This window comes from Coregonus clupeaformis, chromosome 10 (genome assembly GCF_020615455.1).
Source record: "Coregonus clupeaformis isolate EN_2021a chromosome 10, ASM2061545v1, whole genome shotgun sequence".
Taxonomy (NCBI): Eukaryota; Metazoa; Chordata; class Actinopteri; order Salmoniformes; family Salmonidae; genus Coregonus; species Coregonus clupeaformis.
In genome coordinates, this window is record NC_059201.1 from 35,294,349 (window position 1) to 35,397,694 (window position 103,346).

The following is a 103,346-nucleotide window of genomic DNA, read 5'->3' on the forward strand; positions in this document are numbered from 1 at the left end:
ATCACCCATAATAGTTGTACACTATTAAAATGCTCAAAATTGAATAAATGTTTCATTTTCTCTCATCTCTAACTATCAGGAAGCCTGAAAGAACAGGCTGAGTGGGCGGGGAGCTTATATTCATGAGCTCGCCTTGACTGACAGCTCTTTGAAACACCCTTGTGGTCATTGCCAGGTAACAAGTTAAACAATGGGCCACATGTCATTGATGACCAGGTAAACAATGGGCCACATGTCATTCTGATCCTAAATAGAATGCCTCAACCCATTTTCTCTGCAAAATGCTATCATGGTCAACAGAGCTGATCATGGACATTTTGGATATCAGACAAACAGCAGCATTACACAATTGCATATCTGTTGTTTTGTAACTAATTACAGAATACAGTTCACTTCTTCACAATAATGAATAAAGCCTGAGTCACCTTAGAAGCTTAGACATAAGGGAATGTACATGAAAACAGCATACATACAATAAGTGTACTGGACAATTGGTGCCTCTGCATTAGCATTATAAATGACTATGTTCAGAATTGTATGTATCGATCAGACATTTATTTGATCATTTACAATAGGCTGAAATATTGATCAACATGAGAAATAAAGGTGAGAAATAATGGTGAGACATCATTTGACATAAACAATAATTAGAGCCATAAGCCTAATATAGGCACCCGGCCACCCTACAGAGTGCAGGAAGGACCCCATTGATTTGTATAATTTGTAACACTCATCTCCCGTCCGAATGTTTGAAAAAACAAACAATACAAAGTAACAAAATGTGATATCATATCACTTAAAAGTGAATTACTTAGGCTTTAGAAAATGCAACCAACTACAGAGATTGATGGGGAGGGAAGCCGGTGAAGAGGGGCACCCATGTACCCCGCTTCAATCAAGCAGGCTTCAGTCACCCACTTTGCTTCAGTCACCCCCAAGATTGAAGCGGGAGACAAATCCAGCTATAGCCTCCTCCTTGTCAGGCCTCTCACACTGGGCAGACAGGGGTCCTGGGATGGACAGCTCACACAGCTTACCCACATACAGTTGAAGTCGGAAGTTTACATACACCTTAGCCAAATACATTTAAACTCAGTTTTTCACAATTCCTGACATTTAATCCTAGTAGAAATTCCCTGTTTTAGGTCAGTTAGGATCACCACTTTATTTTAAGAATGTGAAATGTCAGAATAATAGTAGAGAGAATTATTTATTTAAGATGTTATTTCTTTCATCACATTCCCAGGGGGTCAGAAGTTTACGTACACTCAATTAGTTTTTGGTAGCATGGCCTTTAAATTGTTTAACTTGGGTCAAATGTGTCGGGCAGCCTTCCACAAGCTTCCCACAATAAGTTGGGTGAATTTTGGCCCATTCCTCCTGACAGAGCTGGTGTAACTGAGTCAGGTTTGTAGACCTCCTTGCACGCACACGCTTTTTCAGTTCTGCCCACAAATTTTCTATAGGATTGAGGTCAGGGCTTTGTGATGGCCACTCCAATACCTTGACTTTGTTGTCCTTAAGCCATTTTGCCACAACTTTGGAAGTATGCTTGGGGTCATTGTCCATTTGGAAGACCCATTTGCGACCAAGCTTTTACTTCCTGACTGATGTTTTGAGATGTTGCTTCAATATATCCACATACTTTTCCTTCCTCATGATGCCATCTATTTTGTGAAGTGCACCAGTCCCTCCTGCAGCAAAGCACCCCCACAGCATGATGCTGCCACCCCCGTGCTTCACAGTTGGGATGGTGTTCTTCGGCTTGCAAGCCGCCCCCTTTTTCATAACATAACGATGGTCATTATGGCCAAACAGTTCTATCTGTTTAATCAGACCAGAGGACATTTCTCCAAAAAGCACGATCTTTATCCCCATGTGCAGTTGCAAACCGTAGTCTGGCTTTTTTATGGCAGTTTTGGAGCAGTGGCTTCTTCCTTGCTGAGTGGCCTTTCAGGTTATGTCAATATAGGACTTGTTTTACTGTGGATATAGATACTTTTGTACCTGTTTCCTCCAGCGTCTTCATAAGGTCCTTTGCTGTTGTTCTGGGATTGATTTGCACTTTTCGCACCAAAGTACGTTAATCTCTAGGAGACAGAACGCGTCTCCTTCCTGAGCGGTATGATGGCTGCATGGTCCCATGGTGTTGTACAGATGAACGTGGTACCTTCAGGCATTTGGAAATTGCTCCCAAGGAGGAACCAGACTTGTGGAGGTCACATTTTTTTCCTGCGGTCTTGGCTGATTTCTTCTGATTTTCCCATGATGTCAAGCAAAGAGACACTGAGTTTGAAGGTAGGCCTTGAAATACATCCACAGGTACACCTCCAATTGATTCAAATTATGTCAATGAGCCTATCAGAAGCTTCTAAAGCCCTAAAGGGAGGGCTTTACTTGGCTCATCGTGCACTAGCGATTCCTTGTGGCGGCAATGTGATGGTCTGGGGGTGTTTTGGTGGTGGTAAAGTGGGAGATTTGTACAGGGTAAAAGGGATCTTGAAGAAGGAAGGCTATCACTCCATTTTGCAACGCCATGCCATACCCTGTGGACGGCGCTTGATTGGAGCCAATTTCCTCCCACAACAGGATAATGACCCAAAGCACAGCTCCAAACTATGCAAAAATGATTTAGGGAAGAAGCAGTCAGCTGGTATTCTGTCTATAATGGAGTAGCCAGCACAGTCACCGGATCTCAACCCTATTGAGCGGTTGTGGGAGCAGCTTGACCGTATGGTACGTAAGAAGTGCCCATCAAGCCATAATTGCTGTAAATTGAGGATTCTTTGACGAAAGCAAAGTTTGAAGGACACAATTTTTATTTCTATTAAAAATCATTATTTCTAACCTTGTCAATGACTACATTTCCTATGCATTTTGCTATATTTCCTATTCAAACTAATTTCATGTATGTTTTCATGGAAAACAAGGACATTTCTAAGTGACCCCAAACTTTTGAACGGTAGTGTATATATATGTATATATACAGTGAGGGAAAAAAGTATTTGATCCCCTGCTGATTTTGTACGTTTGCCCACTGACAAAGACATGATCAGTCTATAATTTTAATGGTAGGTTTATTTGAACAGTGAGAGACAGAATAACAACAAAAAAATCCAGAAAAACGCATGTCAAAAATGTTATAAATTGATTTGCATTTTAATGAGGGAAATAAGTATTTGACCCCTCTACAAATCATGACTTAGTACTTGGTGGCAAAACCTTTGTTGGCAATCACAGAGGTCAGACGTTTCTTGTAGTTGGCCACCAGGTTTGCACACATCTCAGGAGGGATTTTGTCCCACTCCTCTTTGCAGATCTTCTCCAAGTCATTAAGGTTTCGAGGCTGACGTTTGGCAACTCGAACCTTCAGCTCCCTCCACAGATTTTCTATGGGATTAAGGTCTGGAGACTGGCTAGGCCACTCCAGGACCTTAACGTGCTTCTTCTTGAGCCACTCCTTTTTTGCCTTGGCCGTGTGTTTTGGGTCATTGTCATGCTGGAATACCCATCCACGACCCATTTTCAATGCCCTGGCTGAGGGAAGGAGGTTCTCACCCAAGATTTGACGGTACATGGCCCCGTCCATCGTCCCTTTGATGCGGTGAAGTTGTCCTGTCCCCTTAGCAGAAAAACACCCCCAAAGCATAATGTTTCCACCTCCATGTTTGACGGTGGGGATGGTGTTCTTGTGGTCATAGGCAGCATTCCTCCTCCTCCAAACACGGCGAGTTGAGTTGATGCCAAAGAGCTCGATTTTGGTCTGACCACAACACTTTCACCCAGTTCTCCTCTGAATCATTCAGATGTTCATTGGCAAACTTCAGACTGGCCTGTATATGTGCTTTCTTGAGCAGGTGGACCTTGCGGGCGCTGCAGGATTTCAGTCCTTCACGGCGTAGTGTGTTACCAATTGTTTTCTTGGTGACTATGGTCCCAGCTGCCTTGAGATCATTGACAAGATCCTCCCGTGTAGTTCTGGGCTGATTCCTCACCGTTCTCATGATCATTGCAACTCCACGAGGTGAGATCTTGCATGGAGCCCGAGGCCGAGGGAGATTGACAGTTATTTGTGTGTTTCTTCCATTTGCCAATAATCGCACCAACTGTTGTCACCTTCGCACCAAGCTGCTTGCCGATGGTCTTGTAGCCCATTCCAGCTTTGTGTAGGTCTACAATATTGTCCCTGACATCCTTGGAGAGCTCTTTGGTCTTGGCCATGGTGGAGAGTTTGGAATCTGATTGATTGATTGCTTCTGTGGACAGGTGTCTTTTATACAGGTAACAAACTGAGATTAGGAGCACTCCCTTTAAGAGTGTGCTCCTAATCTCAACTCGTTACCTGTATAAAAGACCCCTGGGAGCCAGAAATCTTTCTGATTGAGAGGGGGTCAAATACTTATTTCCCTCATTAAAATGCAAATCAATTCATAACATTTTTGACATGTGTTTTTCTGGATTTTGTTGTTGTTATTCTGTCTCTCACTGTTCAAATAAACCTAACATTAAAATTATAGGCTGATCATTTCTTTGTCAGTGGGCAAACGTACAAAATCAGCAGGGGATCAAATACTTTTTTCCCTCACTGTGTATATATATATATATATATATATATATATATTTAAGGCCTAAGGCTGAGAAAATAAGAAGACAGTGGCAGAATAAATTCAACCACACCTTTGTTTCATCACAAAACCGGAGAGCAACCTCTGTCCGGTGAAGTCCACAAAGCATATTGCATGTCACAAACAGTTTAATGACCTACAGCATGGTCAAGCAAGTTAATGTTTACGACATTTTCGGAATATTAAACAACTATTGATTCATAACCACAGAGAGTTACCACAAGTCGCAAAGAAAACAGGAGCTGCCTCCACTATTCCAGCAACATTTCAACTTCATTATCATCAAATCACCTATGCTTAGTCTAATACAGTGAAAACTAAAAGATACCAAAAACGATTTAGTCCAATCAACGTGAGCTAAATATGATGTGGCTGTCCATGGTTCTGATTTCTCGTATGTGTGTGTATAAGGTCCCCTGTAGCTCAGTTGGTAGAGCATGGCGCTTGTAACGCCAGGGTTGTGGGTTCGATTCCCACGGGGGGCCAGTATGGAAAATGTATGCACTTACTCACTGTAAATTGCTCTGGATAAGAGCGTCTGCTAAATGACGTAAATGTAAGTAGAAAAACATGTTGACTCCCCCTACTTGTAGAGAAACGCCAATGCCATCATCCTCTCTTTCATGTTGTCGGAACGGTCTATGACTGTCAAATAGTACACACTTTTATTTTTGTTTTCCTAGGCTACCTGGCTAAAATGCTTGCTCATTAGTCAAACTTCCTTTAATGGAAAACTTTAGCTAGTTAACATTAATTAGCCTTCTACATCTAGCTACATACTGAACTTCCATCCTCTCAGGCCAGGGGCACAATGTATGAATTTATGGTTGGATCAGAATCGCCATTATAATCATTGGCCAGTACGGAGAATTAGGTAAAACTACAAGTCCAAATCCCTATCTCCATCCATGGCTAATATAGGAAAGGGCCAATATTTGCTAGCTAGCTAGCCACAGGAGGACAACAACACAATGAGATGCAACAATTCAAGTTGTTTCGGTCAATGACGTATTGCTCTCGATGTGATTGGAGTGAAGCTAAATCCAAACTGTCTTCCCTTTACACTTTTTTTGGTGCGCCAGGACCATTCACAGTTGGGAACACTCGGTTTAAATCAAAGCTGATTGGATATTATGTTATACTTTTTTCATGAAGGGAGGCCAAATGCTTTTAAGGCGTTACATATTTAAATTAGTTAAGATTATAAGACGTTACCACTGGTGCATAAAATGTTGTTAGGCTTTACATGACGTTGCATAAAGCCGGAAGTAATGGCTGCCTGCTGAATCCAAGCGTTTGACATGGGGGGAGGGGACCAATAACATTATGATCAACTTTGTCAATGTACCAGCTACAGTCATTTTTCATACTTGGGTCAACCAACTAGATCATCCAATTTGATTAAAAACATAATTTTCACTGTTCGGGACCTTTAGATCTGCAGGAGTTCATATTATATTAGGCTATGTGAGAGGTTATAGACCTATAGTAGCCTACAGTTCCCTTGACGTGCCATTTTGAAGTCCCCATCTTGTGACTGTCGAAATTGTATAGAGCCTTACAATCATCACACATAACAAACCTATCATCCTCTTTTACCACTTCACCAAATCTTTCCTAAACATTAAGCTACTGTTCTGGCCCTCCCTTCAATTTATTTTCAACTCCATTTCACAGCTTTTCTCTTATTGAATTAAACTCCGACTGTAACCAGGTTTCCATCCAAACTTTGTATGCGAGTAAAGTACATGTCGGATAAAACATGTCATGACAGGCCTGATGGAAACAGAAAAATTTTCGGTAAACTTTCCAAATGTCGACAAAACAAAATACGCTAGACGAGGTGAGACTTTTCAAATCAAATTGTATTTGTTACATGCGCCGAATACAACAGGTGTAGACCTTAACGTGAAAAGCTTACTTACAAGCCCTTAACCAACAATGCAGTTAAGAAAAATAGCAGTTGCCATACCAGGCGGTGATGCAACCAGTCAGGATGCTCTCGATAGTGCAGCTGTATAACTTTTTGAGGATCTGAGGACGCATGCCAAATCTTTTCAGTCTCCTGAGGGGGAATAGGCTTTGTCGTGCCCTCTTCACGACTGTCTTGGTGTGTTTGGACCATGAGAGTTTGTTGGTGATGTGGACACCAAGGAACTTGAAGCTCTCAACCTGCTCCACTACAGCCCCGTCGATGTGAATGGGGGCGGGCTCTGCCCTCCTTTTCCTGTAGTCCACGATCATCTCCTTTGTCTTGATCACGTTGAGGGAGAGGTTGTTGTCCTGGCACCACACTGTCAGAGGTCTGACCTCCTCCCTATAGGCTGTCTCATCGTTGTTGGTGATCAGGCCTACCACCGTTGTGTCGTCGGCAAACTTTTAAAAATATTTGTATTTATTTAGGGGGTAGATCAGCTTTAATATTGCAGATAGATTGTAACTTCCATCAATGTAATTGTCTGCATCACTTCCAATCCCCCATATTATTTTTTTCTTCTTTTTTTTCTTGCATATATATATATATATATATATATATATATATATACACACACACACATACATACACATACATACATACATACATACATACATACATATCCTTTAAAAATATATATTTCCCTTTATTACTTTCCAACCCCACCATCCCTTCCCTAATTTGAGTAAACTAGTGAACAACAATGCTTAGGCCTCTACTTCATGCTTATACATACTATATACATTTTATGGACACAGTCAATAATTATATTTTGTTTGTTTTTACTCCTGAACTTCCTCCGATCATTTTCATGATGTCCATCTGGTATGCTTCTATATGCCATATCTTTATAACTGTGCTCTTTCACAAAAGCTCACAATATATAACCTATATACTTATTATGGACACAGCATGTCTTACACTAGTTATCTTGTTATTATTAGTTGTTGTTATTAGTCCCATCCTTCAGCTTCATTCAACACCTCCCATCTATCTCTTAACACCATCCATATTGGATTCTCATTGTTTCTACAGTTTGTGAATTGAAAATATTTTTTTTTGCTAAAAGTATTATTATATTATTGATCGATTGACTATGACTTTTCAGATCACCCTGTAGTGCTATCTGCAGGGTCAGCTCCATGCAAATATTGCAATCCTTCAGCCATTTCTGGACATGTGTCCAGAAACAAGCTACAAATGGACAGTACCAAAACAAATGATCTAATGATTCTGTCTCGTCACAGCCAAATCTGCAGAGCTGGGAAGATTGTATAATTTACATTTACATTTTAGTCATTTAGCAGATGCTCTTATCCAGAGCGACTTACAGTTAGTGAGTGCATACATTATTATTTTTTAAAAATGTTTTCATACTGGCCCCCCGTGGGAATCGAACCCACAACCCTGGCGTTGCAAACGCCATGCTCTACCAACTGAGCTACAACCCTGCCGGCCATTCCCTCCCCTACCCTGGACGACGCTGGGCCAATTGTGCGCCGCCCCATGGGTCTCCCGGTCGCGGCCGGCTACGACAGAGCCTGTATCCCCCATACAAATAACATTCTATTGGTAGCAAGATCATTTAAATTGAAAAATTCTAAGTTTTGAATCCGGCGTCGTTTTGCGTATCAGTTCATAAACACTATGCCATGGAATCGGTACGTCAAAAATCTCTTCCCAACTATGTTGAAATCTATATGGGACAGCTGTCAATCTTTTGGTCCTTAAATGAAACTGGTAAACTTTTTTATTTATCACAATTTTCTTTAAACAATTATGTTCTTTAATGCTAGGCCGACAGACAAGTTCCTTACTTTTTCCTCCTTCCACTTTCCTCTTCCATTTTTGCAGTAATGCTGCAATTATTTGGTTGTAATTTTGGGTAGAGCAGACATTTCCATGTGTTTTTTTAGCTGCATGTGCGACATAACTCCACCATTCCTACCGATAATATCATTTACGAAGATTATACTTTTTTTTTTTTAAAAAAAACTTTTTTTTATCAATTAGTATATTTGAGTTTAACCACAATATTTGTTGCAACATTTGTTCTGTCATTTCTGGATTATTAAATTGAAATTGCAACCAACTTTCTATGGCTTGTTTTAGAAATAGTGATATTTGGGAGATTATTTCCTTTTCAAACACCTGAAAGTGAGGGGTTATAATCTGAATAAAGGGAAAAAGTCCCTTCTTGAACATTGGGTGAGATAATCTTACTAGTTTGCTAGAGAACCAGTTTGGATTTAAGTATAATTTTTGTATGACTGAAGCTTTTAGTGATAGGTCTAATGCTTTAATATTTAATAATTTCTGTCCTCCGAATTCATATTCATTATATAAATAGGCCCGTTTAATTTTGTCTGGCTTGCCGTTCCAAATAAAATGGAATATTTTTTTTCTCATATAATTTTATTTTTTTTTCGCTAGGCAAGACCATAAGCAAATAGGTAAACTGGGATAATACTAAATAGTTAATCAGGGTGATTTTTCCACAAATTGACAGGTATTTACCATTCCATAGAAGCAAGATCTTATCTATTTTTGCTAACTTTCTATTAAAATGTATTGGAGTGAGATCATTTATTTCATTTTGGATATTTATTCAGAGTATATCCACATCACCATCAGACCATTTTACTGGTAAACTACAAGGTAATGTAACATTTCAATTTTTTTGTGATCCAATACGTAATATAGTACATTTATCATAATTTGGTTGTAATCCAGAGAGGTTCGAAAATGTATCTAGATCCTCTATTCAAGTTGTGGATTTAAAAGAAAACATGAATCATCGTACAATGACACTTTGTTTTTAAGCCCTGGATTTCTAATCCCTTGATATTATTGTTGGATCTGATTTTAATAGCTAACATCTCGATGGCAATAATAAATAGATATGCCGATAGTGGACAACCTTGTTTCACTCCTCTTGACAGTTTCAAACTTTCTGAGAAATAGCCATTATTTACTATTTTACACCTAGGGTTACTATACATGATTTTGACCCATTTTATAAGAGATTCTCCAAAATTGAAATGCTCCAGGCATTTATATATAAACCCCAGTCGTACTTTATCAAATGCCTTTTCGAAGTCTGCTATGAATAGCAGGCCTGGTTTCCCATATTTTCCATAGTGTTCTATTGTTTCCAATACTTGCCTTATATTATCTCCTGTAGCAGCTAAATACAATATCTTTGTGTTAGCTAGCCAACGTTTAATTATTGCTGCGTTATGAAAGGAACTAGACACGGACACGAATTATCTGTTTAGTGTGTTAACACTATTGGTAGCTTGTTGTAACCAAGTATTGGTGCTAAACTGTGTGTTATTGGATGCTAGCATGCTAGTTAGCTATGGCGTCATAGTTAGCTAGCTGAATAAAGTAAGTTGAGTCTATTCCTTGAAACATTGAACCGCTGTAGTTTACAACAATTCTAATTTCTAAAGTGGAAGTTGGGAGAGTTTTATTCGGGTGTTTCAGTGAAACAATTATAGTCTCTGAGGTGGAAGTTGGGAGAGTTATATTTGGGAGTTGTGGTGAGGGAGGCCCCGCTCTCTCCTTTCCCTGATGTTTAGTTCATTTCATTCCGATCTCCTCTGCATTATTGTAGCCATTTGCTACAGCCTGTCAACTATGCCTCTGCCTATCCCTGTTCTCTCCTCTCCGCACAGGCTACACAAACGCCTCACACCGCGTGGCTGCTGCCTCTCTAACCTGGTGGTCCCTGCATGCACCACACACCTGGAGTTCCAGGTCTCAGGCAGCCTCTGGAACTGCCGTTCTGCTGCCAACAAGGCTGACTTCATCCCAGCCTATGCTACCCTCCAGTCCCTCGAATTCCTGGCGCTGACGGAAACATGGATTACCACTGAAAACACTGCAACTCCTACTGCTCTCTCCTCGTCTGACCATGTGTTCTCGCATACCCCGAGAGCATCTGGTCAGAGGGGTGGTGGCACAGGAATCCTCATCTCTCCCAAGTGGACATTCTCAATTTTTCCCCTAACCCATCTGTCTATCTCCTAATTTGAGTCCCATGCTGTCACAGTCACTAGCCCATTTAAGCTTAATATCCTTGTCATCTATCGCCCTCCAGGTTCCCTTGGAGAGTTCATCAATGAGCTTGACGCCTTGATAAGCTCCTTTCCTGAGGATGGCTCACCCCTCACAGTTTTGGGGGATTTCAACCTCCCTACGTCTACATTTGACTAATTTCTCTCTGCCTCCTTCTTTCCACTCCTCTCCTCTTTTGACCTCACCCTCTCACCGTCCCCCCCTACTCACAAGGCAGGCAATACGCTTGACCTCATCTTTACTAGATGCTGCTCTACTAATCTCACTGCAACTCCCCTCCATGTCTCCGACCACTACTTTGTATCCTTTTCTCTCTCGCTCTCCTCCAACACTACTCACTCTGCCCCTACACAGATGGTAATGCGCTGCCGCAACCTTCGCTCTCTCTCTCCCACTACTCTCTCCTCTTCCATCCTATCATCTCTTCCCTCTGCTCAATCCTTCTCCCTCCAATCTCCTGATTCTGCCTCCTCAACCCTCCTCTCCTCCCCTTTCTGCATCCTTTGACTCTCTGTGTCCCCTATCCTCCCGGCCGGCTCGGTCCTCCCCTCCAGCTCCGTGGCTTGATGACTCATTGCGAGCTCACAGAACAGAGCTCCGGGCAGCTGAGCGGAAATAGAAGAAAACTAGACTCCCTGCCGACCTGGCATCTTTTCACTCCCTCCTCTCTACATTTTCTTCATCTGTTTCTGCTGCTAAGGCCACTTTCTACCACCCTAAATTCCAAGCATCTGCCTCTAACCCTAGGAAGCTCTTTGCCACATTCTCCTCCCTGCTGAATCCTCCTCCCACCCCCCACCCCTCCTCCCTCTCTGTGGATGACTTCGTCAACCACTTTGAAAAGAAGGTTGACGACATCCGATCCTCGTTTGTTAAGTCTAATGACACTGCTGGTCCTGCTCACACTGCCCTACCCTATGCTTTGACTTCTTTCTCCCCTCTCTCTCCAGATAAAATCTCGCGACTTGTGACTGCAGGCCGCCCAACAACCTGCCCGCTTGACCCCATCCCCTCCTCTCTTCTCCAGACCATCTCCGGTGACCTTCTCCCCCTACCTCACCTCGCTGATCAACTCATCCTTGACCGCTGGCTATGTCCCTTCCGTCTTCAAGAGAGCGAGAGTTGCACCCCTTCTCAAAAAACCAACACTCGATCCCTCTGATGTCAACAACTACAGACCAGTATCCCTTCTTTCTTTTCTTTCCAAAACTATTGAGCGTGCCGTCTTTAGCCAACTCTCTTGCTATCTCTCTCAGAATGACCTTCTTGATCCAAACCAGTCAGGTTTCAGGACTGGTCATTCAACTGAGACTGCTCTTCTCTGTGTCACGGAGGCTCTCCGCACTGCTAAAGCTAACTCTCTCTCCTCTGCTCTTGTCCTTCTAGACCTGTCTGCTGCCTTTGATACTGTGAACCATCAGATCCTCCTCTCCACCCTCTCCGAGCTGGGCATCTCCGGCGCGGCTCACTCTTGGATTGCGTCCTACCTGACCGGTCGCTCCTACCAAGTGGCGTGGCGAGAAGCTGTTTCCGCACCACGTGCTCTCACCACTGGTGTCCCACAGGGCTCAGTTCTAGGCCCTCTCCTATTCTCGCTATACACCAAGTCACTTGGCTCTGTCATATCCTCACATGGCCTCTCCTATCATTGCTACGCAGACGACACACAACTAATCTTCTCCTTTCCCCCTTCTGATAACCAGGTGGCGAATCGCATCTCTGCATGTCTGGCAGACATATCAGTATGGATGACGGATCACCACCTCAAGCTGAACCTTGGCAAGACGGAGCTGCTCTTCCTCCCGGGGAAGGGACTGCCCGTTCCATGATCTCGCCATCACGGTTGACAACTCCGTTGTGTCCTCCTCCCAGAGTGCGAAGAGCCTTGGCGTGACCCTGGACAACACCCTGTCGTTCTCCGCTAACATCAAGGCGGTGACCCGATCCTGCAGGTTCATGCTCTACAACATTCGGAGAGTACGACCCTGCCTTACACAGGAAGCGGCACAGGTCCTAATCCAGGCACTTGTCATCTCCCGTCTGGATTACTGCAACTCGCTGTTGGCTGGGCTCCCTGCCTGTGCCATTAAACCCCTACAACTCATCCAGAATGTCGCAGCCCGTCTGGTGTTCAACCTTCCCAAGTTCTCTCACGTCACCCCGCTCCTCCGCACACTCCACTGGCTTCCAGTTGAAGCTCTCATCTGTTACAAGACCATGGTGCTTGCCTATGGAGCTGTGAGGGGAACGGCACCTCCATACCTTCAGGCTCTGATCAGTCCCTAAACCCAAACGAGGGCACTGCGTTCATCCACCTCTGGCCTGCTGGCTCCCCTTCCTCTGCGGAAGCATAGTTCCCGCTCAGCCCAGTCAAAACTGTTCGCTGCTCTGGCACCCCAATGGTGGAACAAGCTCCCTCACGACGCCAGGACAGCGGAGTCACTCACCACCTTCCGGAGACATTTGAAACCCCACCTCTTTAAGGAATACCTGGGATAGGATAAAGTAATCCTTCTACCCCACCCCCCCCCCAAAAAAAAATATATATTTAAAAAAATATTTTAAAAAATAGATACAATTAAAATAGAAAATAATATGTGTAAAGTGGTTATCCCACTGGCTATAGGGAGAATGCACCAATTTGTAAGTCACTCTGGATAAGAGCGTCTGCTAAATGACGTAAATGTAAATGTATCTTCCATGTAAAAAACCTGTCTGATTAGAATTAATAATATCCGACAATACCTTTTTAATTCTATGCGCTATACATTTTGCTAGGATTTTTGCATCACAACACTGAAGTGTAAGGGGCCTCCAATCTTGTAAATGGACTGGATCTTTATATTTTCCACTTGTATCCTGTTTCAGTAATAATGAGATCAGACCTTCTTCTTGAGTGTCAGATAATCTACCATTTACATAGGAGTGGTTAAAACATGATAATAACGGTCCTCTTAGTATTATTTCTCTACCATAAGCCACCTCCAACATTGTTTTAGAGAATTTGGCAGGATGTCCAACCGGCCTCAACAACAGACCACGTGCATGGCATCGTGTGGGCGAGCGGTTTGCTGATGTCAACGTTGTGAACAGAGTGCCCCATGGTGGCGGTGGGGTGAAGGTATGGGCAGGCATAAGCTACAGACAACAAACACAATTGCATTTTATCGATGGCAATTTGAATGCACAGAGATACCGTGACGAGATCCTGAGTCCCATTGTCGTGCCATTCATCTGCCGCCATCATCTAATGTTTCAACATGATAATGCACAATTCCTGGAAGCTGAAAATGTCCCAGTTCCTCCCTGGCCTTCATACTCACCAGACATGTCACCCAATGATCTGGATCGACGCGTACGACAGTGTGTTCCAATTCCCGCCAATATCCAGCAACTTCGCACAGCCATTTAAGAGGAGTGGGACAACATTCCACAGACCAAAATCAACAGCCTGATCAACTCTAGGCGAAGGAGATGTGTCACGCTGCATGAGGCAAATAGTGGTCACACCAGATACTGACTGGTTTTCTGATCCACGCCCCTACCTTTTTTAAAAAGGTATCTGTGACCAACAGATGTATATCTGTATTCCCAGTCATGTGAAATCCATAGATTAGGGCCTAATGAGTTTATTTCAATTGACTGATTTCCTTATATGAATTGTAACTCAGTAAAATCTTTAACATTTTTGCATTTTGCGTTTATATTTTTGTTCAGTATAAGATGCCAACAAATCATGTATAGAGATATTTTCTCTGTACATTCTCCTTCACTCACAAAAAACAGTTGAAAATGACATTAGGATACTGCTAAACCTTCACAAAACACACATTGGCTGCATTTACACAGGCAGCCCCCCAATTTTTTTTCACCAAGTTTTTATTTATTTTGTTATTTGTTGTTGGGGGGGGTTACAGGTACAATATTCATATCAATTCATATATTCAGTTCATATCAGACTTTCCCTTCAATATTCTCCATATTCCTATTGTATCCGTGGGCTGCCACTCAAGAGTAAGAAATACATACAGAGGAATGATCATATTGATCACATTACAGGATTTAGTAATAACAACATTGGTACGTAAAGAAAGCCCCCCCCCCCAGACCCGAAAAAAGTCAAGCTTCCCTACCCCACCACCTGTCCCCTAAGTTCCCCCTTCTGTCCCCCCTCCCAACCCCCTAAACAACCAAGGTTGCCGTTACAACCCCCCGCCAACCAACCCCTTCCCTGTGGGCCTGAAAGCAAAGAAAGTTACAAAGATTAAAAAAGGTATATAGTTTGTTTGTATGTCTTGGGCTTTAGCTGAGATTGTTCTTTACAGAGTCAAGCATTTACACAGGCAACCCAATTCTGATATTTTTTCACTAATTGGTCTTTTGACCATTTAGATCAGCTCTGAAAAAGAGCTGATGTGATTGGTCAAAAGACCAATTAGTGGAAAAGAAGAGGGTTGTGTTCCTCTGCTCAAACATTGCTGACACATGCCAGATCTAGGTCAGCTAACCACATCATATGTAATAGCAATCTGGTGCCCGATGGCACAGTCGATGACTTGGCACGCAACCATTGGTTGATGCATGCAACGTCTGAGCAGGGGGTACACGACCAAGGTCACTGATTAGTTAGGAACTCCCCTCACCTGGGGCCTCATGTATCAATCTTGCGTACGCACGAAAACACGGCGTACGCCAGCTTTCACGTTCACGGTCAGATGTACTAACAGTGAAATTAACGTAAGAATGTGCGTTCTTCCACGTAAACTTCAGGCCTGGCGTACGTACATTTTTGTGATGTTTGTCCGTTGGCGACTCAGAGGCAATAAAGTGAAGTGGCAAACATTACACTACGAACTGTTCTATCGCACCTGCCAGATATTGCTTATAATTTGTAATTGATAAATGATTTGCCATATTATTGTCACACGAGTCTTATTAGAATATTCTATTAATTATGCAATTAAGTAAGAACATATATAAAGGATGTGAAAATTGATACAACCCGTCTAGCAATGGCAGCTTTGGCTTTATTAGAAGACATTTTCAATGGACAAATCCAGAGAGAACGAGTTTTTAGGGACCACGGTGATTTTCTGGCCCACGACGATGACTGGCTCATCAGCCGTTTCAGATTTCCAAGGGCTATACTCTTGGAGCTCTGCGCTGAGTTGGGTCCGAATTTGGAAAGAGAGACAGTGAGGAGCCACGTATTACCCGTTCCTTTACAGGTGCTTACTACACTTGGTTTCCTAGCAACCGGTTCTTTCCAAAGAGAACTGGCAGACCGCTCAGGAATAAGCCAGTCGTGTTTGAGCCGTGCAATGCCACCTGTATGGGACGGCATCATCCGCTTGTCTACCAGGTATATAACGTTCCCATACGATGCAGGTGACCAGCCAAACATCAAAGCGCAATTTGCAGCGATAGCCGGTTTTCCTAATGTAATCGGAGCGATCGACTGCACACATATTGCTATAAAGGCGCCATCTGAAGACGAATTTGCATATGTGAATCGGAAACATTTCCATTCAATAAATGTGCAGATTATATGTGATGCACAAATGCGCCTAACAAATATTGTGGCAAGGTGGCCTGGGTCAACCCATGATTCATATATCCTTACAAACAGCATGGTTGGGATGAGACTCCAAGCTGGCAGGGTGCGCGATGGGTGGCTACTTGGTAAGTTATGCATTTAAATGTATGGTTCTATCTAAAAGTAAAATGTTTGTGTCTGTAATTATTATTACTGCCCATCAGGAGACAGTGGTTATCCACTAAAGACGTGGCTGTTAACCCCCTCACCAACCCACAAACTGACCGAGAGCGCAGATACAATGATGCCCATTCCCGCACTTTCGGTCAGTTGTGGAGCGGGCGATTGGGCAGCTGAAATGTCGGTGGCGCTGCCTTGACAGGACCGGGGGGATGCTGTTATACCGCCCTGACAAGGTTTGCCGCATCATACTGGCCTGTGGAGTGCTGCACAATGTCGCGCACAGGCATGGCATACCCCTTGGTGAGGTGGGGGGCACCGCCAGAATGACCCTGACCCAGGACCAGTATATGTGCAGCACAATCAACAAGCCATTCAGGCCCGTCAACGTGTAATTGCAACAATATAAATGGTACTCAGACACAAAGTTCATTTTTGACCAATTATTTTAATGAATGGCTTATTTCTGTGAGTGCGTCAGTGACATTTTTAAGGTGACTGTTCATTTCTTCAATGGCCCTAACAATTTGTTGTTGTGACTCCAGAACAGCATGCGTCAAGACACGGCCAGATGGACGGGCTTCAGCACTGGGGGGAACATTAGAGACACGGGAGACGCTGGACTGAATGGGCTCTGGCTGCTCAGGTGGTGCGGACTCTGAGTGCGTGCCAGTGGACGTTCCTGCGGTTCCTAAGTCCAATTAAACACAGGCACATCTTAACAGTAATTTGAGTCTGTTCCTTATTAATGGGTACACGCATTTGCAATAAAAGCAGTGGATACGTGAAATCTCTGGTGTACCTTTTGCTATATTGCATGCATTTTAAAATTAAACGGTGGCTGGCTATGTATATCAAAGTTAAGGAAATAAATCTGAGTCACCTTGCTGGCAGTCCTGTAGTATATCCGAGTCTCCTACATCAGCGGATACGATTCCAGAGATTAACGTGTCTCCTACAATAGAGGCAACTCTCTGATCAAAGGGTGCAAGTTCATCGGTCCCTGTACCACCGCCTGTTCTGCCCACACTTTGTCGGTGCGCAGCAGTTCTCCGCTTAACTTCCACCTTTATGTCTGACCATTTCTTCTTCAGTTCATTTACGGTGCGACTCTCAGATCCCACCGCGTTGACGGCATCAGACAAACTCGCCCACTCTTTTTTCTTTCTTTTGTTATTAATTCCAGAGGACAGATTTCCAAATAAAATATTTTTTCTTGTTTCTACCTCTGATAGTAGCACCTCTAATTCGTTTTCAGTGAAATTTCGTTTCTTGCTTGCTTTAGCCATGTTCTTGCAGGTTTCTTTTGCCAAATTGGACTAATTACCATATTTAAATTGATTTAATTGAGGGAGGAGACAGGGTGTGGTGTGGTGCTCGTGCATGTGCGCTCAATTTCGCGTTGATTGGGATGTACAAAGAGAATGTATGTGGAATGCTGCGTACGCAGAGATTCATACATCAGATTTTTTTGGTGCGTACGCACATTTATGGCTTTGTCCGTACGCAATGTTTTAGTATGAATTCAACGCAAGTCTTTGTACATGAGGCCCCAGGTCTAGGTCTTACACAAGTTGAAAGAAAATAACAAAAACCAGCAGACACTCGGCCCTGTATGGAATGAATTTGAAACCCCTGGGCTAGAGTATCTGTGGCAATTGCGACATACAGTCGCTTTATACATGTGGTAAAGAGATCGAAGAAACGCAGACCGTGGGTAATAGGACACCATCATTGGCGTCCATTCAAAAAAGCTTATCTAACAAAGTGGATATTCGTCAATCCGTCATGATTCATTACATTTACGTCATTTAGCAGACGCTCTTATCCAGAGCGACTTACAAATTGGTGCATTCACCCTATAGCCAGTGGGATAACCACTTCACAATGTTATTTTTTTAAATATATATATTTTTTTTTTTTTGGGGGGGGTGAGTGACTCCGCTGTCCTGGCGTCGTGAGGGAGCTTGTTCCTCCATTGGGGTGCCAGAGCAGCGAACAGTTTTGACTGGGCTGAGCGGGAACTATGCTTCCGCAGAGGAAGGGGAGCCAGCAGTGTGTTCTAACAGGCCCACAAGGTGCTTACTAAAATCAATTATTTTATATATTCGGCTGTTTTCGGTGGTGGTAGCAGTCAGTGGTGGTAGTTGAAGCCGTTTTTAAGTGTAATGCAGTTGATTGGCGATGATGACATTAACATATATTGGGGGTTGACATCTATACATGCTTTATACTCAGATTTTTACCTCAACATAGTGTTAAATACACATACAGTGGGAAGAACAAGTATTTGATACACTGCCGATTTTGCAGGTTTTCCTACTTACAAAGCATGTAGAGGTCTGTAATTTTTTATCATAGGTACACTTCAACTGTGAGAGACGGAATCTAAAACAAAAATCTAGAAAAAAATCATACAATGTGATTAAGTAATTAATTTGCATTTTATTGCATGACATAAATATTTTATCACCTACCAACCAGTAAGAATTCCGGCTCTCACAGACCTGTTAGTTTTTCTTTAAGAAGCCCTCCTGTTCTCCACTCATTACCTGTATTAACTGCACCTGTTTGAACTCGTTACCTGTATAAAAGACACCTGTCCACACACTCAATCAAACAGACTCCAACCTCTCCACAATGGCCAAGACCAGAGAGCTGTGTAAGGACATCAGGGATAAAATTGTAGACCTGCACAAGGCTGGGATGGGCTACAGGACAATAGGCAAGCAGCTTGGTGAGATGGCAACAACTGTTGGCGAAATTATTAGAAAATGGAAGAAGTTCAAGATGACGGTAAATCACCCTCGGTCTGGGGCTCCATGCAAGATCTCACCTCGTGGGGCATCAATGATCATGAGGAAGGTGAGGGATCAGCCCAGAACTACACAGCAGGACCTGGTCAATGACCTGAAGAGAGCTGGGACCACAGTCTCAAAGAAAACCATTAGTAACACACTACGCCGTCATGGATTAAAATCCTGCAGCGCACGCAAGGTCCCCCTGCTCAAGCCAGTGCATGTCCAGGCCCGTCTGAAGTTTGCCAATGACCATCTGGATGATCCAGAGGAGGAATGGGAGAAGGTCATGTGGTCTGATGAGACAAAAATATAGCTTTTTGGTCTAAACTCCACTCGCTGTGTTTGGAGGAAGAAGAAGGATGAGTACAACCCCAAGAACACCATCCCAACCGTGAAGCAAGGAGGTGGAAACATCATTCTTTGGGGATGCTTTTCTGCAAAGGGGACAGGACGACTGCACCGTATTGAGGGGAGGATGGATGGGGCCATGTATTGCAAGATCTTGGCCAACAACCTCCTTCCCTCAGTAAGAGCATTGAAGATGGGTCGTGGCTGGGTCTTCCAGCATGACAACGACCCGAAACACACAGCCAGGGCAACTAAGGAGTGGCTCCGTAAGAAGCATCTAAAGGTCCTGGAGTGGCCTAGCCAGTCTCCAGACTTGAACCGAATAGAAAATCTTTGGAGGGAGCTGAAAGTCCATATTGCCCAGCGACAGCCCCGAAACCTGAAGGATCTGGAGAAGGTCTGTATGGAGGAGTGGGCCAAAATCCCTGCTGCAGTGTGTGCAAACCTGGTCAAGACCTACAGGAAAAGTATGATCTCTGTAATTGGAAACAAAGGTTTCTGTACCAAATATTAAGTTCTGCTTTTCTGATGTATCAAATACTTATGTCATGCAATAAAATGCAAATTAATTACTTAAAAATCATACAATGTGATTTTCTAAATTTTTGTTTTAGATTCCGTCTCTCACAGTTGAAGTGTACTTATGATAAAAATTACAGACCTCTACATGCTTTGTAAGTAGGAAAACCTGCAAAATCGGCAGTGCATCAAATCTTGTTCTCCCCACTGTATAAACAATAGCCGAAATGTAGGAACATTTTGATGGCTGGCAATGAGGGGATTCTGGATCTATCCCCACAGGGGGGACGCTCGCGTGGTATTTTCATTGTTTTGGTCGCATTCCATTGACGTCTAGTGATGAGGGCGGGCTTTGAGATGATGCTTTTGCAACTCAACAACATACAGTCCAATGAAAAATGTATGAAAAATGTATGCTCTGGATAAGAGCGTCTGCTAAATGACAAAAAAATTAAAAATTTTAAAAAATACAAGCATTTTATGTATCTAGTCCCCCGCACTCAATGACTACATCAAGCTTGTGAATACAAATTTATTGGATGCATTTGCAGATTGTTTTAGGTGTGTTTTGGGTCATGTCTTTCCCAATAGTAACTGAATCTTACATTAATTTGGATGCTGTCAGGGTCCTAAACAAATCATGAATGAATAATGAATAATAACGAGTGAGAAAGTTAGAGGCACAAAGATGATAAACCAATGGGGGCTCCTCAGAGGAGGAAGGGGAGGACCATCCTCCTCAGTGAATTTCAGACAAATGTAACTAGTGAAACATTTAAAACGTTATACTTTTTAGATAACTATACTAAATATATTCATGTCACCAAATAATTTATTAAAACATCGGTTTTTCAATTAAGGTCTACAGTAGCCTCAACAGCACTCTGTAGGATAGCACCATGGTGTAGCCAGAGGATAGCTAGTTTCCGTCCTCCTCTGGGTACATTAACTTCAATGCAAAACCTAGGAGGCTCGTGGTTCTCACCCCCTTCATAGACTTACACAGTAATTATGACAACTTCCGGAGGACGTCCTCCAACCTTTCAGAGCTCTTGCAGCATGAACTGACATGTTGCCCACCCAATCAAAGGATCAGAGAATTAATCTAGTACTGAAAGCATTTGCAGCTAACACTGCAGTGCATAAAATGTGGTGAGTACTTGACTCAAAGAGAGAGAAAGAATAGTTAAACAGTTTAGAAAAAAAGGAGAAGCGAGAGAGAGATATCTATATTTCGAATGCAGCTAGCTAGTTTAGCCAACTCAAACACCCAGCTCAAACGGAGAGGGATGCTATCTTAGCTAGCTGGCTATGGCTATCCAACACTGGAACTATTCCAAGTCATGGTAAGCTTTTGGTTGTATGAACTTATTGCCACCGGGGCCCACCCGTGTAATTGCTAAAATTCTTACTGCCTGTACACTGTACTGCATGATTGTAGCGGGTTTACTAACGTGTTAGTTCTAGTAGCTATGTTGACTATGACGTTATAATATGGTGACAATGATGTAGACTGTGTGTAGTGGTTATGATATTAAGGTTTGGCTTGGAAAGGTTCTCTCGCCTGGTCAGACAGCTTATGTGTTGTGCACTGAAGTCGACAAGCGAAGGGAAAAGGTGAGAGGAGGAGAGTGCGTCGATGCGAGAAGGAATTCTACAACGATCAAAGGGATCATGCTGTATATAATTTATGTGGCTGCTATGAAAGTGGACTGTGTTTGCGTGTGATCAGGTGTGTATTCATTCCGCCGGGGAAAAAAACCCCGGAAGCAAACGGAATGAAACGGTGATAAACATACCTAAATTTGTCCAATAGAAACTCTCGTTTGCAACTGTTGGACTAATGATTACACCCTAGATCAGCTAGATGCAGGCTGTATTGAATGTGTCAATGTCTGTCACCTTGATTACTCAAATCTCTCTCGACCTGTGCACCTACGTTGTAAACTTTCATTCATAGGCTAGGTTGTAGCAACCTCATGATGGGTATAAGGAATATTCGAGTATCATGTAGTAGCCTAAACCTGTCGATGTTACATTGAGCTGGGTGAATGAAATATGAATGACAGTCATCCAATATGCTGTAATAGAAAGAAGATCATGCTCATAAAATAAACTATCGTCCTCCCTCATCTTAAACGGCACCGACCGCCACTGTGATACACAACCCCCCCCCCAAAAAAAATATATTAACCTACCCTGTTATTGATAATGGTGATAGGTTATCAGCTCTCTGTGACTTTCCTACTCATCATTATGTACAGTGCATTCGGAAAGTATTCAGACACCTTCAATTTTTCCGTTACAGCCTTATTCTAAAATTGATTACTTTTTTTTTTCCTCTCATCAATCTGCACACAATACCCCATAATGACAAAGCAAAAACAGGGTTTTATAAATGTTTTCACATTTATAAAAAAAAAAATGTAAATAAGGTATTTTTTCAAATATAAGTATTCAGACCCTTTGCTATGAGACTCGAAATTGAGCTCAGGTGCATCCTGTTTCCATTGATCACCCTTGAGATGTTTCTACAACTTGATTGGAGTCCACCTGTGGTAAATTCAATTGATTGGACATTATTTGGTGAGGCACACACCTGTCTATATAAGGTCCCACAGTTGACTGTGCATGTCAGAGCAAAAACCAAGCCATGAGGTCGAAGGAATTGTCCGTAGAGCTCCGAGACAGGATTGTGTCGAGGCACAGATCTGGGGAAGGGTACCAAAAAATGTCTGCATCATTGAAGGTCCCCAAGAACACAGTGGCACAAGTTCGGAACCACCAAGACTCTTCCTAGAGCTGGCTCCAGAGTTCCTCTGTGGTGATGGGAGAACCTTCCAGAAGGACAACCATCTCTGCAGCACACCACCAATCAGGCCTTTATTGTAGAGTGGCCAGACGGAAGCCACTCCTCAGTAAAAGGCACATGACAGCCTGCTTGGAGTTTGCCAAGAGGCACCTAAAGGACTCTCTGACCATGAGAAACAAGATTCTCTGGTCTGATGAAACCAAGATTGAACTTTTTGGCCTAAATGCCAAGTGTCACATCTGGAGGAAACCAGGCACTGCTCATCACCTGGACAATACCATCCCTACGGTGAAGCATGGTGGTCGCAGCATCATATTGTGGGGATGTTGTTCAGCGGCAGGGACTGGGAGACTAGTCAGGATTGAGGGAAAGATGAACGGAGCAATGTACAGAGAGATCCTTAATGAAAACCTGCTCCAGAGCGCTCAGGACCTCAGACTGGGGCGAAGGTTCACCATCCAACAGGACAACAACCCTAAGCACATAACGAAGACAATGCAGTAGTGGCTTTGGGACAAGTCTCTGAATGTCCTTGAGTGGCCCAGCCAGAGCCCGGACTTGAACCCGATCTAACATCTCTGGAGAGACCTGAAAATAGCTGTGCAGTGACGCTCCCCAGCCAACCTGACAGAGCTTGAGAAGATCTGCAGAGAAGAAATGGGAGAAACTCCCCAAATACAGGTGTGCCAAGCGTCACACCCAAAAAGACTCAAGGCTGTAATCGCTACCAAAGGTGCTTCAACAAAGTACTGAGTAAAGGGTCTGAATACTTATGTAAATGTGATATTTCCGTTTTTATTTTTAATACATTTGCAAAAATGTCAACCTGTTTTTGCTTTGTCATTATGTGGTATTGTGTGTAGATTGATGAGAAAAAAAATACAATTTAATCAATTTTAGAATAAGGCTGTAAAGTAACAAAATGGGGAAAAAGTGAAGGGGTCTGAATACTTTCCGAATGCACTGTATGATCCATTCATGAATTTTCTGAATCATGGCAGCATCAGGATGGATTTGGAAGTGTTCAGAAACATCTTCTCAGCTCATTTAGAATGAAAATTACTCCAGACACCATTCAGTTACTATTGTGCAAGACATGTCCCATAATTCACCCAAAAAAAATTGCAAATGCAGCGAATTAGTTTGTAGAGTTGCAAGCTTAATGAAGTCATTGGGTCCAAGCGATAAAGGACCAAATACTAACATTTAGACGACACTATAAGTGAATTTGCCCAAATACTTATGATTTCTTCAAATGGGGGTACTTATAATAATAATAATAATAATAATAATAATAATATGCCATTTAGCAGACGCTTTTATCCAAAGCGACTTACAGTCATGTGCGCATACATTTTTACGTATGGGTGGTCCCGGGGATCCAACCCACTACCCTGGCGTTACAAGCGCCATGCTCTACCAATTCAGCTACAGAGGACCACATATAAAGTGCTTTTATGTCTAAATGGTAAAACAGATAAGCATGAAAACACCCTCAAATAAACAAACATTATGTAATATAATGTCATATTGATAATTTGATCTCAAATCCAAAATTCTGGAGTATAGAGCCAAAATTAACATTTTCATTTCACTGTCCAAATACATATGGTGAGGAATGTAAACTATAGGAGTAGCTGAGGGGCTCAGGGTTATTGGAGCCACCCAAGATGGAGAGGGCTGAGTATCGCACGTGGGGCACATAAAGAGGTAGGTATGGTTATGGTGCCACTATTCCTGTTGGTCGTTCTACCTCTTTCACGCTTTCAAGTTTAATTGTCACATGCACAGGATACAGCAGGTTCAAAACAGTATAATGAAATGCTTAACTCTTCCTTTCCATCTCTGCCTCCCATCTCTTTCTCATATCTGGTAGGTACTACTGTGGTCACAGCAGGCCCAATCCATCAGTTCCTTTTGATGAAACCACAGCTCGATCTCCCTCTGAGCCCCCTCTACTGAATCACTGGCATGGACCACATTTCTATAAAAAACACAAACCTACATTCATTAGTTCGTTGTTAATGGCTTGAAGTCCAGTTCAGTATTTTGCCATTGAAATGATGCTCCCAATTTCAAAACACTTTCTCAATGATCAATTTCAATGTTTATATACAGTTGAAGTCGGAAGTTTACATACACCTTAGCCAAATACATTTAAACTCAGTTTTTCACAATTCCTGACATTTAATCGTAGTAAAAATGTCCTGTCTTAGGTCAGTTAGGATCACCACTTTATTTTAAGAATGTGAAATGTCAGAATAATAGTAGAGAGTGATTTATTTCAGCTTTTATTTATTTCATCACATTGCCAGTGGGTCAGAAGTTTACATACACTCAATTAGTATTTGGTAGCATTGCCTTTACATTTTTTAACTTGGGTCAAACGTGTCGGGTAGCCTCCCACAAGCTTCCCACAATAAGTTGGGTGAATTTTGGCCCATTCCTCCTGACAGAGCTGGTTTAACTGAGTCAGGTTTGTAGGCCTCCCTGCTCGCACACACTTTTTCAGTTCTGCCCACAAATATTCTATAGGATTGAGGTCAGGGCTTTGTGATGGCCACTCCAACACCTTGACTTTGCTGTCCTTAAGCCATTTCGTCCACAACTTTGGAAGTATGCTTGGGGTTGTTGTCCATTTGGAAGACCCATTTGCGACCAAGCTTTAACTTCCTGACTGATGTCTTGAGATGTTGCTTCAATATATCCACATAATTTTCCTTCCTCATGATGCCATCTATTTTGTGAAGTGCACCAGTCCCTCCTGCAGCAAAGCACCCCCACAGCATGATGCTGCCACCCCCGTGCTTCACGGTTGGGATGGTGTTCTTCGGCTTGCAAGCGACCCCCTTTTTCCTCCAAACATAATAATGGTCATTATGGGCAAACAGTTATATTTTTGTTTAATCAGACCAGAGGACATTTCTCCAAACAGTACAATCTTTGTCCCCATGTGCAGTTGCAAACCGTAGTCTGGCTTTTTTATGGAGGTTTTGGAGCAGTGGCTTCTTCCTTGCTGAGCGGCCTTTCAGGTTATAGGACTCGTTTTACTGTGGATATAGATACTTTTGTACCTGTTTCTTCCAGCATCTTCACAAGGTCCTTTGCTGTTGTTCTGGGATTGATTTGCATTTTTCGCACCAAAGTACATTAATCTCTAGGAGACAGAACGCTTCTCCTTCCTGAGCGGTATGACAGCTGTGTGGTCCCATGGTGTTTATACTTGCGTACTATTGTTTGTACAGATGAACGTGGTACCTTTAGGCATTTGGAAATTGCTCCCAAGCATGAACCAGACTTGTGGAGGTCTACAATGTCTTTTTTGAGGTCTTTTGATTTTCCCATGATGTCAAGCAAAGAGGCACTGAGTTTGAAGGTAGGCCTTGAAATACATCCACAAGTACACCTCCAACTGACTCAAATGATGTCAATTAGCCTATCAGAAGCTTCTAAAGCCATGACATCATTTTCTGGAATTTTCCAAGCTGTTTAAAGGCACAGTCAACTTAGTGTATGTACACTTCTGACCCACTGGAATTGTGATACAGTGAATAATAAATGAAATAATCTGTCTGTAAACAATTGTTGGAAAAATTACTTGTGTCATGCACAAAGTAGATGTTCTAACCGACTTGCCAAAACTATAGTTTGTTAAGAAGAAAATTGTGGAGTGGTTGAAAAACAAGTTTTAATGACTCCAACCTAAGTGTATGTAAACTTCTGACTTTAACTTTATGTATATATCCTTTCGTTTTTATGCCTCTCAAAATTAATTGTTGTCCAATTCAATTATCATTAAAATATTTGCTTAAAAGGGTATTGTGCCATTTATTATAATGTGAAAACATATTTTCATTTGAATCTTTGTTCAATAGGTTCACCTGCTGATGTGAATGCTGAAGTCCCCTCGAACGGTGCCTGCTTGGGCCTCGACTGGGTTGGTGTCTCCTATCATGATCCGGGATGTCCGGACCACATTATAACCCTCCCACACCTAGACAACAAGAAAGAATTAAACTCGCCATCAGGATTAGGGCAATCCTATTTCAAATCAGTCAATTCAGCAAGTTAATTGAAAGTCAATCAGTTTGGCACTAAATCTAAATTTCAACACAGCCACTGCCATTATCTCTACACAAGTGGTTTGGTGGTTTTGAATTTAACATAAGTAGAGGCAGTGTAGTCTGGGAATCTACACTGAATTGCTTTATTTCATTATTGTTTCACACTCTAGCCCCATTTATCCTGGGTGATAACATGCATTCTTTGTCCTGATCTTGTCCACTTTCTGATTGTGCTCACATATTAGCCATTGTATCTATACATGGTATTAATATGTCTCTTACATGTCCACTGTGTCCGCATTGACACCAGATATTTTGTCAAAATAATATTTATTTAAAGAGACATCTTTATGCCACCTGTCAATATAAAATATATATATAAAATATGTTCTAGATTTTAGATTCTTCAAAGTAGCCACCCTTTGCCTTGATGACAGCTTTGCACACTCTTGGCATTCTCTCAACCAGCTTCATGAGGTAGTCACCTGGAATGCATTTCAATTAACAGGTGTGCCTTCTTAAAAGTTCATTTCTGGAATTTGTGGAATTTCTTAACCTTCTTAATGCGTTTGAGCCAATCAGCTGTGTTGTGACAAGGTAGGGGTGGTATACAGAAGATAGCCCTATTTGGTAAAATGATGGCAAGAACAGCTCAAATAAGCAAAGAGAAACGACAGTCCATCATTACTTTAAGACATGAAGATCAGTCAATACGGAAAATGTCATGAACTTCAAGTGCAGTTGCAAAAACCATCAAGCGCTATGATGAAACTAGCTCTCATGAGGACCGCCACAGGAAAGGAAGACCCAGAGTTACCTCTGCTGCAGAGGATAAGTTCATTAGAGTTAACTGCACCTCAGATTGCAGCCCAAATAAATGCTTCACAGAGTTCAAGTAACAGACACATCTCAACATCAACTGTTCAGAGGAGACTGCATGAATCAGGCCTTCATGGTAGAATTGCTGCAAAGAAACCACTACTAAAAGGACACCAATAATAATAAGAGATTTGCTTGGGCCAAGAAACACGAACAATGAACTTAGACCGGTGGAAATCTGTCCTTTGGTCTGATGAGTCCGAATTTGAGATTTTTGGTTCCAACCGCCGTGTCTTTGTGAGACACAGAGTCGGTAAGCTGATGATCTCTGCATGTCTGGTTCCCACCGTGAAGCATGGAGGAGGAGGTGTGATGGTGTGGGGGTGCTTTGCTGGTGACACTGTTAGTGATTTATTTAGAATTCAAGGCACACTTAACCAGCATGGCTACCAAAGCATTCTGCAGCGATACGCCATCCCATCTGGTTTGCGCTTAGTGGGACTATCATTTATTTTTCAACAGGACAATGACCCAACACACCTCCAGGCTTTGTAAGGGCTATTTTACCAAGAAGGAGAGTGATGGAGTGCAGCATCAGATGACCTGGCCTCCACAATCACCCGACCTCAACCCAATTGAGATGGTTTGGGATGAGTTGGACCGGAGAGTGAAGGAAAAGCAGCCAACAAGTGCTTAGCATATGTGGTAACTCCTTCAAGACTGTTGGAAAAGCATTCCTGGTGACTACCTCATGAAGCTGGTTGAGAGAATGCCAAGAGTGTACAAATCTGTCATCAAGACAAAGGGCGGCTACTTTGAAGAATCTAAAATCTAAAATATATTTTGATTTGTTTAACACTTTTCTGGTTACTACATGATTCCATATGTGTTATTTCATAGTTTTGATGTCTTTACTATTATTCTACAATGTAGAAGATTGTAAAAATAAAGAAAAACCATTGAATGAGTAGGTGTGTCCAAACTTTTGACTGGTACTGTATATCACATACACCTGATAGGTGCAGTGAAATGTGTTGTTTTATAGGGTTAGCCATAGTAGTGCAGTGTACCTGGAGCAAATTAGAGTTAAGTGCCTTGCTCAAGGGCACATCTACATATTTTTCACCTTGACTGCTCGGGTATTCGAAACCAGCAACCTTTCAGATACTGGCCCAATGCTCTAACTGCTAGACTAGACTTGTAAGACACATGACTACATCCCTGACTACCTCCAGAGGTGGTCAGGAAGATCTGATCACAATGCTTCCTTTAATCACCTACACCTGTCTATTAATGTGGGCAGAATCAGAATGCCAGAAGATCAGGACAAAGGACGCATGTTAGCACCAGGTATAAATGGGGCTTCTCATTTCGTCTGGCCATCTTTTCACTAAAAATGTTTTGAGGGTCATTACTCAAAACTAATTGAATAATGGTACCTTAGGTAGCCCAGAGGAGGTGGTCTCGGGCTGAGTGGTGAAAAAGTTAACTGAACTGGCAAATGGAGGGCTGCTGGTCTCAGATCATGGCAACAATCTACTACCGTTGTGCCATTGAGCAAGGTACTTGAGCAAGGGCCTTAACAGCTGATTGCACAAGTTATTTTATAGACCGTCCAGGTGTCCATCTATTAGAGGCCACCCAGACTGATCAGGGAAGTGAGAAAACAGCGTGGGCTGAATTCAATCCATATCACCGAAGTTCAGCGCTATAGCGTGCTTGTAATTTCCGATTGAGCCGTCATATGCAGCCTTTACCTTGAACACAGGAAAATTGCCTTTACATTTCAATCGCGCTATAGCGCTGAACTTTGGAGTTACGGATTGAATCAAGCAATTCAAGTTTGGATGATCAGGCTAGACAGAGGCAGGAGCCCTCACCATAACAACTATGGGACCAGAGGTCATGTAGTGCAGGAGACTGGGGTAAAACGGCTTCCTCCTTAACTCATGGTAATGCTGAGAGAGCTGCTCCTCTGGTGCCTGAAAGAAAGAAAGCAAACATTGGGTTAGCCTTTATTTTACAGTCTGGTATTTACATAGACATTTATGAATAAACCCCATCCATGGCAAGTTCCAATTATCGTATCAGAGGACAAGTTGAAGCTACTATCATATTGCTTATTATCATACTACTTATACCTATCCAATCCTTTCAGATACCTAGAAGGAAGGAGCTTTGGGGTTCATTTGGAATTTCTCACCTGTAGCATCTTCAGGCCCACCAGTTTGAAGCCTCTCTGCTCAAAGCGTTGCGTGATCTGCCCTACAAGGCGACGCTGGACCCCATCTGGTTTCACCGCAACTAGAGTACGTTCTCTCACACCAGGGATCCCTATACAGAGATAGAAGAATTACTTTCTCACACACGTGCTCTATTAAACTTTTAGCAATGCGCATGCCCCGCCCACATGTGGATTTGTCCATTTCAGCCATACATTTCCTGTGTTTGTGGGGTCCACTTAAATCTCACTGGATTGATTGCTTTCATTTAACTCTTGCGACTCTTACCTACTCTTGCTTGTGCCCTTTATTTTTCTGCGTTAATGTACGGACCGCAGAAACGTTTGCAGTGACCTATCAAACACACTCCGGTAATGGCTGAAATGGGCTCAATGGATTACAATGGTTTTCCGTTGCATCTATAGTATATATTGTTTTCTAGAGCCCACAACAATGACTTCCAACATTTTAGTATCTGCACCTTAAATGGAGCCCAAATTGACAGTGTCCCTTCTTATAAATACCTGGGCATTTGGATCGTTGATAAGTTGTCTTTTAAAACAAACATGGATGAGTTAACTAAGAAGCTGAAAATAAAACTAGCCTTCTTATATAGAAATAGATTGTGCCTCTGGCTTAATAGTAGAAAGCAGATAATTCAGTCAACGTTCCTACCGGTCCTAGACTATGACACCATTATTTACATGAATGCAGCTCCCAGTTCTTTGAAGCCCATTGGAGGCCGTTTACCACTGCTCCCTCCACAATCGATTTTGCACTCATCACTGCATTCTCTCTCGGAAAGGAGGCTGGCCCTTACTGGTGTTGTATAGGTTGGAACATTGCATTCTGTTAATTTATAAAGCTCTTATGCAAAAAATCCCGCATTTTTGTATTTTTGCAATTATGCTCCGCCTTAAATTGAAGTATTTGCTAAATAAACTTTGGTCTCAATGGGACTTCCTGCTAAAATAAATAAATAACAAATATAAACGCCAACTTGTGGTTGTGGATTTATCGCACCGTCTCGGGACTTCCAGTGAGGGAAAAAGGTATTTGATCCCCTGCTGATTTTGTACGTTTGACCACTGACAAAGACATGATCAGTCTATAATTTTAATGGTATGTTTATTTGAACAGTGAGAGACAGAATAACAACAAAAAAATCCAGAAAAACGCATGTCAAAAATGTTATGAATTGATTTGCATTTTAATGAGGGAAATAAGTATTTGACCCCTCTGCAAAACATGACTTAGTACTTGGTGGCAAAACCCTTGTTGGCAATCACAGAGGTCAGACGTTTCTTGTAGTTGGCCACCAGGTTTGCACACATCTCAGGAGGGATTTTGTCCCACTCCTCTTTGCAGATCTTCTCCAAGTCATTAAGGTTTCGAGGCCGACGTTTGGCAACTCGAACCTTCAGCTCCCTCCACAGATTTTCTATGGGATTAAGGTCTGGAGACTGGCTAGGCCACTCCAGGACCTTAATGTGCTTCTTCTTGAGCCACTCCTTTGTTGCCTTGGCCGTGTGTTTTGGGCCATTGTCATGCTGGAATACCCATCCACGACCCATTTTCAATGCCCTGGCTGAGGGAAGGAGGTTCTCACCCAAGATTTGATGGTACATGGCCCCGTCCATCGTCCCTTTGATGCGGTGAAGTTGTCCTGTCCCCTTAGCAGAAAAACACCCCCAAGCATAATGTTTCCACCTCCATGTTTGACGGTGGGGATGGTGTTCTTGGGGTCATAGGCAGCATTCCTCCTCCTCCAAACACGGCGAGTTGAGTTGATGCCAAAGAGCTCGATTTTGGTCTCATCTGACCACAACACTTTCACCCAGTTCTCCTCTGAATCATTCAGATGTTCATTGGCAAACTTCAGACGGGCCTGTATATGTGCTTTCTTGAGCAGGGGGACCTTGCGGGCGCTGCAGGATTTCAGTCCTTCACGGCGTAGTGTGTTACCAATTGTTTTGTTGGTGACTATGGTCCCAGCTGCCTTGAGATCATTGACAAGATCCTCCCGTGTAGTTCTGGGCTGATTCCTCACCATTCTCGTGATCATTGCAACTCCACGAGGTGAGATCTTGCATGGAGCCCCAGGCCGAGGGAGATTTAGTTATTTTGTGTTTCTTCCATTTGCGAATAATCACACCAACTGTTGTCACCTTCTCACCAAGCTGCTTGGTGATAGTCTTGTAGCCCATTCCAGCCTTGTGTAGGTCTACAATCTTGTCCCTGACATCCTTGGAGAGCTCTTTGGTCTTGGCCATGGTGGAGAGTTTGGAATCTGATTGATTAAATGCTTCTGTGGACAGGTGTCTTTTATACAGGTAACAAGCTGAGATTAGGAGCACTCCCTTTAAGAGTGTGCTCCTAATCTCAGCTCGTTACCTGTATAAAAGACACCTAGGAGCCAGAAATCTTTCTGATTGAGAGGGGGTCAAATACTTATTTCCCTCATTAAAATGCAAATCAATTTATAACATTTTTGACATGCGTTTTTCTGGATTTTTTTGTTGTTATTCTGTCTCTCACTGTTCAAATAAACAAAATTATAGACTGATCATGTCTTTGTCAGTGGGCAAACGTACAAAATCAGCAGGGGATCAAATACTTTTTTCCCTCACTGTATGTGCCTCATCACACATTCCAGAACATTTCCTCACTCTGGCATATACAGTGCATTTGGAAAGTATTCAAACCCTTTGACTTTTTCCACATTTTGCTACGTTACAGCCTTATTCTAAAATTGATTAAATTATTTATTTTCCTCATCAATCTACACACAATACCCCATAATACCGTTTTTGTTTTGTACAAACGAATAAAAAATAAAAAACGGAATATTACATATACATAACTATTCAAGACCCTTTACTCAGTACTTTGTTGAAGCACCTTTGGCAGCGATTACAGCCTCGAGTCTTCTTGGGTATGACGCTACAAGCTTGCACACCTGTATTTGTGTCGTTTCTCCCATTTTTTTCTGCAGATCCTCTCAAGCTCTGGTCAGGTTGGATGGGGAGCGCTGCTGCACAGCTATTTTCAGGTCTCTCCAGAGATGTTCGATCGGGTTCAAGTCCGGGCTCTGGCTGGGCCACTCAAGGACATTCAGAGACTTGTCCCGAAGCCACTCCTGCGTTGTCTTGGCTGTGTGCTTAGGGTCATTGTCCTATTTGAAGGTGAACCTTCGCCCCAGTCTGAGGTCCTGAGCGCTCTGGAGCAGGTTTTCATCAAGGATCTTTCTGTACTTTGCTCCGTTCATCTTTCCCTCGATCCTGACTAGTCTCCCAGTCCCTGCCGCTGAAAAACATCCCCACAGCATGATGCTGCCACAACCATGCTTCACCGTAGGGATGGTGCCAGGTTTCCTTCAGACGTGACACTTGGAATTCAGGCCAAAGAGTTCAATCTTAGTTTCATCAGACCAGAGAATCTTGTTTCTCATGGTCTGAGTCTAGGTGCCTTCTGGCGAACTCCAAGCGGGCTTCCAAGTGGCTTCCGTCTGGCCACTCTACCATAAAGGCCTGATTGGTGGAGTGCTGCAGAGATGATTGTCCTTCTGGAAGGTTCTCCCATCTCCACAGAGGAACTCTGGAGCTCTGTCAGAGTGACCATCGGGTTCTTGGTCACCTCCCTGACCAAGGGCCTTCTCCCCCGATTGTTCAGTTTGGTCGGGTGGCCAGCTCTAGGAAGAGTCTTGGTGGTTCCAAACTTCTTCCATTTAAGAATGATGGAGGCCACTGTGTTCTTGGGGACCTTCAATGCTGCAGTCATTTTTTGGAACCCTTCCCCAGATCTGTGCCTCGACACAATCCTGTCTCGGCGCTCTACGGACAATTCCTTCAACCTCATGGCTTGGTTTCTGCTCTGACATGCACAGTCAACTGTGGGACCTTATATAGACAGGTGTGTGCCTTTCCAAATCATGTCCAACCAATTGAATTTACCACAGGTGGACTCCAATCAAGTTGTAGAAACATCTCAAGGATGATCAATGGAAACAGGATGCACCGGTGCTCAATTTCGAGTCTCATAGCAAAGGGTCTGAATACTTATGTAAAGTCGGGTATTTGTATTTTCACTTTGTCATTATGGGGTATTGTGTGTAGATTGACGAGGAAAATGTTTAATTTAATCCACTTTGCACTGTACAGCATTTTGTAGTTCCTCTTGCAGGTGGGTTAAGGTGGGTTAAGCGTTAAGGTGCTCTGTGTTCTGGGTTGCCTTAGAGTGGTGGTAGTGGTGGTAAGGGCTATGTAGGTGGGGCAGCTCTTTGAGGCTGAAGAGTTCCCACCCCCACAGTTTGCACACTTTTGCATATTTTTTTGTCATTTGGGCAGGCTTTGTGGTGGTGGTTTTCTCCACACCTCAGACATTTGACCCGGTTATTGCACTGGGTGGAAATATAGTTGAATTCTTGGCATTTGAAACACTGTTGAACTGTGGTGGGTGGATTTGCCTTTTTCGACTCTGTAGTGAAAGTAATGCATGAAGAAGCCTTCCTGTAGTAGTTTTATGGAGTCTTCTGGTTTGGAGAGGTGAATTCTGATGAATGTGGTTGGGAGGTGAGTTTGTCTGCTGATGATTCTGTTTGCCTTTGTTGTTTGCATATTCTGTTTCTCCAGCTCTGCATGGCCTTCTTCAACTGGGATGGAGGTGTGGAGCCCTGAGATGATGACCTGTTTGGAGGGTCCATCTTGGGGGTAACCATTTCTCCTTTGTTGTGCTAGGAGGCATGACAGCTGTGCCCCAGCGAAGGCGTCCTCGGGCCAAAGAGCGAGAAGTCTGTTCAATTACGGAATGTCTCTGGTGAACACAAGGATCCCTCCTCTCTTTAGGTGGACCAATTTGGTTAATTCAATGGTCGGTTTACACCACATCATTTCCTGTGGTTGGTTGCAGAGACTGAGTTTGCTTTCTATTTTAGGCTTGGTTTTTGTTTTTTTGGGTTGTTCATGGCCTTTATCAGGATGTTTTTTCTTTGTTCAGAGACTATGTTTGGAGCTTGGGCTGTGGCATTTTGTTTTTGTTTTAATGTAATGTATAATATAGTAAATAAAAAAAGGTGGATCTCTCTGTGCATCTCTCTGTGCAGTGGCCAAATTAGTCCTTCAGTTTCTCCTTCGAAACGTGTTGTCCATGAAATGCGCTATTTGCGCTACTCAAAGTGACTATTGTTTGGTTGAGGTTTAAGTTTTTATAGGAGGTCTCGTGAAAAAAACGTGACCCCCTATGGAAATCAAATGCATGTCCAACTGATTAGTTCTGCCGCCGGCCCTGTGCTGGTGTGCTGTCTCCATGAACTCAGTGAACTCTCTCCGTGAACTCTCTCTGAGAATGCAGAGGGTGTAGGTTTCCTGCGGTGTAATGACCTAGATATGGATGCCTCTCATATCTTTCTGAGGTAGGCTAATATAAATTAGGAATTATATCCATATTACTATAGCCAGCAGGATAGCCTTAACTCTGACTGCATTCTGTTGTCATGAATAAAACAAACATTTATAGGCCTACCTAGCCTTAGCTCTCGAGAACCCAAGGGGGTATACCCAGCCCTTGAGTTCTCAATTGAATGTATGGACCACAGCTCGATCAAGTTTCAAGTTTTATTGTCACGTGCACTAGTACAGTGAAATGCCTTTTTGCTTGCTCTATCCCAACAATGCAGTAGTACAATAAAATATTTATTTTAAAAAGTCAAGTAGAACAAAAACAAGAAGAACATGAGAAAGTATGTAAGCTATATACAGGGTCAGTTCCAATACCATATTTACAATGTGCAGGGATACTGGAGTTATAGAGGTAAATGTGTTTAGGGGTAAGGTGACTGGGCATCAGGATATAATAAATAAATAAATAAATAAATAAATAAATAAATAAATAAATAAATAATATGCCATTTAGCAGACGCTTTTATCCAAAGCGACTTACAGTCATGCGTGCATAAATTTTTTGTGTATGGGTGGTCCCGGGGATCGAACCCACTACCTTGGCGTTACAAGCGCCGTGCTCTACCAGCTGAGCTACAGAAGACCACATATACACTACTTGACCAGAAGTATGTGGACACCTGCTTGTCGAAAATCTCATTCCAAAATCATGGACATTAATATGGAGTTGGTCCTCCCTTTGCTCCTATAACAGCCTCCAATCTTCTGGGAAGGCTTTCCACTAGATGTTGGAACATTGCTGCGGGGACTTGCTTCCATTCAGCCACAAGAGCATTAGTGAGGTCGGGCACTGATGTCGGACGATTAGGCCTGGCTCGCAGTCAGCGTTCTAATTCATCCCAAAGGTGTTCGATGGGGTTGAGGTCAGGGCTCTGTGCAGGCCAGTCAAGTTCTTCCACACCGATCTCGATAAACTATTTCTGTATGGACCTCGCTTTATGCATGGGGACATTGTCATGCTGAAACAGGAAAGGGCCTTCCCCAAACTGTTGCCACAAAGTTGGAAGCATAGAATCATCTAGAATGTCATTGTAGGTTGTAGCGTTAAGGTTTTCCTTCACTGGAACTAAGGGGCCTAGCCCAAACCATGAAAAACAGCCACAGATCATTATTCCTCCTCCACCAAACTTTACAGTTGGCACTATGCGTTCTCCTGGCATCCGCCAAACCCAGATTCGTCTGTCGTACTGCCAGATGGTGAAGCGTGATTCATCACTCCAGAGAACGCGTTTTCACTGCTCCAAAGTCCAATGGCGGCGAGCTTTACACCACTCCAGCCGACACTTGGCATTGTGCATGGTGATCTTAGCCTTGTGTGCGGCTGCTCGGCCATGGAAACCCATTTCATGAAGCTCCCGACGAACAGTTTTTGTGCTGACGTTGCTTCCAGAGGTAGTTTGGAACTCGGTAGTGAGTGTTCCAACCGAGGACAGACGATTTTACACGCTACGCGCTTCAGCACTCGGCGGTTGCATTCTGTGAGCTTGTGTGGCCTATTTATTGAATATTTAAAACATACAATATACTTGCAGTGAAGATGCTCAACAATTACACCACATTAGTCATCTAACAGACTCCCATCTAGAGCGACACACAGAAGCAACCAGGGACAACGTCCTGCTCAAGGGCACGTCGACAGATCTCCCACAAGGTCAAAAACAGGGACCCGAACCAGTGATCCGAGACCCCCCCCCAAGAAAAATTAAATAATTCCATTCCATTCAATGTTATGCATTTTCAGGCATTCCTGAACCTGAGACCAGAAACAGGCTACCTGAGGGCAATACCAAAATAAATGGTCTATTGATTCTGTTTCCTCACAACAAAATCTGCAGAGCTTCGATGATTGTATGCCCCAAATATTCAACATTTTGTTGGTGGCAAGAATTCTATATAATAATTTTAGCTGAAAAGCATGAAGTCTTGAATCTTGTGTCGTTTTATATATCAACTCATACACCCTGTACCATGGAATCGGTACTTCAAAAATCTCTTCCCAACTATTTTGCAATCTGTATGGCACAGCTGTCAACATCCTGGTCCTCAAATGAAACTGGTATACTTTCCTATTTATGCTATTTTTATTCCTCCGCCAGTTTTGATCCTTTATATTGGGCAGACAGACCAGTTCCCTACCTCCTCCCACTGCCACCTGCCTCCTCCATTTTTGGGGTAATGCTGTAATCAATTGGTTGTAATCTTGGATTAAGCAGACCTTCCCATACAATTCTGATAACTCCATGAACGACATCTCTACCATTCAAATTTATAATATCATTTAAAAACAAAATACCCTTTTTAAACATCTTTCCCATAAATACAGGTATTTTATCAACCAGCACATTTGAGTTCAGCCATAATATTTGTTCTATATTTTCAGGGGGATGAAATTGAAATTGTAGCCAGCTCTGCAATGCTTGTTTGAAAAAGAGAGATACTTTGAAAAAAATATCATTTTCAATTAATCAAAAATGAGACATGGCAATTTGCACAAAGGCAAAAAGGCAATTTTTAAACATAGGATGAGCTTTTCTTAGTAATCTACTTGAGAACCATTTAGGGTTCAATAAAAACTAAATCAGGAGTAGGCAGCGCCATAAGTATATAGTCCTGTGTAGCTCAGTTGGAAGAGCATGGCGTTTGCAACGCCAGGGATGTGGGTTCCTTTCCCACGGGGGACCAGTGTAAAAAAATGTATGCACTAACTAACTGTAAGTCGCTCTGGATAAGAGCGTCTGCTAAATGACAAAAAAATAAATAAAGTAAGTGAGTAAACTGAGATATGACTAAGGACTTAAATCAGGGCAATTCTTCCGTAAATAGACAGGTATTTACCTCTCCATGGTTGCAGGATCTTGTCTATTTTTGAAATTCATTGTGGAGAGCTCATATCTTTTGTGATATGAATATCAAGTATGTCTACTTCACTGTCAGCCCATTTTAATCGGTAAACTGCAGGGTAATGTAAAAGTTGTATTTTTTAAAGATCCAATACGTAATATTGTACACATAATTAGGTTTTAGTCCAGAGAGTCCAGAAAAGTGATCTAGATCTTCAATGAGACATTGCAGGGATCTAGCTTGCAGACTTAATATACAACTTGAGTCATCGGCATACATGGACACCTTTGTTTTTAAGCCTTGGATTTCTAATCCTCTAATGTTGTTATTTGATCTGATATTAATAGCTAGCATTTCGATGGCCATAACAAATAGATATGGTGACAGCGGACACCCTTGTTTAACTCCTCTTGACAATTCAGTAGCCACTATTTACTATTTTACACCTGGGTTTGCTATACAATACTTTTACCCATTTTATAAGAGAATCACCGAAATTGAAAAAGTCCAGGCATTTATAAATAAAATCCAGTCTTACTTTATCAAAGGCCTTTTAAAAATCAGCTATAAATACCAGCCCTGGCTTCTTAGATGTTTCATGATGTTCTATTATTTCTAGTAGTTGTCGTATATTACAGTGAGGGAAAAAAGTATTTGATCCCCTGCTGATTTTGTACATTTGCCCACTGACAAAGAAATTATCAGTCTATAATTTTTATGGTAGGTTTATTTGAACAGTGAGAGACAGAATAACAACAAAAAAATCCAGAAAAACGCATGTCAAAAATGTTATAAATTGATTTGCATTTTAATGAGGGAAATAAGTATTTGACCCCCTCTCAAGCAGAAAGATTTCTGGCTCCCAGGTGTCTTTTATACAGGTAACGAGCTACGATTAGGAGCACAATCTTAAAGGGAGTGCTCCTAATCTCAACTTGTTACCTGTATAAAAGACACCTGTCCACAGAAGCAATCAATCAATCAGATTCCAAACTCCACCATGGCCAAGACCAAAGAGCTCTCCAAGGATATCAGGGACAAGATTGTAGAGACCATCGCCGAAGCAGCTTGGTGAGAAGGTGACAACAGTTGGTGCGATTATTCGCAAATGGGAGTATCTTGTCAATGATCTCAAGGCAGCTGGGACCATAGTCACCAAGAAAACAATTGGTAACACACTACGCCGTGAAGGACTGAAATCCTGCAGCGCCGCAAGATCCCCCTGCTCAAGAATGCACATATACATGCCCGTCTGAGGTTTGCCAATGAACATCTGAATGATTCAGAGGAGAACTGGGTGAAAATGTTGTGGTCATTGGCAAACCTCAGACGGGCATGTATATGTGCATGAGATCGAGCTCTTTGGCATCAACTCAACTTGCCGTGTTTGGAGGAGGAGGAAGGCTGCCTATGACCCCAAGAACACCATCCCCACCGTCAAATATGGAGGTGGAAACATTATGCCTTGGGGGTGTTTTTCTGCTAAGGGGACAGGACAACTTCACCGCATCAAAGGGACGATGGATGGGGCCATGTACCGTCAAATCTTAGGTGAGAACCTCCTTCCCTCAGCCAGGGCATTGAAAATGCGTCGTGGATGGGTATTCCAGCATGACAATGACCCAAAACACACGGCCAAGGCAACAAAGGAGTGGCTCAAGAAGAAGCACATTAAGGTCCTGGAGTGGCCTAGCCAGTCTCCAGACCTTAATCCCATAGAAAATCTGTGGAGGGAGCTGAAGGTTCGAGTTGCCAAACGTCAGTCTCGAAACCTTAATGACTTGGAGAAGATCTGCAAAGAGGAGTGGGACAAAATCCCTCCTGAGATGTGTGCAAACCTGGTGGCCAACTACAAGAAACATCTGACCACTGTGATTGCCAACAAGGGTTTTGCCACCAAGTACTAAGTCATGTTTTGCAGAGGGGTCAAATACTTATTTCCCTAATTAAAATGCAAATCAATTCATAAAATTTTTGACATGTGTTTTTCTGGATTTTTTGTTGTTGTTATTCTGTCTCTCACTGTTCAAATAAACCTACCATTAAAATTATAGACTGATCATTTCTTTGTCAGTGGGCAAATGTACAAAATCAGCAGGGGATCGAATACTTTTTTCCCCTCACTGTATCTCCAATGTATCGTCCATGTAAAAAACCTGTCTGATCAGGATGAACAATACCAGGTAAAACCTTTTTAATTCTGAGTGCTATGCATGTCGCTAGTATTTTTGCATCACAACATTGAAGTGTAAGAGGCCTCCAGTTTTTAAGATATAATGATCCAGTCTATTTGCCATCTGGGTCTTGTTTTAATAATAGTGAAATCAGACCTTCCTGCTGAGTACCTGTCACACTACAATTTCTATAGGAGTAGTTAAAACAATCTAACAATGGAGCTTTGAGTATACTAAAAAAGGCTTGATATACCTCTACCGGTATGCCATCAAGCCCTGGGGTTTTTCCACACTGAAAGGATTTATTAGCCTCAAAATGTTTTTCCTCTGAAATTTGGCTTTCGCACTGATCTTTCTGTACATTTGTTAATTTTAAATTTTTTTATTATTTGGAAAGAATTCCTTACAGTAATCGTCATTCAGTTGGTGAGGATGAGATGGAAAAGAGAACATCTGCTTAAAATATTTAGCTTCCTCTTTTAAAATATAATTCGGAGAATCACAGATGACTCCGTCTTCAGTAATGAGTTTCTGTAAATTATTTTTATTAGTGTTCCTGTGTTGGAGATTCAGGAAGAATTTGGTGCATTTTTCTCCATATTCCATACAGTTTGCTTTTTTTGTAATAGATTACATTAGATCGTTCTTGAATAAGTTCTTCCAGTTATTTTTGTTTTTCCTCTAACTTATTTTGTATCTCTGTAGTATCGTTTTTATTGCTATCTACCTGTACTATTAGTTCATGTATTCCCCTTGTTAGTCTTGTCTCTTTAGCCAGAAACTTATTTTTTATTATTGATGAATATTGAATTGAATGACCTCTGAAGGTACATTTAAAGGTATCCCAAACAATAAGGGGATTTGCTGAACCTATATTGTACTGGAAGAATTCAGTTATAAATTATTTTGTCTTAGTTAAAAATAAATTGTCCTCCAGTAAACTTTGATTACATTTCCAATATCCCCGTCCACGTGGAAATTCTATAAGAGTTATGAGAAGGCCAATTAGATGATCCGATCGCATTCTGTCTCCTATTTAAACTTTTTAAACCTTTGTTGCAAGAGAGAAAGAGACAAGAAAGTAGTCAAGACTAGCTTGATTAAGTCTACTCCATGTACAGTGGGGAGAACAAGTATTTGATACACTGCCGATTATGCAGGTTTTCCTACTTACAAAGCATGTAGAGGTCTGTAATTTTTTATCATAGGTACACTTCAACTGTGAGAGACGGAATCTAAAACACAAATCCAGAAAATCAAATTGTATGATTTTTAAGTAATTAATTTGCATTTTATTGCATGACATAAGTATTTGATACATCAGAAAAGCAGAACTTAATATTTGGTACAGAAACCTTTGTTTGCAATTACAGAGATCATACATTTCCTGTAGGTCTTGACCAGGTTTGCACACACTGCAGCATGGATTTTGGCCCACTCCTCCATACAGACCTTCTCCAGATCCTTCAGGTTTCGGGGCTGTCGCTGGGCAATACAGACTTTCAGCTCCCTCCAAAGATTTTCTATTGGGTTCAGGTCTGGAGACTGGCTAGGCCACTCCAGGACCTTGAGATGCTTCTTATGGAGCCACTCCTTAGTTGCCCTGGTTGTGTGTTTCGGGTCGTTGTCATGCTGGAAGACCCAGCCATGACCCATCTTCAATGCTCTTACTGAGGGAAGGAGGTTGTTGGCCAAGATCTCGCGAAACATGGCCCCATCCATCCTCCCCTCAATACGGTGCAGTCGTCCTGTCCCCTTTGCAGAAAAGCATCCCCAAAGAATGATGTTTCCACCTCCATGCTTCACGGTTGGGATGGTGTTCTTGGGGTTGTACTCATCCTTCTTCTTCCTCCAAACACGGCGAGTGGAGTTTAGACCAAAAAGCTCTATTTTTGTCTCATCAGACCACATTACCTTCTCCCATTCCTCCTCTGGATCATCCAGATGGTCATTGGCAAACTTCAGACGGGCCTGGACATGCGCTGGCTTGAGCAGGGGGACCTTGCGTGCGCTACAGGATTTTAATCCATGACGGCGTAGTGTGTTACTAACGGTTTTCTTTGAGACTGTGGTCCCAGCTCTCTTCAGGTCATTGACCAGGTCCTGCCGTGTAGTTCTGGGCTGATCCCTCACCTTCCTCATGATCATTGATGCCCCACAAGGTGAGATCTTGAATGGAGCCCCAGACCGAGGGTGATTGACCGTCATCTTGAACTTCTTCCATTTTCTAATAATTGCGCCAACAGTTGTTGCCTTCTCACCAAGCTGCTTGCCTATTGTCCTGTAGCCCATCCCAGCCTTGTGCAGGTCTACAATTTTATCCCTGATGTCCTTACACAGCTCTCTGGTCTTGGCCATTGTGGAGAGGTTGGAGTCTGTTTCATTGAGTGTGTGGACAGGTGTCTTTTATACAGGTAACGAGTTCAAACAGGTGCAGTTAATACAGGTAATGAGTGGAGAACAGGAGGGCTTCTTAAAGAAAAACTAACAGGTCTGTGAGAGCCGGAATTCTTACTGGTTGGTAGGTGATCAAATACTTATGTCATGCAATAAAATGCAAATTAATTACTTAAAAATCATACAATGTGATTTTCTGGATTTTTGTTTTAGATTCCGTCTCTCACAGTTGAAGTGTACCTATGATAAAAATGACAAGTAGGAAAACCTGCAAAATCGGCAGTGTATCAAATACTTGTTCTCCCCACTGTATATCTCACTAGGTCAGGGTTTTTTAGTCTTCAAATATCCACTATTTCTAATGTGTCCATAATATTTGTGATTTCCTTAAGGGCACATTGATGATAGTTTGTAGAGTGATCTCCTTTACGGTCCATTGAGGTACTTACCACTGTGTTATAGTCTCCCACCATAACGATTTGATCATTTGTTGCCTGTAAGTTCAATAAATTGGTATAAATATTTTCGAAGAAGTATGGATCATCCTGATTCGGACCATGAGCCAAATCTGTTTTTCATCCACTTTCATATTAAAAAAGATCCACCTTCCTTGCGAATCATTCCTGACTATTTGCACATTCATATCGACATTTGTGTTAATTAATATCATCACACCTTGATGAAAATTATTTCACCATCCCATTCCTTTTTCCATGCAACTCCATCTAAGGATGTAGAGTGAGTTTCCTGTAAACAGTACATGTTATATTCCTTTTCTTTTTTGCCACGTAAAACTGATCTTCTTTTTTTATAATCTGCTAAACCGTTACAATTATAACTGGCTATACTTATTTCAACCCTTACCATAACTAGATACTATTCTCAGTCTAAATTGACCATAATTAGTGCTTGTAAAGTTACTACCATAAGAGGTACTATGATGGTCAAAATTTAAGATTTCAAATGTCTGATATTCAGAATTCAGGTTCTAGCAATATTTGTTTTATTCCCTTGCCTGTTTGCCTGTGAGCCAATACTACAGATGTTAGAACATTTTGTCAAGATATTATGTGTGTAGTAAATCTGAGTAGGGTGATGTGTATGATATTGGATGTCATTTTGTGAGAAGTCCAATCTCCAATGCCAAGAGTATGCAAAGCTGTCATCAAGGCAAAGGGTGGCTATTTGAAGAATCTCAAATATATTTTGATTTGTTTAACACTTTTTTGGTTACTACTTGATTCCATATGTGTTATTTCATAGTTTTGGTGTCTTCACTATTATTCTACAATGTAAAAAATAGTAAAAATAAAGAAAAACCCTTGAATGAGTAGGTGGGTCCAAACTTTTGACTGGTAGTGTATATAGCGTATGATAAACAGAGTAGCAGCAGCATATATGATGATTGTGATTGAGTGAGTATGTGTGTGTGTGTGTGTGTGTGTGTGTGTGTGTGTGTGTGTGTGTGTGTGTGTGTAGTCAGTAGGAATGTGTGTGCATGTTATGTGTGTTAGCAAAAGAATGGTGTGCGAGTGTGTTGGAGTGTCCGTGTCAGTGAGTGTGTGTGCATATGGACTGTGCAAAAATACAAATAAAATAGAAGGGTCAATGCAGATAGTCTGTGTAGCCATTTCATTTGCTATTTAGCAGTCTTGTGGCTTGGGGATAGAAGCTGTTCAGGAGACTGTTGGTGTCAGACTTGATGCTCCGGTACCGCTTGCCGTGCGGAAGCAGGGAGAACAGTCTATATGACTTGGGTGGCTGGAGACTAACAATTTTCCAGACCTTCTTTTCACACCACCTGATATAGAGGTCCTGGATGGCAGGGAGCTCGGCACAAGTGATGTACTGGGCTGTACGCACCACCCTCTGTAGCGCCATGCGATCGAGGGCGGTGCAGTTGCCATACCAATGAACTACAATCCCAATGCTCTGTTTAACATTCTTATTAATCCTCGCTAGCAATACGGTTTTGGAAACCTTTCGGAACTTAACTTTCATATAAGCGAGAATCTTTCAAATACAAAATATACACTTAGGCTACTGTGCTCAGTTTAGCAAAGTTGCACCCGCCACCTAGGCTACGACATATTCTCTCACCTTGCGCTGGCATTTCCATAGGGCAATTCCACGGTAACAGAGTGACACTGAAACTTAGATGTTTCACTTTTTCTTTAAATCCGAACAGTGCAGATGCAAAGTGTGTGGACCCCCGGTAGCCCACGTCAGGATCAGAATTAGAGAAACACAAGTGAGTAGAACAGTGTAGGTGCGGCGGCCTCACCCTTTCCTCTCGGTCCCCTTGGCCCCCCACACACATTAACCCTAACCTCTCACTTGGCCCCTCACTGGTGGGGAAATAAGACTAGGAGAGGGGGGAGCGGGACAGACACAGATAGACAGCCATTCCTCAGGAAAGAGGCCCTGATATGTGAGGAGCCTGGAGAACGAGAAGAGGAAGAGGGAGAGGGAGAGGAGGGGCAACCAGCAAAAACAACTACTGGAGCTGGAGCTCAGACCTACAACAGCCTGGGGAAACAGAGAGAGGGTGAGAGACATTCAGAGAGAGAGAAATAGAGATGGGAGTATGAAAGAAGGAGAGATCCAAAATGAGGAGAGGAGGGGGAAGAGGCAGAGATTAAAACAGAGATAGCAAGAGAGAGAGCCCCCCACCCTCTTCAACATATATATCAAGGAATTGGCGAGGGCACTAGAACAGTCTGCAGCACCCGGCCTCACCCTACTAGAATCTGAAGTCAAATGTCTGTTTGCTGATGATCTGGTGCTTCTGTCACCAACCAAGGAGGGCCTACAGCAGCACCTAGATATTCTGCACAGATTCTGTCAGACCTGGGCACTGACAGTAAATCTCAGTAAGACAAAAATAATGGTGTTCCAAAAAATGTCCAGTTGCCAGGACCACAAATACAAATTCCATCTAGACACCGTTGCCCTAGAGCACACAAAAAACGATACATACCTCGGCCTAAATATCAGCGCCACAGGTAACTTCCACAAAGCTGTGAACGATCTGAGAGACAAGGCAAGAAAGACCTTCTATGCCATCAAAAGGAACATAAAATTCGACATACCAATTAGGATCTGGCTAAAAATACTTGAATCAGTTATAGAACCCATTGCCCTTTATGGTTGTGAGGTCTGGGGTCCGCTCACCAACCAATAATTCACAAAATGGGACAAACACCAAATTGAGACTCCGCATGCAGAATTCTGCAAATATTTCCTCAGTGTACAACGAAAAACACCAAATAATGCATGCAGAGCAGAATTAGGCCGATACCCGCTAATTATAAAATCCAGAAAAGAGCTGTTAAATTCTATAACCACTTAAAAGGAAGCGATTCCCAAACCTTCCATAACAAAACCATCACCTACAGAGAGATGAACTTGGAGAAGAGTCCCATAAGTAAGCTGGTCCTGTGGCTCTGTTCACAAACACAAACAGACCCCACAGAGCCCCAGGACAACAACAACAACACAATTAGACCCAACCAAATCATGAGAAAACAAAAAGAGAATTATTTGACACATTGGAAAGAATTAACAACAAAACAGAGCAAACTAGAATGCTATTTGGCCCTAAACAGAGAGTACACAGTAGCAGAATACCTGACCACTGTGACCGACCCAAACTTAAGGAAAAGCTTTGACTATGTACAGACTCAGTGAGCATAGCCTTGCTATTGAGAAAGGCCGCCGTAGGCAGACCTGGCTCTCAAGAGAAAACAGGCTATGTGCACACTGCCCACAAAATGAGGTGGAACCTGAGCTGCACTTCCTAACCTGCCAAATGTATGACCATATTAGAGACACATATTTCCCTCAGATTACAGAGATCCACAAAGAATTCGAAAACAAACCCAATTTTAATAAACTCCCTTATCTACTGGGTGAAAAAGCACAGTGTGCCATATCAGCAGCAAGATTTGTGACCTGTTGCCACAAGAAATGGGCAACCAGTGAAGAACAAACACCAAAGAAAGAGAAAGAGTAAGTGTGGGTTGAGAGAGGGCATAGAGCAACAGGCAGTCTGCAGGCCAAACCTGTCCCGCCAGTGACTCTTTTTTGGGGGGATTTTAGTTTTTGGTCAAAAGAGACTCTAAAATCATCAGGAATTCAGCCCCCCAAAACATTGTTTAGGAAATCTGTTCCAAAATATTCCCACAAATAGTTAAAAGAGATATGTGATCGTGTCTTAACGTAATCAAGGTATGAAATTAGTGTATTTGAGGGCCTCCCGAGTGGCGCAGTGGTCTAAGGCACTGCATCGCAGTGCTTGAGGCGTCACTACAGACCCGGCTTCGATCCCAGGCTGTGTCACAGCCGGCTGTGACCGGGAGACCCATGAGGCGGCGCACAATTGGCCCAGCGTCGTCCTGGTTAGGGGAGGGTTTGGCCGGCCGGGATTTCCTTGTCCCATCACGCTCTAGGGACTTGTGGCGGGCCGGTCACCTGCAAGCTAACTTCAGTCATCAGCTGGACAGTGTTTCCTGCGGCTGGCTTTCGGGTTAAGCGAGCAGTGTGTCAAGAAGCAGTGCGGCTTGGAAGGGTCGTGTTTCGGAGAACACATCAACCTTCGCCTCTCCCGAGTACGTAGGGGTGTTGCAGAAATGGGACAAGACTGTAACTACCAAAAAAGGGGTAAAAAAACAAACAATTGTATTTGAAAATAACAATCTCTTTTTGGGCTTAGTTGTGGTCAATTTGCAGTGTACATATTATTAATAATTATTTTGCGGGGCCCCGACCATTTGCTCTGACAAAAAAACGGTGCGCGGCTGAATCTACAGTGAGGGAAAAAAGTATTTGATCCCTTGCTGATTTTGTACGTTTGCCCACTGACAAAGAAATGATCAGTCTATAATTTGAATGATAGGTTTATTTGAACAGTGAGAGACAGAATAACAACAAAAAAATTCAGAAAAACGCATGTCAAAAATGTTATCAATTGATTTGCATTTTAATGAGGGAAATAAGTATTTGACCCCTCTGCAAGACATGACTTAGTACTTGGTGGCAAAACCCATTGTCATTGTCATGCTGGAATACCCATCCACAACCCATTTCCAATGCTGAGGGAAGGAGGTTCTCACCCAAAATTTGACGGTACATGGCCCCGTCCATCGTCCCTTTGATGTGGTGAAGTTGTCCTGTACCCTTAGCAAATCACCCCCAAAGCATAATGTTTCCACCTCCATGTTTGACGGTGGGGATGGTGTTCTTGGGGTCATAGACAGCATTCCTCCTCCTCCAAACACGGCGAGTTGAGTTGATGCCAAAGAGCTCGATTTTGGTCTCATCTGACCACAACACTTTCACCCAGTTCTCCTCTGAATCATTCAGATGTTCATTGGCAAACTTCAGACGGGCCTGTATATGTGCTTTCTTGAGCAGGGGGACCTTGCGGGCGCTGCAGGATTTCAGTCCTTCACGGCGTAGTGTGTTACCAATTGTTTTCTTGGTGACTATGGTCCCAGCTGCCTTGAGATCATTGACAATATCCTCCCGTGTAGTTTTGGGCTGATTCCTCACCGTTCTCATGATCATTGCAACTCCACGAGGTGAGATCTTACATGGAGCCCCAGGCCGAGGGAGATTGACAGTTATTTTGTGTTTCTTCCATTTGCGAATAATCGCACCAACTGTTGTCACCTTCTCACCAAGCTGCTTGGCGATGGTCTTGTAGCCCATTCCAGCCTTGTGTAGGTCTACAATCTTGTCCCTGATATCCTTGGAGAGCTCTTTGGTCTTGGCCATGGTGGAGTTTGGAATCTGATTGATTGATTGCTTCTGTGGACAGGTGTCTTTTATACAGGTAACAAGCTGAGATTAGGAGCACTCCCTTTAAGAGTGTGCTCCTAATCGCAGCTCGTTACCTGTATAAAAGACACCTGGGAGCCAGAAATCTTTCTGATTGAGAGGGGGTCAAATACTTATTTCCCTCATTAAAATTAAAATCAATTTATAACATTTTTGACATGCGTTTTTCTGGATTTTTTTGTTGTTATTCTGTCTCTCACTGTTCAAATAAACCTACCATTAAAATTATAGACTGATCATTTCTTTGTCAGTGGGCAAACGTACAAAATCAGCAGGGGATCAAATACTTTTTCCCTCACTGTAGTTGCCTACCCCTGGTAAAGAGAGGGTGCTGTGCAGCATTGAATTGTGTGATGAGCTGGTGAATTATTGATGGTGCCTCAGCGCTGAAGGGCGAGAGAAGAGCACATCACTTTCAGACAGGGACAGTCACCACTCCATCACTCTCACACACACACAGAAAAGTGTTGTTCTAAAGGTCAGCACTCATGTTTGTTGTTCTGGCCCATCTTTAAGAATTATGTTTATCAGAGACTACAAAGAGCTGCTCTCTCTCTCTCTCTCTCCCCCTATATCTACCTTTCTCTAATCCAGAGGAAGCCTGTTTGATCTGCCAGAGTCCTGCTGCTAAAGCTGCTACAGAAAGAGAGAAATACACCCCCCTCTCTTTCTCCCTTTCTACCTCCATCTCTCCCTTGATCACAAAGAGACGATTTGGTTCTCTATCATCTCGATATAAAAGGCAACAACAAGAAACATCTTTAAAAGTCAATCGTTAAATCAAAAGCAAGCCTATCAAAACGTATGTAGTGTGTGCAGTAATAAATTAGTTAGGCCTGATTATTAGGAGTAATGATGGTGTTTTGAGACTGCTGAAGTCAGAGCCCAGTGGGATCTATAAGCCCTCTCATAATGCAGAGAATAAGAATGCAGTCATCTGCAGGGCTGGACACAACACAATGAGGAAGTTACTGCAGGGGGTCTGACTCACAGCGCAGGACACATTAACCTTCACCCGCCAAGGACTACTTTTAAAATGTTCCACATCAAATTTGACAAAAACCCATTTACATGAAGAACAGTGCAGATGCACAGTTTGGTAACAGAATGACAGCACAAATCGGCATTCTGTAACCAAACTTTGCATCTGCACTGTTCAAGTAAATGTGTTTTTGTAAAAATGTTCAGTGGAAATCGTTAAAAGTAGCCTAGTCCTTGTGCATAGAGTTGTATGGTTTGTTAAACTTTGCAATCATTGGTTTTGTTTGACACAATTTAAAGTGAAAAATCTGAGTCTCAGTGTCACTCTGTTAGCCGATTTATGCTTGATCCGGCAATGCGGTCCGGAGGCTCCGTACAGAGCGTGTGACGCAATTGTGGAGCCTCCGGAGGCTTGCGTAGGCCAAATCGAGCTACGTACGCCGATGCCGTGTGCCTCATAAATGTTGTAACAATGCGGATGGCTCCGCATAGCTCCGCATTGACATGATTGGTTGACGGTAGGTGGGGCGGTACATCCTGTATAAACACAAACTCACTTCCTTGACAACTTCCTTGACAACAAACATGGAGAACTTTGACGAAAGGCTATCATAACAAATTCACAAATATTATGATACCTCCTGTAGGGATTTCAATGACATGAAAATGTGTTTTAACTCCTGGAAATAGATCGGGTAGGTAATGGGGATAGATCTGGTAAAGAGGTCAATGCAGACCATGGGGGATAGAAGGATGCTGGATTGGCGCACATTCAACAAATCTGATCTAACAAAGTGGATATTTGTCAAATCCGTCATTATTGATGTATTGTAACAGGCCCAAAAAGATTTGGGATGGAGATGCAGGTGGGAAAATGGTGCAGCACCGGGAAACGTACTCCAACATATCAGAAGAGGTAAGGTCTTTTGTTTAACCAGTTACTCGTAATTAGCTATATGGCTATAGAGATTAGCCCTCAATCACTACGAGTGGTGCGGTGCAGAACAATTTATTGGATGTGTATAACCGCTCCCCGAAGCGCAAGAAGTATGAATGCTCTGACTTCTCCGGAGGCTGCATCATTGTAAATGCTGTACGGCCACTGCAGATTTCGGATTGACCATAAAATCAGCTTTTACGGTGGAATTGCCCCATTCCATTCCACATTTCCAGATGGATCGCATGTGTTTCTTAAAATACAGGCGGGTGCAAATTTCCTAAACTGCGTACGCACAGTAGTCTCAGGGGTTAACGAAAAAAATACATCCCATGACTGAAACTTAAGTCGATCCCAGATCTATTGTCTGGGGCCAAGTTAACCTCCCCTTTCATGTCAGTAAGTCATGACCATCCTGCATTTAGGGAAAGAAGATCATTTTGTACTGCTAGTTTGACCAATTCCAGTCCCCTTCTACTACAAAATGTATGAAAATATATTATGCTGACACCATCTAAAATATAATTTCCACCTCCAGAAATGGGCCGAATAACATATTGGTAAAAAATTGTTACAATTATTTTAACATGTTGGACCATGCATGGTCTATATTATCAGATGTGCTATTAGCAATAAGCATTATCACATGTAGCCTAACTGATGCAGCATAGTGCCTATAAAATGTACATATGATGAAGCATGGGGTTTGTCCATCTGCATTTACCCCATTGGACAAAACATCCTGATTGTTATTATTAATAATTGTTATTATTTTATTATAAATATGAATATAGAACTAATTATTCATTATTATTCACTCAAAAAATTAGATTTTTAGGTTTATATTACAAAGTATGTCATTGCCAGTTTAAGACGCCATTGTCCCTTTAAGAGCTCTGTCGCACAACTGCTCCTAAACCATACTTTAAACTCTGGTTGTAAAACAATGCCACACGGGGTACAGGTCAGATAATTTTTTCGGTTCAATGGCTGCCGGTGTGGCCATGAGGTGGGGGTAAGATGGGTGGAAAGGAAAAAAAGGAGGAAAGTGGAACATAAGACACATGGAGCGGCACACAATTGGCCCAGTGTCGTCCAGGGTAGGGGAGGGAATGGCCGGCAGGGATGTAGCTCAGTTGGTAGAGCATGGGGTTGTGGGTTCGATTCCCACGGGGGGTATGAAAAATTAAAAAAATTATGTATGCACTCACTAACTGTAAGTCGCTCTGGATAAGAGCGTCTGCTAAATGACTAAAATGTAAATGTAAATAAGTATATATGGAATGGGGGAATGCACAAGCCTTCTGGAAGATCTGATGAAGGACAAGATGGAGAGGAATAATAATTGAAAAGTGGAACATGTTTTGAGTGAATATGGAGTGGTGGATCAGGAAATTGAACATGACGAGAGTGAGGATGAATTAATTGCGGTGGCAGGTGTGGTGAAGACCGCCGAGTTTGAGCCTCATCCTGATGATGACAAAGATTATTCTGGCCCAGTGGGAGTGAGATTTTTGGAGAGAATGGATCCTTGCTTTCTGGTAAACCCATACATGGTGTCAGGTTGGGTGGAAACGAGGTTGGAGAATGTTGGGTTGGTGAAAGCGACTCAAAGTGGAATCGTGTAGATTATTTGCGTTTCTGCCGTCCAGAGGGAGCGTGCGCTCCACACCACGCAACTGGGGACAAGAAATATGACTTGCTTTCCTTTCCAGAGCAGGGTGCTGCTGAAAGGAGTGATAACTGGAGTGAAGTTAAGTGTTGAGGGTCAACTGAAGTTGAAGATTCCCGGTGTCTGTGACACCCGCCGTTTGTTGCGACGTAGACCTGGTGGAGAGCGTGGTGAAACAGAGAAGACACTGTCTGTGCTCCTGAGTTTTGATGCAGAGTCTTTACCAGACAAAGTGAAGTCAGGATGTGTCGGTTAGCTTTTGTCCCGAACCCATTACAGTGTTTTAGGTGTCAAGCTTATGGTCATGTGGCAGCAGTGTGTAGGAGGGATATTCCTAGATGTGAGAAGTGTGCAGGAGGACATGAGACTAAGGAATGTGTAGTATCGGTGGAAAACGTTGTGTGTGTGTGTAAACTGTAGTGGTACCCATTGTGCTGGAGATCAGAGGTGTCCGGTGAGAGAAAGGCAGGTTGAGGTTGCCAGGATCAAATCAAATTTTATTTGCCACATCCGCCAATACAACAAGTGTAGACATTACAGTGAAATGCTTACTTACAAGCCCTTTTCCAACAATGCAGTTTAAGATTATAATTTTTTTAAAGCTAATAATTAAAGAGCAACAGTAAAATAAAATAACAGTAGGGAGGTTATATACAGGGGGTACCGGTACAGAGTCAATGTGCGGGGGCACCAGTTAGTCGAGGTAATTGAGGTAATATGTACATGTGGGTAGAGTTAAAGTGACTATGCATAAATAATAATAAACAGAGTAGCAGCAGCATAAAAGAGGGGGGGCAATGCAAATAGTCCGGTTAGCCATGATTAGCTGATCAGGAGTCTTATGGCTTGGGGTAGAAGCTGTTAAGAAGCCTTTTGGACCTAGACTTGGCGCTCCGGTACCGCTTGCCGTGCGATAGCAGAGAGAACAGTCTATGACTAGGGTGGCAGGAGTCTTTGATAGTTTTTAGGGCCTTCCTCTGACACCGCCTGGTATAGAGGTCCTGGATGGCAGGAAGCTAGTGCAGAAGGTGTCTTATGCTGAGGCAGTGAAGAGAGCAACAGAAGAAGATGTGCCCAATGGTGGCGGTGGGGTTATGGTATGGGCAGGCATAAGCTACAGACAATGAACACAATTGCATTTTATCAATGGCAATTTGAATGCACAACTCCATGTCGCAAGGATCTGTACACACTTCCTGGAAGCGGAACATTTCCCAGTTCTTCCATGGCCTGCATACTCACCAGACATCACCCATTGAGCATGTTTGGGATGCTCTTGATCGACATGTATGACAGCATGTTCCAGTTCCCGCCAATATCCAGCAACTTCGCACAGCCATTGAAGAGTGGGACAACATTCCACAGGCCACAATCAACAGCTTGATCAACTATATGCAAAGGAGATGTGTCGCGCTGCTTGAAGCAAATGGTGGTCACACCAGATACTGACTGGTTTTCTGATCCACACCCCTACCTTTATATTAAAGGTATCTGTGACCAACAGATGCATATCTGTATTCAATTTTACATTTAAGTAATTTAGCAGATGCTCTTATCCAGAGCGATTTATAGTAGTGAGTGCCTACATTTTCTTACTGTTTTACAGTCATGCGAAATCATTAGGCCCTAATCTATGGACTTCACATGACTGGGAATACAGATTTGCATGTTGGTCACAGATACCTTTAAAGAAAAAGGTATTTCAATTTCAATTGACTGATTTCCTTATATGAACTGTAACTCAGTCAAATCTTTGAAATTGTTGCATGTTTCTTGTTGTTGCATTTATATTGTAACGACCCGGTATTGTGTTCCGTGTTCGTGTTATTGTTCTCATGGGTGCTAGCAGGGGTTAAATATGCCAGGACAGACGGAAAGGTTGGGGGGTATGATGGGTCATCCCGCGGGGTTTTGAAATGAATAAATAGGGGCTACTGTCTCATCTCTCTCTCTTTGGTATCCTGATCTGCTCCTGAGTCTGCCACTTAACTTGACATTGTGTACGCTCGTAATTTAGCGGCGTGGTCTGTGGCCTGAACAATAGCCCAGTTTAGGAATAAACCTGTGTTCTGCCCTGCACACCTGGTGTCCATCTCTTTTTCGTTTATGACCCAGCCCGGTTCATTACAATATTTTTGTTAAGTGTAAAACTAGGATCCCCCTCTTTTTTAACAAAGGCCATAACTGTATTCAAAAGTGTTTACCCGCGCTTGCATTAAGAGTTGTTGTGAATTGACTGCTTATCAGAATACATTTTTCCCGCCTATGGCTCCCAACTTTCAATGCACCTCGAGAGGAATATTACTCTTGCATAGAACACACAACAAGCCGACTAAGTAAATAGGGTTGTCTGGTGTAGTTTTAATAACATTAAAATGGCAAAAATAGGAGCACTGGAAAGTTACATCCTGAGTGATGAAGTATAGGCTTTGAATGACTTTGCCAGCAGCTACACACTGCTGTTTGAGTTGAGCAACACGGTGGTGCGAGTTATAGACTATTTAATTCCAGCTTCATCTGAACATTGGAGTGTCAGCAACAATCATGCATGTCAGTTTAGTGCACACAGCGTAACAGACAAAATACAATTTGAGAATACATTTATTTGGGAATATATTTAGTTGAACAGACATGCTTCTGTCTCGCTTATATGAAAGTTCAATTCGAAATGTTTCCAAAACGGTATCGCATGCGAAGTGTATTTGCGTTTTGGACAGAGCATTTGGGCAGCGTTGGGACATTTCTCTCACACGGCTAAATGGGACGTCCAATGACTCAATTTAGCCAGCCAGCGTAATGCAATGTAATTGGAGTCATGAATAGGGGTAAACATAGCCTATATCAAAGATTATCTATATTGACAAGATAGTCAAGTGATCGCTCTAACAATGGAAATACATGTCCTCAAAGATGGAAGGCAGGCGTGAGGCATTGACCTCCATACAAAAATTCCTCTTCCGTTTTCGTGGACAGACTTTGTGCGGAGTAAGGCCTCTCGCTTTGCTTCTTCCTCTCTGAATATATGTTGTAGATTTTTAATTGCAACTAACTCCAAATATTGCGCCAGTGGAATGTGTGTCCACTTGACAACCTTTGCTGACAAAATCACTTCTCAGTGCAAGTTTAACAAAAACATTAATAGCCTACATGTACACTACAATAGTATGTTAGCCTAGAGTAGGCTACTTATATTGCTATAGTCAGGCTACTAACCTGATGTGGTACTGTATCCAGCGCGTCGATGCCCAAGCAGGAGGCAAAATGCGAACTCAGGGATATAACTTTTTATCGCTGGTAGAACTCCCCGACAGTACGGATTCTGCAGGATAAGGTTTTTCAGCGCACACCTTTGAAATTGAACCATTATTTCCACAAGCCAAAGTTATAGTCAACCTGTGAGATCCTTTAACATGTATCTAACTACCTGTAAGATAGTAACGTTAGTAGGATAGAATCAGTCTTCCTCAACAACGATCACTACTAGTCCCACCCCCGATAAAGCGGCCACATGGAGATCGTCCCTCAACCGGTTCCCACTAGATAACACAGCCACAAAGTTAAAATGGGCTATAATTAAATTAAGGTTAGGCATAAGGTTAACATTGTGTTTAAGGCTAGAGTTACATTTATTATTTCGATTTTAATAAGATAAATTGTAGAAATGTGCGAGGTTTATGACTTTGTGGCTGTGTTAACTTGTGACGACCCCCTCAACCTCGGTCGTCACTAGCTCCTATAGAGTAGGGAGGAGGAGGAGCATCAGTGGGTGCGCCGCGGACCCTCCGTGTCCGGAAATAATTTAGCCATTCATTGTAGCTACTGGTGCTCTGTAGAGCAATTTTTCTCGAGCTTTCTCGTGTCAAATAACTCGTGACATTCCTGGATTACTCAATGGTAGTGCTTGCCAAGCAAGAGTCCCCACTTTAAATCTTCGACATACTTCTTATTAGTGTGGCTTGACCTCCATCCACTTTCATGGGATTTCCACAGCATTCTAAACGTCCCATTGTGACATCTTCACTCCCAACCTTATATTATATCCACAGTAAACAAGGTAACTTTTAACACAAATCAGCTACTTTGACCACTTTCCCAACTTCAAATTCTTCAAAAAAAAATTGTGCACAACATTTTAGAGAATTAAGCTTTTTGTGCATGTGGAACATTTCTGGAATATTTTATTTCAGCTCATGAAACATGGGACCAACACTTTACATGTTGCGTTTATATTTTTGTTCAGTGTATACACATTTGCATAAATAAGCATAAAACAACCCACCAACAGTAACTCTTGAACCGTTCAAGCTACATACACCAAACCAACTTTCACATGTTCAGGCTATCCCAACTTCAAATTCTTAAAAACGTTTATCAACCCTATTCCTCAGCATTCTAAAGGTCCCATTGTGACATCATCACTCCCAAAATTCTACAGTATACAGTTGAAGTCAGAAGTTTACATACACTTAGGTTGGAGTCATTAAAACGAGTTTTTCAACCACTCCACAAATTTCTTGTTAACAAACTATAGTTTTGGCAAGTCGGTTAGGACATCTACTTTGTGCATGACACAAGTAATTTTCCAACAATTGTTTACAGACAGATTATTTCACTTATAATTCACTGTATCACAATTCCAGTGGGTCAGAAGTGTACAAACACTAAATTGACTGTGTCTTTAAACAGCTTGGAAAATTCCAGAAAATGATGTCATGGCTTTAGAAGCTTCTGATAGGCTAATTGACATCATTTGAGTCAATTGGAGGTGTACCTGTGGATGTATTTCAAGGCCTACCTTCAAACTCAGTGCCTCTTTGCTTGACATCATGGGAAAATCAAAAGACCTCAGAAAACAAATTGTAGACCTCCACAAGTCTGGTTCATCCTTGGGAGCAATTTCCAAACGCCTGAAGGTACCACGTTCATCTGTACAAACAATAGTACGCAAGTATAAACACCATGGGACCACGCAGCCGTCATACCGCTCAGGATGGAGACGCGTTCTGTCTCCTAGAGATGAATGTACTTTGGTTCGAAAAGTGCAAATCAATCCCAGAACAACAGCAAAGGACCTTGTGAAGATGCTGGAGGAAACAGGGACAAAATGATCGATATCCACAGTAAAACGAGTCCTATATCAACATAACCTGAAAGGCCGCTCAGCAAGGAAGAAGCCATTGCTCCAAAACCGCCTTAAAAAAGCCAGACTACGGTTTGCAACTGCACATGGGGACAAAGATCGTACTTTTTGGATAAATGTCCTCTGGTCTGATTAAACAAAAATAGAACTGTTTGGCCATAATGACCATCGTTATGTTTGGAGGAAAAAGGTGTACGCTTGTAAGCCAAAGAACACCATCCCAACCGTGTAGCACGGGGGTGGCAGCATCATGCTGTGGGGGGTGCTTTGCTGCAGGAGGGACTGGTGCACTTCACAAAATAGATGGCATCATGAGGAAGGAAAATTATGTGGATATATTGAAGCAACATCTCAAGACATCAGTCAGGAAGTTAAAGCTTGGTCGCAAATGGGTCTTCCAAATGGACAATGGCCCCAAGCATACTTCCAAAGTTGTGGCAAAATGGCTTAAGGACAACAAAGTCAATGTATTGGAGTGGCCATCACAAAGCCCTGACCTCAATCCTATAGAACATTTGTGGGCAGAACTGAAAAAGCGTGTGCGAGCAAGGAGGCCTACAAACCTGACTCAATTACACCAGCTCTGTCAAGAGGAATGGGCCAAAATTCACCCAACTTATTGTGGGAAGCTTGTGGAAGGCTACCCGAAACGTTTGACCCAAGTTAAACAATTTAAAGGCAATGCTACCAAATACTAATTGAGTGTATGTAAACTTCTGACCCACTGGGAATGTGATGAAAGAAATAAAAGCTGAAAGAAATAATTATCTCTACAATTATTCTGACATTTCACATTCTTAATAAAGTGGTGATCCTAACTGATCTAAGACAGGGGATCTTTACTAGGATTAAATGTCAGGAATTGTGAAAAACTGAGTTTAAATGTATTTGGCTAAGGTGTATGTAAACTTCCGACTTCAACTGTAGGTTGTTATCAATAAAAAGGAACTAGACACGGACACAAATTATATTTTTAGTGTGTTAACACAATTGGTAGTTTGTTGTAACCAAGTATTGGTGCTAAACCGTGTGTTATTGGATGCTAGCATGCTAGTTAGCTATGGCGTCATAGGATACGGTGTCCTGGGTGGTTTTCACGGAAGAATACTGTACCAAGTTAGCTAGCTGAATAAACTAAGTTAGAGTCTATTCCTAGAAAACATTGAACCGCTGTAGTTTACAACGATTATCATTTCTAAAGTGGAAGTTGGGAGAGTTATATTTGAGTGTTTAAGTGAAAGGTAAGTGAGGGAGGCCCTGCTCTCTCGCTTCCCCAGATGTTTAGTTAATTTTATTCCGATCTCTTTTGCATTATTGTAGCCTTTTCTGTAGCCTGTCAACTATGTGTCTGTCTATCCCTGTTCTCTCCTCTCTGCACAGGCCATACAAACGCTTCACACCGCGTGGCTGCTGCCACTCTAATCTGGTGGTCCCTGCGCGCACGACCCACGTGGAGTTCCAGGTCTCCGGCAGCCTCTGGAACTGCCGTTCTGCGGCCAACAAGGCAGAGTTCATCTCAGCCTATGCTACCCTCCAGTCCCTCGACTTCTTGGCGCTGACGGAAACATGGATTACCACAGAAAACACTGCTACTCCTACTGCTCTTTCCTCGTCTGGTCATGTGTTCTCGCATACCCCGAGAGCATCTGGTCAGCGTGGCGGTGGCACAGGAATCCTCATCTCTCCCAAGTGGACATTCTCTCTTTTCCCCCTGACCCATCTGTCTATCTCCTCATTTGAATTCCATGCTGTCACAGTCACTAGCCCATTCAAGCTTAACATCCTTATCATTTATCGCCCTCCAGGTTCCCTTGGAGAGTTCATCAATGAGCTTGATGCCTTAATAAGTTCCTTTCGTGAGGATAGCTCACCCCTCACAGTTCTGGGTGACTTTAACCTCCCTACGTCTGCCTTTGACTCATTTCTCTCTGCCTCCTTCTTTCCACTCCTTTCCTCTTTTGACTTCACCCTCTCACCGTCCCCCCCTACTCACAAGGCAGGCAATGCGCTTGACCTCATCTTTACTAGATGCTGTTCTTCTACTAATCTCACTGCAACTCCCCTCCAAGTCTCCGACCACTACTTTGTATCCTTTTCTCTCTCGCTCTCCTCCAACACTACTCAGATGGTAATGTGCCGTCGCAACTTTCGCTCTCTCTCCCGCTACTCTCTCCTCTTCCATCCTATCATCTCTTCCCTCTGCTAAATCCTTCTCCCTCCGATCTCCTGATTCTGCCTCCTCAACCCTCCTCTCCTCCCTTTCTGCATCTTTTGACTCTCTATGTCCCCTATCCTCCCGGCCGGCTCGGTCCTCCCCTCCTCCTCCGTGGCTTGACAACTCATTGCGAGCTCACAGAACAGAAATGGAAATGGAGGAAAAATAGACTCCCTGCGGACCTGTCATCTTTTCACTCCCTCCTCTCTACATTTTCTTCCTCTGTTTCTGCTGCTAAAGCCACTTTCTACCACTCTAAATTTCAAGCCTCTGCCTCTAACCCTAGGAAGCTCTTTGCCACCTTCTCCTCCCTGCTGAATCCTCCTCCTCCTCTCCCTCCCTCTCTGTGGATGACTTCGTCAACCATTTTGAAAAGAAGGTTAACGATATCCAATCCTCATTTATTAAGTCAGATGACTCTGCTGGTCCTGCTCACACTGCCTTTGACTTCTTTCTCTCCAGATGAAATCTTGCGACTTGTGACGGCCGGCCACCCAACAACCTGCCCGCTTGACCCTATCCCCTCCTCTCTTCTCCAGACCATTTCCGGAGACCTTCTCCCTTACCTCACCTCGCTCATCAACTCATCCTTGACCGCTGGCTATGTCCCTTCCGTCTTCAAGAGAGCGAGAGTTGCACCCCTCCTCAAAAAACCTACACTTGATCCCTCCGATGTCAACAACTACAGACCAGTATCCCTTCTTTCTTTTCTCTCCAAAACTCTTGAGCGTGCCGTCTCTAGCCAACTCTCTTGCTATCTCTCTCAGAATGACCATCTTGATCCAAACCAGTCAGGTTTCAAGACTGGTCATTCAACTGAGACTGCTCTTCTCTGTGTCACGGAGGCTCTCCGCACTGCTAAAGCTAACTCTTTCTCCACTGCTCTTATCCTTCTAGACCTATCTGCTGCCTTTGATACTGTGAACCATCAGATCCTCCTCTCCACCCTCTCCGAGTTGGGGATCTCCGGCGCTGCTCACTCTTGGATTGCGTCCTACCTGACCGGTCGCTCCTACCAAGTGGCGTGGCGAGAAGCTGTCTCCGCACCACGTGCTCTCACCACTGGTGTCCCCCAGGGCTCAGTTCTAGGCCCTCCCCTATTCTCTCTATACACCAAGTCACTTGGCTCTGTCATATCCTCACATGGTCTCTCCTATCATTGCTACGCAGACGACACACAATTAATTTTCTCCTTTCCCCCTTCTGATAACCAGGTGGTGAATCACATCTCTGCATGTCTGGCAGACATATCAGTGTGGATGTCGGATCACCACCTCAAGCTGAACCTCGGCAAGATGGAGCTGCTCTTCCTCCCGGGGAAGGACTGCCCGCTCCATGATCTCGCCATCACGGTTGACAACTCCATTGTGTTCTCCTCCCAGAGTGCAAAGAACCTTGACAAGTATGAGTGATTTAGGTTAATTTCCCATCCTTTGTAGGCTCTGCCTGTCAAGCAGCAGAACGTGCAGAAGGGCACATTTGCCGATGTACTTTGAGCTGATAATGTTTACTTTGCAAGCTACCAGTAGAAACTTAGTTGGTTAAACATAGTGGTAAGTAGACCTAATGTACTTTTTTCCCCCCAACCTACGTAGGACTACCTAGCAAATTTAGCTAACATTATCCCCTTTTCAACATTGTTTTTAAGAGTGTTTAATCACGACTGCTGCTGACAGACATGATAGGCTACATTGATTGATGGACCACGTCAAATTGGCTACCTAGCTAGCTAACAGATCAAGTCAGTATGGCTAGTTAACAAGCTAACTTTCATGGGATAAACTAGATGGCTATATCCAAATATTGTTTGATTTGCTTGCCATCTATAGTGGTGATGACAGTAGTCCGACTAACAACTTTACTAGGATGAGGACTTTCCAATGTCAAGCTCTTTCCAAAAGCCTAGTCTCTGATGAAGCAAGCTAAATGACAAATGTTGTTTGCTTAGCTAGCTAAAATGGGTACATGGTGATCAATTTATGTTTACTGATCATGAAAAGCATGCAGTTACTTGTTGTATAACTCTGATGATAGAGCTAAATGTGGAATAATCAGAAATGTGTAGTTCTAACTATGCTCTTCAAGAGGTGGTGATATTAAAACCTAATAGTTATAACATTTACTTAACAATCCCTTGAAAACGCCCCCCAGCAGCCAAATTGAACGCTCTGCACCATATTGTGACGTGTTATTGATAACGACCTAGTCTATTCACTGTAAACAAACAAGCTACTTTGACCACATTCCCAACTTCAAATGTTGTAAAATCTTTGTCAACTATAACTATATAAATTAGCATAAAATAACTAACCAACAGTAATTCTTGAACCACTCAAGCTAGAGACACCAAACCAACTTTCACATGTTCAGGCTATCCTAACTTAAAATTCTTAAAATTTTATCGACTATGACTATATAAATGTGCATATATTAGCACAATATAACTCACCAACAGTAACTCGTGAACCGTTCAAGCTAGAGACCCCAGACCAACTTTCACATGTTCAGGCTATCCTATCCACTGCCACAAAAATATGTTTAAAGAGCTGAATCACGTCACACAACTTTTCTTCATGGAAAATTACCATCTATCCTTGCTTTTCAATGTTAGTCAGAAAGGATCTTGTTCAAAGCACTTTTTTATCAGTGCTGGATTATGGTGATATTGTCTATATGCAGGCCTTAGCAAGTACCTTAAACTCTGGACACAGTGTATCATGGTGCTTTAAACACTAGATCACTCCAGTGTTGCCAACTCCTCAGCAAGGAAAATAGCTATTGACTGTCCTAAAAGTCGCTAGAAGACGCTAAATAACGTCATCACCTAATTTGCATAATTGGCCATGTGCATGTAATTGTGATGGACGCTGTAGGAGAGAGGAATAACGTTGTGGGAGAGACAAAAGTGAGTAAAAAACACCCTACATTTACATCCCGCCCTGAATGTAAGCCAGGCCGGGATCAGCCAGCCGTGGCTTCCCGCATGCGCAATTCATTTGCAGTCTGGACGCGGAGGGGTGAACATCTCCTGCTCTGACTGCAGCGCGAGGACTGTGAGTGCTTTGGGACGGGGGTGGGGCCCACGGGGGTGGCGGCAGCCGCTGCTCGTTGAGAAAAGTAAGAACGATACGTCAGAGTCTCCAAAAGTCTCCAATAACACCAGAAAAAGTCGCTAGATTTGTCGCTAGTCGCTTTTTTGAAAATGTGTCGCTAGAGGGGTCTGAGAACTCGCTAAATATAGCGACAAAGTCGCTAAATTGGCAACACTGGATCACTCACCAATCACTGTGATTTGTATGCGATGGTGCAATGGACCTCTCTCTCCACCAGGGGGCTAAAGCACTGATACACTTTTGTGTACAAGGCATTGGAAGGACAACTCCCTTTGTATCTCTGTTCCTTACTGACCAGATCAGTCACTCAATCCAGTCTTCGTTCACAGTCACTGCTGTCCCTGTCTGTTCCTAAGGCTAGAACTGAGATGGGGAAAAATATTTTTCCCATAATGCCCATTCATCCTGGAACATGCTTAAAAATATATTAAAGTTAGGGGAGTTAGTGTCCTTGCCTGTTTTTAAGACTGATTGACAACACTGTAAAGTGATAGCTGCAGTTGTGTCTAATCTTCAATTGTATCTGTAACTTGAAACACCTTTGTCTTTTGTGTGTATTTTGTATTTTTCTGTAATATTTTCTGTACAGTCGTGGTCAAAAGTTTTGAGAATGACACAAATATAAATTTTCACAAAGTCTGCTGCCTCAGTTTTTATGATGCAATTTGCATATACTCCAGAATGTTATGAAGAGTGATTAGATGAATTGAAATTAATTGTAAAGTCCCTCTTTGCCATGAAAATGAACTTAATCCCCAAAAAACATCTCCACTGCATTTCAGCCCTGTCACAAAAGGACCAGCTGACATCATGTCAGTGATTCTCTCGTTAACACAGGTGAGAGTGTTGATGAGGACAAGGCTGGAGATCACTCTGTCTTGCTGATTGAGTTAGAATAACAGACTGGAAGCTTTAAAAGGAGGGTGGTGCTTGAAATCATTGTTCTTCCTCTGTTAACCATGGTTACCTGCAAGGAAACACGTGCCATCATCATTGCTTTGCACAAAAAGGGCTTCACAGGCACTGGATATTGCTGCTAGTAAGATTGCACCTAAATCAACCATTTATTGGATCATCAAGAACTTCAAGGAGAGAGGTTCAATTGTTGTGAAGAAGGCTTCAGGGTGCCCAAGAAAGTCCAGCAAGTGCCAGAACCGTCTCCTAAAGTTGATTCAGCTGCGGGATCGGGGCAACACCAGTGCAGAGCTTGCTCAGGAATGGCAGCAGGCAGGTGTGAGTGCATCTGCACGCACAGTGAGGCGAAGACTTTTGGAGGATGGCCTGGTGTCAAGAAGGGCAGCGAGGAAGCCACTTATCTCTGTGGGGATCTATTTTATTATAATTAGATGTGATGCCTAGCTTAGAAAGAATACATGAATGATTAAACATAATAGGTTTGTGCTGTACTGATATAGATTGTTTAACATAACAAGCTGTGATTAATGTGAGGAACCGTTAGGGGGTAGGCTGAGATAGACTTGTGACTCACACACACACACTGCCTCTTTGTTAAACCGCTCAAGGACATGTGTACTGCAACAGAAACAACTAACACCTGGCAACAGTGAAGCGCCAAGGGGCTGGGACCAGCCTGTGCGCCATCGATAGGTTGGGTAAGTTTAAACCACACCCAGCCTCTACTCTGACAGGCCCAGCCTGGAGCAGGAACCATCACTGTCAGAGTATTAAAGAAGAACCTTGGGTTGAAAAAGTAAGTTCTCTGACTGCCCTGCGTGGTGTTTCAGTGGGCCCGTATATACGAACATCATATTTACCATTCAAGTGTTTGCATTAATTAAAATACTAGTCTATCTTAGAAGAAGTGTATTGTTCCTATACCAGATTTGAAATGACGCAATTTGACAATTGGTGACCAACGACGTGATCTGGTAGAGGGACTTCGCTGGGAATTGTCCGGCCGATTGGACATCGCTGTCGTTGGACGGTGTGTTTCACAAAGAGTCCGGACAACTAAAAACAGGTAAGCAGACACCTATTGTTATATAACTAAAGTTCTGCACATTGGCTTTATCCAAATTAATTTTGTGAAACACCTGTTTGATGTAAGTGAACTAAATTATGAATTATTATACGAATTATTATGAGTAGATAAGCACCATATTGTGACATGCAAACCTGTGGTGAATGTGATGTTAAAACATGGTACCATAGAGTATTGTTCTACCGGCAAGGTCCGTAACTACGAGGGTACGGCTAGGTTCGGGGAAAATACTGAAATCTCTCGGCGAGGTCCGTAACTACGAGGGTACGGCTAGGTTCAAGGATATAGGGAATAATTGAATTAGTAATTGCTATCGGCGAGGTCCGTAACTACGAGGGTACGGCTAGATTCGGGAAATTTTAGATAAAATACTAGCGACCGGCGAGGTCCGTAACTACGAGGGTACGGCTAGGTTCGGCGGAGTATTTTGTAGATAGGAGGAGGAATAGGAGGCGAGGTTGGTAGGAGTAATAGTAAATTGGGAATATAAAGGTAAAAAGAATGAATAACGAGTGTGACTAAACTGAAACGTTTGAACTGATATAACTGAACTGTAACGTTTGATGTTTGACATAGCATAATACTGGTTTTAAATAATTAAGTTGAAGCAATTTGGTTTATTATTTAATTTAACGTTTGATGTTTGACCCTGCAAAATACTGTTTAAATAATTAGACTGAAATAATTTGGTTTATCGTTGAAATATAAATATGCACCGACTTTAACTAATTAGGTGGGAATAATTTGATTTAAATAAATAGACTAACGTACTTTAAATAACGGATGAATATTACGTTAAAACGAAAAACAGACAACCTGTTCCGAGTGGAAACAGGAGGGAGAACCGCGTAGGGGTACATTTAAAGAAGCAGTGAGAGAGAGAGAGAGTAGGAGGGGGCCAGTACCCACTGATAGCCTTACCTAATCTATTGGCGGGGAATGAAAGGGGCCCCAGCAACCTTAGATGTATACAGTAATAATAATAATATGCCATTTAGCAGACAGGCCATGAACACAGAGGACGTGGCCAGAGCGGTAGAAGGAATGACCCACCCCAAAACAGGAATAGTAAGGTTTGGGCTGCCGTTAGAGGGCAATGGGTTTCAGGGAATGCCCAGAGGACACTTTTGCCATGGGCCGATCACGGAGAGTATGTTGGGAAAATAACTGAATTGTGTAATAGCCTCAGAGAGACATGCAATCCATCATGAGCAAAATAACAGACAGGATAGAGCCAAGAAAGAGCAGAAAGGAGCAGAGTACCTAATGGCCACTCTTGGGGAAATAGCGGGTAAAGGCAGGGAAAAGTGAAGGCTACAACGGGGGAGGTCGATGCTTCAACTGTAACAAAGGAGGGCATTTCGCCAGAGAGTGTGAGGCCCCATGCAGATACTGTGGTAAGACAGGCCATAACTATTTTCAATGCAGACCCAGGGGAGGAGGAAAGAAAGAAAAGAGAGAGAAGCCTAACAGACGTCTATTTCCCAGCTTTGAGCGTAAGGAAGAGGAAGATAAGGCGTGACTAGTCCTTGAGGGAGAAAGAGTAGAACCTTTTGATCCAAATTGTGAGGTGTTTGAATTGGCTACTATTGACTTAGCACTTCAACAGAAACAATAGAAGGGGAGACAGATTTTCCTACGGGGTTGATCAAATAATTGATAATGGATCATTTGAGATGAGATCACATGTAGCAGATTTAGGGTAATCAATTAAATAATCATTGTATACTCGAGGAATTTTGAGTGGTTTTATGGATTAGTTATGAGGAATTAGATTGATACAAACAATTATTGATGAGTTAGGACTGGGGATATCTGTATCATGTTTTGTGTGTACTACCATCTTTAGATTACTGATGGTAATTGAAGGTTAACAAAATGTATAACCAGGAGAAAGAGATTAGCTTATCTCATTGGAATGTTGCCCAGGGCTAGGGGGAGCAGCAGTGAAGTTAGGCAGTATTTAGGTCATAAAAGTGAGCCACCAAATTAAGTGGGGCCTGGCTATTTGTGGTTGTTGTTTTTCAAATTGGGTTTTTCAAATAAAAAACAACACACCTAGTATGATGGTTATAAAGGGTTGTTATGTTAAATTTAGGGGGTTTGTGTTAGGTTTGAAAGATTTAAGTATGGACCTGTCATGACCAACCATCAGTCTTCAGGTCAAGCCCGGGAGAGCCGGGGTAGAACAGAGTTTGAACTAAACATGAGTGTTTTTACAAGATAAGGGATTGATTGGATTACTATTGATTCTGAACTGAATGAAAGTCGAATTTAGCCGCCATAAAAGACAAAGGAAGTGGGAGGAGCAATAAAGAAGCAAGGGACAGTCTAATAAAAAAAATAAGGGATGGCAATTGGATGATAAATTACCAATATTACCTAAGTGATTATTTAGGTAGGTGGTAATATTGACACATGAGCAAAACATGTGTCAAAAGGGGGATGATAGTAGATGGTAGGATTAAATAATAAATATATACGAAGGAGAGGTCAAAATACTTTAAAAAAATAATAAGTACAGTCTAGAAAGAGAATGCAGTCAGAAATTGAAATTGAGAGCTGAACACGTGTGAAGGTAGTTTATTAACCACATCCGTATGTCAGAGGTTTTGTGCCCCACTGGTGAACTAAAGGATAATTTTTTATTATATTTACCATTCAAGTGTTTGCATTAATTAAAATACTAGTCTATCTTAGTGTATTGACCTCTTTTTGTTCCTATACCAGATTTGAATTGACGCAATTTGACATCTCCATGAAAAACTTCAGGGACAGACTGATATTCTGCAAAAGGTACAGGGATTGGACTGCTGAGGACTGGGGTAAAGTCATTTTCTCTGATGAATCCCCTTTCCGATTGTTTGGGGCATCCGGAAAAAAGCTTGTCCAGAGAAGACAAGGTGAGCGCTACCATCAGTCCTGTATCATGCCAACATTAAAGCATCCTGAGACCATTCATGTGTGGGGTTGCTTCTCAGCCAAGGGAGTGGGCTCACTCCCTATTATGTCTAAGAACACAGCCATGAATAAAGAATGGTACCAACACATCCACAGAGAGCAACTTCTCCCAACCATCCAAGAACAGTTTGGTGACGAACAATGCCTTTTCCAGCATGATGGAGCACCTTGCCATAAGGCAAAAGTGATAACTAAGTGGCTCGGGGAACAAAACATCAACATTTTGGGTCCATGGCCAGGAAACTCCCCAGACCTTAATCCCATTGAGAACTTCTGGTAATTCCTCAAGAGGCGGGTGGACAAACAAAAACCCACAAATTCTGACAAACTCCAAGCATTGATTATGCAAGAATGGGCTGCCATCAGTCAGGATGTGGCCCAGAAGTTAATTGACAGCATGCCAGGGTGGATTGCAGAGGTCTTGAAAAAGAAGGGTCAACACTGCAAATATTGACTCTTTGCATAAACTTAATGTAATTGTCAATAAAAGCCTTTGACACTTATGGAATGCTTGTAATTATACTTCAGTATACCATAGTAACATCTGACAAAAATATCTAAAAACACTGAAGCAGCAAACTTTGTGAAGACCAATACTTGTGTCATTCTCAAAACTTTTGACCACGACTGTACATGCTGCTATTTCCCTGTTTTGCCTTCTTGGCAGGTTGCCCTCACAAACAAGATTTTTAACCTCAATGGGTCTTACCTGGTTAAATAAAGGTTCAATTAAAAAAAATACATCTAGTTTTTATTATTCCTATTATTTTTCTTTGGAATGCTGTCGTATCGCGTAAGTGCTGGCAATCATTGCTGATAAACAAAGGAGTCCGCTCATACTGAACTTTGATCATAAGGTTTATTCAGATCACAAGCTTTCAGCATAAGTTACAGGTGACATGCCCACCCGGAGAGCGACGCCTCAGAATGGCCGCTCTGCCTTCTTCTTCGTTTAACCCCTACTTATAAACAATGCAAAAAGATGGGCTCCCTCTTCTGGCCAATCACCAGTCTCCCCTGTCTACAACACACTTCCTGTCTGTTGTATGTGGCGTTACACTAAAACATTCCCTCTTGATACTAAAATTAACGTCCTCTCTGGTTCCACTTAAAACATTAACAAAGGCATAATCCTAATACACGACAATGCACTCCTTCTACCCCGTTTAAGCTAGAAACATCAGTCAAACTTTAAAACGTGTAGACCGGTCTGGAATAGTGTGCTTGTATACAATTTAATCTGTTTTTAAACTATTACATTTTTTGTTCTTCTTTTTGTCCTACATCCACTTTCATGGGATTTCCTCAACATTCTAAAGGTCCCATTGTGACATCATCACTTCCAACATTGCATTCACTGTAACAAGTTGCAACAATGCAACTTTTGACACAAATCAGCTACTTTTAACACTTTGCCAACAATTTAGACAAAACGTTAGCGCGTATGAAATCTTCCTCTACTTTTTGGGTTTTCAAATCTGAAATCAGAACAGGAATAGCTTCTACCAAGAGGTAGAGCTATTTTAGTAACCCATCAACAACTTTCATTAAAGATGCATGTCAGAAGCTAGCAGATTCAATACTTACCAAAAACAGCTGCAAATTCCAATAAATTCCAATAAAACTTTCCTTGCTTTGTCTAACACCTATTATAAATCTAGCAAATACGTTTTGTGGGTCAGAGTGCAGTATTCATTTAGTTTCATAGAACAAATGTTTGTTAGCATGTTTCTCACACTGGCTTTAGCCATGGAGGGAGCAGGCCTGCTAAGGCAACTTCAGGGGGGTTGCCTAGCAACACATGCCTCGGAGTGAGACAACGTCTTCATAGTGCGACAAATTCCCATGATTTGTGAATCTGTTTGGGCCGAACAACTAGCGCGACAGCTAAATGGCTTTGAAAAAATATGATTTCAGCTAATAGGGGAAGTATCTACCAAAATAACTACATTATGGCATGACTTGAAACGCTACAGAGAAGATTTCGAATGCTTCCCCGGTCTGGACGACCTAAACTGATACAGAGAAGATTTCTAATGCTCACTAGCTGACCACAACCACACAACTACTGGACCACACACCTACTTACCAAAACTACCGACCACACACCTACTGACCAAAACTACTGACCACAACTACTGACCAGTAGGAGTTTTAGGAACATCATGGCAGACACGCAGTGAATTTGGATCCTAGATCTCATTGGTGTGATCATAAGGTTATTGCAGTGGATTAGTTTGTCTACATACAGTTGAAGTCGGAAGTTTACATACACATAGGTTGGAGTCATTAAAACTTGTTTTTCAACCACTCCACAAATCTCTGGTTAACAAACTATACTTTTGGCAAGTCGGTTTAGGACATCTACTTTGTGCATGACACAAGTAATTTTTCCATCAATTGTTTACAGAGAGATTATTCCACTTATAATTCACTTTATCACAATTCCAGTGGGTCAGAAGTTTACATACACTAAGTTGACTGTGCCTTTAAACAGCTTGGAAAATTCCAGAAAATTATGTCATGGCATTAGAAGCATCTGATAGGCTAATTGACATAATTTGAGTCAATTGGAGGTATACCTGTGGATGTAGTTCAAGGCATACTTTCAAACTCAGTGCCTCTTTGCTTGACATCATGTGAAAATCAAAAGAAATCAGCCAAGACCTCAGAAAAAAATGTGTAGACCTCCACAAGTCTGGTTCATCCTTGGGAGCAATTTCCAAATGCCTGAAGGTACCACGTTTATCTGTACAAACAATAGTATGCAAGTATAAACACCATGGGACCATGCAGCCGTCATACAGCTCAGGAAGGAGACGTGTTCTGTTTCCTAGAGATGAACGTACTTTGGTGCGAAAAGTGCAAATCAATCCCAAAACAACAGCAAAGGACCTTGTGAAGATGCTGGAGGAAACAGGTACAAAAGTATCTATATCCACAGTAAAACGAGTCCTATATTGACATAACCTGAAAGGCCGCTCAGCAAGGAAGAAGCCACTGCTCCAAAACCGCCATAAAAAAGCCAGACTACGGTTTGCAACTGCACATGGGGACAAAGATCGTACTTTTTGGATAAATGTCCTCTGGTCTGATGAAACAAAAATAGAACTGTTTGGCCATAATGACCATCGGTATGTTTGGAGGAAAAAGGGGGTATCTTGCAAGCCGAAGAACACCATCCCAACCGTGAAGCACGGGGGTGGCAGCATCATGCTGTGGGGGTGCTTTGCTGCAGGAGGGACTGGTGCACTTCACAAAATAGATGGCATCATGAAGAAGGAAAATGATGTGGATATAGTGAAGTAACATCTCAAGACATCAGTCAGGAAGTTAAAACGTTGTCGCAAATGGGTCTTCCAAATGTTCAATTACCCCAAGCATACTTCCAAAGTTGTGGCAAAAAAGTCAAGGTATTGGAGTGGCCATCACAAAGCCCTGACCTCAATCCTATAGAAAATGTGTGGGCAGAACTGAAAAAGCGTATGCGAGCAAGGAGGCCTACAAACCTGACTCAGTTACACCAGCTCTGTCAGGAGGAATGGGCCAAAATTCACCCAACCTATTGAGGGAAGCTTGTGGAAGGCTACCCGAAATGTTTGACCCAAGTTAAACAATTTAAAGGCAATGCTATGAAATGCTAATTGAGTGTATGTAAACTTCTGACCCACTGGGAATGTGATGAAATAAATAAAAGCTGAAACAAATCATTCTCTCTACTATTATTCTGACATTTCACATTCTTAAAATCAAGTGGTGATCCTAACTGACCTAAGACAGGGAATTTTTACTAGGATTAAATGTCAGAAATTGTGAAAAACGGAGTTTAAATGTATTTGGCTAAGGTGTATGTAAACTTCCGACTTCAACTTTATGCAGTAAAGGTGGTACATTTCTGTAAGATAAGCACTCGGACAGTAGGGCGAGTTCAAGTGCGTCTTACAAGACTGTTTTGAGGACAGGTGATTTAGCGACCACTGGTAGAGTTTTCTGTCTGTGGCTGTTCTTATTACGTCGGATTTGGCCCGCTCAAAGTGGTAACGCTTCCGACCGATCGGCCTCTGCACACACGCCTACAGTTCATCATTCGTGCCACCGCCATAGAGAAAGAATACAGGGAAGAAACCACCATTTAGTGGTGGAAAAAGTACCCAATTGTCATACTTGAGTAAAAGTAAAGATACCTTAATCGAAAATGAGTCAAGTAAAAGTGAAAGTCACCCAGTAAAATACTATTTGAATAAAAGTCTAAAAGTATTTGGTTTTAAATACATAAGTTTCAAAAGTAAATGTAATTGCTTAAATATACACAAGTATCAAAAGTAAAAGTAAAGTATAAATCATTTCAAATTCCTTACATTAAGCAAACCAGACGGCACCATTTTCTTGTTTTTTATTTATTTACGGATAGCCAGGGTAACAATCCAACACTCAGACATAATTTACAAACAAAGCATGTGTGTTTAGTGAGTCTGCCAGATTAGCGGCAGTAGGGATGACCATGGATGTTGTCTTGATAAGTGTGTGAATTTGACCATTTTCCTGTCCTGCTAAGACTTCAAAATGTAACGAGTACTTTTGGGTGTCAGGGAAAATGTATGGAGGAAAAAGTACATTTATTTTCTTTAGGAATGTAGTGAAGTAAAAGTAAAAGTTGTCACAAATATAAACAGTAAAGTAAAATACAGATACCCCAAAAAACGACTTACGTAGTACTTTAAAGTATTTTTACTTAAGTACTTTACACCACTGCCTACATATTTATTTAGTTTGTCATTCTATTTACATTTACATTTTAGTCATTTAGCAGACGCTCTTATCCAGAGCGACTTACAGTTAGTGAATACATATATTTTTTTATACTGGCCCCCCGTGGGAATCGAACCCACAACCCTGGCGTTGCAAACGCCATGCTCTATCAACTGAGCTACATCCCTGCCGGCCATTCCCTCCCCTACCCTGGACGACGCTGGGCCAATTGTGCGCCGCCCATGAGTCTCCCGGTCGCGGCCGGCTGCGACAGAGCCTGGATTCTAACCAGGATCTCTAGTGGCACAGTTAGCACTGCGATGCAGTGCCTTAGACCACTGCGCCACTCAGGAGACATTCTATAATTTTGATGGAACTCTAAATCAGTCAGGAGCAAGCCAGGTAGCCTAAGAAGGAATGAAAATGAATTATTTACGCTATAATATTATTGTTTCAAGGCAATATCCTGCCATTTAATAAATAATTGTGAAGCATTTGTGACACGCTACAGGCTGGCAGGAGCGCTCAGCATTTCAACAACACAACAACAACACTTCAACAACATGCCTGTAAATTTAGCATTTAGGCTGTATAAAATAATAAAAAATAAAAAAATACTTTGAATTAAATAATAATGAAATGAAAAATGCCTTATTAGACTATACAGTCATTCTACAGTGCCTTTGAATACACATTTAGAAACACGAGTTTGGCCAGTCTTTGGTTTGAGGATCATGTTTTGAGCTATGCATGCCTAGTTGTTAATTTAGCCTAGCAGATGCTCTTATATTCCCATACCCTAATCACAGTCAACACACATCTATTTTGTAACAACAATATCATGGAATAAAATATAATACATTTTTATGTGCATATAGGCCTACCTGATGATATGTGCCTGCTGTGTTAAACTATAAATGGCTTTTTATCAAATTCATTGATGATCAGATACTTCAGTTGTAACTGGTTCTGTTGCTATCCACCTTATGTTTGAATTATTATTCTCATTGAAAGCAAGTCTAAGATGCAGTAGATATGTTCTATGTGCGCTATTTCTATGCTTCCTGTTCTTAAGTTTCATTTTTGCATCTTTCACTTCCAGTTTTGGACACTAGCTTCAAACAGCTGAAAATACAATATTTTTGGTTATGGAAAATATATTTCACAGCGCTTTAGCTGGTACAATGATTCTTTACACTGTACTTGCTTGTTTTGTCACAAACTGAAATTAAGTGAACTATTAGAATTTTAGCAACCAGGAACTGGCAGAGCGATTTCTGCATAATGCATCTTTAACTTTGACTATATGTAACTGCTTTGCTTTAAATAGTAAAGTAAAACTTTTTAAACTTCTTCCATTCCCACAAAAATAATTTGAAAGAGCTAAAGCAAGCCCTACAACTTTACTTGTAAAGTTACCATCTAGTTATACTAATAAAGTCAGATTTAATCAACAAATATGATAGTCAGTTTAAAAAAGGTTAAGGGTACAAGACTGCACATATACAGTGCTTTCGGAAAGTATTCAGACCCCTTGACTTTTTTCACATTTTGTTATGTAAGTCTTATTATAAAATGGATTAAATTACATTTTTTTCCTCATCAATCTACACACAATACCCCATAATGACAAAGCAAAAACAGGTTTTTAGAAATGTTTGCAAATGTATTAAAATAAAAAATCAGAAATACCTTATTTACATAAGTATTCAGACCCTTTGCTATGTCACTCGAAATTTAGCTCAGGTGCATCCTGTTTCCATTGATCATCCTTGAAATGTTTCTACAACTTGATTGGAGTCCACCTGTGGTAAATTCAATTGATTGGACATGATTTGGAAAGGCTGACACCTGTCTATATAAGGTCCCACAGTTGACAGTGCATGTCAGAGCAGAAAACAAGCCATGAGGTCGAAGGAATTGTCCGTAGAGCTCCGAGACAGAATTGTGACGAGGCACAGATCTGGGGAAGGGTACCAAAAAATGTCTGCAGCATTGAAGGTCCCCAAGAACACAGTGGCCTCCATCATTCTTAAATGGAAGAACTTTGGAACCACCAAGACTCTTCCTAGAGCTGGCCGCCCGGCCAAACTGAGCAATCGGGGGAGAAGGGCCTTGGTCAGGGAGGTGACCAAGAACCCGACGGTCACTCTGAAAGAGCTCCAGAGTCCCTCTGTGGAGATGTGAGAAACTTCCAGAAGGACAACCATCTCTGCAGCACTCCACCAATCAGGCCTTTATGGTAGAGTGGCCAGACGGAAGCCACTCCTCAGTAAAAGGCACATGACAGCCCGCTTGGAGTTTGCCAAAAGGCACCTAAAGGAAACAAAATTCTCTGGTCTGATTAAAACAAAGCCTGAATGCCAATCATCACGTCTGGAGGAAACCTGGCACCATCCCTACGGTGAAGAATTGTGGTGGCAGCATCAGGCTGTGGGGATGTTTTTCAGCAGCAGCGACTGGGAGACTAGTCAGGACCGAGGGAAAGATGAACGGAGCAAAGTACAGAGAGATCCTTGATGAAAACCTGCTCCAGAGCGCTCAGGACCTCAAACTGGGGCGAAGGTTCACCTTCAAATAGGACAATGACCCTAAGCACACAGCCAAGACAACGCAGGAGTGGCTTCAGGACAAGTCTCTGAATGTCCTTGAGTGGCCCAGCCAGAGCTCGGACTTGAACCCGATCTAACATCTCTGGAGAGACCTGAATATAGCTGTGCAGCAACACTTCCCATCCAACCTGACAGAGCTTGAGAGGATCTGCAGAGAAGAAAGGGAGAAACTCCCCAAATACAGGTGTGCCAAGCTTGTAGCGCATACCCAAGAAGACTTGAGGCTGTAATCGCTGCCAAAGGTGCTTCAACAAAGTACTGAGTAAAGGGTCTGAATACTTATGTAAATGTGATATTTAAGTGTATTCTATTTTATACATTTGCAAAAATGTCTCTATACCTGTTTTTGCTTTGTCATTATGGGGTATATTGTGTAGATTGATGAGGAAAAAAATTTATTTAATCAATTTTAGAATAACGCTGTAACGTAACAGAATGTGGAAAAAGTCAAGGGATCTGAATACTTTCCGAAGTCACTGTAAATGTTTGAGGACAGGGTTTTGTTCTTTCTGGATTCCATTAGAATGACGATCACAGAGAAAGGAACAGGGCAACAACTTTTATAATTCCAACTATTGAATCTTGCAAGATACTGTTCTCAATTCTAAAAGTACCTTTTTTGCCAAAGCGGTGATGCTGCAAAAAAAATATTTGTCTGCGCTACAGACGTCTATATCGGTTCGCTAATACAGGACTAGTAAAGGCCCAGTGCAGTACTTTCGTGAGAAAAAAAATCATTATTTGTAATTTTATTAATCTTTTTTTTATTCACATTTTTCAGGGGTGCTGCAGCACCCTCATCACCCCTAGTTTCCGCGGCTATGATGCCGCTTATAGTTTTTGAGAGCTAGACCAGAGCTAGTTAGCTAACAAGCTTGTGTGTGCAGAGCGGCACCAGAATAAAATAAAACACGTCTTAAATTTTTGTAGGTAATAAATCCAATATGAAACGTGATAGTATCCTTAACTAGTATTAAAAAAATCTCTCTCCCTAATTTCTGAATTATGCTTGTAATGTCAGTAGCTACAGTAGACTATGCTTCAGAGGGAGGGGGAGGGGCAGGTAGCCTACACACACGCACTGCCAAAGATTTTCAGCTGGCAGGAAGGCAGGCAGGCAGAAACTGGAATACTTTTCTGAGTGACAAAGTGAGGGCTTTGCATAGGCGCTTTCAGTTTTTATGGGACGGGAAAAAAAATGCCCAGAATGTAAAAGGACGTTATTAACCGGTTCCCATGGATTTTTGCCCATTCTTCAAGGCAAAACTGCTCCAGCTTCTTCAAGTTGGATGGGTTCTGCTGGTGTACAGCAATCTTTAAGTCATACCACAGATTCTCAATTGGATTGAGGTCTGGGATTTGACTAGGCCATTCCAAGACATTTAAATGTTTCCCCTTAAACCACTCAAGTGTTGCTTTAGCAGTATGCTTAGGGTCATTGTCCTGCTGGAAGGTGAACCTCTGTCCCAGTCTCAAATCTCTGGAAGACTGAAACAGGTTTCCCTCAAGAATTTCCCTCTATTTAGCGCCATCCATCATTCCTTCAATTCTGACCAGTTTCCCAGTCCCTGCCGATGGAAAAACATCCCCACAGCATGATGCTGTTACCACCATGCTTCACTGTGGGGATGGTGTTCTCGGGGTGATGAGAGGTGTTGGGTTTGAGCCAGACATAGCGTTTTCCTTGATGGCCAAAAAGCTTAATTTTAGTCTCTTCTGACCAGAGTACATTCCATATGTTTGGGGAGTCTCCCACATGCCTTTTGGCGAACATCAAAGGCGAACATCAAAGCCTATTCCCCCTCAGGAGACTAAAAAGATTTGGCATGGGTCCTCAGATCCTCAAAAAATTCTACAGCTGCACCATCGAGAGCATCCTGACTGGTTGCATCACCGCCTGGTATGGCAACTGCTTGGCCTCTGACCGCAAGGCACTACAGAGGAGTAGTGCGTACGGCCCAGTACATCACTGGGGCAAAGCTCCCTGCCATCCAGGACCTCTATACCAGGCGGTGTCAGAGGAAGGCCCTCAAAATTGTCAAAGACTCCAGTCACCCTAGTCATAGACTGTTCTCTCTGCTACCGCACGGCAAGCGGTACCGGAGTGCCAAGTCTAGGTCCAAAAGACTTCTCAACAGCTTCTACCCCCCAGCCATAAGACTCCTGAACAGCTAATCATGGCTACCCGGACTATTTGCACTGCCCCCCCCACCCCATCCCTTTTACGCTGCTGCTACTCTGTTAAGTATTTATGCATAGTCACTTTAACTCTACCCACATGTACATATTACCTCAACTAGCGGTGCCCCCGCACATTGACTATGCAACGGTACCCCCCTGTATATATAGCCTCCCTACTGTCACTTTATTCTATTGTATATATAGCCTCCCTACTGTCACTTTATTTTTTACTTCTGCTCTTTTTTTCTCAACACTTTTTTGTTGTTGTTTTATTCTTACTTTTTTGTTTAAAATAAATGCACTGTTGGTTAAGGGCTGTAAGTAAGCATTTCACTGTAATGTCTGCACCTGTTGTATTCGGCGCATGTGACCAATAAAATTTGATTTGATTTGATTTGAAACGTGTTTGCTTATTTGTTTTCTTTAAGCAATGGCTTTTTTCTGGCCACTCTTCTGTAAAGCCCAGCTCTGTGGAGTGTACGGCTTAAAGTGGTCCTATGGACAGATACTCCAATCTCCGCTGTGGAGCTTTGCAGCTCCTTCAGGGTTATCTTTGGTCTCTTTGTTGCCTTTCTGATTAATGCCCTCCTTGCCTGGTCGGTGAGTTCTGGTGGGCGGCCCTCTCTTGGCAGGTTTGTTTTGGTGCAATATTCTTTCAATTTTTTAATAATGGATTTAATGGTGCTCCGTGGGATGTTCAAAGTTTCTGATATTTTTTTATAACCCAACCCTGATCTGTACTTCTCCACAACTTTGTCCCTGACCTGTTTTGAGAGCTTGGTCTTCATGGTGCCGCTTGCTTGGTGGTGCCCCTTGCTTAGTGGTGTTGCAGACTCTGGGGCCTTTCAGAACAGGTGTATATATACTGAGATCATGTGAGATCATGTGACACTAAGATTGCACACAGGTGGACTTTATTTAACTAATTATGTGACTTCTGACGGTAATTGGTTGCACCAGATCTTATTTAGGGGCTTCATAGCAAAGGGGGTGAATACATATGCACGTACCACTTTTCCGTTATTATTTTTTTTCATTACACTTCACCAATTTGGACTATTTTGTGTATGTCCATTACATGAAATCCAAATAAAAATCCATTTAAATTACAGGTTGTAATGCAACAGAATAGGAAAAACGCCAAGGGGGATGAATACTTTTGCAAGGCACTTTAAGTATTCAACCCTTTTGTTATTGCAAGCTTAAATAAGTTCAGGAGTAAAAATGTGCTTAACAAGTCACATAATGAGTTGCATGCACTCACTCTGTGTGCAATAATAGCGTTTAACATTATTTTAAAATGACTACCCCATATCTGTACCCACACATACAATTATCTGTAAGGTACCTCAGTCGAGCAGTCAATTTCAAGCACAGATTCAATCACAAAGACCAGGGAGGTTTTCCAATGCCTAGCAAAGAAGGGCACCTATTGGTAGATGGGTAAAAAAAAAGCAGACATTGAATATCCCTTTAAGCATGGTGCACTTATTAATTACACTTTGGATGGTGTATCAATACACCCAGTCACTAAAAAGATACAAGCGCCCTTCCTACTCAAGGAGGAAGGAAACTACTCAGGGATTTCATCATGTTATATTAGTTGTGTATGTTATTATGAATAATAACTACATAAAGAATACTGAAATTAAATATTTATTAACTGGCTTTGCATACACACTTACCACGTTGGGGTTGTATGGAGGTGTGATTCTCCGATAGTAAAGGTCATCCCAGTTTATCGGTGAGAAAAAATTTGGTTTTTTAACTTTGAGCTATATGTAAAAGACAAAAATGACAACGATTAAAATGACTTGTGCGTATGTGTAGGAAACTGTAGGAAAGAGAGAGAAGGTAGACTGTCCAATGAGGACATCCTGATCCTGTATATTCTGACAGGTTCACTCAAAGTCTGCGATAGCACCCAGCCGGCGATGCTGGTCTTTCTGTAGGAGGCCCATCAGCATGTCACACACCACAGAGCTGGTCCCCACTGGCAGACTCAAGGGCCTGTGGAGGATGCTGTCATACATCTCTGACACATTCTGGCTATAGAAGGAACAGGACAAAATGAGTTGATAACCACATTGAGGTGTAGCCTGCTTTGTTTGGAAAATTATGCTAAATACATTGCTATAATATGCAGAACCATAATACATCACAGCAAAGTAAATGTGTATATGCCTTTCAGAGGGTATGCTCACCAGCCCATATATAATCTCATAAAATACAGTTCCCAGACACCACCAGTCTACCGTGCGGTCACAGGGCTGCTTTTTCAACACCTCTGGAGCCAAATACGGCAGAGCAAAAGGCAGTGTCAGTGGATAAAGTGACAAAGGGAAATGGGGGTTCTACAGAAAGTGGAAGTGGTGGACCCTGGGTCTGTTCCCTCTTTACACAATCCAAAGTCAGTCAACAAAACATGACCCTGGAGAAGGTCCAAGTCAAAACATCAGGGTGACCTTATTTGGCCCACAGAGAACTAATACAATGATAGTCCTGAGTTCATGATACACAAATACTTACCTCTGAGTCCAGCAGGACGGTCTCAGGCTTCAAGTCTCTAAAACAGAGAACCTACTGTACAGCCTAAAGGCACTGCTGACAGAATGACCTTCCACAAAGTGAGCATGGGAAACAAGCAGGGAAAATGTGGGTTTACTGTGAATGACCCGTGAATGCTGTTAAGTGGCTGAGACTTTTTTTGTCAACATTGTTGAAAGGGTGTGACTGACCTGTAAACAATGTTGAGCAAGTATAAGTAACCGATGGCACTGGCCATCTCAGCCGTGTAAAAGCGAGATCTTGGCTCTGAGAAGCGGTGGTCTCTCTGAAGGTGATAGAAAAGCTACAGTAGAAAATCAAAAGTAGAATGTATTTTCTCTTGCATAAAATCAAGAAAGGGCACTGCACATTATTCGAGAAGTTTAGAAGTTTCCCACTGGGCAAAAACTGGCTGAATGAACGTTGTTTCCACATCATTTCAGCCCCCCAAAAATCTATGTGATGATGTTGATTCAATGTGAAAAAGTGATTGGATTTTCACCCTGATTTTTACCTAAATCTAATGACATGGTGAAATATTTTGTTGATTTCATGTTGAATTCACATTAATTGAAATCTCAACCAAATGTAAATTAAAACTAGACGTTGAACTGATGTCTGTGCCCAGTGGGTTGTCTCCATTGTCTTTATTCCATACTTAATCCATGACAAAGTAGAGCTTCTCTGGGGTCTGGAAACAGTAGTGGATCCCCACCAGGAAAGAATGATTCAGATTCTGATCCCAGGTAGTGGCAGTGCTGGCAACACTGGCTGCAGTAACCCATGGGGAGGGGGTCACACTCGGACAATCAGAGAGGGGGTTTATCATTGTGGCCCAGGTGGCACAAAATAATCAAAGGTCTGACCGCACGGAGATGCTTGGGGAAATGGTTACAACAGGGGATCAGAGTGTTTGTGTCTCAGGTGAAGAGGGTGGATCTGATCTCCATCACCTAGGACTTGACATAGATTAAGTAGATTAATAAAATCTCACATTGTTATCAATTTCTGCTCAATCTGCATGCTTTCTCAATCAGCTTTAACTGTATGTGCACTCGTAAATCAGGTTATTTCTCGAGTTGGGCTCTGGGATATAACAGCCGTTGAGTATCTGATTTTATGGTGGATTGTGGAGGAGGGGGGTTGAGTGTGTTGGAGTATGTGAGTATGTGCATGTGTGCTTGTCTGGCATCTGTTGTGGGGGGTGGGGATGTTGGGGGGTATGGGATGGACCACGGGAATTATTTGCTAGGATAATAATTGCTTGCCAATGAATTAAATGTAATACAATGGCAATCCGGGTTATATGTTAGAATCCTACGCGTGAACTGCCGACATTATTACGCATATTAATTGATTATGATGGAAAATAGGATATGCATAATTTTTTTAAAATAGTTATATAGATATATATATATAGAGAGGTGAAAGCATTGGAAATGCTTTTGGCGGTTAATCTGCTTCTGTTTTGTGGGTGGCACTGTGTGCTGTTTTCGATGGATGGGTCCTGGCCTCTCGGGCCTTAGGGATCCGGAGGGACGTGGGTGGGATGCTGATCACTGGGATGACGGCTCAACTTGGGATGGGGAGGGGCTTTAGCGGGGGAATTAGTGGAGAACAATTGAAGGGTTACTCCGTAGCAATGCAAATATCACGGTACAGCTATATGGACACTCAATCATTACGGTATTTTTTATTGGTAAATGTACAAACATATATAATTATAAATAGACTTGAAACTTGTATCTCATTATGGTGTATGGTGAAATAAGTATAGCCAGTTATAATTGTAATGGCTTAGCTGATAATAACAAAAGAAGAACAATATTTACATGGCTCAAAGAGAAGGAATATAATATCTATTGTATACAGGAAACTCATTCAACAATTCGAGATGAAGTAGCATGGAAAAAAGAATGGGGGGGGGGGGGAAATATACTTCTCCCATGGGCAAAGAAATTCAAAAGGGGTGATGATATTAATTAATAGTAATTTCGATCCAAATGTGCAAATTGTCCAAATAGATGCGCAAGGTAGATGGATTATTTTAAATATGTTATTGGACCATAAACAGATATGGCTCATTAACCTTTAAGGACCAAATAATGATGATCCACAATTCTTTGACAATATATACACTGCTCAAAAAAATAAAGGGAACACTTAAACAACACAATGTAACTCCAAGTCAATCACACTTCTGTGAATTCAAACTGTCCACTTAGGAAGCAACACTGATTGACAATAAATTTCACATGCTGTTGTGCAAATGGAATAGACAACAGGTGGAAATTATAGGCAATTAGCAAGACACCCCCAATAAAGAAGTGGTTCTGCAGGTGGTGACCACAGACCACCTCTCAGTTCCTATGCTTCCTGGCTGATGTTTTGGTCACTTTTGAATGCTGGCGGTGCTTTCACTCTAGTGGTAGCATGAGACGGATTCAACAACCCACACAAGTGGCTCAGGTAGTGCAGCTCATCCAGGATGGCACATCAATGCGAGCTGTGGCAAGAAGGTTTGCTGTGTCTGTCAGCGTAGTGTCCAGAGCATGGAGGCGCTACCAGGAGACAGGCCAGTACATCAGGAGACGTGGAGGAGGCCGTAGGAGGGCAACAACCCAGCAGCAGGACCGCTACCTCCGCCTTTGTGCAAGGAGGAGCAGGAGGAGCACTGCCAGAGCCTTGTAAAATGACCTCCAGCAGGCCACAAATGTGCATGTGTCTGCTCAAACGGTAAGAAACAGACTCCATGAGGGTGGTATGAGGGCCCGACGTCCACAGGTGGGGGTTGTGCTTACAGCCCAACACCGTGCAGGACGTTTGGCATTTGCCAGAGAACACCAAGATTGGCAAATTCGCCACTGGCGCCCCTGTGCTCTTCACAGATTAAAGCAGGTTCACACTGAGCACATGTGCTCCCGAGTGGCGCAGTGGTCTAAGGCACTGCGTCTCAGTGCTTGAGGCGTCACTACAGACCCCCTGGTTCGATTCCAGGCTGTATCCAGGCTGTATCACAACCGGCCGTGATTGGGAGTCCCATAGGGCGGCGCACAATTGGCCCAGCGTCGTCCGGGTTTGGCCGGTGTAGGCCGTCATTGTAAATAAGAATTTGTTCTTAACTGACTTGCCTAGTTAAATAAAGGTAAAAAAATATATATATATATATATATATATATAAAAACAATAAAAAAAAAAAAATGTGACAGACGTGACAGAGTCTGGAGACGCCGTGGAGAACGTTCTGCTGCCTGCAACATCCTCCAGCATGACCGGTTTGGCGGTGGGTCAGTCATGGTGTGGGGTGGCATTTCTTTGGGGGGCCGCACAGCCCTCCATGTGCTCGCCAGAGGTAGCCTGACTGCCATTAGGTACCGAGATGAGATCCTCAGACCCCTTGTGAGACCATATGCTGGTGCGGTTGGCCCTGGGTTCCTCCTAATGCAAGACAATGCTAGACCTCATGTGGCTGGAGTGTGTCAGCAGTTCCTGCAAGAGGAAGGCATTGATGCTATGGACCGCCCGTTCCCCAGACCTGAATCCAATTGAGCACATCTGGGACATCATGTCTCGCTCCATCCACCAACGCCACGTTGCACCACAGACTGTCCAGGAGTTGGCGGATGCTTTAGTCCAGGTCTGGGAGGAGATCCCTCAGGAGACCATCCGCCACCTCATCAGGAGCATGCCCAGGCGTTGTAGGGAGGTCATACAGGCACATGGAGGCCACACACATTACTGAGCCTCATTTTGACTTGTTTTAAGGACATTACATCAAAGTTGGATCAGCCTGTAGTGTGGTTTTCCACTTTAATTTTGAGGGTGACTCCAAATCCAGACCTCCATGGGTTGATACATTTGATTTCCATTGATAATTTTTGTGTGATTTTGTTGTCAGCACATTCAACTATGTAAAGAAAAAATTATTTAATAAGATTATTTCATTCATTCAGTTCTAGGATGTGTTGTTTAAGTGTTCCCTTTAATTTTTTGAGCAGTGTATAATAAATTATCAACCCTGCAAGCAATTCAAGACAATATTATTATGGTGGGGGATTATAATACTGTTTTAAATAGCTCAATGGACCGTAAAGGAAATCACACCACAAACAATCACCCACATGCTCTTAAGGAAATTGTGAATGTCATGGATACATTAGAACTAGTATGGAGGCTTAAATATACTGATCTAGTGAGATATACATGGCGGAGACTGAATCAAGCTAGTCGTCTTGACTTCTTTCTTATCTCATTCTCGTTGGCACCAAAAGTTTTAAAAAGTGTTGATAGGGGACAGAATGCAGTCGGACCATTATTAATAGGCAAATACATTACTCTTACTGAATTTCCACGTGGGCGAGGATATTGGAAATGTAATCAAAGCCTATTGGATGATAATTTATTTATAATTAGAACAAAGGAATTTATAACTGACTTTTTCCAACAATTCAGTACTCATCTCGAAAACAAAAGCAATTTAGGTCAAAATAGTTTATACTAAGAAAGGAAATAGAAAGTCTAACAGAACAGATAGATGGCAATAAAAACTGTAACATAGAGGCTCAGAATAAATTAGAGGAAAAACAAAAAGAAATGGAGAAACTTATTCAAGAAAGATCATGTGTAATATATTATAAAAAATAAAGCAAACTGGATGGAATATGGGGAAAAATGCACAACATTATTTTTTTATCTTCAACATAGGAATGCTACCAAAAAGAACTTAATGAAACTGGTTACAATTGACGGAGTCACCCATAATTCACCAAATGATATTTTGAAGGAAGAAACAAAGTACTTTAAGTATATGTTTTCTTTTCAGTCGCCTCCATCTCCTCTAACTGAAGCTAATTGTAGAGATTTTTTTTATATTGATAATGTCAAATTAACAGCCACACAGAAAGACTCATGTGAAGGTGAAATTACAGAGGAGGAACTTCTGGATGCAATTAAAGACTTTAAGTCTGGGAAAACTCCAGGGTTGGATGGCATACCAGTCGAGGTATACCAAACCTTTTTTGATATACTAAGAGGACCGTTATTAGCATGTTTTAACCACTCCTATGTAAATGGTAGATTATCTGACACTCAAGAAGAAGGTCTGATCTCATTATTACTGAACCAGGATACAAGTGGAAAATATAAAGATCCAGTCCATTTACAAAATTGGAGGCCCCTTACACTTCAGTGTTGTGATGCAAAATTCCTAGCAAAATGTATAGCGCATAGAATTAAAAAGGTATTGTCGGATATTATTAATTCTAATCAGACAGGTTTTTTACATGGAAGATACATTGGAGATAATATAAGGCAAGTATTGGAAACAATAGAACACTATGGAAAATATGGGAAACCAGGCCTGCTATTCATAGCAGACTTCAAAAAGGCATTTGATAAAGTACGACTGGGGTTTATATATAAATGCCTGGAGCATTTCAATTTAGGAGAATCTCTTATAAAATGGGTCAAAATCATGTATAGTAACCCTAGGTGTAAAATAGTAAATAATGGCTATTTCTCAGAAAGTTTTAAACTGTCAAGAGGAGTGAAACAAGGTTGTCCACTATCGGCATATCTATTTATTGTGGCCATCGAGATATTAAAATCAGATCCAATAATAATATCAGAGGATTAGAAACCCAGGGCTTAAAAACAAAGGTGTCATTGTACGCTGATGATTCATGTTTTCTTTTAAATCCACAACTAGAATCCCTCCACAGCCTCATAGAGGATCTAGATACATTTTCTAACCTCTCTGGATTACAACCAAATTATGACAAATGTACTATATTACGTATTGGATCACTAAAAAATACAATTTTTACATTACCATGTAGTTTACCAATAAAATGGTCTGATGGTGATGTGGATATACTCGGAATACATATCCCAAAGGAAATAAATGATCTCACTTCAATACATTTTAATAGAAAGTTAGCAAAAATAGATAAGATCTTACTACCATGGAAAGGAAAATACCTGTCAATTTGTGGAAAAATCACCCTGATTAACTCTTTAGTATTATCCCAGTTTACCTATTTGCTTATGGTCTTGCCTACGCCTAGTGAACAGTTTTTTAAATTATATGAGAAAAAAATATTCAATTTTATTTGGAACGGCAAGCCAGACAAAATTAAAAGGGCCTATTTATATAATGAATATGAATTCGGAGGACAGAAATGATTAAATATTAAAGCATTAGACCTATCACTAAAAGCTTCAGTCATACAAAAGTGATACTTAAATCCGAACTGGTTCTCAAGCAAATTAGTAAGATTGTCTCACCCAATGTTCAAGAAAGGCCTTTTTCCCTTTATTCAGATTACAACAACTAATTTGCAGTTATTTGAAAAGGAAATAATCTCCCAAATATCACTATTTCTAAAACAAGCCATAGAAAGTTGGTTGCAATTTCAATTTAATCCTCCAGAAACGACAGAACAAATAATGCAACAAATATTGTGGTTAAATTCAAATATACTAATTGACAAAAAACTTTATTTTTGACAGAATGTTTAAAAAATGTATAATCTTCGCAAATGATATCATCGGTAGGACTGGTGGAGTTATGTCGCACATGCAGCTAACAAAAACATATGGAAATGTCTGCTCTACCCAAAATTACAACCAAATAATTGCAGCCTTACCGCAAAAGTGGAAGAGGAAAGTGGAAGGGGGAGAAAGTAAGGAACTTGTCTGTCGGCCTTGCATTAAAGAACATAATTGGTTAAGGAAAACTGTGATAAATAAAAAAGTATATCAGTTTCACTTAAGGACCAAAGGATTGACAGCCGTCCCATATAGATTGCAAAATAGTTGGGAAGAGATTTTTGACTTACCGATCCCATGGCATAGTGTTCATGAACTGACACGCAAAACGACACCGGATTCAAAAATTAGAATCTTTCAATTTAAATTATTATATAAAATTCTTGCTACCAATAGAATGTTATTTATATGGGGGATACAATCTTCCCAGCTCTGCAGATCTTGTTTTTGGACACAGGTCCAGGAATGGCTAAAGGATTGCAATATTTACCTGGAGCTAACCTTGCAGATAGCATTACTGGGTGATCTGAAAAGTAATAGTCAATCGATCAATAATATAATAATACTTTTAGCAAAAATGTTTATTTTTAATTCACAATCTGTAGAAGCAATGAGAATAGAAAGGTTCAGAACTTTTGTAAAACAAATACGGTTGAAATATATATGGCAAATAGAAATCCTATATGGATGGTGTTAAGAGATAGATGGGATGTATTGAATAGAGTTGAAGGATGGGACTAATAACAAATAACAACAAATAATAACAAAGATAGCTAATAATGTAAGCATACTGTGTCCATAATAAGTATATAGGTTGTATGTTTGGAGCTTTTGGGAAAGAGCACAGTTAGAAAGATATGGCATATAGAAGCAAACCGGATGGACATCATGAAAATGATCAGAGAGGTTGAGAGTAGAAGAAGTTCAGGAGCAAAAAATATATATATTTATATAATAGAATAATTGTAAAATTAACTGTGTCCATAAGGTGTAGATAGTAAGTATAGACCGGAAGTAGAGGCCTGGGCATTGTTGTTCACTAATTTACTCCAAGTAGGGAAAGGATGGCAGGGTTGAAAAGTAATAAAGGGGAGTATATATATAAAAAACATGGGGGATTGGAAGTGATGCAGACAATTACATTGATAGAAGATACAATCTATCTGCAATATTAAGCTGATCCACCCCCCAAAAAAAAAGAATGATTCAGACTCGAGCAGCACGTTCCTCTCTGCCATGATGTTCTTTTGCTTCACATGGAAGAATCCAGCGCCAAAGAAATAGAGCATTATTGTTAAACCCACTCCTACTGTACAGTATATTCATCTTTTAAAAATGTTTTTTTAAGGTTTTAATTTCTAAAATCAATCTACTGTTATGTTCATAATTAAACTATGGAGCTGAATGGAACCTCTTTTTTTTCTTCAGTTTGATTTTTTTTGCAGCACTTTCACAGCATAGAACCTGGGGACAAAACAAAATGGATTCAAAATAAGGTAATAAAACACATGACAGTACAATATACAATTGTTGGTTATACACTACCAGTAAAAAGTTTGGACACCTACTCATTCAAGGGTTTTTCTTTATTTGTACTATTTTTTACATTGTAGAATAATAGTGAAGACATCAAAGCAATGAAATAACACATATGGAATCATGTATTAACCAAAAAAGTGTTAAACAAATCAAAATATATTTTATATTTGAGATTCTTCAAATAGCCACCCTTTGCCTTAATGACAGCTTTGCACACTCTTGGCATTCTCTCAACCAGCTTCATGAGATAGTCACCTGGAATGCATTTCAATTAACAGGTGTGCCTTCTTAAAAGGTAATTTGTGGAATTTCTTTACTTCTTAATGCGTTTGAGCCAATCAGTTGTGTTGTGACAAGGTAGGGGAGGGGGGGTATACAGAAGATAGCCCTATTTGGTAAAAGACCAAGTCCATATTATGGCAAGAACAGCTCAAATAAGCAAAGAGAAACAACAGTTCATCATTACTTTAAGACATGAAGGTCAGTCAATATGGAAAATGTCAAGAATTTTGAAAGTTTCTTCAAGTGCAGTCGCAAAAACCATCAAGCGCTATGATGAAACTGGCTCTCATGAGGACCGCCACAGGAATGGAAGACCCAGAGTTACCTCTGCTGCAGAGGATAAGTTCATTAGAGTTACCAGCCTCAGAAATTGCAGCCCAAATAAATGCGTCACAGAGTTCAAGTCACAGACACATCTCAACATCAACTGTTCAGAGGGGACTGTGTGAATCAGGCCTTCGTGGTCAAATTGCTGCAAAGAAACCACTACTAAAGGACACCAATAATAAGAAGAGACCTGCTTGGGCCAAGAAACACAAGCAATAGAAAATTAGACCGGTGGAAATGTGTCCTTTGGTCTGGAGTCCAAATTGGAGATTTTTGGTTCCAACCGCCGTGTCTTTGTAAGATGCAGTGTTGGTGAACGGATGATCTCCGCATGTGTATTTCCCACCATAAAGCATGGAGGAGGAGGTGTTATGGTGTGGGGGTGCTTTGCTGGTGACACTGTCTGTGATTTATTTAGAATTCAAGGCACACTTAACCAGCATGGCTACCACAGCATTCTGCAGTGATACGCCATCCCATCTGGTTTGGGCTTAGTGGGACTATCATTTGTTTTTCAACAGGACAATGACCCAACACACCTCCAGGCTGTGTAAGGGCTATTTTACCAAGAATGAGAGTGATGGAGTGCTGCATCAGATGACCTGACCTCCACAAAGAGGAGATTTAGGGGGGAAATAATCAGATTTCTCAGGGAAAACAGTGACATGATTTTCCATACATCTTCTCTTTGCAATTAGTGTAGTAATACATTATACTAAAGCTGTGTGATTAGTCAATACTCAATCACAACTGTCTAGACTATTCAGACAGCATCAACTACACCAATATCAAAGAAACCAATACATCTGCCAAATTCATATATTTGCATAATTAATCATCAAAACCTTCCAAGGAAAGTAACAGAAACATAGGGGAAACAATTTATATGGAAAAAGATCTGATTGTTGATCTTCATTTCCCTCTATTTTTGATTTGTGAAGCTAGTCATAACATAATACCTTGCCATCTAGCTATAACCAATCACAAATCATGACTTAATACTGGACTACCAGAGATTCAAAGCAATGCAGAAGAGATGGTGAGAAAGAGAGTACAAATAAGTAGAAAGAATTTCCTCTTGAAACACAAACATCAATCATCATCAACCAGTATCTTTAACATGAAGCATTAGCAATCTCAGACAGATAAGGAAATTGAGAACAATTCCTCTACAATACGTTCCATAGCAACCCACAATCTTTCAGCCTGGTTCTCATGCAAAGTTAAAATGCACTACAATCACAACTTCAACAAAACCAAATGCTCAGAGTGGGCGAAATCAAAACACTGTATTCGATTTGTAAATTATTTTCAAACCATCTTTCATACTTCCTAATTAAACAAGTGCATTTAATCTTTGGAAGTCGACCTGGATCGCGAACGGAGAGGGATTTAAAGCGTGAGAGAGGGCGAGAGGCTGAGTGCTTGGTGGGGTACTTGGATTGGTAATGGTCTTCTTGTGGGGAGGGAGACTTGGAGGCAGACTTGGCCCGCTCTCCGTTTCCATTCTCTGAGGGGAACGGGGAGCGACTCTGGGACTTCTTGCTGACAGACTTCTCTTTGGAGTGGCTTCTGGATCCCCGCTCAGACTTGACTTTTGACTGGCTCTTGGAGCGAGACTTGCGGGCGTCGGAGCGTGAGCTGGATTTGTGGCTCACTGAGTGGCTGAGAGACTTGTGAGTGTGGGAGTGAGAACGGGAACGGGACTTCCTGGTGAGAGAACGTGAGCGGGACTTGGAACGGGACTTGAGTGACTTGGAGAGGGACTTCTTCCCGGATCTGGAATGGGATTTCTGGTTGGACCTGGAGCGTGAGCGCCGTGCACTGCGAGAGCGTGACCTGTGGAGAACAAACACACATACATTAAAACTAGTTCTGTGTTACAATGACATTTCCTATCTGGGATAAACTACGTATTAATCTATGTAACTACCCCAGCCTTGTGAAGTAGAGTTCTTTGGCAGGGCAGTTTTCTTACCGTGAGGGAGACCTGGAGTGGCTGCCAGAACTTCTCCTCCTGCGGCTCCTGCTGCGAAAGCGACGTCTGCTACGAGACCTGGGAGATCAAACACATTGTAAGCCTGGGTAACTAATCAGCTTTGGTACTGGAATGACAGCAAATTAAACATATAACCCCTTCCACAGGAGGGCCATTAGGACCCAACGGCTGCATTGTGTGGTAAGCCCAGGACTATCCTGACCTGGAGCAGCTGCCAGAGTAGGAGCGTCGGCGGCGAGGCTTGTCCTCCACCAGGCGGATCATTCTCCCGTTGATGTCGGTGCCGTCCAGCTTTTCCAGGGCCCTCCTCATGTCCGAGCGGGAAAGGAACTCAATCACCCCCTCGTTGGGCTGCTTCTTATGGGCGTCGGCATATGTCACCTCACCAGCCTGGCACATGAAGTCCTGTCAACCAAAAACATATTGTATAAATTAACAACAAGAGTGTGCCTGAAACAAATAACTTGCGGTTGTTCTGACCCGTTTTCAGAGAAAGATGGAGACTTGACACACAGGGCTCACCTTTAGGTCCTGCCAGCTGCAGCGACTGGAGAGGTTGTCCACAATAAGCCGGTACTCTGTGCGTACAGGTGGCCCGTACTTATCCCAGCCAGTGTGGCTTCGGCTGCTGTAACCACTACTGCCTTTAAATGAACACGGACAAGACCGTCCGTCAGTATGGCACAGTGGGGGAGTCTACAGTGGCTACACTGGGGGTGAAAACTCAGGTGGTCTGCTAGAACTGGTCCTTGGACTTAGCTCCCTAGCATTATTGTACTAATGAGTGATGTGGTCTAACATTGCCTTGGCAGAGGTAGTAACACATTCAGCCAATGTCCATCTGAGCATCAAAGCAGTCACAGCGAATGGACAGCATTCCTGCTCTTTGCTTACAAGCTCAAGAACAGAAATGCCAATTTCTTTGATTAATCAACCTCAATTTAACATTTATTTTGCTGTATAAAATACAAAAAGGTAAACATCACATCAACCACACAATAATACTAAAAAAGGGAGGGGGGGTGTATCTACGACTACCAACTGATACCATAGTAGCTAACAGAAATCTACCAGTCTACAGATACCCTATGACTTACAATGGATGCAAACTGCTCTTTTGTGAAACAGTTAGCTAACATATGGCAACATGTTTTTTTGGCTTTAACCTTTTGCAATTTGTTTTTTTTTTAAACAGAAAAACCAATGGGATTCCTCACCATCACCCTGGTCTATTGGCAAAAGGCTGCCGTCATCATGGCTTCCGGTAAGGTCAGCCAAGAGGTCATACGTCAAAGGTCACACACACACATTAAGGTGAAAGCCAAGGCCAAACGTGACAGGCAGTCATCTTATCCAGTCATCTTAGCCTCAAGGGACACGGACTCAGCCCGCAGTGGACTCTTTCAAATTGAAACATCAAGGACTTTGTTCATGTTGAAGTCAGATGGTATAATGGACATATTATATCTTCCTATATCCTTTAGTTTACATCACAGCTGGCCTGCTTACACACACACATAAAAAAGACTATTGAGAGTGTACCAATGCCATAAAGCAAGCAACACAGCTGAAATGTAAACACCACATCTAACATCCCCAACCCAAACCCAAACCCTATGTGTTCAACAGCAGCATCAAATTGTGTTTTTCACAGGTTAAAAGATCAGCAATGGCTTGAGAGGTAATTTCAGCAAACAAGACACTGCATACATACAAAACACATTATAACATTCAAATGAACCTTAAAGTAAGTGGAAAATGCATGCACTCACTACTGTATGTCACTTTGGACAAGAGCATCTGCTAAATTACAAATGCAAATGTAAGCATTTCGTTGGATGATGTATACCATGCGTACCCCGTACATACAACTTGAAACAATGTTGTGTTTGATTGAAATTGCATTTATACGGCTAAAGAGATGAGGTACTATTTCAGGTGGGCCTCCAAATTACAAGGAACAGATAGAATAATCTAGTATCGTTGGAAGAGCTAGCGAAGTGTGGTGTTCATGACTTTACTGCCTCCTGCTGGAACTCCCCATCATCACACCTGAGAAAAAAGTAAATAATGTAATGTTGCTGCAGTTATACATACAAGTTATAGAGTACACTTACTAAATCCGCCACCATATCCATCACGGTCCCTGCGTGGACCACGAGCGTGCTCAATGATGACTCGTTCTCCGCAAAGGTCTTTGCAGTTCAGCTCATAAACTGCGTCGTCGGCGTCACGCGTGTCATCGTACTCCACGAAGCCGTACCTGCAACATTTGATAGTGCATGAGCAAGAAGACGGAGCAATGTTGACGACGGGTCGGTAGGTCTACTGTGTTGACTAAATGTCAACAACAGCTGACAATCTAGCTACTGCAGTCGCCATTTTGCCCATGCTAGCGAGCTAGTTAACATATTAATTTACCCATTCTTCAGATCAACCTCCAGTAACCACAAAAAAAAACTCTGGATGTCTTTCTCACGTATATGATAGCTCAATCTGCCGACGTACACACGCGGCATTTTGGCCAATATTTGTAATAATATTCTAGAGATTAAGCTAATCGTGAAGCGTGCACAAAATTCTTATTCTTCAATGGTATAATGAGGGTCTGCAAACAAGCGTTAGGTGCATGCTGCCACCTACTGTACGGGTGGTAAACTATAGAAAAAATATCCATTGTAGGAAAGGGCTGGGGGGGACGACGACATCATCCAAAATACAAAAATAGACCCATTAAAAAACATTCCACTCATTCAGTCACATTCCAATTCAAGACACATCCTACACAGGCTCAACCCAAAAAGCGTTCTGCTGCACATTTTCTCAGATGTTTTCTAAGTTTGTGCTGTGCAGTTTATGACCATTGCAATAAATGCTACAAAGTCTACCTTTTTCACATGTAATATATCCAGGGGAGGACTGCCCTCTCTCATTGAAGTCACGGAAGTTCAAGGCCGACCGCGGTACTGCAGGCATTGTTAGCAGGAAACAGGATCCCCATCATAGTGAATGGAAAAATTTAAATCTTCGTGTAAATAAAATGTTTAGAAGACAATCACGGTACCAATAATTGCTTCTAATACACCCGATGAATGTCCATGAACCGATTATTTTAAAATTGCACACAGAAGAAGTTAAGGATAATTTAGTTGCTAATGGCAGCCTGCATCATCCCAGTCAGCCTTCAACTTGAGTTATGTATGCCATGTTCAAAACAACTGGGAACTCGGAAATCTCCGACTTCCGTGCCGTTCAAGACAACTGGGAAAAAAACCAGCTTTGACTGGGAAAAAAACGTTGAATTCCAAGTCGGAAACTCTGGCATCTTTCTAGATCTCCGGCTTTCCGACCTGAAGATCACTGACATCATGAGTTGACCTGAGTTTTTTCAGAGTTCCCAGTTGTCTTGAAAGCAACATTACTCACTGAGAGGGGGCAGCACAGAGCTAACCTGCAACTTCAATGTGCTATTGAGTTTTCACATAGGAATGAATGGTGTCAAGTGATTGACTTTTTTGTCCATTCATATATACAGTCATTGAATATATAAAGATCCCTTGATTGCCAAGAAACATTCACTGGTGCAGTCTCAATTACCATTGCATCTTCAACGCCACTCACTTCTTCCACTCTTCTCACCGCCTCCAGACCACCTCTGTCTCCTTCACCCTAACAGGGCAATCCAGGGACTGGGGCGCATGTTCGCCACCACAGTTGCAGCATATAACCTCAGCTGGCATACGATATTCTCCCATTTGCATACATTTGATACATGCCCAAATCTTTTGCATTTATAACACTGGATGGGCTTGTGCACAAAAGCTCATACAGGGTATCTCATAAAGCCTGACTCATCAAAAAACAAAAATATGGAAGTGGGTTTCCTTACTCCATCCACAGGTCAGTCAACGTGCACCAATCACTTCACATTTTACATTTTAGTCATTTAGCAGACGCTCTTATCCAGAGTGACTTACAGTTAGTGAGTGCATACGTTTTTTACCTCCATCAGGTATATCATCTGCATACACTTCATGCGCAACCCCTTGACAGGCGCCCTGCTTCTGAAATCCATACACAAAACATTCCATTAAAAAAAAATGTTGAGGCGCAAAGCAGGCTTCTTCTGTTCTGCGGACACACAAAATACACTGCTCAAAAAAATAAAGGGAACACTAAAATAATACATCCTAGATCTGAATGAATGAAATAATCTTATTAAATACTTTTTTCTTTACATAGTTGAATGTGCTGACAACAAAATCACACAAAAATTATCAATGGAAATCAAATTTATCAACCCATGGAGGTCTGGATTTGGAGTCACCCTCAAAATTAAAGTGGAAAACCACACTACAGGCTGATCCAACTTTGATGTAATGTCCTTAAAACAAGTCAAAATGAGGCTCAGTAGTGTGTGTGGCCTCCACGTGCCTGTATGACCTCCCTACAATGCCTGGGCATGCTCCTGATGAGGTGGCGGATGGTCTCCTGAGGGATCTCCTCCCAGACCTGGACTAAAGCATCCGCCAACTCCTGGACAGTCTGTGGTGCAACGTGGCGTTGCTGGATGGAGCGAGACATGATGTCCCAGATGTGCTCAATTGGATTCAGGTCTGGGGAACGGGCGGGCCAGTCCATAGCATCAATGCCTTCCTCTTGCAGGAACTGCTGACATACTCCAGCCACATGAGGTCTAGCATTGTCTCGCATTAGGAGGAACCCAGGGCCAACCGCACCAGCATATGGTCTCACAAGGGGTCTGAGGATCTCATGTCGGTACCTAATGGCAGTCAGGCTACCTCTGGCGAGCACATGGAGGGCTGCGCGGCCCCCCAAAGAAATGCCACCCCACACCATGACTGACCCACCGCCAAACCGGTCATACTGGAGGATGTTGCAGGCAGCAGAACGTTCTCCACGGCGTCTCCAGACTCTGTCACATCTGTCACGTGCTCAGTGTGAACCTGCTTTCATCTGTGAAGAGCACAGGGCACCAGTGGCAAATTTGCCAATCTTGGTGTTCTCTGGCAAATGCCAAACGTCCTGCACGGTGTTGGGCTGTAAGCACAACCCCCACCTGTGGACGTCGGGCCCTCATACCACCCTCATGGAGTCTGTTTCTGACCGTTTGAGCAGACACATGCACATTTGTGGCCTGCTGGAGGTCATTTTGCAGGGCTCTGGCAGTGCTCCTCCTGCTCCTCCTTGTACAAAGGCGGAGGTAGCGGTCCTGCTGCTGGGTTGTTGCCCTCCTACGGCCTCCTCCACGTCTCCTGATGTACTGGCCTGTCTCCTGGTAGCGCCTCCATGCTCTGGACACTACGCTGACAGACACAGCAAACCTTCTTGCCACAGCTCGCATTGATGTGCCATCCTGGATGAGCTGCACTACCTGAGCCACTTGTGTGGGTTGTAGACTCCGTCTCATGCTACCACTAGAGTGAAAGCACCGCCAGCATTCAAAAGTGACCAAAACATCAGCCAGGAAGCATAGGAACTGAGAAGTGGTCTGTGGTCACCACCTGCAAAACCAGTCCTTTATTGGGGGGTGTCTTGCTATTTGCCTATAATTTCCACCTGTTGTCTATTCCATTTGCACAACAGCATGTGAAATTTATTGTCAATCAGTGTTGCTTCCTAAGTGGACAGTTTGATTTCACAGAAGTGTGATTGACTTGGAGTTACATTGTGTTGTTTAAGTGTTCCCTTTATTTTTTTGAGCAGTGTATATACTTATCTATAGGATAAATAATGAATGAAGTTGACTTTCTCTCCAACTCTGCTTTTGAATGAGCACACCTCTGGAGCACACAGAAAACCATTTGCGACTCTTAATTAATGGAAGGGAATCTGAGTTTGACAAAGTTCTAAAATGAGGAAACAGAGTGTCACGATCGTCTAAAGGAGCGGACCAATACGCAGCGCAGTGGAGTGAACATAATGACTTTATTTCATAAAGCAACCACGAAAAAACAACAAATGACGATAGTGAAGTCCTCTGTAACACTGACAGAAACATGGAACAAAAACCCACAAACAAACAGTGAAACACAACAGTATATATATGGCTCCCAATCAGAGATAACGAGCCGACAGCTGACACTCGTTACCTCCGATTGGGAGTCATTGACCAATCACCACTAAACACAAACAAAATGAAACTCACCCAACCCCAACACCACCAAATGAAATACACCCTGGCTCTAACACACAGTCCTGGAGCCAGAGTGTGACAGTACCCCCTAAAGGTGCGAACTCCGGGCGCACCAGCATACAGTCTAGGGGAGGGTCTGGGTGGGGCGTCTGTCCACGGTGGCGGTTCTGCCCCTGGTCGTGGTCCCCATCCCACCTTAGTCACCACCCGCTTCCCTAGCCTCCTCCACATGACCACCCCCAACTAAACCCCACTGGGTTAAGGGGCGGCACCGGACTAAGGGGCAGCACCGGACTAAGGGGCAGTACCGGACTAAGGGGCAGTACCGGACTAAGGGGCAGTACCGGACTAAGGGGCAGTACCAGGCTGAATGGCGGATACTGGCTGGACGGCTCTGGTGGCTCCCGGCTGGTCGGCTCTGGCGGATCCCGGCTGGACGGCTCTGGCGGATCCCGGCTGGACGGCTCTGGCGGATCCCGGCTGGACGGCTCTGGCGGATCCCGGCTGGACGGCTCTGGCGGATCCCGGCTGGACGGCTCTGGCGGGTCCCGGCTGGACGGCTCTGGCGGGTCCCGGCTGGACGGCACTGGCGGGTCCCGGCTGGACGGCTCTGGCGGGTCCCGGCTGGACGACTCTGGCGGATCCCGGCTGGACGGCTCTGGCGGATCCCGGCTGGACGGCTCTGGCGGATCCCGGCTGGACGGCTCTGGCGGATCCCGGCTGGACGGCTCTGGCGGATCCTGGCTGGCTGGCTCTGGCGGATCCAGGCTGGACGGCTCTGGCGGATCCTGGCTGGACGGCTCATGGCTGGCTGACGGATCCTGGCTGGACGGCTCTGGCAGATCCTGGCTGGACGGCTCTGGCGGATCCTGGCTGGACGGCTCTGGCGGATCCTGGCTGGACGGCTCTGGCGGATCCTGGCTGGACGGCTCTGGCGGATCCTGGCTGGACGGCTCTGGCGGATCCTGGCTGGACGGCTCTGGCGGATCCTGGCTGGACGGCTCTGGCGGATCCTGGCTGGACGGCTCTGGCGGATCCTGGCTGGACGGCTCATGGCTGGCTGACGGATCCTGGCTGGACGGCTCTGGCAGATCCTGGCTGGACGGCTCATGGCTGGCTAACGGATCCTGGCTGGACGGCTCTGGCGGATCCTGGCTGGACGGCTCTGGCGGATCCTGGCTGGACGGCTCTGGCGGATCCTGGCTGGACGGCTCTGGCGGATCTGGCTGCTCATGGCTGGCTGACGGGTCTGGCTGCTCATGGCTGGCTGACGGATCTGGCTGCTCATGGCTGGCTGACGGATCTGGCTGCTCATGGCTGGCTGACGGATCTGGCTGCTCATGGCTGGCTGACGGATCTGGCTGCTCATGGCTGGCTGACGGATCTGGCTGCTCATGGCTGGCTGACGGATCTGGCTGCTCATGGCTGGTTGACGGATCTGGCTGCTCATGGCTGGCTGACGGATCTGGCTGCTCATGGCTGGCTGATGGTGCTGGCTGGGCGGCTAGCGGTGGAGGCGGACCCCAGCCTCGGATTGCAGTCATCACCTCCAGCAGGGCGGCTCCCATCCGCATGAGCCGCTCCTGCCGGTCACGAACCCGAGCCTCCAGTCCAGCATAGGCTGCGTCGGCTCCTGCTGATTCCATAGCAGGTGTATGATTCTGTCTGGCGGAAGGCTCTAGCGGCTCCGGTCTGGCGGACGGCTCTGAAGGAACAGGCCGGGCTGGGCTGGTGACGCACCCCGTAGGATACGTGCTTGGAGCAGGAACAGGCCGGTCCGTGCAGGGAACACACACCACTGGCCTTAACTGGGGATCAGGAACGGGCCGGACCGGACTGGTAACACACTTCAGTCTCTCATGCCGTGCGACAACAACTTCCCTCCCTCTACTCGCCAATGGCTCCCGTAATCCGATAGCCTTCTCTCCACATCTCCCTGTGGCAGCCTCCTGCTGCCCAGGCGCCAAGCCATGTGCCCCCCAAAATTTTTTTGGGTAGTACTCCCGGGCTTCCAGCCTTGCCTCCGTGCTGCCTCCTCATATCGCCTCCTCTCGGCTTTAGCTGCCTCCAGCTCTTCACGAGGGAGGCGATATTCTCCCGTTGTGCCCAAGGACCCTTACCATCCAGTATCTCCTCCCATGTCCATGAATCCTTTATGGGTGGATATAAATCCTGTGTAGGTGGATCCTGTTGCCGCTTGACACGCTGCTTGGTCCTTTTTTGGTGGGTTTTTCTGTCACGATCGTCTAAAGGAGCGGACCAATACGCAGCGCGTGGAGTGAACATAATGACTTTATTTCATAAAGCAACCACGAAAAAACAACAAATGACGATAGTGAAGTCCTCTGTAACACTGACAGAAACATGGAACAAAAACCCACAAACAAACAGTGAAACACAACAGTATATATATGGCTCCCAATCAGAGATAACGAGCCGACAGCTGACACTCGTTACCTCCGATTGGGAGTCATTGACCAATCACCACTAAACACAAACAAAATGAAACTCACCCAACCCCAACACCACCAAATGAAATACACCCTGGCTCTAACACACAGTCCTGGAGCCAGAGTGTGACACAGAGGCCTTTTAGAAGGAGCTGGTTGAACTCTGGGGAGTTGCAGAACCGCCACCGACAGCGAGGAAGCTGGCCTGCCGACTACATAAACAGGGACATAAGGCAACAGCACAGAGTGAACAGGACACATGAGATATGATAAGAGTATACCCAGGGGACTTTCTGGACCAGGAAACAGAGTGAGAATGAACTCAGAAAGGACATGAGAGAGACTCATTAAAGGATGACATTTATTTCATTCTTCATTTTCTTTACAGCTTTACAGACAGCTTTACAAATGTCTGATTCTTCAGATAAACCAAACTAAGAGATTACAGGAAAGCATTGATTGCCCACATCCTCTGACACTTATCACCATGCCGAAGGGGGTGAACCATAAAATAAATAACACACGCAGATGTAACAGACACATGCAAGCGCACAAACACACACACACAATCTTATGGGTTCCATCGTTGACATGTACAGTCGTGGTCAAACGTTTTGAGAAGGACACAAGTATTGGTCTTCACAAAGTTCGCTGCTTCAGTGTTATGAGATATTTTTGTCAGATGTTACTATGTTATACTGAAGTATAATTACAAGCATTCCATAAGTGTCAAAGGCTTTTATTGACAATTACATTAAGTTTATGCAAAGAGTCAATATTTGCAGTGTTGACCCTTCTTTTTCAAGACCTCTGCAATCCGCCCTGGCATGCTGTCAATTAACTTTTGGCCCACATCCTGACTGATGGCAGCCCATTCTTGCATAATCAGTGCTTGGAGTTTGTCAGAATTTGTGGGTTTTTGTTTGTCCACCCGCTTCTTGAGGATCGACCACAAGTTTTCAATGGGATTAAGGTCTGGGGAGTTTCCTGGCCATGGACCCAAAATGTCGATGTTTTGTTCCTCGAGCCACTTAGTTATCACTTTTGCCTTATGGCAAGGTGCTCCATCATGCTGGAAAAGGCATTGGTCGTCACCAAACTGTTCTTGGATGGTTGGGAGAAGTTGCTCTTGGAGGATGTGTTGGTACCATTCTTTATTCATGGCTGTGTTCTTAGGCAAAATTGTGAGTGAGCCCACTCCCTTGGCTGAGAAGCAACCCCACACATGAATGGTCTCAGGATGCTTTACTGTTGGCATGACACAGGACTGATGGTAGCGCTCACCTTGTCTTCTCCGGACAAGGTGTTTTCCGGATGCCCCAAACAATCGGAAAGGGGATTCATCAGAGAAAATGACTTTACCCCAGTCCTCAGCAGTCCAATCCCTGTACCTTTTGCAGAATATCAGTCTGTCCCTGATGTTTTTCCTGTAGAGAAGTGGCTTCTTTGCTGCCCTTCTTGACACCAGGCCATCCTCCAAAAGTCTTCGCCTCACTGTGCGTGCAGATGCACACTCACCTTCCTGCTGCCATTCCTGAGCAAGCTCTGCACTGGTGGTGCCCCGATCCTGCAGCTGAATCAACTTTAGGAGACGGTCCTGGCGCTTGCTGGACTTTCTTGGGCGCCCTGACGCCTTCTTCACAACAATTGAACCTCTCTCCTTGAAGTTCTTGATGATCCGAGAAATGGTTGATTTAGGTGCAATCTTACTAGCAGCAATATCCTTGCCTGTGAAGCCCTTTTTGTGCAAAGCAATGATGACGGCACGTGTTTCATTGCAGGTATCCATGGTTTACAGAGGAAGAACAATGATTTCAAGCACCACCCTCCTTTTAAAGCTTCCAGTCTGTTATTCTAACTCATTCAGCATGACAGAGTATTCTCCATCCTTGTCCTCGTCAACACTTACCTGTGTTAACGAGAGAATCACTGACATGATGGCAACTGGTCCTTTTGTGGCAGGGCTGAAATGCAGTGGAAATGTTTTTTTTGGGATTAAGTTCATTTTCATGGCAAAGAGGGACTTTGCAATTAATTGCAATTCATCTGATCACTCTTCATGACATTCTGGAGTATATGCAAATTGGCATCATCAAAACTGAGGCAGCAGACTTTGTGAAAATGTGTATTTGTGTCATTCTCAAAACTTTTGACCACGACTGTAGTCTGGTCTCAGATCTTTGTGTGGCCTCTATATGCCCTGTGAGGCCAGGAATAAAAGGGGGGTTGGTAAAGGTATGAGATGGGCACAGGGGCATTTCTGGGACTCTCGGCATCAGGAAGGCATGTGCTTTTGGACGATGAGAAAGACTCACTGGAATACATATCATATTTATACTATTATCTCCAGCCCAGACGCACACACCAATTCAAATAGCAATAGTTATAATCAATAATAATACTTTTTTCCTCCAATGTTTACATATATACATATGCATCACACTCAGATAAACATTATTGGTATGATAAAATTCCCTTTTTACAAAATAATCACTCATTTCATGCCCCTTCTCTAGGATACTGTACAGACTGGCAGACCAATCTGTGGCCAGAATCAGTGTGCAAAACATGTTTTTCCTACAATACGTCATCTGTTCAGTCAGGCATATCTCCCACTGCCCCTATCCTATTTAACTTTGGTGTGATCACCAGAATGGTGTTTCTCTGCTCAATGAACTATAGGGACAGGAGTTCTTCCTGTCCATTTTGACCCTCAATCAGTGTTTGAGCATCAATTCCTCAATCAATCAGCCCTGTAACAGTCGGCTCAGTAGTTGGGCTTCAGGGGCCTGTCACAGCAGCACAGAGTGGCTGGCTCTAACAGGCCTTTAACAACAGAGTGGCTGGCTCTAACAGGCCTTTAACAACAGAGTGGCTGGCTCTAACAGGCCTCTAACAACAGAGTGGCTGGCTCTAACAGGCCTTTAACAACAGAGTGGCTGGCTCTAACAGGCCTCTAACAACAGAGTGGCTGGCTCTAACAGGCCTTTAACAACAGAGTGGCTGGCTCTAACAGGCCTTTAACAACAGAGTGGCTGGCTCTAACAGGCCTTTAACAACAGAGTGGCTGGCTCTAACAGGCCTTTAACAACAGAGTGGCTGGCTCTAACAGGCCTTTAACAACAGAGTGGCTGGCTCTAACAGGCCTCTAACAACAGAGTGGCTGGCTCTAACAGGCCTTTAACAACAGAGTGGCTGGCTCTAACAGGCCTTTAACAACAGAGTGGCTGGCTCTAACAGGCCTCTAACAACAGAGTGGCTGGCTCTAACAGGCCTCTAACAACAGAGTGGCTGGCTCTAACAGGCCTTTAACAACAGAGTGGCTGGCTCTAACAGGCCTCTAACAACAGAGTGGCTGGCTCTAACAGGCCTCTAACAACAGAGTGGCTGGCTCTAACAGGCCTCTAACAACAGAGTGGCTGGCTCTAACAGGCCTCTAACAACAGAGTGGCTGGCTCTAACAGGCCTCTAACAACAGAGTGGCTGGCTCTAACAGGCCTCTAACAACAGAGTGGCTGGCTCTAACAGGCCTCTAACAACAGAGTGGCTGGCTCTAACAGGCCTCTAACAACAGAGTGGCTGGCTCTAACAGGCCTCTAACAACAGTAGCTACAGCTGCATTCACTCTCCACAGACACTGGGAACAGCAGCATGTACATTTCCAGGTTAGGGGTGAGGAGATAAGGGTCAGGGGTTATTGATGAGGGAAGGGTGAAGAGTTTATGACGAGTCAAACAATCAACTAGTTTGTAAATGCTTAAAACACCAGCAGACATTTCATGCAATGAAGGAATCTACTGATTGTACTGATTGTTTACATATGGTATGCTTCTGTAGGATGGGTGAATGAATCACGGGTACAGAAGGGCTATGTCTCTGACTATGTGATTGCAGTCAGGGTACTCAATGGCTATCTGAAGAGACTAGTATTCATGGGAATAGCATCTACCTATGATATACACATATATCTGCACAAGACCTCCCACACTAGCATGGTTACCCAGGTAGATGGAGATTATCTATGATATATATGTCTGTCTGCACAAGAAATCCCACACTAGCATGGTTACCCAGGTAGATGGAGATTATCTATGATATATATGTATGTCTGCACAAGAAATCCCACACTAGCATGGTTACCCAGGTAGATGGAGATTATCTATGATATATATGTCTGTCTGCACAAGACCTCCCACACTAGCATGGTTTCCCAGGTAGATGGATATTATCTATGATATAT

General features: G+C 42.8%; 1 protein-coding gene, 1 non-coding gene and 2 pseudogenes across 2 annotated transcripts; 1 reads left to right on the forward strand and 3 right to left on the reverse strand.

Moving 5' to 3' along the window:
- The first annotated feature begins 5,035 nt into the window (after nt 1–5,035).
- trnat-ugu lies at nt 5,036–5,111 on the forward strand. The gene has a single exon. It is a non-coding gene; the product is annotated as a tRNA-Thr (tRNA).
- A 19,210-nt stretch (nt 5,112–24,321) lies between these two features.
- LOC121575808 (nucleoside diphosphate kinase-like) lies at nt 24,322–55,765 on the reverse strand. The gene is made up of 5 exons (XM_041889097.2): nt 55,497–55,765; nt 29,966–30,096; nt 29,643–29,744; nt 26,761–26,873; nt 24,322–24,863 (listed from the first exon to the last, which is right to left on the reverse strand). Exons 1-5 carry the CDS (start codon nt 55,645–55,647, stop codon nt 24,743–24,745), a joined length of 618 nt encoding a protein of 205 aa, XP_041745031.1. The 5' UTR covers nt 55,648–55,765; the 3' UTR covers nt 24,322–24,742.
- A 13,421-nt stretch (nt 55,766–69,186) lies between these two features.
- Nucleotides 69,187–87,641, reverse strand: LOC121575760 (annotated as a pseudogene).
- Nucleotides 87,642–89,769: 2,128 nt separating this feature from the next.
- LOC121574826 lies at nt 89,770–93,099 on the reverse strand (annotated as a pseudogene).
- Nucleotides 93,100–103,346: the final 10,247 nt, after the last annotated feature.

Bases quoted from the DNA above. Each gene is read 5' to 3' on its own strand.
- LOC121575808 (XM_041889097.2), bottom strand. From the start codon at position 55,647: ATGGTTCAATTTCAAAGGTGTGCGCTGAAAAACCTTATCCTGCAGAAT. The intron at 26,874-29,642 runs GTGAGGGCTCCT...CTTGTTGTCTAG, and splicing joins CTGGTCCCATAGTTGTTATG to GTGTGGGAGGGTTATAATGT. The intron at 24,864-26,760 runs GTGAACCTATTG...TGTTTTTTATAG, and splicing joins TTCAGCATTCACATCAGCAG to AAATGTGGTCCATGCCAGTG.